Below are 144,179 nucleotides of genomic sequence, written 5' to 3'. Positions count from 1 at the left end.
TAAAATTTCAGCAAATTTTGGATGGTAACTTGATGCCATCTGTGAAAAAGCTGAAGTTAAAGAGAGGATGGCTTCTACAAATGGATAATGATCCTAAACACACCTCAAAATCCACGGGGGGATTACATCAAGAGGCGTAAACTGAAGGTTTTGCTATGTCCTTCACAATCTCCTGACCTCAACATTATTGAAAATCTATGGATAGACCTTAAAAGAGCAGTGCGTGACAGACAGAGCCCAGAAATCTCAAAGAACTGGAACACTTTTGTAAGGAAGAATGGGCAAAGATACCTCAAACAAGAATTGAAAGACTCTTGGCTGGCTACAAAAAGCGTTTACAAACTGTGATACTTGCCAAAGGGGGCAGTACAAGATATTAACTCTGCAGGGTGCCCAAACTTTTGCAGACGCTATTTTTTTGTTTTCTGTAATTTTGAAAGTATAAATGATGGAAATAAAATCTAACTTTTTTGACATATTATAAGAATGTCTAATCTGTAATTTGATGCCATTTGGAGATTTTTCCATCTTTCCTTGGCTTCGTTATGTACATTAATACACATTTTTACCTGAGGTGCCCAAACTTTCGATCCCCACTGTACGCTTCCCCTGTGGGGCTCTACTGTTGTAAGCTTAGCGGGCTAGGGGTGCAGGAGTGGACAATCCTTTATTTGGGATTATCTCTGAGGGAATTCTTTTGGTTTTTAAAGAAGTCTCTGGTTAAGCGAACCCATTTGGCGGAAAGGGTAAATATACAGTGATATATAATTCAACATATGATATTGTATACAGAAATGTGTTTGTATTAGGCAATAAATATAACATTTTGTAAAATATTGAGACTTTTGATGTAATAAAAGAAATGTAAGAACCCCCTGAAGAAGACCATAACCCTGAGGTTGAAATGCATTGGGGCATTTCCATACATCGGATGGTGCACTTATTAATACTGTAGGGCATTATTTCACTATGTGTATTTCTATCATTGTATAGGGAATTATTCCCTGCTGTATGTTCTTCCCTAGCCTAGATTGTTTCGCATTGTGTACACCAGAGTTCATATTTTAACTTTTGTATTCTACACATGTTCGATTGTCTTTTGATAATAAAATCAATAATTTTATGAAATACTGACTCTTAATTGCTGCTAAAAATCCCCATGGGGAATCCTCCAAATTTTTCTCAAATAGTTGAAAATTTTCCATCCGAAGAAGACACATTCATTCTCCTGAGGACACAACACAGCAAATGATGGTCATGATAGTTGTGGGCAAGGTTATCCTGTGCTGGCCAACTGCTTTTTTGTTGCCAGTGTCCTTTTCTCTTGTAGACAGCAATACAACTCAACAATTTCTGTGACTCTCATCTATCAAAGGATGAGAAAGAAAAAGAAGCATTGTGTCTTTGAATATTTTTTTTTTTTTTATGAAAAAAAAACAACTAAATAAATTAAAAAAAAAAAAAAATATATATATATATATATATATATATATATATATATATATATATAAAATTGTATGTAAGTATTGAACATGTCTCCATTTTTCTAGGTAAATATAGAAATATATTTCTAAAGGTGTAATAAAATAAAATTACACAGGGAAAAAGTATTGAACACATGTAAAGAGGGAGGTGCAAAAAAGCCATGGAAAGCCAAGACACAAGCTGAAATATATCAGTAATTAGAAAGCAAACTTGCCCCTTGTCAGTGCAAATTAACATCAGCTGGTTCAGTGTCAACTGATTGCCTATAAAAAGGTGTCTCATTACCAAGGCTCTCTCAGGACCTTTGCAACCTTATTGTTGCAAAACATACTGATGGCATTGGTTACAGAAGGATTTCTAAATTTCTGAATGTTCCAGTGAGCACTGTTGGGGCTATAATCCGGAAGTGGAAAGAACATAATTTCACCATAAACCGGCCACGGCCAGGTGCTCCTCACAAGATTTCTGACAGAGTAGGGAAAATAATTATCAGAAGAGTTGTCCAAGAGCCAAGGACCCTTTGTGGAGAGCTTCAGAAAGACCTGGAATTAGCAGGTATAATTGGTTCAAAGAAAACAATAAGTTAATGCACTCAACCACTATGGCCTGTATTCATGCTCACCACGCAAGACTCCATTGCTGTAAAAAAAAGGAAGCATGTTGAAACTTGTTTAAAGTTTGCTGCACAGCATTCAGACAGGCCTATTAAATACTGGGAAAATTGATTCTGGTCAGGTGAGACCAACATTGAACTCTTTGGATGTCATAATACACACCATGTTTGGAGGTCAAATGGCAGTTCACATCACCCCAAAAATACCCCCATATCAACAGTGAAGATTGGAGGTAGGAACATCGCTGTGTGGGGCAGTTTTTCAGAATACGGTACTGGCAAACTTCATGTCATTGAAGGAAAGATGAATGGAAAAATTTACCAAGACATCTACCAGGATGATGAAGATGAAATGAGGGCGGACATTTCAGCAAGACAATGATCCCAAACACAAAGCCAAGGAAACTCTCAATTTGTTTCAACTAAAGAAAATAAAGCTGCTAGAATGGTCCAGCCAATCACCTGACTTGAATCCAATAGAAAATCTATGGAAAGAACTAAAGATCAGAGTTCATATTAGAGGCTGACTGAACCTTCAAGATTTGAAGACTGTGGAAGGGCCAAAATCACACCTGAGCAACGCATGCAACTATTTTGTCCACACAGGAGGTGTCTTGAAGCTGTCATTACCAACAAAGGAGCAAGTACTTGTACCAAGTATTAAATACATTTCAATTAGCGAGTTCAATACTTTTTCTCCATATCATTCTATTTTATTACACAACTAAATTTCTGAACTTATTTGTTTTGGTGAGGGCCTGGAGGAAGCTGGATTGAAAGATTTTTGCTGGAGCACATGTGGAAGCCCCTAGAGTAGGGTTTCCACCTGTCCGGTTTTGACCCGGACAGTCTGGGTTTTGACACATGTGCCTGGGTTTCCACCCACCGGAAACCTGGGCACATATACCACTTTTTGTGGCCAGTGGCATCGGATCTCTGGCCCCGGCCACAACATCTAGAGAGGCGCCGCGCATCCTGTGCCTGCTATCACTGTCACACAGTGCCTGAACATCGGTGCACTCTAAACCCAGCAGTTGCCCTGTGATTGGTCGAACGGAACGGGTCTGTGATTGCCCCGGCGGAGCTGGTCACATGTAGGCGGGGCTGGACTATGGATAAACGCGCCTGATTGCTCCCGGAGTCCTGCCTCACACTGTGTGTCTCCTGAGGTCGCTCTCATGTGCTCTGTCAGCCCCCTTCCTGTCAATCGCCCCCTCCTCTCTTTAAGACCCTCTCCTCTCTGTCAACCCCTCTTCTCTATCAGCCACCCACCTCCTCTGTCAGCCCCCCTCCTCTCTGTCAGCCCCCTTCCTCCTCTGTCAGCCCCCCTCCTCCTCTGTCAGCCACCCCCTCCTGTCAGCCACCCCCTCCTCTGTCAGTCACCCCCCTCCTCTGTTAGCCACCCACTTCCTCTCTTTTGGCCCCCCTCTGTCAGCCGCCCCCTCCTCTGTCAGCTACCCCCACCTCTGTCAGCTACGCCCCCTCCTCTGTCAGCCACCCCCTCCTCTGTCAGCTACGCCCCCTGCTCTGTCAGCCACCCCCTCCTCTGTCAGCCACCCCCTCCTCTCTGTCAGCCACCCCTCCTCTCTGTCAGCTACCCCCTCCTCTCTGTCAGCTACCCCTTCCTCTCTGTCAGCTACCCCCTCCTCTGTCAGTTACCCCCTCCTCTGTCAGCTACCCGCCACCTCTGTCAGCTACTCCTCCTCCTCTGTCAACCACCCCCTCCTCTCTGTCAGCCCCCCTCCTCTCTGTCAACCACCCCCTCCTCTCTGTCAACCACCCCCTCCTCTCTGTCAACCACCCCCTCCTCTCTGTCAGCCCCCCTCCTCTCTGTCAGTCCCCCTCCTCTCTGTCAGCGCTCCTCCTCTCTGTCAGCCCTCCTCCTCTGTCAGCTACCTTCTCCCCTCTGTCAGCTATCCCCCCTCTGTCAGCTACCCCCAAACAGTACGCACCTCCCCCCATCTTCCCCCGCTCCAGCGGGGCTAATGTCCTGCAGCCGGGTCACACTGCACTGTCTGTCTATAGGCTCTCTCTCTCCCACCCAGCCACTGGCACCAATGCTGCCAGAGACAGTGAATGGAGGGCCACTGGACTGGTGTGCTAGCAACCAGGGATGCTTTTGCAGGAGAAAGCATGGTATTACAGACCTTGCCCCTAACAGGTTCACACACACACACATCTTTGCAGTGGCTCCTGAAAGGCAATGTTTTTTTTTGTCTCACTGTAATGGAGGTCTCTATTGGGGGGTACAGGCACAGTCTGATATTTAATCTGTTATTTTCTTCTCTATTTGTGGGGTGCCTGTGGATTGCTTTGAATTTTTTTGGCTTTGTGGCAGCGTTTGAGAGCACAGTGGCAGAGTTTGATGGGCACAGTGGCTAAAATTGATGGCACAGTGGCAGCTTTTGAGGGCACAGTGGCAGCGTTTTTTGTGCCCCCCCCAAAAAAATTTTGAGCACCAGCCTCCACTGCCACAAACAGTACATCAAGCACCACTGATACCCCTGTCCCCATACACATGTCAGTGTCCCCATAAAACATCTGTCTGTCCCCCATCACTGCCAACACCAAATAAATACTGATTTTGTTATTTTTACCAAAGAAATGTAGCAGCTTCCTTTTTGGTCAAAATTTAGAGAAATTAATCAATCAAAATTAAGAGAAATGAATTATTTGCTAAATTTTATAACAGAAACTAAGAAAAATGTTTTTGTTTTTTTAATTTTTGGTGTTTTTTTATTTGTAACGTAAAAAAATAAAAACCCCAGCGGTGATTAAATACCACCACAAGAAAGATTTATTTGTGTGAAAAAATAATAAAATAATTGCATACAGTATTACATGACCGCGCAATTCTCATTCAAAGTGTGACAGCTCTGAAATCTGAACATAGGTCTGGGAAGGAGGGGGGTGAAAGTGCCAAGTATTGAAGTGGTTAACAAGACATGTGGCCACTCATCAAAATTAGAAGAAAAGAGGTTTAACCATAAACTACGTAGAGGGTTCTTTACTGTAAAAGCGGTCAGGATGTGGAATTCCCTTCCATAGGCGGTGGTCCCAGCGGGGACCATCGATGGTTTCAAAAAACTATTAAATAAGCACCTGCACAACATACAGGGATATACAAGGTAATACTGAGGTATAATCACACACATAGGTTGGACATGTGTCTTTTTTTCAACCTCACCTTCTATGTAACTGCTACTGAATCCCTTGAGCTCTTCCAATTTTCATGGTAGTATCTTCCTCAAGCGCCACCCCCGCTTCTCTGCTGGGTCCCTAGGTTGGCACATCAGATACTTATCAAGCTTCACCCCACTGGCCTGCTCGGTCCCTGGCTTGACACACAAGGCTGTTCTGCAAGCGTCACCTCCACTGGCTGGATCCCTGGCTTGACACCTTCTGAAGTTTCCCGATTCTTCACTATCCATGGTTGGAGAGAATTCTGATCCGGTACCTGCTTCAGCTACTCACTGTGGTCCCTTGCAGAAAGGTGAATGATCCCTTAGTGGCGACAGCTTCCCCTCTACCTTCCGACGACAGGTTCTCCAGTCGGCAGAACTGTCACTTCTGGTTGCACTGCAAGTCGCAATCCCAACCCTGTGCTCCTGCCAGATATGCCCAGGATAGGCCCAATTTTCTGGCCTAGCAGCCCGGGCAGTACAACACACGTCCACCCAGACAGCCGTCCAGGTGGCAGAAAACCCTGATCACCTGACCACCCAAAGATACAGGCTCTCCCAGCCTGCCAAGGGATTTAAGAAAACCCCTGCCCATTGGCTGAGATACCCCATATACTGCTAATCTGTCCTTGCTTTGCCTTTGTCTTATCTAATGCCACCAGGTACCCGGCCACCTAAGGGCAGAAGAGAGAAGTGCAGCAATTCTAGACTTACAGTGAAATCAATTGATCCCAAAAATGAGCCAAGATAACTACACCTGGCAGGTAAATTTAGGAGCAACCCTGCCTAAACAACAGGGTGCTACACACTTATCTCAATAAGATTTCTATTAGTCAAGTTCGGCCCAATTGAAAAAAAATAACTCTGCATTCCCTAATGACATTAACACCTATAGTCAGGGCCGCTGATAGGCCAGTACAACTGGCCCTGCTGTACCGGGCCTGACCAGCAGGGGGGCCCGGGCAACCTGAACTGCAAAATTTTATGTATATAAAAAAAAAAGTTCCTCCTCCACCGATCAGTGCCCTACAACCTCCGCCCCCCAGCGCCCCCATCCGCAACTGAAAATGAGACAGCGCCGTGCCTCGGATTCGCAGCCCACACAGAGAGAGCCCGAGGCACTGGCAGTGGGCGGCATTGCAGGCGGGAGGTGCGAGCAGCACCCGAGTGGATTGACACCTGTCGGCTCAGTGATCCGGGACCCGGCGCAATAATCCCCTTGTCTCTGTGGTTGCGTTGCGCGGCCGTTCTGATCAGTCTCGGCAGCGGCTGTCACTCACAGCCGAGCAGAGTGAAGCCGCCTCCCCCTCCTCCATGCACAGCACTGTGTAGACATAAAGGAGGAGGGGGAGGCGGCTTCACTCTGCTCGGCTGTGAGTGACAGTTGCTGCCGAGACTCATCAGAACGGCGCAACGTGAGTCACGCGACCACAGAGAGAAGAGGATTATTGCGCCGGGTCCCGGATCACTGAGCCGACAGGTGTCACTCCACTCGGGTGCTGCTCGCACCTCCCCCCTGCAATGCCGCTGCCTTGGGGTCGAGGTAAATTATGGGTCCCTAGGGGGGTCTGCACTGTAGAAGGGGCCCTGCACTGTAGGGGGATCTGCACTGTAGGGGGAGGGGTCTGTACTGTAGGGGAAGATTCGGCACTGTAGGCGGGTCTGTACTGTAGGTGAGGATTCTGCACTGTAGGGGAGTCTGTACTGTAGGGGGGTCTGCGCTGTAGATGGGAGGGGCCTGTACTGTAGGAGGTTCTGCACTGTAGGGGAGGATTCTGTACTGTAGGGGGGTCTACACTGTAGATGGGGGTCTGTATGGTAGGGAGGGGGGTCTGCACTGTAGGGGGTCTGTGTAACATGCAGGAGGTCCAGAGCTGTGAGGGGCTGTGTAATGTAAAGGGGTGCAGAGGTGCAGGGTGCTGTGTAATGTAAAGGGGTCCAGAGGTACAAGGGCTGTGTAATGTAAAGGGGTCCAGAGGTTCAGGGTGCTGTGTAATGTAAAGGGGTCCAGAGGTACAAGGGCTGTGTAATGTAAAGGGGTCAGGAGGTTCTGGGTGCTGTGTTATGTAAAGGGGTCCAGAGGTACAAGAGCTGTGTAATGTAAAGGGGTCCAGAGGTGCAGGCTGCTGTGTAATGTAAAGAGGTCCTTAGGTGCAAGGTCCTGTGTAATGTAAAGGGGTCCAGAGGTGCAGGCTGCTGTGTAATGTAAAGAGGTCCTTAGGCGCAAGGTCCTGTGTAACGTAAAGGGGTCCAGAGGTGCAGGGTGCTGTGTAATGTAAAGAGGTCCTTAGGCGCAAGGTCCTGTGTAATGTAAAGGGGTCCACAGGTGCAGGGTGCTGTGTAATGTAAAGAGGTCCTTAGGCGCAAGGTCCTGTGTAATGTAAAGGGGTCCAGAGGTGCAGGGTGCTGTGTAATATAAAGAGGTCCTTAGGCGCAAGGGCTGTGTAATGTAAAGGGGTCAGGAGGTTCTGGGTGCTGTGTTATGTAAAGGGGTCCAGAGGTACAAGAGCTGTGTAATGTAAAGGGGTCCAGAGGTGCAGGCTGCTGTGTAATGTAAAGAGGTCCTTAGGTGCAAGGTCCTGTGTAATGTAAAGGGGTCCAGAGGTGCAGGGTGCTGTGTAATGTAAAGAGGTCCTTAGGCGCAAGGTCCTGTGTAATGTAAAGGGGTCCAGAGGTGCAGGGTGCTGTGTAATGTAAAGAGGTCCTTAGGTGCAAGGTCCTGTGTAATGTAAAGGGGTCCAGAGGTGCAGGGTGCTGTGTAATGTAAAGAGGTCCTTAAGCGCAAGGTCCTGTGTAATGTAAAGGGGTCCAGAGGTGCAGGGCGCTGTGTAATGTAAAGGGGTCCAGAGGTGCAGGGTGCTGTGTAATTTAAAGGAGTCCAGAGGTGCAGTTGTGGAGAGGGGGGTACACAGTAGTGACAAAAAGATATTGAAGGATGCAGAGGTATGCAGGGGACACAGTGGGTGTTTTTACATTTTATGGTGGGGGGTGCCAGATATAGGATCCGCCCCGGGTGCCAAATGCTCTAGGTACGCCCCTGCCCACCCCCCCCCCCCTTTTCGGTATTTTTTATGTGCTATGCGCTCATTGCGCTGTGTTCATTCCAGTATGCGGCTGCAGGGGAGGGACTCTTTCCTGTATTTCGGGCGCGGGAAGAATACGTCTTCTGCACCCGCTCCGCACACCGCACAAGTCCCGGCCAGTATATAATGTTATGGTGTTGCGGAGTGATATTCCCAATCCTCTCTCTCCGCGTGACAAGAACTTAGTAGCAGAGTGAGAGGCGACTCAGGCGAGCAGAGAGAGCAGGGGCCGGGCAAATCGATCGAGTCGAGATCTTGTGGACAATTACAGGTGACAAGGTGAGGTGTATGCTTGCTTGGGGGGGGGGGGGGGCTTGAAGTTCAACATCTGAAAATGCAATACATACCCTGCCAATACCCAATACTCTGCAATACATACCCTGCCAATACCCTGCCAATACTCTGCAATACATACCCTGCCAATACTCTGCAATACTTACCCTGCCAATACTCTGCAATACTTACCCTGCCAATACTCTGCAATACTTACCCTGCCAATACTCTGCAATACTTACCCTGCCAATACCCTGCCAATACTCTGCAATGCATACCCCGCCAATAATCTGCAATAAATACCCTGCCAATACTCTGCAATACTTACCCTGCCAATACCCTGCCAATACTCTGCAATGCATACCCCACCAATACTCTGCAATAAATACCCTGCCAATACTCTGCAATACTTACCCTGCCAATACTCTGCAATACTTACCTTGCCAATACCTTGCCAATACTCTGCAATACTTACCCTGCCAATACACTGCCAATACTCTGCAATACTTACCCTGCCAATACTCTGCAATACTTACCCTGCCAATACTCTGCAATACTTACCCTGCCAATACCCTGCCAATACTCTGCAATACTTACCCTGCCAATACTCTGCAATACATACCCCGCCAATACTCTGCAATACATACCCCGCCAATTGTTTCAAGGCTGGGTCTGGGAGGGGCAATGGGTGGGGCCAGGGGTGGGGCTGAAGGAGGGACCAGGGGCGGGGCCAGGGTGGAGCTGAAGGTTCCATCAGGTAGGCTGTACGGGGCCCCATGATTTCTATTCATTTGATAAAAAAAGTAAAAAGGTTAATCACATCCTTAATGAGATCATGTCATGAGGAAATGGGGTGCAAACAGCTGCAGGTAAGCAGCGCAGACACATTTAGGTACACATTTAACAGTATCCCAAACCTGCCAGCCTGAGGCTGTCACGATTAAATTACACCCTAAAAGTTGTAATATTTTTGCCTTGCCCTTAGTTCTCAAAACAAGACTCATACATAGCAAGGCTTTTCATCCTTTATATCACCTCATATTTATCCCTAATTTATAAAGTTCATACATCCTATATAATTTGAGTTTGTCTTCATATAGAACATTTATAGAACGTGAGAAAGTCAAATGATTGGCAGCCCTCACCTACCTTAAGAGGCAAAGGGCGGATGTCATGGTGGTAGTTGAGACTCATGTGGAGGGGCGGCTCCAGTTGGGCCTTCCACTCCAACCACACATCCCATGCTCACGGAGTCTTGATTTTGGTGGCTAAGTCTATGCACTTTGAACTATGTGATGTCTCCTTTGACCCGCAGGGGTGCTATGTTTTCTTGCATGTCAAAATATATGGAGAACCTTTTCTAGTACTAGCATTTTATGTTCCACCCCCTTTTAGTGTAATGATTATTGTGGAAGGTTTCACGTACCTTTCCCAATAGTTAAAGCGGTCTGGCTGGGAGATTTTAATGAAACACTCAACCCCAGTCTAGATAGACTTAGGGCTTCAGACTCGCAAATGGGAACTCTCTCCATCACGAGATTTTCCAGGCTTCTCACTAATTTTAATTTGGTGGACATTTGGAGGCATCTCAACCCTCAAGTCTGGAAGTACTCCTGCTTCTCATCCACACATAATACTATGTCTCGCATTGATCTCATTCTCCTCTCCCAATCATTGCTACCTAGGTTGCAGACGGCAACATTTGGTCCGAGACTCCTCTCTGACCACTGTCCTTATTGGGTTACCATTAGTGTTAATGTTAACAAACCACCAAAAGCCTGGTGCCTTAATCCCTTTTGCCCTCTCTGCTGTCAGAGGATGACAACCTCCTAAGTGAGTTCAAACAATACTTTCTAGACAACGATCCCTCTGCCTCCCCTCTGATGGTGTGGGAATCATTTAAACTGCATGCCCGGTCATCTCTCAAATCTGCAATCAATAAGATTAAGGGCGACTCGGGGAAAAGGCTCTCTTTATCTCCCAAGTATTATTATGAAGGTGAAGTATACAGTTGTGCTCATAAGTTTACATACCCTGGCAGAATTTATGATTTCTTGGCCATTTTTCAGAGAATATGAATGATAACACAAAAACATTTCTTTCACTTGTGGTTAGTGTTTGGCTGATGCCATTTATTATCAATCAACTGTAAAATCATAATGGCAACACAAACTACCCAAATGACCCTGATCAAACGTTTACATATCCCAGTTCTTAATACCATGTTTTGCCCCCTTTAACATCAATGACAGCTTGAATTCTTTTGTGGTATTTTTGGATAAGGCTCTTTATCTTCTCAGATGGTAAAACTGCCCATTCCTCTTGGCAAACAGCCTCCAGTTCCTGTAAATTCTTGGGCTGTCTTACATGACCTGCACATTTGCGATCTCCCCAGAGTGGCTCAATGATATTAGGGTCAGGAGACTGAGCCACTCCAGAACCTTCACTTTATTCTGTTCTAGCCAATGACAGGTTGACTTGGCCTTGTGTTTTGGATCATTGTCATGTTGGAATGTCCAAGTACGTCCCATGCCTGGCTGATGAATGCAAATGTTCCTCCAGTATTTTTTGATAACATACTGCATTCATCTTGCCATTCATTTTGACCAAATTCCCTGTGTCTTTGTAGTTCACACATCCCCAATACATCAGCAGCCCACCTCCGTATTTCACAGCAGGAATGGTGTACCTTTCATCATAGGCCTTGTTGACTCCTTTCCAAATATAGCGATTATGGTTGTGACCAAAAAGCTAAATTTTTGTCTCATCACTCCAAATGACTTTGTGCCAGAAGGTTTGAGGCTTGTCTCTGTGCTGTTTGGCATATTATAAGTAGGATACTTTGTGGCATTTGCGAAGTAATGGCTTTCTTCTGGCGACTCGACCATGCAGGCCATCTTTCTTTAAGTGCCTCCTTAGGCTGGATTCACACCTATGCAGTTTTGGTGCATTTTGCATTTTGCAGATTTGCACTACAGTCCATTTTACATGGTTTCCTATGGAAAATGTTCTGTGGTGCAAATCTGCAAAATACAAAAAGCACTAAAAATGCATAGGTGTGAATCCAGCCTTATTGCGTATCTTGAAACAGACAAACCACATGTTTTCAGAGAGTCCTGTATTCCACCTGAAGTTAATTGTGAGTTTTTCTTTGCATCCCAAACTATTTTTCTGGCAGTTGTGGCTGAAATTTTAGTTGGTCTACCTGACCGTGGTTTGGTTTCAACAGAAGCCCTCATTTTCTACTTCTTGTTTAGAGTCTGAACACTGCTGATTGGCATTCTTAATTACTTGGATATCTTTTTATATCCCTTTCCTGTTTTATAAAGTTCAACTACCTTTTCCAGCAGATCCTTTGACAATTATTTTGCTTTCCCCATGACTCAGAATCCAGAAATGTCAGTGCAGCACTGGAGAAAAGATGTCTGTCAGGATTCCAGAAACTCATTGACCTTTTATTTACACACATTAATTACAAGCAAACAGACCACAGGTGAGGATGGTTACCTTTAATAGCCTTTCAAACCCCTTTTGTGTCAACTTGTGTGCATGTTATCAGGTCAAAATCACCAGGGTATGTAAACTTTTGATCAGGGTCATTTGGGTAGTTTCTGTTGTCATTATGATTTAAAAAGAGTAAACACAATTGATCGATAATAAATGGCTTCAGACAAACACTAACCATGAGTGAAAGAACATTTTTTGTGTTATCATTCATATTCTCAGAAAAATGGCCAAAAAATCATAAATTCTGCCAGGGTATGTAAACTTATGAGCACAACTATTTTCTACTACAAAAACAAAGTAAAACACCTGTTGTGTTCTTGTTGTAAAGTTCTTTGAAAAGGCCAACTCACCATCATGAGGTTGGAATTACTGCTTTGTCTAAGATCTAAAAAGACATCAAATGTAATTGTAGGTTTCTAAAAATAATTAGCATTTGGTAATTGTAGCACAAGGTGGAAAATGAAAGTACACTTCTGCTGGCAATGTCATGTTTGAAATTAGAGGGAGCAACTTGTCATTTATGCAGACCTGTTATTAAATAAACAGTACTTTTTATAATGACAGGAATGGCTATTTATGCTCAACAGTGCAGTATGACATCCTATAAAACATCACAGTGGACTTTACTGATTTTAAATCTAGACATACAGAAAAAGAAGAGGAGAGCTGTAACAAGAGGAAATGAATAGGAAATGTGCACATCTTGAGCTAGCTTCACAATAGTGCAGCTATGAGTTGATCCGATGTTCAGTGCAATTTTGTAGTGCAACATTGAATGTTTTTGACACTTTTTTTATAGGGAAAGGAGACTGCTCAATTCACTTAGCAGAGGTATTCCTACCACTACTAATGAGACAGCTTCAACAGGGATGCTGGTTGTTAAGGAGCTGACACTCGTCCACATCCTAATAACCGCCCTGTCCTGTTCATTCAGCTGTCAGCTAGGAATCCGGTGTTCTGGCGTATAGAGTCCAGGCATCACATAGTGTCCACTCCGTACTGCGCATGCGCAGTACGGAGCAGACGAAGCTTCGGAAAATCTCTGAAGCTGAACGGCGCCTGCGCCGTGAGTGGAGGTGGTAGCCCCACCATCCAAGCGGACATAGGGTTGTGGATTTTAGAGGGCCCCTCGCGGGCGAGCTTCGCTCGCCACGCTTCGGGCTCGGCCTCGCTGCGCTCGGCTCTTTTTTATTCTACCTCTATGTCTACTTGGATAGTGGGGATAGAACCTGGACTCACGGCGCAAGCGCCGTTCATCCTCGGCAATTTTTGGAAATCTGTGTTCCTGTGTACTGCGCATGCGCAGTACGCAGGGGACACTATCTGATGGAGGACGCTATTTGACAAGACACCGGCTCACAGGTGAATGTAAACAAAGGAGCCTAGACAGTTAAAATGATTTCCCCACAATCCATAACAGGTCTTTCGGGCAACTTGAGTTTAGGCAAAACCCCTCAAAACTCCAGTCCCTAGCCTCTTTAAAAAATAAAAATAGTGGCTTTAACCCTAATACTCACCCTATCTCCAGCAGACTTACCTGTCCACCGATCTGCTGTGCAACTCCTCTCCTTCTGACATGAATGTTGCCATGCACTCACTTCCAGTGAGTCCAGGCCTTAATGGCTCTGCCCCCAATCCTGGAGTAACAGAAGAATTATGTAGGGAGCTGCAACTTCTTAATTGATGTGGCACCAGTCTCTGCACTATTTAGGATCCCCCTATCCCCGGAAGAAGAGTGTGAAAAGGACCTGTGATGCCACCAGACCAGAGATGCCTGGGTAAAAGATAAGTATAAAGATTTTATTTTTATTTTTTAGGTTGCGGGCCTGTTTCATATGGTCAACCTCAGGCAGGCCATTTATTTTAAAAGACTAAAACTAGTGCACTGAAATATTTTCATCTCATTAACTGCAGAGGCATGTTGACTGCAAAGTCCAGATAAAACAACATGATATTGTCTAATTTGTATATTGGTTATATGTATGTTAGAAGTGATACACATATTTAGGCTATCTTGGAGCTTGAGGATAGGCTTGAGGATCGGCTTGAGGATCCTAGATTTCAATGACCGTCTCCTAGATTGCCATTGTGGCCTTTCTGTGGACTTTCGTTCACCTCTGTAATGAATAAAGGTTACTAAATGACATATAGCATAACAGAGTAAGTCCACAAATTAGTAGTTGAAACATGCATTTGTATGTGGAGATGCATGGCCTGGCATGCTTTCTACCCCTCATTAGCCTCTATTCATGAGAGTTCATTGCAATGGGGGCTGCAGACTGCTGTCAAAGGCTGTAGAGTAGGTAAATTGGCCTGGCTGAGAGCCAGGCCTGGGTTGAATCTGGGTTAGGGATGAGTGACTCCGGGAGGCTGGATAACTCATCAAGCAGCACCTATGGTAACTCTCCCTGCTCTCTGGAACCTTGGAGAAGCTTCCAGAAGTAGAAGGTGCAGTCTAGGAGGAGATGCTTAGGGTATTGAGCAGGGCCCCAGCCATTCCCCAGCAAGTGGGTTGGCAGGGGACGAGCACCTCTTAAGTACTCTGGGGTCATGACAGCAGGGCCAGTCAGGTAGAAGATGGAGATGGAGTGCTAAGGAAGCTTTCGATGAGGTTGCCCCCTAGTCACCCCTTGAGGTCATCCCATAACACCCCTATCCCCATGCAATTTTTATCCCCTCAATAATAATATTAAAAAACAAAGCATTGGACTGCCTTCTGACTCTGGGAGCCAATGAGAATTCAGTGTGGCTGGCTGTGCAGGATAGGGGATCCCATTTCACCAGCGGCTCGTACGTGGGGTGCGCTACAACCTTAAGAAATATGTAGTTTAATTCAGTCAGAGACCCTTTACTCTATGATATTACTTTGTAAATCAAGTTAGATATTTTCTATTTTCTAAATCCATTTTGTGTTGGGTAGTATTACATTTAACTTAATTGAAATTAATCCACAAATCTTGCACAGTTAGGCCTGGTTCGCAATGGTGTGATTTTAGATACAACTTGGGTCGCACAGAATCACTTGAACAAGGAAATCGCAATCATTTCAGTGGTGCCTGTTTACATCAATGCAGTGCACACAACTTATACTGTAGTAATTTTTATGACTTAATTTCAGACTTAACACTGGACTTAAAGTGTTTATTACCCCAACATTTCATATTCCTGATATGTGATTGCTGTACCTTGTACTTGTATGTAAAAGTATCCTGTTCTTTTTGTATTGCTTCCTTTGTGTGAAATCCTTGGTGTTTCTGCTAGTCCCTCTGCTTTCCTATTAAAAACTGACCACACTAAGCAGGAGAACACAGTGTGGTCAGTTCTCTAGCTATGCTGGGAACTCCCCCAATGATCAGACTTGTCCTGACACACCCCCCTTCATAGAAGCTCAGTGTACTGATGCTTCTCCTCCCCCTAGCTCCTATGCAGCTGAGAACAGAGGGAATGTGATCACTTATAAAAAAGGTGAAAAAGGGTATTTATAATGTATTTTTATATCTATACAAACATGTTTGACCTTTAATTTCTGTTTTAAACTGAATGGGTTGTTTTACAAAGTTATAGTTTAAAATTACTTTAATATAAAATCTCCACCTGAAATTGAGGACTAGATTGAGGAGCGCTGAATGGGATCGAGCTCTCATTCACTTCAGCCAGGGTAACACAGAGCCTCATCCCTATACCAAACATCCATGTTCAAATTTTTTGGTTAATTCCTCATCTCTCTATCAATAAAGCAACTATTATAACATATAATATTTATCACTTATAAGTGACAGCTGCAATCCAATTCAGCCATATATCTTTTGACAGCATCTTCTGAAATTTGGAGATGTACTTACTGTGTGTCTATGGGTTTTATAAGATTAGAAACAGTAACTTGCTGTTGTAATCCACTGAGCGGAGTTCCAGCCTGGGGAAAAAAAACATTAAAAGTCAGCAGCTACAGATACTGTAACTGCTGATTTTTAATATAAGGACACTTACCTGTCCAGGGATTCCGCATTGTTGGCACCCCAAGCCGATCTGTCCATCGACTCGGGGTGCGTGCAGCGTCATCTTCACTAAGGGAAATAGGAAATGAAGCCTTGCGGCTTAACAGTCTGTTTCCGGTTGCGCTGCGCTCTCTGAATGATCTCAGTGTCTTCTGGGACCCGTATGTCTCCCAAAAGACAATGGGGGGGGGGGGACGTTTTGTAGATCACTGTGCAGCGATTACGGCAATCTTACCCGGAAGTGGAAGCGGGTACCTGGTCTTTACAAAATGTGACAGCGGAGAAGGGGGAGGAGCAAACAAGCGGAGCTTCACCTTTTGGGTGGAGCTCTAAGGTAAATTTACTAGCATAGCTAAACCGAGATAGACTGGGAGTTATGTTTACTGTATATTTTACATATGGCACATTTATCCAGCACACCAGTGGAAATGAACTTTGCCTTCCTCCTATTGTGCAAAGGAAACAAATTCTGCAAATGATTTTCATCGCATAGCAGGAAAAAAAATAACTTACTAAGCCATCCCTTACCATCCCTCATTAGCAATAAACCTTTTTATATATTAATACCCAGCAAGTTTTATTAGAAATCAATTATTCTGTCTAAAGTCTAATATTCTCAGTCCAGGTCTTCCAACCTACAATGTAATTCAGAAAGGGAGATTTTAGGCAATGTTCCCTGGAAAGGTATGCATATAAAGCTCCCAAAAATTGAATAGTCTATTTCTTTTATGATTCCCCAGGTTGTGTTAGCTAATTTTTGAAAATTTTTATTGGGAAAAGTAGTGAGCAGAGTTGAGTGATAATAATAGACACTTGGCCAGAAGGGTTATAACCCCTGTCAGCTTTTATTTTTTGCCATCTGTGTCCCATTGGGGAGATTTCCATTCACATTCTGTCCAATAACCTAAACAGGTAAGGAAATCCTTGGTTGTCACCAGAGATCCAGGGTCCCCATTTGAAGATTTCCCCTCTCTTACTATTCTGGGGAGAACCCAAATTTGGGGATTTTTCTTTACATTTACTTTCAATGATAACGGTAAACATGACAAATAGGAAGCTCCTTAACAGTGGTACGTACAACAAGAGACACTGTGCTAGGTTTTCTATTCTTTCGTTACTCTATCCAAAACCAAAAAAAAAGTTTTGCCTTTAGTTATACTTTAGTTTCCGGACAATAATAATTGTAGCAAAGGTCAGCTATTAGGCCTCATGCACACTGGACATTAAAATAACGTTATAAAAACGGCAGTAGCTTTGCAGTTAGTTTTTCAACTTCTTTCAACTTTTTTCAATGTTTTTGCAATAGCGGTTTTTAGCATTTATTATTGTTTTTAGCGTTTTTGAGCAATGTTTTTGAGCATTTATCAACATTTATCAGCGTTTTCTCAGCGTTAGACCATTTTTACAGCTGAAAAACGTCTCTCAGAACCCGCTAGTTTTGGGGGGTTTTTTCTGCTCAAAAACGCCACTGCCTAAAACTGCTGATAACAGCCTATGTGTGCATGGACACATAGGACAACATGATGGAGAGTTTAATGACTGTAGAAATATGTCTACAGCCAAAAACAGCTGCTGTAAAAATGTCAAAAAAGGGGTCCAGTGTGCATGAGGCCTTATGCTTATAAGTTAGAGACTTTTTTTGTATTGTTAATGAAGGGTTGGCTCCCTCTAGTGTATGCTGGACTCAGAGAGAGAGTTTCGGCTGGAGTCTTCTCAGCATATGCACCGTTATCTAATCCATCTGATACTTGGAGTGGTGAGCAGGCATAGCCCTTGTTATAGTTAAGGACACTGCTGTTAAACAACACCCACACAGTTTAGCTGGTGGAACTTGCAGTCCCACGGAAGTTAAACTCTCTGTTATAATGGACACAGTCAGCAGAAGCCTATGCTCAGTACACATTACTGATTCCAGTAGCCACATTAGATGATATTGTTAGGGTTATAAAAATAAGGAAACAATACCACTACCAGGATAAATCACAGCTTTGCTAACTTTTTCACACCTTACCTTTTTGGATTACTTTATTTACAACTAAAAAGAGGCTAGCTGAAGACATCTGGATTTCAAGGAATACCGGTTCTCACCCTTTTTTATAATTTTCTCTTCTCATCTGCTCAAATTGCAGTGAACTGCTAAAGGGAGCCATCCTATTAAATATAATATTGTTTATACTCTTTCAATATTGTGCAGGGTTGCTGGCCTGTGAGTTGAGGAGGCAGAAGGGGAGATCTGACACATACAATATTGTGCTAGGTGTTTACTCTTCTGTTAACCTGTTCACATAGGTTCCTGTATTGAGTTAATGTTTGTGTTCATTCACAATTCAGGGAACCTTACACCAATATATTGTGTTTACTAGAAAAGTTTGAGATAAAGGGCGGCGTATACAGCAGTGTTTCCATTATTGATCAAAGTTGATATACATAAGTATCTTGTGTTTTTGGTACAACAGTAAACATATTTGAACTGTTTCTTTAACCGGTTCCCGATCGGAGCATGCCGATGTACGTCGGCAGAATGGCACGGGCAGGCATATTGGCGTAGAGGTACGTCCAATCTTTAATGCTGCCCTGCCATCGTGAGCGCCGCCGGCGGCACGCTCGCGTGCCGGTCGGGAGCCCCGTAAGTCTGGTCGCGGGTCCAGCAGACTCGATCGCCGCGCGCATACCTGTGATCGTCTCACGGGGAGGCTGAACGGAGAAATGCCGTTGTAAACAGCATTTCCCCATTCTGTCTAGCAACTAGCGACGCTGATCTCTGCTCCATGTGATTGGAGCAGAGATCAGTGTTCACTAAATTAAAGCCCAGCCCCCCACAATTAGTAACACACCCCTAGGAACACTTAACCCCTACACTGCCACCCACTGGTTAACCCCTTCACTGCCAGTGTCATTTACACAGGAATCACTGCATTTATATAGCACTGATTGCTGTATAAATGACAATGGTCCCAAAAATGTGTAAAAAATGTCCGATGTGTCCACCATAATGTCGCAGTCACAATAAAAATCGCTGATCGCTGCTATTACTAGTAAAAAAAAATTAATAAAAATGCCATAAAACTATCCCCTATTTTGTAAACGCTATAACTTTTGCGCAAACCAATCAATAATCGCTTATTGCGATTTTTTTTTACCAAAAATATGTAGAAGAATACATATCGGCCTAAACTGGGGGAAAAAATGTTTTTTTTTATATTTTTGGGGGATATTTATTATAAGAAAAAGTAAAAAATTATGCATTTTTTTTTCAAAATTGTCGCTCTATTTTTGTTTATAGCGCAAAAAATAAAAACCGCAGGGGTGATCAAATGCCACCAAAAGAAAGCTCTATTTGTGGGAAAAAAAGGACACCAATTTTGTTTGGGAGCCATGTCGCATGACCGTGCAATTGTCAGTTAAAGCTACGCAGTGCCGAATCGCAAAAAGTGGTCTGGTCTTTGACCAGCAAAATGGTCCGGGGCTGAAGTGGTTAATATTGTGTGTGTCTCTATTTACTACCAAAGCTGGTGAAATGATTTAACCCAGGATGTCAGAGGTAAGAGAGGATTTACAAAACGGTCCGATAGGACACATTCTGACGGAATCTCCGACCGTGTGTACAAGGGCTTAGCCGACGGAATGTCAGATTTTTTTTTGTCAGATATTCTGACTGTGTGTGGTCTCCATCGGACTGTTTCCATCGGAATATCCGACGGACCAACTTTTCCAACTTGCCGGTAAAATTTTCCGCCAAAATGCTCCGATCGGACATACTCCGATCATGTGTAGCCTACTCCGACGGACAAAGTGCCACGCATGCTCAGATCAAATTCCTAGGCTAAAGATATTGGCTACTAGCCTGAACGTAGTCCCCTCGTAACGAAATAACGTCATCACGTTATGTATTTGTATTTGTATCGTATTTTTCGACAACTTAGTCCGACCGCGTGTATGCAACATCACTTCCGGACCTCTTCCGGAATTAATCCGTCGGAATTACTCCGATGGATTTGGTTGTCGGAATCTCCGACCGTGTGTACAAGGGCTTAGAGTGGAGGGAGAGCATTCCAGTTGAGTTTCAGAAGAGTGTTGTGAGCCTGGTGGAAGGCCTTTATGGTCGAGTAATTCCATTACAGTTGACAGGTGATCTGGATGAAGACCCCTCCTAGTCGCAACAAGGAAGTCCAGTTGCAAATGGCTCAGCTGCAGGAAGTCCAAGAGCTGGAGTGCCCCCTGATTCATTCTACACAGACATAAGTCGATTTCGCCAAGGGACCCTGGTTGAAAAAGGCTTGTGTAATATGCTGGGAATTCCCGATATATGGACCACTAAGCACCAAGGAATAACAGTGTTCTTTCCAATAAGCAGGGAGTGTGAAGCATATAGGTTGCACTAAACAAATTGTTTATACTTTTTACTAAAGCATAAGTACTGGAAAAAAGTATTCTCAATATATTTAATATAGTGCATCAGATATTGGTATTTTTCAGAGGATATCATGGCTTGACTGGGCACCAGATATTGAACAATTTTATCTAAGTTGAACGACAGGGGTCTGGGCTTTCTAATGCCACATACACACGATCAAACAAGCGGGTGGAAAAGTCTGGCAAACTCAAGTCCGCCGGACAATCCCCCCGTGTGTAGCCTCCGGCATACTTTTTTGACCCGAAAGTACGGCGGACTTAGAATGCCGTGTTGCACTCCAATCTTCCCGCCGGACTCGCATTTCGGCGGACAATCCGGCCGTGTGTATGCCAGTCCACCGTACTTTTGAAATGAGCGGACTTTTCCCGCCCAGAGAAAAGTCTGCTCATTTCGAGCGGGTCTCCGGGTAGGCGGGGCCCGCAAAGGAGACGTCGCTGGCCCCGCCGCCTGGTATGTACTTAAAGGGGAACCCCAACGCCGAAAAAAATCGGCGTGGGGGTCCCCCCAAGTCCACAACAGACCCTTGTCCGAGCACGCTACCCGGCCGGCCAGGAAAGGGGGGGGGAGCGAGCGCCCCCCCTCCTGAGCCGTACCAGGCCGCGTGCCCTCAACATGGGGGGTGCCTTTGGGAAGGGGGGGCCGCGCGGCCCCCCCACCCCAAAGCACCTTGTCCCCATGTTGATGAGGACAAGGGCCTCTTCCCGACAACCCTGGCCGTTGGTTGTCGGGGGGCTGCGGGCGGGGGGCTTATCGGAATACGGGAGCCCCCTTTAATAAGGCACTGTGGCCATGTGACATCAACCCATGTGACCAACCCATGTGACATAAACCCATGTGACACCGCCCCTTGTCCCTATATAAGTGGCAGTGCAGCGCGTCCCTGGCATTGCGGCCGGAGAGATCGTCGAGTCAACATCTCCTGGAGAAGAAGAAGAAGAAGAACGGAAGGCGGCGGCGGCGGCAGAAGAACCGAAGAGGGGGACAAGACCCCCGAAGTCGGAAGAAGAGGCCGCGGCGACGAAGAAGAATGCCGGGCTCCTCCGCTAGTAAAAGAGCTACAAGAAGATAGCGGAGGAGTCCGGCGAGAAGACCCCCGAAGACGGAAGACGCCCGGAGCTGTGCAATAAATAATTTTATCTTGTGTGTTGTGTTTTTTTTTGTACTTTATTTTACAGGTGAATGGGTAGGGGTACATTGTACCCCATACTCATTCACATAGGGTGGGGGGCCGGTATCCGGGGGCCCCCTTATTAAAGGGGGCTCCCGGATTCCGATAAGCCCCCCGCCCGCAGACCCCGACAATCAACGGCCAGGGTTGTCGGGAAGAGGCCCTTGTCCTCATCAACATGGGGACAAGGTGCTTTGGGGTGGGGGGGGGGGCCGCGCGGCCCCCCCTTCCCCAAGGCACCCCCCATGTTGAGGGCACGCGGCCTGGTACGGCTCAGGAGGGGGGGCGCTCGCCCCTTTCCTGGCCGGCCGGGTAGCGTGCTCGGACAAGGGTCTGTTGTGGACTTGGGGGGACCCCCACGCCGATTTTTTTCGGCGTTGGGGTTCCCCTTTAAGTCCATACCAGGCGGCGGGGCCAACGACGTATCCTTCGCGGGCCCCGCCTACCTGGAGACGCGCTCGAAATGAGCAGACTTTCCTCCGCGTGTGTGGGTGAGTCCGTTCATTTCAAAAGTACGGCGGACTTAGTACGCCGTATTAGTCCGCTGAAAAAGTGCCGTGTGTGGGCAAGTAGCCCGTTCGGAAAGTCCGACGGACAGTCTGGCGGGAAGTCCGCCAGACTAAGTACGTCGGACAGACGGCTACGTATGTACGCGGCTTAATTAACACTGTTTTATGATTACATCATATCTGGGTTTGGTAATGAAAACAAAGATGAGGCAAACAGTTCAATTTTGAGAATAGCAAATGGGCCTTTTGGGTCAGTTTAATACTTTTGATTCTCATCCTGGGTGTGAAGCCCACATACTCAGCTTATACTTGTTTTTGTTCAGAAAAGAGAATTTTCTATAAAATGCGAACATCCTAATACAGAACATTAAAAATAAATACATACAAAAAACAAAAAGTAGAAAGTTAAGCTTGACTAATTTGTGTTTTTCCTAAGGTACCCTGCCCTTCCTCTTTTTTTTTTTTGCTGTCTGCTCTATAGAAGGTGATGGTTTTTGCTCATTGCTACTACTTTTTTTGCCTGCTGCTCTGGGAGTATAAAAATGTATTATTGGCAGTGCTGGTTCTCTGTTGTTGTTTGTTGAAATCTGATATTTTGGATATCATTAGGGATAGGCCCGATGTTCGTGTCGAACGTAAGTCCGACTCGAACGTCAGGCGTTTCGGCTGTTTGCTGAATACTGAACATTATGGGACATTCGCTGCAAATTAGACTGCCACGGAACGACCCATAATGCACAGCGAGATCGCAGTGCATTGACATCTGATGATTGGTCAAAGCATGCACCTGACCTGCTGTGAGAGCCAAGATTAGCCAAAGGCCAATCATGGCTCAGGAGAATAAGTCCACGCCACACACTATGTAAGGCTGCTTACACAGCGGCTGTATATAGTGTTAGTATTAAGAGAATGTTAGCTAGAGGCAGGTTAGTTAGTGGCGTGCAGGCAGTTTAGTATATATATATATATATATATATATATATATATATACAGTTGTGCTCATAAGTTTACATGCAGAATTTATGATTTCTGGGCCATTTTTCAGCGAATATGAATGATAACACAAAAACATTTCTTTCACTCATGGTTAGTGTTTGGCTGATGTAATTTATTATCAATCAGCTGTGTTTACTCTTTTTAAATCATAATGGCAACAGAAATTACAGAACAGAAAATACCCAAATGACCCCAATCAAAAGTTTACATACAGTGGCGGACTGACCAGTCGGTCACTCGGACGCCGCCCGAGGGACCGAGGACATTAGGGGCCCGGACTCGGCCATATGAGGGCCACTTGCAGCGGCTGAATTACATACCGCGATGCAGATAATAACATTGCTAACTGTGCGCTGCTCCCCGCCGGCCCCTCCTTCCCCCCGTCCATCCCAGGTGCTTGTACTGTATGCGTCGCGACATCACCTGGGACGGACGAGAAGAGTGGAGGGGCCGGCGGGGAGCAGCGTGCCATTAGAAGTGTCTCAGGCTCAGCATCCGGTGACTCGGTGAATGAAGCCGAGACACCAGGGCCGCCACACGTGATGTGGTGGTGGGAGGGGGGGGGGTACAGACAGATGCTTGGGCCTCAGGTCCCCCCATCCCACAGTGTCCTCCTGGCTGTGTGCATGTCCCCCTGTGCTGTGTAAGTGTCCTGTGTGCATGTCCCCCTGTGTGCATGTCCCCCTGTGCTGTGTAAGTGTCCTGTGTGCATGTCCTCCTGTGTGCATGTCCCCCTGTGCTGTGTGCATGTCCTTCTGTGTGCATGTCCCCCTGTGTGCATGTCCCCCTGTGCTGTGTAAGTGTCCTGTGTGCATGTCCTCCTGTGTGCATGTCCCCCTGTGCTGTGTGCATGTCCTTCTGTGTGCATGTCCCCCTGTGTGCATGTCCCCCTGTGCTGTGTAAGTGTCCTGTGTGCATGTCCTCCTGTGTGCATGTCCTCCTATGCTGTGTACATGTCCCCCTGTGTGCATGTCCCCCTGGGTGCATGTCCTCCTGTGTGCATGTCCCCCTGTGTGCATGTCCCCCTGTGCTGTGTAAGTGTCCTGTGTGCATGTCCCCCTGTGTGCATGTCCTCCTGTGCTGTGTGCATGTTCCCCTGTACTGTGTGCGTGTCCCCCTGTGTGCACGTCCCCCTGTGTGCACATCCTCCTGTGCTGTGTGCGTGTCCTCCTGTGTGCGTGTCCTCCTGTGTGTGTGTCCTCCTGTGTGCGTGTCCCCCTGTGTGCATATCCCCCTGTGCTGTGTGAGTGTCCCCCTGTGTGCATGTCCCCCTGTGCTGTGTGAGTGTCCCCCTGTGTGCGTGTCCCCTGTGTGCATGTCCTCCTGTGTGCATGTCCTCCTGTGTGCATGTCCCCCTGTGTGCATGTCCCCCTGTGCTGTGTAAGTGTCCTGTGTGCATGTCCCCCTGTGCTGTGTAAGTGTCCTGTGTGCATGTCCTGCTGTGTGCGTGTCCTCCTGTGCTGTGTGCATATCCCCCTGTGCTGTGTGCGTGTCCCCCTGTGTGCATGTCCTCCTGTGTGCATGTTCCCCTGTGTGCGTGTCCCTCCTGTCCTGTGTGCGTGTCCCCCCTGTGTGCATGTCCTCCTGTGCTGTGTGCATATCCCTGTGTGTTGTGTGCGTATCCCCCTGTGTGCATATCCTCCTGTGTGCGTGTCCCCCTGTGTGCGTGTCCCCCTGTGTGCGTGTCCCTCCTGTGCTGTGTGTGTGTCCCTCCTGTGTGCGTGTCCCCCTGTGCTGTGTGAGTGTCCCCCTGTGTGCATCTCCCCCTGTGCTGTGTGAGTGTCCCCCTGTGTGCATGTCCCCCTGTGCTGTGTGCGTGTCCCCCTGTGTGCATGTCCCCCTGTGCTGTGTGCGTGCCCCCCTGTGTGCATGTGTCCCCCTGTGTGCATGTGTCCCCCTGTGTGCATGTCCCCCTGTTCTGTGTGCGAGTCCCCCTGTGTGCATGTCCCCCTGTGCTGTGTAAGTGTCCTGTGTGCATGTCCTCCTGTGCTGTGTGCATGTCCCCCTGTGTGCATGTCCTCCTGTGTGCGTGGCCCCCTGTGTGCATGTCCCCCCTGTGCTGTGTAAGTGTCCTGTGTGCATGTCCTCCTGTGTGCACGTCCTCCTGTGCTGTGTGCATGTCCCCCTGTGCTGTGTGCATGTCCCCCTGTGTGCATGTCCTCCTGTGCTGTGACTTTAATAGGGTTCGCATGTTCGCACAAATTTTATGCCCATGCGCATGTTCTGGTGCAAACCGAACCGGGGGTGTTCGGCCCATCCCTAGATATCATATCAGCCTGAGCTCTGTAGTCAGTGTGTCCATTTTCATGCACTAATTCAGACTTGGATTTTACTTTCTCTCCTACTGAATGCTTTCCTTAATCTGTTCTTACTGACCTTTCTTTGAGGTTTTTAGCTTCTCATTGTATCATGTTTTCTGCATGAGGGTTTTCTCCCAGGAATTACTGACAGCTGGTTTATGTGTGATGTCATATTATCCATTACAGTCACAGCCTTTGTTTTAGCTGAGTTGGTTGGTTCTTTAGTTAATTGTACTGTTTGAGACATCATGTTTACTTTCTTGCCATTTCCCTATGTTATTTCCTCTTCTACTGTGGGCAGAGGTGGTTAGTTTCAGATGATTACTTTTCTGGTTAACAACGGGAAGACGATTGTATCAGACAAAGCCAAAAATATAATAATTGTGCTAATACTCCCAGCTAGAGGCTACTTCCTGAGAACTGTTTGCACTCAACCTCTCACACTACAGTAACAGTATTCTCCCCAGCAGACACAGAGAGCAATAAAAACCTGACAAAGGATTTAATAAGTTAAAGTGGTTGTAAAGGATAAAGGTTTATTTTACCTTAAAGTGGTTGTAAACCCTTACAACACACTTTTACCTACAGGTAAGCCTAAATTAAGGCTTACCTGCATTCGCCGTAGACAGCAGCGTGCAAGCACACTGAGCGCGGCACCCGTCAACGGCGATATGCCGCGCGTGGCGGCTCCCATGCGCATGCGTGGGAGTGGCGGCTTCGCCGAATGACAACGGCGGAGCCGCGATGCCCACCGAGAAGATGGATGCGCCAGACTGCAGGGGACAGCGGTGACATCGCTGGCTCCTGTGTCAGGTAAGTGACACATAATGGACTACTATGCGATGTATAGTAGTCCATTATGCTTTACCTTTGCAGGGAATGAAAGAGGAAGTAAACCCATCAGGGTTTAATTCCTCTTTAATACATTCTCTACATTAACCACTTCAGCTCCAGAAAGTCCCCCCCCCCCCCATGACCAGTCCATTTTTTGCGATACGGCACTGCGTTTCTTTAACTGACAATTGCGTGAACATGAGATGTACCCAAATAAAATGTATGTCCTTTTTTTCCTACAAATAGAGAATTCTTTTGGTAGTATTTAATCACCTCTGCGGTTTTTATTTTTTGTGCTATAAACAAAAAAAGACCGTCAATTTTGAAAATAAAAAAATATTGTTTACGTTCTGCTATAAAACATACCCAATAAAAAAATGTAAAAGATCAAATTTCTTCATCAATTTAGGCCAATATGTATTCTGCTTCATGTTTTTGGTATTTGGTTTATTGTTCATTTTTTTACTAGTAATGGCGGAGATCAGCGACTTATAGCCAGACTGCGTTATTGCGGTGGACAAAACAAACAACTAACTGACACTTTTTGGGGATAGTCACACTAATAAAGTGATCAGGGCTAAAAATGATGCACTGTAACTGTACTAATGACACTGGCAGGGAAGGGGTTAACATCAGGGGCGATCAAAAGGTTAACTGTATTTCCTGGGAGTGCTTAATTGTGTGGCGGGTGGTTGCACTGTTTTAAAGTAGAGATCCGTGTTTATACTTAGCAGAAACACAAGATCTCTGCCTTCCTTTCTTTACATGGGCAGACCACTGCCCATGTCTATCTTCCAAATGACCGGCGGGTCCTGGCGGACATACTGATTGGCTCCCACTGTGTCCAATCACTGGAGATGCGCATGTACGCCCCATACCCGGAAGTGCCAGATCACGTACCTAGTATGTGATCTGGCGCAGAGTGACGTAGTATATCTGCATGGGGCATTCATGAACAGGTTAAAGTAAAAAAACCTTTTAGGCGCAGCTCCCCCCCAGCCCCCCTTATACTTACCTGAGTCTGAGCAACATTGCCCTCTCTTCTCACTGCACTCAATCATCACATGCAGGGGAGCGGAGGCAAGCCACACTGCGGCTTAGGAGCGAGCCTGCACAAGTATGCTCCAGCAAGCGGCTTGCTGGATGGGGGAGGGGGTACTCGAAAGTAGGAGGAGCCAGGAGCACCATGGGGGTGGCCCCAGAATAGGAGAGTTGGGGCTGCTCTGTGCAAATCCATTGAAAAAACATTAAAAATCTTTTAATAACACTTTAAAACTGAACTAAAGCTAAATCTGTAATCCTGTTCATTGAATTCTGAAATTTACACAATTTTGCCACAACAACATACAGTCCTGTTTCAAACTAAAAGAGACCGGATTTTCCCTGCTGTAGTTAGGTAAAATGTAAAAGTCCCCATTACTCTTCTGGACTTTGAGTGGACAGTGAAAGGAGAAGCAGCACACTGCTCATCATGTCTATCTATTCTGCTTGTCTATCTATTTTGTTTGCTAGAAAATTACTTAGAACCCTCAAACATTTTATATTGTTTTTTTTCTAACACCCTAGAGAATAAAATGGCGGTCATTGCAATACTTTTTTTCACACCGTATTTGCGCAGCGGTCTTACAAGTGCACTTTTTTTGGAAAAAATTCACATCTTTGAATAAAAAAATAACATAACAGTAAAATTAGCCCAATTTTTTTTTATATTGTGAAAGATAATGTTACGCCGAGTAAATTGATACCCAACATGTCACGCTTCAAAATTGTGCCCGCTCGTGGAATGGCGTCAAACTTTTAGCCTCAAAAATCTCCATAAGCGCCATTTAAAAAACTCTACAGGTTGCATTTTTTGCGTTACAGAGGAAGTCTAGGGCTATATTTATTGCTCTCGCTCTACCGATCGTGGCGATACCTCACATGTGTGCTTTGACCTCTGTTTTCATATGCGGGCGCTACTCACGTATGCGCTTGGTTCTGCATGCGAGCTCGTCGTGACGGGGTGTTTTTAAAAACCTTTTTTTTTCTTATTTATTTTAATTGTTTTTTTTTTTTTTTTACACTGTTTTAAAAAAAAATGGATCACTTTTATTCCTATTACAAGGAATGTAAACATCCCTTGTAATAGAAAAAAGCATGACAGGTCCTCTTAAATATGAGATGTGGGGTCAAAACGTCCTCAGATCTCATATTTGGACTTAAATGCAATAAAAAAAAAAAAAGTAATTTGAAAAAATGACATTAAAAAAATATACCTTTAAGAGGTATGGGCGGAAGTGACATTTTGACGTCGCTTCCGCTCTCCTATGGTAAGAGGACCCGATCGCCTCCGCCGCTACCGTCAGCTCTGGTAAGCGCCGGAGAGCGTGGGAGGGCAGCGGGAGGGGGGGTGGCACCTCTCCCGCCGCCGATAGCGGTGATCTCGCGGCGAGCCCACCGCGGAGACCACCGTTATCATACAGACCACCAGCGCCTGAAGAGATGGATATCTCGGTTGTGGCAGCAGCTGCTGCCGTTACCGAGATATCCCTCTTCAAAAATAGGACGTACATCGGCGTGCGCTGGTCGTTAAGTGATTAATAATGACTGTTAAATACTAACAGGCACCAATCAGATTCAAAAGTACCCTGGAAAATTACAGCTGGAATCTGACAGGATGGATCTAATTTTTGGCTGTGCAAAAATGACAGTGTTTACTATTATATACTACATACATATATATATATGTTAGACGAAAGTAGAAAAATACGGTAATGCTCCATACACACGGTCGGAAATTCCAACGGAAAAAGTCAGATCGGATTATGTTGTCATGTGTGTGTGACGGAAAAAGTTTGAGAGCTGGATCTAAAATTTTCCGCCAACAAAATCCGATCTGACTTTTTCCGATCGTGTGTAGAGAATTCCGACGCACAAAGTGCCATGCATGCTCAAAAAAAATTTGGAGATGAAAGCTATTGGCTACTGGCCTCTATGTTGTTCCAAACGATCAGATTTTCTGACAACTTTGTGCGACCGTGTGTATGCAAGACAAGTTGCGGGCAAAATCCGTTGGAAAACATCCGACGGATTTTGTGCTTGGAAGGTCCGACCGTGTGTATGGGGCATAACTCAGCTGGCCTGGGCGAAAAATGTGTAGCTAACTGTGTGTCACAAAGGAAGATGAACCAGTATCAAGCAAACAAGGATAATGGTGAACCTGCAGCTATATTTGTAATTCAGGCCTGCACTCATCCTGTGTATGCTCATTCATGGTTTGGAAGCTGTTATTTATGGCTAGTTATGGGAAAATACCAAAAACGCTAAATAAAATTTTGAAACTAGGTAACAGAATTGTTGGCTTTCTGCATAAAATAGTTACTAAGATTTAAAGAGGAACTGCAGTCTACTCACATACAGTAATTTGTAATAAAAACATCTTTGCCATTCTGAAGCTTCCCTCCAACCACTTTGCATATTATTTTATATATACTATGATTGTGTACTTGTCAAATCTGCTGCAGAAATCTCCCTCCACTGAGTCTGGCTGCAATCATTTTAACTGTGAGTAGCTGAAGATGCTGCCTGTTGATTTCCTGGATTTACACAGACACATAGGCACACCTCCAGCTCTGCAGCTCTCATTGGCCTTCTTATGACTCACCCCCTCCCTTCCTGGCAAACTTTCAACAGAGTTAGAGAGAGAGATGTGTATGATGTCATAAGCCTAGGTTTTTTACCAGACAAGAAATAGGAAGTGGGCTGTATAAGTATTTACTGGCAGAAAAAAAAAGTTTTACTATCCAAAGTTAAAACAACAAGGGCAAAAGATTTAATAGATGGAAAGATGAAAAAATGACTGAAGTTCAGCTTTAAAGAAAAATGCATTCCTAAAATCAGATGAAGCATTCATTTTATCTCAAATAGTGATGGACGAACTTCCGACGGGACGTTTCGCGAACGCGAAATGCGAACGGACCCAAACGTTCGCGAAACCGAACGTTCGCCGCGGGCCCCATTGACTTCAATGGGAGGCGAACTTTGCAAACCTTCATGTCGAATTTGCGGCCACGTGGTAATTATTAGGGGGTAAAACGTAGTCCCACCATCTGGACAATGACATAATACATGTATGAGGTGAATTTGGGATCGATAACTACAAGCATTTTTATTTTATTTGGGAAATTGTTCTAACAATTCAGGACTATGGAGCTAATGAAGGCAATGGAGGAGAGGGAAGGTCAGGGACCAGGGTAGGCAAAGAAGAGGGTGCAGGAGATGATCACCAGCAGCGTGACATACCGGAATGACACATGCACCGTGATAGAGGCATCTGACAGCAGCACCGTAATACAGAGCACTGACAGCAGCACCGTGACATACAGCGCTGACAGCAGCACCGTGACATACAGCGCTGACAGCAGCACCGTGACATACAGCGCTGACAGCAGCACCGTGACATACAGCGCTGACAGCAGCACCGTGACATACAGCGCTGACAGCAGCACCGTGACATACAGCGCTGACAGCAGCACCGTGACATACAGCGCTGACAGCAGCACCGTGACATACAGCGCTGACAGCAGCACCGTAAGCAGCCCCAGGAGGAAGTCAGCACAGCACAGGGATGGTGTGATCCCCTCATAATAAGAACCCCCAGGAGGAAGTCAGCACAGCACAGGGATAGTGTGATCCCTTCATAATAAGAACCCCCAGGAGGAAGTCAGCACAGCACAGGGATATCATAAGCAGCCCCAGTAGAAATATGACACCGCTCAACCTCTTCAAAGAGGAGGGTAGGGGCATATAGTACGGTGTGCTTTTTTGGGTCAAGGAAGTGAGCCAAATGAATTAAGAAGGTCTGTGTGCTTGATTAAAAAAATAGTTTATAGACATATACATGGTCTACTGGTCACATGTGTTGAATTCCTCCGAGATCCATGCCTCATTCATTTTTAGAAATGTGAGGTAGTTAACACTGTGGTGAGCTAGGCGAGTACGCTTATCGGTCACAATCCCCCCTGCTGCGCTGAACGTCCTTTCGGACAGGACACTGGATGAGGGGCAAGCCAACAGTTCGATTGCAAATTGGGCAAGCTCTGGCCAGAGGTCAAGCCTGCCCACCCAGTAGTCTAGGGGTTCATCACTCCTCAGAGCGTCCACATCGGCCGTTAACCCAATGTAGTCGGACACCTGACGGTCTAGGCGTTCCCTGATGCTGGATCCGGATGACACCTGTCGATGGGTCGGCTGAAAGAATGACCTCATATCCGAAGTCACCAACACATCTTCAAACCGGCCTCTTCTTGCAGGCGCTGTTGGATTGGTACCCGCAAATCCTTCTCTGGGAGTGGGAATTGCTCCTCTGCCAGCGCACGCAAAAGCAGAATGCAGCATTTCTCGAAGCAAGGCCTGGAAGTGCTGCATTCTGACAGCCCTCTGCGACGGCGGTAACATTTCCGCCATTTTGTGTTTGTACCGGGGGTCTAAGTACGTTGCCACCCAGTACTGGTCCTTGACCCTCATGCTTTTTATACGGGGGTCCCTATTAAAACACTGGAGCATGAAGGCCCCCATTTGCACTAAAGTGGAAGCGGTGTGGTGGCCTGGCTCCTGCTCATCATCCAGGATAATGTCGTCCTCTTCATTCTCCTCTCCCCATCCTCGCACAACAGGGATCCCAGAAAGGTTTAAAGCATGCTCTTCTTGCTCCTGCTCATCCGCCCCGGCACCATCCTCCTCTGACTCCTCATCAGACTCCTGTTGTTGACTTGTCTCAGATAGAGTAGCCCCCCCTGGGAATTCATCCAGCATTGCGACTTCCTCATCTTCCCGCTCCTGCTCCTCCACAGCCTGATCAATGACACGACGCAATGCACGCTCCAGAAAGAAGGCATAAGGTACCATGTCACTGATGGCGCCATGGCTGCGACTGACCAGTTTGGTGATCTCCTCAAATGGCCGCAGAAGTCTGCATGTGTCGCGCATGAGCAGCCACTGGCGCGGTGAAAAAAAACCCAGCTCCCCAGAACCGTTTCTTTCGCAGAGTTCATACAGGTAGACGTTAACTGCACGTTTCTGCTGGAGCAGCCTATCAAGCATATAGAAGGTTGAGTTCCATCGCGTCGGGCAATCGCAAATAAGACGTCTGACCGGCAGATGGTGTCGCCGCTGAATGTCAGCAAGGCGAGCCATGGCCGTGTAAGATCTTCTGAAATGGGCCGAGATTTTCCTTGCCTGCCGCAAGATGTCCTGGACCCCAGGGTATTTGACAAGGAATCGCTGCACGACCAAGTTTAAGACGTGTGCCATGCACGGCACGTGCGTGATTTTGCCCTGTTTCAATGCGCTAAGCAGATTGGCACCGTTGTCACACACCACTTTACCAACTGTCAAATTGAGCGGTGTTAGCCACTCATCTGCCTGTGAACGCAAAGCTGAAAGGAGTGCCGGGCCAGTGTGGCTCTTTGCTTCCAGGCACAACAGACGCAGCACGGCATGGCAACGTCTCACCTGGCATGTGGAATAGGTTCTGGGGAGCTTGGGCGGTGCAGTGGAAGAGACGCTAGCAGCGGAAAAGGAGGAGGCAGCTGAGGAGGAGAGGGAGGAGGATGGAGTAGGAGGAGGAGAAGAAGAGTCAGGCCTGCATGCAATCCGTGGCGGTAAAACCAAATCTACACGGGTGCCACGGGTTACATGCTTGACGGCCGTCAGAAGGTTCACCCAGTGGGCAGTAAAACTGATATACCTTCCCTGCCCGTGTTTGCTAGACCACGTGTCTGTGGTCAGATGTATCTTGGCACCGACACTGTGTGCCAGAGATACATTCACTTGCCGCTGAACATGGCCATATAGCTCTGGGATGCCCTTCTCTGAGAAATACTTCCTTCCTGGGACCTTCCATTGTGGTGTTCCAATGGCCACAAATTTGCGAAAGGCCTCCGAGTCCACCAGTTTATATGGCAGTAGTTGGCGGGCTATGAGTTCTGACAAGCCAGCCGCCAACCGTTGGGCAAGAGGGTTATCCGGCGTCATCATTTTTTTACGCTCAAACATTAGGCCCACGGAAGCCTGCCTTTTTGCAGAAAAATGTGAGCTTGGCGTGATGGAAGGTGGAGTGGAGGACAATTGTGAGGAGAGAGGAGAAGGAGAAGTAGAAGACGAGGCTGGACGGTGAGAGCCTGCAGTGTGGCTTTGTGTGTTCCGTTGCTCCCACTGGGCTCGGTGATGGCTGCTCATGTGCCTTCTTAAGGCGGTCGTCCCTAGGTGAGTATTGGGCTTACCGCGACTAACGCGTTGACTGCAAAGATTGCAGATGGCAACGCTATTGTCAGCAGCGGACACGTTAAAAAAAGCCCACACTGCGGAGCCATGTGCCGGTGTCCTGGGAGCGCCAGATGTGACCGTACATGGTCGATGACTCGCTCCTGATACATTTGCAGTCTGCTTTGTCCCTGCTGTGCAATGTAAGTCATTGCTGCTTCTCCTCCCTATCTGCTGGTCCATATCTCCCTCTGAACTCCCCTCCTCTTCCTCTCTTGTGGGCACCCACGTGACATCACTAGACACGTCATCATCAACGTCACCTTCCCCACCGCTATAAGTAGAGATCTCGGAGTAGGCAGCAACACCGGGGACCAACCTCCTCCTTGGGCTGATCTGGGTACTGGCGTCAGACTGCTGAGTAGCGCTTGTTGCTACCTCCTCTTCCTGATCCAATACCAAGAGTGGCTGCGCATCAGAAATGTCCTCTTGATATGGATCGGAAAATAATTCCAGTGACTCAAGCGGAAGGTATGTGGTGGTGGTGGTGGTGGTCGTGTTGTTGGTGGTAGTGTCTTTGGGGGTGCACATAGCAGAGAGTGAAGAAGAGGGTGCAGATCGAGAGGATGAGGAGGGTGCAGAAGAGTAAGGCTGAGCGAGCCACTCAACCAAGTCTGGTGCATCCTTTAAAGTAATTGAACGCACCTTCTGCAACTTCCCACTTTGGCTCAAGCCTGTTGCTCCTGCCCTACCCCTACCACCCCTGCGGAAGGGCCTGCCTCTTCCTCTGCCTGTCATTTTTTAAATGACCCTGTGACAAAACTCTTAGTCCCTATACCGATGAAGGACTGCTGCAGTATAGGGCAGCGGTCAGCAGTGGTGCACGTCAACCCTATCTATTGTGGACCGATAGCGGTCCTTACAGAACAGCAGACTGTACCGCACTCAAGCCTATGTACCGTAGCACCCTATACCAAGTTACCAGTCCTTATAAGAACTTTTGTGGAACAAGCAGGTTGTGTGTTAGTGATTAGCAGACTGTACGTCAGTCCCTATACCGCTGAAGGACTGCTGCAGTATAGGGCAGCGGTCAGCAGTGGTGCACGTCAACCCTATCTATTGTGGACCGATAGCGGTCCTTACAGAACAGCAGACTGTACCGCACTCAAGCCTATGTACCGTAGCACCCTATACCAAGTTACCAGTCCTTATAAGAACTTTTGTGGACCAAGCAGGTTGTGTATTAGTGTTTAGCAGACTGTACGTCAGTCCCTATACCGCTGAAGGACTGCTGCAGTATAGGGCAGCGGTCAGCAGTGGTGCACGTCAACCCTATCTATTGTGGACCGATAGCGGTCCTTACAGAACAGCAGACTGTACCGCACTCAAGCCTATGTACCGTAGCACCCTATACCAAGTTACCAGTCCTTATAAGAACTTTTGTGGAACAAGCAGGTTGTGTGTTAGTGATTAGCAGACTGTACGTCAGTCCCTATACCGCTGAAGGACTGCTGCAGTATAGGGCAGCGGTCAGCAGTGGTGCACGTCAACCCTATCTATTGTGGACCGATAGCGGTCCTTACAGAACAGCAGACTGTACCGCACTCAAGCCTATGTACCGTAGCACCCTATACCAAGTTACCAGTCCTTATAAGAACTTTTGTGGACCAAGCAGGTTGTGTATTAGTGTTTAGCAGACTGTACGTCAGTCCCTATACCGCTGAAGGACTGCTGCAGTATAGGGCAGCGGTCAGCAGTGGTGCACGTCAACCCTATCTATTGTGGACCGATAGCGGTCCTTACAGAACAGCAGACTGTACCGCACTCAAGCCTATGTACCGTAGCACCCTATACCAAGTTACCAGTCCTTATAAGAACTTTTGTGGAACAAGCAGGTTGTGTGTTAGTGATTAGCAGACTGTACGTCAGTCCCTATACCGCTGAAGGACTGCTGCAGTATAGGGCAGCGGTCAGCAGTGGTGCACGTCAACCCTATCTATTGTGGACCGATAGCGGTCCTTACAGAACAGCAGACTGTACCGCACTCAAGCCTATGTACCGTAGCACCCTATACCAAGTTACCAGTCCTTATAAGAACTTTTGTGGACCAAGCAGGTTGTGTATTAGTGTTTAGCAGACTGTACGTCAGTCCCTATACCGCTGAAGGACTGCTGCAGTATAGGGCAGCGGTCAGCAGTGGTGCACGTCAACCCTATCTATTGTGGACCGATAGCGGTCCTTACAGAACAGCAGACTGTACCGCACTCAAGCCTATGTACCGTAGCACCCTATACCAAGTTACCAGTCCTTATAAGAACTTTTGTGGAACAAGCAGGTTGTGTGTTAGTGATTAGCAGACTGTACGTCAGTCCCTATACCGCTGAAGGACTGCTGCAGTATAGGGCAGCGGTCAGCAGTGGTGCACGTCAACCCTATCTATTGTGGACCGATAGCGGTCCTTACAGAACAGCAGACTGTACCGCACTCAAGCCTATGTACCGTAGCACCCTATACCAAGTTACCAGTCCTTATAAGAACTTTTGTGGACCAAGCAGGTTGTGTATTAGTGTTTAGCAGACTGTACGTCAGTCCCTATACCGCTGAAGGACTGCTGCAGTATAGGGCAGCGGTCAGCAGTGGTGCACGTCAACCCTATCTATTGTGGACCGATAGCGGTCCTTACAGAACAGCAGACTGTACCGCACTCAAGCCTATGTACCGTAGCACCCTATACCAAGTTACCAGTCCTTATAAGAACTTTTGTGGAACAAGCAGGTTGTGTGTTAGTGATTAGCAGACTGTACGTCAGTCCCTATACCGCTGAAGGACTGCTGCAGTATAGGGCAGCGGTCAGCAGTGGTGCACGTCAACCCTATCTATTGTGGACCGATAGCGGTCCTTACAGAACAGCAGACTGTACCGCACTCAAGCCTATGTACCGTAGCACCCTATACCAAGTTACCAGTCCTTATAAGAACTTTTGTGGAACAAGTGAGTTGTGAATGTTTAGCAGACTGCAGCAGAAGGGCAGCAGTCAAGTATAATATCCTTTCTATATTTGGAAGAAAGAATATTATACATGTACAAGCCTATTACTGTACCACTGATACCAGTCCTGAAAAGAACCTTTGTGGAACTAATAATAACAGCAAGTCTTTAAAATTACCCTCACTGCCTGACAACACTGCTTCCTTCCTGTCCCTATACAAATTGGCAAAAAAAGAGAACGATTAGTGGTTACTGGAACAGCTCTTTTGTGGACCTTGATAGTAACAGCTAATGATGATGATGATGATGATGATGATGAAAGACTAATCTGGCTGTCCCTGTAGCATACACCGTCCTTTCCCTTTCTCTAAACTAACAAAAGACACTCAGGCTGCTGCAAGAATCAGCAGCACAGCAAACCTATCAACACCTAACACCTATACCAGTCCTGAAAAGAACTTTTGTGTACCAAATAGCTAGTGGTTTATCTCTCCCTACTCCACACAGGAACCTGTCCCTATCGTAACAGAAGAAAGAATGTAAAATGGCCACCGGATCGGGTGTATTTATAGGTTAGGGGGAATGTACAAGTGTCCATGTGCTGTCATGTCTCAATTGGCTGTCCTGTATCACATGATAAACGTGTCACCAAAGGTTAAAGTTCTTGTATACATTAAACACGTAAGTCCGCCGCGGCGAACGACGGAAAAAGGCGTTCGAACGTGCGGACCGCGAATGTCGGAAATTCGCCGCGAAACGACCGCCGGGCGAACCGTTCGGCCATCACTAATCTCAAATAATCATATTTAAATTTACCTTCTCAGTTGTGTAAATGTTGCCCCATTTTCCTGAAATTCTCATGTATGGTAGTGAAATGGTTCCATCTCTAATATAAGGACTCATTCACACCATCGAGCTGCACTGAACATACAACCATTGGTGTGCGCTGGGAGTCACAGTCGATGCGCCATTCTCATGGATCACATACTTAATTTCCTTCTTCACAGAACTTTTTCAAAATGTAATGTGACATGTTTAATGACATGTTTAATACAGTTCTATTCATCACAGCAGCAATGTGATGTGATGATTTATGTTGCAACCTGAGGGCCGGTTCACACAGGGGCGACTTGTCAGGCGACTTAGCCGCCTGACAAGTTGCTTCCCATTCTGTACAATGGAACCGTTCTAATAGGAGCGACTCAAGTCACTCCAACTTAGAAAAAGGTTCTTGTACTACTTTTGGGGCGACTTCAGACGACTTGCATTAACTTCTATACAGAAGTCATTTTGCAAGCTGCAGCTGAAGTCATGTGCAGGTCGCCTGAGGGAGTCGAGCTGCAAGTCGTGCTGCCTCGGTGTGAACCGACTCTGATGTGCTGAAAAAAAGTACTGCGTGCATTACTTGTTTCAGAGCACATTGCTGCAAAACTGTGGTGAACTGACGCCATAGGAAACAACACAAGACATTTTGCCTTCTCTATGCATTGGGGCTGCAAGATTGGACATAGCTGCCAGCATAGCCTTAGTGCCGGTTCACACTACCGCGACTTGTCAGGCGACTTAGCCACCTGACAAGTCGCGCTCCGTTCTGTACTATGGAACCGTTCTAATGCCGCGTACACACGGTCAGAGAATCTGTCAGAATGCGTCTTATCGGACCGTGTCGTCAGATAATCCGACTGTGTGTGGTATGCATCGGACTGATTCCGTCCGAATCTCCGTCGGACCCAATTTTCCAACATGTTGGAAATATTTCCCGACCAACTGGGCGGGTCAGACGTAATCCGATCATGTGTAGAGAATTTTGATCGGACCAAGTGCCACCCATGCTCAGATCAAATTCCTACATCAAAGCTATTGGCTACTAGCCTGAATCTAGTCCCATCGTAACGAAATTACGTCATCACGTTCTGAAAGATCGATTTTTCAACAACTTAGTCCGACCGTGTGTGTGCAACAGTTTCGGACACAATCCGTCAGACTAAATCTGACGGACAAAATCCGACGGATTTGGTTGTGGAAATCTCCGACCGTGTGTACAGGGGCTAATAGGAGCGACTCAAGTCGCTCCGACTTAGAAAAAGGTTCCTGTACTATTTTTGGGGTGACTTCAGGTGATTTGCATTGACTTCTATACAGAAGTCATTTTGCAAGTCGGCGCTGAAGTCGTGTGCAGGTCGCGTCTGTGAGTCGCGCTGCAAGTCGCGTCACCCCTGTGTGAACGGGCACTTAACCCATCTGCTGTGAATGAGCAATAATGGATTAAAGTGCCCAAATGTTCACTGAAACAGAATAACACAATTCTGTTGTGCTTTGTAGTTCTTTATATTCATAACACACAAGCAACAATCCAGTATAGGATGTGTTATAATATTATCTAGTTATAATAATATGCCATCTAGTGGTTGACGTGGAAATATCAGTGTATAAATAGTAACCTGTTAAAGTGGTTGTAAACCCTAAAAAACAAAAAACAAACAAAAAAAAAAAACCTGTAATAAAAGGCATAATGAGCTAGTATGCATAGCATATTAGCTCATTATGAATTACTTACCTGATATTGAAGCCCCCCACAGCGGTCCTCGTTCACCGCTCCGGTGGCCGACTTCGCTCTTGGAGTTAATTCCAGGTATCGCATGCGCGCTGGAGCCGCCAGTAATGGCACAGTCTAACTGAAGCAACAGCACATATGTGTTTGCTTCAGTGTGCATGTGCCGATGATGTCGGCACATGCGAATACAGGGGATATCTCCTAAACCGTGCAGGTTTACGAGATATCCAGTGTAGCTCCAAGTAAGCCTTATAATAGGTTTACCTGTAGCAAAAAAGTGGTTGTAAAGGGTTTAAAACCACTTTAATCTATGTTTAAACCCACAGGAGGATCGTATTCCCGCCGGCAGGCTTGTGCACAGGCGTCTATGCTCTCTATAATTTGAGATCCTACGAATCTGGTAAGCAGCATTGATATTATTTCCTGACTTCAGAATATTGGAAGATATACAGTGCCTTGCAAAAGTATTCGGCCCCCTTGAACTTTTCAACCTTTTGCCACATTTCAGGCTTCAAACATAAAGATATAAAATTTTAATTTTTTGTGAAGAATCACCAACAAGTGGGACACAATTGTGAAGTGGAACGAAATCTATTGGATAATTTAAACTTTTTTTAGCAAATAAAAAACTGAAAAGTGGTGCGTGCAAAATTATTCGGCCCCTTTACTTTCAGTGCAGCAAACTCACTCCAGAAGTTCAGCGAGGATCTCTGAATGATCCAATGTTGTCCTAAATGACTGATGGTGATAAATAGAACCCACCTGTGTGTAATCAAGTCTCTGTATAAATGCACCTGCTCTGTGATAGTCTCAGGGTTCTGTTGAAAGCGCAGAGAGCATCATGAAGATCAAGCAACACACCAGGCAGGTCCGTAATACTGTTGTGGAGAAGTTTAAAGCCGGATTTGGATACAAAAAGATTTCCCAAGCTTTAAACATCCCAAGGAGCACTGTGCAAGCGATCATTTTGAAATGGAAGGAGTATCAGACCACTGCAAATCTACCAAGACCTGGCCGTCCCTCTAAACTTTCAGCTCAGACAAGGAGAAGACTGATCAGAGATGCAGCCAAGAGGCCCATGATCACTCTGGATGAACTGCAGAGAACTACAGCTGAGGTAGGAGAGTCTGTCCATAGGAAACAATCAGTCGTACACTGCACAAATCTGGCCTTTATGGAAGAGTGGCAAGAAGAAAGCCATTTCTCAAAGATATCCATAAAAAGTCTCGTCTAAAGTTTGCCACAAGCCACCTGGGAGACACACCAAACATGTGGAAGAAGGTGCTCTGGTCAGATGAAACCAAAATCGAACTTTTTGCCCACAATGCAAAACGATATGTTTGGCATAAAAGCAACACAGCTCATCACCCTCAACACACCACCCCCACTGTCAAACATGGTGGTGGCAGCATCATGGTTTGGGCCTGCTTTTCTTCAGCAGGGACAGGGAAGATGATTAAAATTGAGGGGAAGATGGATGCAGCCAAATACAGGACCATTCTGGATGAAAACCTGTTGGAGTCTGCAAAAGACCTGAAACTGGGACGGAGATTTATCTTCCAACAAGACAATGATCCCAAACATACAGCAAAATCTACAAAGGAATGGTTCACAAATAAACATATCCAGGTGTTAGAATGGCCAAGTCAAAGTCCAGACCTGAATCCAATCGAGAATCTGTGGAAAGAGCTGAAAACTGCTGTTCACAAACGCTCTCCATCCAACCTCACTGAGCTCGAGCTGTTTTGCAAGGAAGAATGGGCAAGAATTTCAGTCTCTCGATGTGCAAAACTGATAGAGACATACCCCAAGCGACTTGCAGCTGTAATCGCAGCAAAAGGTGGCTCTACAAAGTATTAACGCAAGAGGGCTGAATAATTTTACACGCCCCACTTTTCATTTTTTTATTAGTTAAAAAAGTTTCAAAAATCCAATAGATTTCGTTCCACTTCACAATTGTGTCCCACTTGTTGGTGATTCTTCACAAAAAATAAAAATTTTATATCTTTATGTTTGAAGCCTGAAATGGGGCAAACGGTTGAAAAGTTCAAGGGGGGCGAATACTTTCGCAAGGCACTGTACGGTGTCTCATATCGCGGTTACTAAACTTATATGGACTATTTATTATTGTTTTTTTTTTTTTTTGAGCATATGCAATAATCTCTTTGATCACTTTCTATATTGATCAATTCACTAATTGTTTTATATGTATTTTTCCTGTGTATTGGCATTTTATATGAATGTCCTTTTTTGAGATATTACACTTGCAACACGTTTGTTATTACTTTTTCATTTTTTCACTTATTCACTTTTCTTAATTGAATAGTAGTGGATGCACGCTTGTTTTTTTATTTATCCATTTATAAATAGACCCCATGTTTTAATCAGTACATGGTTTTGGTGGCCATACACAATTCGATAAACGATCAGTTTATTTTCTGATCGATCTCTCCCAATATAAATAATTAATCTATAGTCAACAACCCATTTGATCAATATAACACACACAGGGAAGTGGATTTTGACTGATAGTTGGACTATACTGTATGATTGTAAACTATTGATTGAATCTCTGTTTTCACCATGCAATCTCATAATCTAATCGATCTAAATATGATCAAATTCAAGAACAAAATCTAATTATAATAATGTGCCATCTAGTGGTTGATGTGGAGAAAACGGTGTATAAATAGTAACCTGTTAATCTGTGTTTAAACCCACAAAACAGAAATGTAAAATATTGCAGCTTACAAGTTCTAAGATGTGGTGGCTGCATCAGTTTTATTTTATTCAAATTATATTTCCTTTTTTTTATCCTGCCAGTAGCATGCTTTTGCCCTAGGGTAATAACGTTCATTGACTGTATTTTATCTCTAGAGGAGCAGCCTTATTCCCCTAGGAAAAGACTTTAGAACACCTTCCCCTCTCCTCTTCCTTATAACATAAGAGGAAGGTGTTTAGTAGTGGATTTTTTATTATTGAACAAATATAACAAAACACTTTCACTGGTATATTTAGCAGACCAAAAAGGGAGAAAAAAAGAGATGTTCATTGTTCGGGTTTACACTAGGGTTGTCCCGATACCGATACTAGTATCGGTATTGGCACAGATACCAAGCATTTGGCTGAGTACAAACTCGGGCAAATGCTCCTGACGCCTCACCCGATACCTGGACAGACAGTGGTGATCGGTGCATGGGGGAGTTACAAGCTTCCCCCCTCCCCCTTTCAGCCGCTTTAGTGAAATCTATACAGCGGTAAACGGTGCTTGTAACTCCCCCACACACGATCACCGCTGACTGTCCCCGTATCCTCATCCAGTCCCCGTCCGTGTCCCCCTCCATGCACCCTCTGTTCTGCTGTCCCACTCCTTTCTTCCTCCGTGTCCCCCTCTGTTCTGCTGTCCCCCTCCTTTCTTCCTCTATGTGCCTCTCCGTTCTGCCATCCCCCTCCTTTCTTCCTCCATGTCCCCCTCCGTTCTGCTGCTGTCCCCCCCAATACTGCTGTCCCCCTCCATTCTGCTGCTGCCCCACTCTAGTTTTCCTCGGTGTCCCCCTTCGTTCTGCTGTCCCTCTTCATGTCCTCCTCCTTCCCATTCTGTATGAACAGTGATCACTGACTGTCCATTCACATAACTGAAACATTGTAACCTCCCGTGATTACGATGTCTCAGTTCATGAATGGAGAGGAGCCTCTGTCTTCTCTCCATTCATTTTCAGTGCAGCTGAGGCTGCAGAGAAAGGAACTGGGAAGTCTATATTTGGTCTCTTTCTCTGTCTCAAGGGGGACAAAGCCCCCCAACAGGGCTGATTAAAAAAATAATAAAGTATTGCAATGAATAATAAAAATGAAAATAAAAACACACAGACACCATTCACCCCCCCCCCCCTCTAGAAAAAAGAAAAAAATAGAAAACATTGTAAAAAAAAACAAAAAAAACACTGTCACGTGACATTAAAAAGAAGTATCGGTAATCGGTATTCGTGAGTACTTGAAAAAAAGTGGTATCGGGACAACCCTAGTTTACACACACCTTAAATATACTTATACATGGAAAGCTTATCACCCCCAAAGAAAGGCATAGAGCTGCACGATTAATCGTTAAAAAAATCTCAATCTCAATTCAACTCCCCTCATGATCTTAATCTAGCATTTCCACAATTCATGTAACAAGTGGAGCAGTTCCCTGCTGACAGTTGTAAAAAAAAAAAAAACAGCCGACATTGTTTATCAACAACATTGCTCAGTGCTGAAAGAGCGATAAAAAGAGACTGGGTTTTATTTACTAAAGCTGAAGAGTGCAAAATCAGGCTCACTTCTGCATAGAAACACCAATCAGCTTCCAGGTTTTATTGCCAAAGCTTACTTGAACAAGCTGAGGTTAGAAACTGATTGGCTACCATGCACAGCTGCACCAGAGATCTGAGTGCACCAGACCTTTATATATATATATATATATATATATATATATATATATATATATATAGTGACAAGAATAAGTATTTGATCCCCAGCAGATTTTATAGGTTTGCCCACTTACAAAGAAATGAAGGGTCTATAATTTTTATCATAGGTGTATTTTAAATTATAGAGACAAAATATCAACCAAAAATCCAGAAAAAAGCACAAAACAAATGTTATAAATTGAGTTGTAGTTCAGTGAGTTGATTCCCTACTAACCAACAATAATTCGGGCTCCCACAGACTGGCTACAGTATGTGCTCATGTGTCCTGTCAATTTAAAAAGGTACACCTAATGAGAACTTGTTATGTTTATAAAAGACACCTGTCCACAAAATCTCTTTCCTCCATTCAAACCTTACCATCATGGGCAAGACCAAAGAGCTGTCAAAGGACATCAGGGACAAGAGTGTAGATCTGCATGTAATGGATGTGATCATGAGTGTTATAAGTGAAATGCCTATTTCTGGTACTCTTATAGATATAAGTGCTTATCTTTCATTATCAGTTATCAACCTTAATCATACACATTTAATCATAATTAAGATGTCTGCCAGCTTCTCCCTTCATGTGAAACTGCAAGAGATAAAAGAAAGAGAGCAACGTCAAAGAGAAGAATTGCGCCTGTTCTCGGCCACCTCGTCATCAGTACACCCAAGGAGAAGGGGGGCTGGGAACAAGACTCTATTTTAGCTACCGTAGCTTGCTCTTCCCTTTTTTAGACATAACCCAGCTAAAAAGCTTATACTCCGTCACAATAATGAATATGTATAATTTGTAGTTTGTACACGCTGTCTTTTATCTAATTTTTGATTTGATAGTAAGATATCCGGCTATAGTATATCAGCCGGAGTTCAGGAAATAAAAAGCAGAAGTATCTGAATACTGAACTCTGTCTGTGTCAGTGTTTGACTTCAAGTGTGCACACTTTTATATTAAGGATTAATTTGGCCAGGGGGTCAGAAACAATACCAAGCTTTTCTAGTTTGGGCCCAAAGCATGCACAATGCTGAATTGTGCTACAAGACCATTAGCAAGAAGCTTAGTGAGCAGACAACTGTTGAAGCAATTATTCACAAATGGAAGGAATACAAAATAACCATCAATCGCCCTCGGTCTGGAACTCCATGCAAGATTTCGCCTCATGGGGTAAGGATGATCATGAGAAAAATGAGGGATCAGCCCAGAACTACACGGGAGGAGCTTGTGAATTTTTTTTTCTCAAGGCACTTGGGACCACAGTCACCAAACAAACCATTGGTAATACAATACACCTCCATGGATTGAAATCCTTATCCGCCTGCAAGGTCCCCCTCCTCAAGAAGGCACATGTAAAAGCCCATCTGAAGTTTGCCAATTTACTACTAAATGATTCAGAGCAGGATTGGGAAAAAGTCCTGTGGTCAGATGAGAGATTGGAGAAAGAAAAAAATGCTGCCTATGACCCAAAGAACACCATCCCTATAGTCAAGCACAGAGGTGGAAGCATTATGCTTTGGGGATGTTTCTCTGCTAAAGGTAAAGGCCAATTTTGCCACATTGAGGGGGTCAACGGACAGGGCCATGTATTGTAAAATCCTAGATGAGAACCTTCTTCCCTCAGTTAGAACACTGAAGATGGGTCATGGATGGGTCTTCCAGCATGACAATGACCCAAAACATACAGCCAAGGCAACAAAGGAGTGCCTCAAGAAGAAGCACATTAAGGTCATGGAGTGGCTTAGCCAGTCTCCAGACATTAATCCTATAAAAATGTATGGAGGGAGCTGAAGCTTCGAGTTTCCAAGCGAAAGCCAAGAAACCTTATGGATTTAGAGAAGATCTGAAAAAAAGAGTGGACCAAAATCCCTCCTGAGGTGTGTGCAAACCTGGTCATCATCTGAAAGGAAGGTCCTACCCCTGTGCTTACCAACATGGGTTTCTCCACCAAGTACTATGTCATGTTTTGCTTGTGGATCAAATACTTATTTTACTCACTGAACTGCAACTCAATTTATAACATTTGCATCATGTTTTTTCTGGATTTTTGGTTGATATTCTGTCTCTATAATTTAAAAGACACCTATGATAAAAATTATAGACCCTTCATTTCTTTGTAAGTGGGAAAACTTACAAAATCTTCAGGGGAATAATTATTTTATTATTTTCCCCACTGTATATATATATTACATACATATATATATATATATATATATATATATATATATATATACAGTACAGACCAAAAGTTTTGACACACCTTCTCATTCAAAGAGTTTTCTAGATTCACACTGAAGGCATCAAAACTATGAATTAACACATGGGGAATTATATACTTAACAAAAAAGTGTGAAACAACTGAAAATATGTCTTATATTCTAGGGTCTTCAAAGTAGCCACCTTTTGCTTTGATTTCTGCTTCACACACTCTTGGCATTCTGTTGATGAGCTTCAAGAGGTAGTCACCTGAAATAGTTTTCACTTCACAGGTATGCCCTGTCAGGTTTCATAAGTGGGATTTCAAGCCTTATAAATGGGGTTGGGACCATCAGTTGTGTTGTGCAGGAGGTGGATACAGTACACAGCTGATAGTCCTACTGAATAGACTGTTAGAATTTGTATTATGGCAAGAAAAAAGCAGCTAAGTAAAGAAAAATGAGCGGCCATCATTACTTTAAGAAATGAAGGTCAGTCAGTCCGAACAATTGGGAAAACTTTGAAAGTGTCCCCAAGTGCAGTCGCAAAAACCATCAAGCGCTACAAAGAAACGGGCTCACATGAGGACCGCCCCAGGAAAGGAAGACCAAGAGTCACCTCTGCTGCGGACGATAAGTTCATCCGAGTCACCAGCCTCAGAAATCGCAGGTTAACAGTAGCTCAGATTAAAGAACAGGTCAATGCCACACAGAGTTCTAGCAGCAGACACATCTCTAGAACAACTGTTAAGAGGAAACTGTGAATCAGACCTTCATGGTAAAATAGCTGCTAGGAAACCACTGCTGAGGACAGGCAACAAGCAGAAGAGACTTGTTTGGGCTAAAGAACACAAGGAATGGACATTAGACCAGTAGAAATCTGTGCTTTGGTCTGATGAGTCCAAGTTTGAGATCTTTGGTTTCAACCACCATGTCTTTGTGCGACACAGAAGAGGTAAAAGGATGGACTCTATATGACTGATTCCCACTGTGAAGCATGGAGGAGGAGGTGTGATGGTGTGGGGGTGCTTTGCTGGTGACATTGTGACTACCACAGCATCTTGCAGCGGCATGCTATTCCATCCGGTTTGCGTTTAGTTGAACCATCATTTATTTTTCAACAGGACAATGACCCCAAACACACCTCCAGGCTGTAGACATGTGTTAATTCATAGTTTGGATGCCTTTAGTGTGAATCTACAATTTTCATAGTCATGAAAATAAAGAAAACTCTTTGAATGAGAAGGTGTGTCTAAACTTTTGGTCTGTACTGTGTATATATATATATATATATATATATATATATATATATATATATATATATATATATATATATAAAGCACTGTGCTAAATGTTGGTGCTATATAAATAAATAAAATAAATAAATAAAATGCTTATTAGCTCTGGTGCCAAATTGTTATTTTTTTCCTTCTTCAGGCTCCTAGTCAAGACACTACTTTTTTATTTTCAGATGCAATGTGGCTTCTCAATTGCTTAGTAATTGCAACCTGTCCACACATGCTTAATATCTGTGGTGTTATTGTAAATGATTGACCTTGCCTGCTGCAAATATGTACTATTTTCCCATCTTCAGTTTAAAAAAAAAAATGCACAGTCATTTTTTTAAAGTGTTACTAAACCCAGAACAGTAAAATCAGTCTGCATATGCAGCAAAGCATGCTTGTTATACTCACTGTATAACTTAAGGGGTTAATCCTCCACATTGTGTGAAAATACTGTTTGAATTACATATTGTGAATTGTAATTCCTTTACATTTTCTTCTTGTAAAAACGTTTAATAATAAAAAAAACATTGAAACAGAAAAAGGCTGTTTGATCATGTCTTCTCTGGTCCTCCGGTTCTTTTACTATCCCCAATCCATCAACTGATAAGACAGAGCCTTTAGAGACACTCTGCACATGTTCAGTTTGATGTGTATTGCTAGAGAGTTTATTTTCTTGGGAGGGTGCATGTGATTAGCACAGGGCCAATCAGCACTGTCCAGAGTGAATGCAGGGTCCTGGGGTACATACTGCCCAACAAATAAGTTCTGTTTTCCATGCTTGTGGCTCTGGAAAGTTTCACTTTCATTTTGTTACGTGTAACAACAGCCAAGTCTCCTTCTGCTGTGATCTAGTGAAAACACTTAGCCCTTGTACACACGGTCGGATATTCCGATGGACAATGTCCGATAGGACCGTGTTGTCGGATAATCCGGCAGTGTGTGGACTCCATCGGACTGTTTCCATCGGAGTATCCGACGGACCTAGTTTTCCAACTTGTCTATAAAATTTTCTGATAACATGCTCCGATCGGACTTTGTCCGATCATGTGTAGAGAATTCCGATCGGACAAAGTGCCACGCATGCTCAGATCAAATTCCTAAACCAAAGCTATTGGCTACTAGCCTGAACGTAGTCCCGTCGTAATGAAATAACGTCATCACGTTAAGTACGATCGGATTTTCTGACAACTTTGTCCAACTGTGTGTATGCAACAGTTTCGGACAAAATCCGACGGATTTGATTGTCGAAATGTCCGACCGTGTGTACAATGGCTTACAGTACACGGTGTGTGCCATGTCTGTAATTTATATCTCACTCTTGACTGTGAAATAATAAACAGGATTTTTTCAGAATAACATATGCCTGATCTCTTCTTCTGACATAGTGGCCAAGTATGAATGTTTGCATAATGTGCCGCTACTTTATGGCGAATACCTTTGATATATCGTACTGTGTTACTGTATTTCTTGAATAAGATCAACATTTCTCCCTCTTACATTGCTGCTCAGGGCCCCAATCAGCTTACATATTCTCCAGCCACTGTGCCATATGTTTGGTTGTTGTCTCTGAAAAATGGCTCTATCATTTTTTACATTTGCTTTAACAGCCACCTCTAATCTTGAATGTGGGATTGTGGTTTTGAGGTATTTTGGGGAACTTTGGGTTGACATATTGTTAAACTTTGTATAAAATAAAGTGTGGTACTGAAATAAAGATCACAAGCTATTCTTTGTGACTTGCTTTTACACTTTGGCATTTTGTATGTACTTGATAGTGTTAGCTACTTCCAGCTATGGTCTGCTACAGAAAACAATCTTTGCCTTACTGATTTCTGAAACTAGACTCCCATTGACTTTGATATGGCTTGAATACAAACTTTGGGCATGTTTGAGGAACTTGTGTCAAATGGAACCTAGTAATGTTTGGATCATCTCTACTGACATCAGGGGCTCTGTACAGTATACTGACACTTGGGGTCAGGTTCCTGTACAATATACCCGCTACAAGAGATTGAGCTCTGTACATTATAAAACAAGCAGCAGCTGGGTTCTGTACATTATACTGCCCACCAGGGACTGGGCTTTGTACAATATACTTTCCTCCAGGGTTTTGCTCTAAAAATTTTCTTGATCCCTAGGGATTGGGCTGTGTACATTTTATTGATCTTTTGTTTTTACTTTAGTTTTTTTCTTGGATAACTGGAGGATTTATCTACAACGTGTATAGCATTGTTTGGCTAGTGCCTTTTTCCCTCATTTTGGGTTGTGGACTTTACGCCCTCTCTTTTTAATTCCTGTATGCATTGATTAACGTCAGCTGCTATTAATAAGCAGTGCTCGCTTTACCTGTGCATTCTTCCCAGCTTTCTGAGATGAGAAAAAGGTCACACCCCCCGCTGCACCACTAATTACACAGACCATGAAAAATTAATCAGTAAAAACACCTCGAAAACCCACAAATGTTTTTTGTTTTTTTTCATCACTACTTTTCATTTATGCTGGCTTCTAAAAAATAAGACAATTAAAATATTTTATTAATTTAGATATTGCATTAAAGGTCTAGTGTACAGTAACAATTCTGTTAAATTGTACATTATTTCATAGAGTCCCAGACATCAGAACAAGATATTAGGCAACTGAGGAGCAAGGAGGGATTTGACTCCTCAAAAAAAGAACAGTCCCTCCAAATGAGAGGTAGTTTGGAGGTAAGTCTACATACATGCATGCATTTTTTATTTAGACATATTTTGATACAGTATGTTAGGCTGATGAAGTCAATTGGATCTAATGTGTAAGGTGAAACTATCTTTGGGTGATGTCATCACACTTTTCAGGAGCTGGGGTAGTGGAATGCAGAGATGGGACATGCTTGTATGTAGGAGAATGACAGAAGGATTACACTAAACTCTGCAGTGCTTGTGCTTTAAGTTTTATTGTGAGTGTTTTTCACTGGTTTTAATACACTTTTGTGAAACAGTGGGCGCTATATCTGTCTCTCCTTTTTGAGGTTTTATTGTGGAGCACTGCATTGAGAGATTAGGGAGGACAATTGCCTGGGAGATCTTAAAGAGCCAGTGGATCTAGGATCTAATGTGAATGTTTTGAATCGGCTTTCATTATGATATTTATAATAGGAAGCAGTGAGCACTATGTTTTTTTTCTTCTTTCTTGAAGACATGAGCTGGGAGTTTGGATCATAAAGTTTGATTGAAGGGTACCAGTCTGAAAATGTTAAAAGGCCACCTGACCTCTTACCATTTAGATGTCCATAGAGTGTGGGTGTTGGCTACAAGATTCACAGAAAGAGCTGGTGTATTAAAACATGTTTTAAGCTTCATGCACATTGGATGATTTTACAGCTGCTGTTTTTGGCTTCAGATGTTTATTTTTTTTCAGCCAGTAAACTGCCCAGCATGTTATCCTATGTGTCAATGTACACATAGGCTGTTGTCAATGTTCTTTGGCAGGGGCATTTCATGGCTGGAAAAAAACCCAGTACTAGTGGGTTTTAAGATGAGTTTTTCAGATGTAAAAACTATGATAAAAGCTGAAAAACACAGCAATTCTGTGTTTATCAGCGTTATTTGAGCAATAATCTTTTGTGGGACTATAGTTTTTCTAAAAAAAAAGTTTAAAAAAGAAAGCCCGTAGCTGGGGGAGAAACGGAATCAGCGGAGGGGGAACATGATAGGGTGGTAAGGCTAACCAGCAGGAAAGGGTTAAAGGTGTGTCAGGAGGTATTGGCAAGGGGTTTTGAGGTCATTGGTCAAGTTTTGGTGCAGACGTGGGTACGCAGGTATGGCGCGTGGCCACAGGGAAGACCTTCGGGTTTGGGATGATTTTTTGGCCTCATACAATGGGAGGTCACTGTGGATGACGGGCCCGGGCAGCAATGCTGATTTGGATCTGTTTATGGATGCGGCCGGGTCAGGAGGGTATGGCACGTTTTTTCAAGGCAAGTGGAGTACCAGCGTCTGGCCGTCATCTTGGCGCGAGGCTGGTTGGTTGAAGAATTTGGCACTCTTGGAAATGTTCCCCATCATGTTGGCAGTGGAAATTTGGGGGGATGCGTTTAGAAACCGAAAAGTCTGTTTTCACTGCGATAACTTGAGGGAGATGATGGCCATTAACAATCTTTCGGCCTCTTCTCTGCCGGTGGTGCGTCTGCTGCGCCATTTGGTGTTGTTGTGCCTTCATTTGAATGCTTTTGTTTATGTGGTTCACATTCCTGGAGTGTGTAATAGAATTGCGGATGCCTTGTCTCGTTCGCAGTGGCAGGAGTTTTGCGTGTTGGCACTGGAAGCAGAGCAGCATGGAACACCTTGTCCCCCGAGGCTGTGGACACTCACATCGGAGTCGCCGCAGGACTGATTCAGGGATCACTGAGTGTGGCGACTTGGGGAGCGTATGCCAGTGCATGGTCGGAATGGCAGTCTTTGCTGGCTGAGATAGGGGGGCTTGGGACTGGGGTGGATGGGTCTTCGCTGGTACTGTACTTTATTGTCAGGAATTTCCTTGGAGGTGCTTCAGAGGTGGACCGCAAGTTGGCGGGCCTAGCATTTTGGTTTAAGTTCTGCAACTTTCACCAAAACATTTGTGGTTCAACAGGCGATGAAAGGTTATTGCCGGGTCAACGGTCAAGGGATTGTAGGCGTCGCCACTTTGCGGCTTTTATTAGGGGTGTTCGGATTGGTGTGTGATGGGGCCTATGAAAGGATTTTGTTTCGGGCGGCCTTCCTTGTGGTCTTCTTTGAAGCATTACGAATCAGGGAACTGGTCAGTCCATCCAGACGCGTGGCGGGGGGTATTACACGCAAGGACGTGGAGTTCTTGAGTGATGCAGTTCGGATCCGCTTAGGTAAGTCCAAGACGGATCAGACAGGTAGAGGGGTGAGATTTGCGCTGTGTAGGGTCTCGGCCGGCATGTGTCCGGTTGAGGCGGTGGCTCGTTTGGTGTCCGTCCGGCCTAGTGGCGACGGGCTGCTCCTGATGCATGCGGATGGCTCGTATTTATGGCAATTTCAATTTATTGCGATCTTCCGTCGATGCTTACGAGCCGCTGGTTTAGATCCAGGTCAGTATGGGTCTCACTTGGATTTCACGAGGCGTCCAGGTGGGGGCTGGGGGACTCGGTGGTGAAACAAATCGGTGGATGGGAGTCCGAGCAGTATCGGCTATATGTCCAGCCACACCTACTTTAGGTCACGGGAGGGTGTCTTTCCCTGTGTGGTCGTGCATGGGTGTTCGTCCTTTGTCTGAGGCTGGTGGTCTGTTTATGTTTGTGTCGTCCAGTTTTGTGTTTAGTAGTGGGTAGTGGATGGTACTGTTTTTCTTTATTTGTTACAGGTCGGAGGTGCCTAGTCTGGATCCTGGGGCATTCCTTCGTGTATTGGGGGGCTAGGAGGGCGGAGGTTAGGCCCGGGGCCAGGCAATTAGGGTTATCTTGGGATGTGGCCTGCGTACACTGGATCGGTGTGAGAGGCATGCTCTGGCATGGGGTGGTTCCGAAAGTGCATCGTTTTGCCCGTTGGGACAGGGTCCCGAACGTGTTGGTTATTCATGCTGAGGGGCAATGATCTGGCCGTCCGGTGTTCTCGGGACCTGATCAGGGACATTCGTTTTGATTTTCTGAGGCTGCGTGACTTTCCTGGAACCATTATTGTGTGGTCAGAGATTGTCACACGGGTGACATGGAAGGGAGCCCGGTCAGTGGACAGGATCAATAAAGCTCGGATCAAGGTCAATAAGGAGGTGGGGCTTTTTCTTGTTCAGAATGGTGGGTTGGTGGTGAGGCACTTGGACCTGGAGTCTGAGACATGGCGATTTTTACGGGGTGACGGTGTTCATCTCAACGCCGTGGGCATGGATCTGTGGTTTCTAGGCTTGGAGGAGGGTGTACAGCAGGCGGTTAGGTTGTGGTGGGGCGTGCAGGTGTAAGGTTTTACACCTGCGGTGCTGTGGCATTTTGGGGTCCTTGGCGGTTGTAGCAGTTGGTGTGTTCGGTTATGCGGTGGGGAACCATCTACGGTATGGTATCCTCGAGTGGGAACGGGTCACTGGATAGTGACCGGGTATTGTAAGGACACTGGGATCGCTGAGGTCAGCTGGGTTTAGGCTCTGAGCCAGCATAAGTAGCAGTTGGGGTGGCAGCTCAGCTAGATGATGCCTCGGACACATTAAAAGGGGCAGAGGACAGATTGGTACCATCAAGGATCTCAAAATACTTACAGTATATAGGACAGGTAAAGTTAGGTGGGTGTACATTGTGACTGGAAATGTTTAATAAAGTTGTTTGTGTTAATAAAGTTGTTTTGTTAATAAAAGGCCATGCTTGGCCTTTTACCTCACCTATGGTGTAGTGTGGTTATTTATGGCTGGCAATAAGATAGTGTTAAGTAGTGGGTTAAAATTAAGTAAGAGGGCAAGGTCAGATCTTGCCTACCCGTGTCAAGAAAGCCCGTAGCTGGGGGAGGAACGGAATCAGCGGAGGGGGAACATGACAGGGTGGTAAGGCTAACCAGCAGGAAAGGGTTTTGAGGTCATTGGTCAAGTTTTGGTGCAGAGGGGGGGCTTGTAGTAGTTATATAAAAGTTGGCAGAAGCGAGGGGTCACCACAGAGGGAGGAAAGCTGTTAGCAAGCGTCCCGCCCTCCCACCCTTGACATTTGCCTTGGGGTTGTTCTGGTAGTTGAGGTTAGGTAGTACACCTTGGGGTCCTTGGCGGTGGTAGCAGTTGGTGTGTTCAGTTAAGCGGTGGGAAACCATCTATGGTATGGTATCCTCGAGTGGGAACGGGTCACTGGATAGTGACCGGGTATTGTAAGGACCCTGGGGTGGCTGAGGTCAGTTGGGTTTAGGCTCCGAGCCGGCATAAGTAGCGGCTGGGGTGGCAGCTCAGCTAGATGGTGCCTCTGACACATTAAAAGGGGTAGAGGATAGATTGGTACCATCAAGGATCTCAAAATAGTTACAGTATATAGGACAGGTAAAGTTAGGTGGGTGTACATTGTGACTGGAAATGTTTAATAAAGTTGTTTGTGTTAATAAAGTTGTTTTGTTAATAAAAGGCCATGCTTGGCCATTTACCCCACCTATAGTGTAGTGTGGTTATTTATGGCTGGTTATAAGATAGTGTTAAGTAGTGGGTTAAAATTAAGTAAGAGGGCAAGGTCAGATCTTACCTACCCGTGTCATGCTACAGCTAAAAAATGCTACTACAACTTTATTGTGAAAGTGTTCTTGTTATGTGGATTACTTACACTATATATGTTAAATTTTTCTGTATGCAGAATGGTGTTAGGAATGTCATTCTCACTTTTTGCCACTAGATGTCCCCACCTGCTTATAATTCCTAAAGGAGAATCACGTTCAAGAGAAGTACTTCAAATTAGTTCTAATTAGTTCTGTCTTCTAAGGCAGGGGTAGGCAACCTTTTGAGCACAGTGTGCCAAAAAATATTTTCAAAGAAATTGAGCGTGCCGATTTTATAACCAAAAAATTTTGTACTCTCAATCACAAAAAGGATTTATTTTTTTTATACAGTAAATGCTGTAAACTACTTTAGTAGTGGGAAATTAACATCCTGCACTCTCACGCCTCAGATCAGCCCCAATTTATGCAACTCCACACCTCAGATCACTGTCTGTTTCACCACTGTGCCCCCTGCTCATCTGCCCCACCACTGTACCCCCTGCTCATCTGCCCCACCACTGTACCCCCTGCTCATCTGCCCCACCACTGTACCCCCGCTCATCTGCCCCATCACTATCATCACTATACCCCCCTGCTCATCTGCCCCACCAATGTACTATCCAGCACATCTGGCCCACCACTATACTACCATGCACATCTGCCCCACCACTGTAACCCCCCTGCTCATCTGCCCCACCAATGTACTATCCAGCACATCTGGCCCACCACTATACTACCATGCACATCTGCCCCACCACTGTAACCCCCTGCTCATCTGCCCCACCACCGAAACACCCCTGTTCATCTGCCCCACCACTGTAACCCCTTGCACATCTGTCTCATCACTGTACCCCCCTGCTCATCTGCCCCACCACTGTAACCCCCTGCTCATCTGCCCCACCACTGTAATACCCCTGTTCATCTGCCTCACCACTGTACCACCCTGCTCATCTGCCCCACCAGTGTACCCCCTTTCTCATCTGCTCCACCACTGTAAATCTCTGCTCTTCTGTCCCACCACTGTATCACCCTGCTCTTCTGTCCCACCACGGTGACCCCCTGCTCATCTGCCCCACCAATGTTCCCACTTTCTAATCTGCCCCACCACTGTACCTGCCTGCACATCTGCTCCAACGCCATACCCCCATGCTCTTCAGTCTCACCGCTGAACCATCTTCTCATCTGTCCTAACACTGAACTTATCTGCTCATCTGCCCCACCACTGTAAACCCCTGCTCATGTGTTCCACCAATGTACCTCCTTTCTCCTCTTCCCCAACACTGACCCCCCCCCCCCGCTCATCTTTCCCACCTTTGTAACCCCCTTCTCATCTGGCCCAAAACTGAACCCCCTCCCTGCTCATCTGCCCCATCACTGTACCCCCCTGCTCCTCTGTCTCACTGCTGAACCCCTTTCTCTTCTCTTCCACCATTGTACCCTCCTGCTCATCTTTCCTACCTCTGAACCCCTCTTGCTCATCTGCTCCACCGCTGTACCCTCATCTCATCTATGAAATGCGTGATATGCAGAGTGGTGAAAGGAAGCAGAGATGAGACACATCTACCTGTCCTGGCATACTCATCCTACTGATCTGCCTCTTGCATCCAGCTCATGTGCTTGTATGCAATGTATGTGATGTATGTAATGTCTGTGATGTAAGTGATGTCACATGCAAGCATTTGAAATGGATGCACAATGATGAGCTCTGGTCAGGGGCATTTTTTGAAAGCAGTGGGCCTGTGTCCAGGATCATAAGTTGGGCCTCCGCAGCTGAGGAAAAATGCGACACTCTGCTCCACAGGAAAAGTTGGGTGTGATTTTCATTGTGCTGAATACTGTCTCTGGCTTAAAGGGACACAGAGTGCCCGGGTTCAGTAGTAAATGACGCAAAGGTTCAGGAATAATTTCAACAAAGTTATCAGAAACTCAACAGTAATACCACAAACTGTCACTTCCCTGCGTTGCTCTGCTGATGGGCAGGGAGTCAAGTGCTGGCAAAAGAGGCTTTGTGTGCTGCTTGCGGCACCAGTGCCGGGGGTTACCTACCCCTGTTCTAAGATAAGTCACCTATGGCACCATATTGTCTTGCATGGACTCTAGGTGCTATTTGGGGTGAACCTATGTCTGATTGAAAACAAAGTCCTGTCCAAATATGGACAGGCTAGGGTCACCTCTCCTGTTTGTATCCAGTGATGGATGAAGGAACCTCTCTGCATGTATTCAACACATCAGTCTGGAGCAAGCTTACATCATGTTGACCACCAGAGCCTGTACATTATACTTACCATCAGGGAGTTCTATGATAATCTGACTGCTAAAGACACTGTCTGCATTTTACTGACCACCAGGAACTAGGCTCTGTACATCATCCTGACCATGAGGAACTCTTTATATTATATTGGCCACCAGGGCTGGGCTTTGTAAATTATGCTATCCACCATGGCCTGGGTTTTCTACATTTTACTGGCCACAAGGGATTGGGCTCTTTACATTATACCTACCACTATGGACATGGCTCTATGCATTATAATTACCACCAGGGCATTCACAAATCTATTATTAACCCCCGAGCTGCAACCCGAACTGACTCGTAGGGTGGGTAAGTGACAACAGGTCCCGCCTTCTGAAGCATACAGTGCCTATGATAGATGTCCCACTGGTCCAATGCCAGGACCACGGGATGTGTGACTTCCATCATAGGTGCTGCAGGCTCCAGAAGGCCGGAATTGCAATGCAGCCATGCTGAGAACTATGAGTTCCCCTCTCAGCGCTCGGACGGGCAGCTCTACTCTCCTCTCCTGTCTCTGCCTGCCTGCTGTCTACTTGGATGGGCGTGCCGCACACTACAGCTGAGCTGCAAGAGGAGGTCACCTGAAGTCTGACGTGTAATGGTCAGGTAGGTCAGTGCATGTCAGTGTGTGTCAGCAGGTAGGTCAGTGTAATGGTCAGTGTGTGTCAGGTAGGTCAGTGTGGGTCAGTGTAATGATCAGTGTGAGCCAGGTAGGTCAGTGTGTGTCAGTGTAATGGTCAGTTTGTGTAAGGTAGGTCAATGTAATGGTCAGTGTGGGTCAGGTAGGTCAGTGTGGCTCAGCATTGGTGGGCACTGGTAAGCCAGGCAACAACCAGCAGGTGAGCTTACCCCCCCTCCCGCCAAACAAAACACACCCCCCCCCTCGGTGTCAGCCTCGGACTTCGGGCTGAAGCCCCTGGTCTTTTCCTCACCTAGTAACGCCCCTGCACCAGGGGCAGAACTCTGTGCATTATACTAACCACCAGGGACAAGGCTTTATGCATTATACTGACCATTGGGGACAGGGCTCTATGCATCATCATTACCAACAGGGACAGGGTTCTATGCATTATACTGACCACCAGGGACAAGGGTTTATTCATTATACTGATCATCGGGGACAGGGCTCTATCTATGCATTTATACTGACCACCAGGGCTTGGGTTCTGTACATTATTATTACCACCTGGGACTGGGCTCTGTGCATTGCACTGACCACCAGGTACTTGGCTCTGAACTGAGTTAGTTCTGAACAATATTCTTAATGAAATGGACTGGCTCTCTACATTAAACGGACTCCCAGGGATTTGGTTCTGTGCATTATATTGTGCCACAAGGACTCTGTATATTATACTGGCCTCTAGGGATTTGTATATTAAACTAACCACCAGGGCCTGGATTCTGCAAATTTTATGGACCTCCAGAGACTGAGCTCTTTACATTATTCTGACCAACAGGCAGAGGGTTCTGTGCGTTATAGTGACCAGCAGGGCTTAGGTTCTGTACATTATAATGACCACCATGGGCTGTACATTATACTGACAACTAAAGTGGGTTATATAAATTAGACTGAAGACCAGGAACTGGGCTCTGTACATTATATTGACCACAAGGTTCTCAGTTCTGCATATTATACTGACTACCATGGACTTTATTCTATCTCGCATACTGACTGCCAAGGACAGCGCTCTGTTCATTGCACTGACCTGTACTGACCACAAGGGACTAGCCTCTATACTTTAATCCTACCACCAGGGACACTGTTCTGTACATAATGACCACTAGAACAAGATTCTGTACAATATATTGGCCACCAGGGCCTGAGCTCCTTATATTACACTGACCAACAAGGCCTAGGCTCAGTACACAAGCTCCAAGATGGGAAGCACAGCAGCTAGATGCATCTGTGTGCAAGGGGCCCAAACAACATTTATACTTCCGTATTTCTTTTTCATGGGCTTAGACTTTTCCTTTTCTCGGCTTTAAAACAAATGTACACACGTTTCGTTACATCTATCAGACCCTTAATGTAAAAACCTATATTTTCTATAAATACAGCTAAATTGACCACACCTAAATGCAGGTAAATTCACAGCATAAATGTCACCATAGAAATTATATATATATATATATATATATATATATATATATATATATATATATATATATACACACACACACACACACACACACACATTTTTTTCCCTTTTTCTATAAGTGATCACATAATCTCTGTTCTCGGCTGCATAAGGGGTTTGGAGTGCAGGGAATAGAGAAACCGCAGCATACGGAGATTCCCAATGAATGGCTGTGCGGGGGACATGTCAGCACAAGTTTTGGCCATCGGAGGACAGGCAGACTATGCTCCCAGCACAACCAGAAAACTGACCTGAGATGGATGTGCCATGCCTAGCATAGTCAGTTTGAAATAGAAAAGCAGGGGGACGACTGGCAGGATCATCAGGAATTTCACACAATGGAGGCAATACAAAGAGAACAGTATATTTATTAATACAAGTACATTGTACAAAAAGCACATATCAGAAATACATTGGGGTAACATACAGTACATTTTAAAACTAAGATTTGACCCACAAACTGTTGTCACTTGGATTTTGGAGAGGAGATCCAGCGCAGGATATATTTAATGTTGAGTGTAACTCCAAAGCACAAAGTGCTATAATGCAGTTTCTTGAAACTGAAAGTAATAACCTTGTTTAAACAGATTTATGAACATATCTTAAATATTGATTTTTCATTTTTTAATGTGGATGAGTTTGCAGGAACACCTAGCAAGAGGTATATAGTGATATTATTTTTTTATTTTAGATGTGTACTTGAAAGAGCTCACTGATCCTTTACCAACATTATTATTATTATTATTATTAAACTATTTATATAGCGCCACCAATTTATGCAGCGCTTTACAATGTAGAAGGGGGACAAGACAATTACAGTACAGATCAATACAGAAGGTACAGGAGGACCCTGCTCGTAGAGCTTACATTCTAAGGGGGTAGTGGTGCAAAAGGTAATAGATGCGGGGAATGATTTCATGGGGTTGTTAGGTGGGTGTGGGATAGGCTTCCCTGAATAAGTGAGATTTCAGGGATCTCCTAAAGGTGGACAGGTTAGGGGCTGATCAGATATGCAGGGGGAAGGAAATTCCGGAGAATGGGAGAGGCTTCGGAGAAGTCCTGAAGACAAACATGAGAGGAGCTAACAAGGGAGCAGGAGGTCCTGGGAGGAGCGGAGGGGGCGATTTGGGCGATATCTGCAGATGAGGTTGGTGACGTAGCTGGGGGCAATGTTGTGGATGGCCTTGTATGTTGTGGTTAGAATTTAGAATTTTATACGGTGGGGTAGGGGAAGCCAGTGAAGGGATTGGCAGAGAGGAGCAGCAGTCACGGATCGGTTTGTGAGGTGTATTAGTCTAGCAGCAACATTCATATTCAGCATTCAACATAATTTGCGTTTCTTTTTTTTTTTTTTTTGGATAAGGGAATTTCCAAATAGCATCTTTTGTAGTTTAGAAAATAAGAAAAGTTTACCCTGACCCAGATAATCTTTTAACTGGTTTTTATGGGCCAAGTGATTTCAATGCCATTCACATGGCAATTGGACTAAACATTTCATATTACACAAATATTTGTTTGCTTAAACATCTTTGCAGTTTATACCTTACAAACTTTGTAAAGGAGCTTTAAAATTTTAGATGCTATGGACATACATTAACGTTCCTTGCTGAATGCTTGTTCACCTTCAGTGAGGCAGCAGACATTTAGTCTAGAGGCCGAGCATGACAGCCAGGCAACTGGCATCTTCACAAGGCGGCCAACAATGGCATAGGACCATATAAGAACCAGAACTCCCAAAACTTAGCAAAAGTTGGACTGGAACATCAAACCCATTTGAAGTCTATGGGACCCGATCGTGAAAAATCAAAAGTGCCCATTTTGAATGCTTATATGAAAATGCAAGTTATTGGGCATAAAAAGGGTATGGGGGTCTGGGCACTGCCCTGGGAGACATGTATCAATGCAAAAAATAAGGAGGAAACACATACACAATAATGGTATAATGTTCAGCGCTAAACCATCTGATGAAAAAAAAATAAAGTTTAACATTTTAATGAAAAGGCATGCATCTGCATGCTGATACATGAAGGTGCAACCATATGAATGGTGAGTATATTGAAAGTTCTGGGGGATAAACCCCTAAAAATTAGTCTCTAAAAATTAGTCTCTAAAAAAGTCTCTAAATGGAGGCTGTAAAGGGAGTGAGGGTGCTTCAAGCACAGGCTGGGAAACCCGATCACTGTGAACAAAATCCTTTAAACAGCTTAGGAATTTATTCAGTATATGAGTATAAAACAACACTAAAAACATGCATGAAGAATGTTGGTGCACTTGAAGAGTGCTAAAGTGGGTCTGAGCTTCCACGTGCAGTGTCACAGGAGCACAGGAGGACCACCGGGAAGTCTATTGAGGGATCCACGAGCGTTGTGTGTTAACTGCAGCTCAGCTGATGAAGAAGGCGAGGCTGTGCCTTTGAATCGCGTTCTGATTGGCCAGACAGCGTGTGGGCAGCTCCCCAGTTTGACAGCCCTGGACCACTCACACCTAGAGACACATAGCCGACGTCTCCATGAGGCTTACCGAGGCTCCAGCTGCGGCTAACACGCGGCACTCGTGGATCTCTCAACTGAGACTTCCCGGTGGTCCTCCTGTGCTCCTGTGACACTGCACGTGGAAACTCCCACCCACTTTAGCACTCTGCAAGTGCTCCAACATTCTTCACGCAAGTTTTTAGTTTTGTTTTATACTTTTATACTGAATACATTCCTAAGCTGTTTTGCCCCATACACACTATCAGATTTTCTGCTGATTTTTTCCTTCAGGTTTACCAAAATCATGTAGTGCAAGGGCCTGCCTGATTGTATACAAATTGAAACTCCTAAGGTTTGACCTCATATTATATGGTTTTGGTAAATCTGAAGGAAAAACTGATAGTGTGTATGGGGCTTTTAAAGGATTGGCCTGGCGCTTATTTGTCCTCCTTTTGCTTTCCATCAATGCAAAAAAAACTTTTAAAAAAAGATACATTTTTAAAGGAGCAGTGATTTTAAAGATGCTTAAAGTGAAACAATAAAAATTAAGTTTTTCAGGCAGGCCTGATCGGACCTTGCAGTCTCCTCTATGGAGTGGCAGATGTCAGCGGACACATGCCGCCATCTGATCCGATCAAGATGCTACTTTGTATATAGCCTGGCTGACCATACACAAAAATCATCACATTCATTTTCCCTCATATTCAGGATTCACCACTGTTGTCACTGCACTCTTGTAGATGGGGTTTTCACCCTGGAAAGAAAATGAACGAGGCAAGCTTTAATATAAGGCCTTAGTATAATATGCAAACTATATCAATAAAACAGTAAATATGTAGGTAAGCAGATATAATTAAACCATTCCCAACTAACAAAATCACAAAAACAGACATTTATGAGTTAAAAGGAAGCCAAACACAAAACTACACAGAGTGCATCACCACACTGTGACTGCAAAAGGGACCTAAACAAAAAGCAGAGCTGTAAATTCATTACTATAAGGTGCAATGTATTTCTTGTTATGTAAAACAGTTCTTGAATGTTCTATGCCACGTACACACGACCGGACTTTATGGCAGACTAAGTACCACGGTCTTCCCCACGGACATTCGGCGGAGTTCCGACGGACCTTCCAAACGAACGGACTTGGCCACACACGAGCAGACTAAGTCCATTCAAAAGTCTGTTAGTTTTGAACATGATGACATACGACGGGACTGAAAAGGGAAGTTCAATAGCCAGTAGCCAATAGCTGCCCTTACGTCATATTTGGTCAGTCGGACCAGCATACAGACGAACGGTTTTCCCGATAGGGATTGAGTCCATCGGACAGATTTGAAACATGTTCTATTTCAGGTCCATCAGTTTTTGTATGTGAAAATACATATGAATTAGCCCACACATGATCGGATTGTCTAACGGACTGATTCCGTCGGACCTAGTCTGCCAGAAAGTCCGGTCGTGTGTATGTGGCATTACAAGTGTGTTGTTTTTTTTTTTCAAATAATTTTTATTGGGGAATAGAAAATACAAAGGCTCATACAAAGGCACATATAAAAAGGAAAAGATACAAATCCAAAGCAGTTCCTGAAGATACCGTGAGATACAAAAGACGTCCAATAACAGCAAGAACCTTGATAATCAAGTGTAATACAGACCAGGTTGGATAGATCAGTGACTGTTTTGAACCCTAACCTGAGCAGGAGCTATATACCGGCTCCAAGAGATCTAAGGCCTAACTATAACTTATCAAGCAAGGTCTAGAAGCTAATTAAAGAAAGTAAAGGGAGGGAGCGGAGGAAGGAAAAAGGAAGGGGAAGGGAGGGAGAGGAGGAGGGAGAGAGGTAGTGGATTAAGGAAGTATATAAAAAAATTACATTGTAAAAGGTTCATTTGTAGTGTCCATAGAGAAGAATCCTGGAGAAGGGCTTTGAAACAAGCGAGCCTATGAAGGAGGTCATATAGTAATATCAGAGGGTGAACGACCTGTTGTAAGTAAAAAAAAATTGTTCCAATGCATGTTGATCGGATGGTGGCATAGTTGATGAGATAAACAATTGCCACCTGGGGAGCAAAGCCGATTTTTGTTTGACGTGGGAGAAGTCTGTCAGAAGCCTTTCTTTGTACAGAAGGGAGAGAAGATCCTTGTGGAGTTGTTTGACTGGAGGGCCAAGTGGAGATAGCCAATGCCGGAGTATAAGACGTCGGGCCAGAAGAAGGCATAGCAGAACCCAGTCCATTGAAGCACGAGATGAGTGGGTCCCTTTGGGAGGGGTAGTTCCTGAAGGAGCAGACCATGGCAGCAGTAGGGGGTCCCAATAACCGAAGATTAGGAGCAGAGGTTCCTTAGGTAGTTTCAGTAGTGTGACATCAAAAATAAAAGCCAAGACCTGGTCCCAGAAGGTGGAAATAGTCGGTCAAGACCATAGGCAGTGTGAGAGGGGTGGTTTCGGTTGATGGCAGTGGGGGCAAGATGCACCGTCTTGATTAGATTTGGGAGAGAGGAAAGGGATATAGGCCCTGTGGGCAATCTTAAGCTGGGTTTCCCTCCAGGTTTCATTAGGGGTTAGGTGCAGTACCTTACGAAGTCCAAGCAGAATTTTGTGGACAAGGTCCGGGTCCGGGAAGGCTGAGGTCCAGTTTGCTACAAGTGTTTTAAGCTGAACTCGAGGAATTGCAGTACTTTTTTTTTTTTTTTAAGTCTGCTGGTTTATAAAGGATTAAAGTGTTACTAAACAAAGGGACCCTGCATTCACTATATCTGGTCTCCCATAGTACACAGAACATGGAAATGCAATTACTTTAGTAGATAAAAACTGCAAAATACCTTTTCTCAGCAGCAGTTAGAGCAGTCTTGTGTCTTCTATCATTGTCTGGTTAAAGCTTGTAGGAGGAGTTTTCATTCTGCTTTGAGGCTGCAGGACCCCTAGCCATCTGTTTAGACAGCGCTAATTGACCCTGTGCTGATCACATGCACCCTCCCAAGGAAAAAAAAAACTTACTAGCAATACACACCAAACTGAGCATGTGCTGCTTGTCCCAATGGCTCTGTTCTAACAGGGGATGGATTGAGGACTGTGGAAGAAGGGGAGGAACAGAGAAGGCTCAAATGACCTTTATACACCATGGGCATGGAGAGGATTAACTGCTTAGGTTCCACAGTGAGAATAACAAGCAAGCTTTACTGCATATACAGACTGATTTTACTGTTGTGGGTTTAGCAACACTTTAAGTCCAACAAGGTGTATACTATCGCTGTACTTCTGATGCACTGACACTGGACCTTCAGGTCTCCAATGTACCAACTACAGAGATGTTTCCAGCTGGTCTGCCTGCCTCTCCTCTTGTCCAGTAACAGAAGGATGTGTATTATGTAAACCTATTCACAAAATACAATTATCCTGTGAATGGACAGCTGAGGGGTGGGGTGGGCAGAGTGTATCTTTCCTGTCTGAATGTATAGCGTTAGCTGCACTCACAGTGCTAAGTAAAAATTTAAATAGTAAATAATGATAAAGCCACAAGGTGGCATACGCCTTGTTGGATTTAACCCCCTTCCTAAACCAGCATATTCCTGGAGTTCAACTATCTCAGCTATAATGCTACCAAGGGTCCTTAAGCAGTTGCAGTAACAGTTAAAAAGAAAATGAACAAAATACATGTTAATGGAAAAGATACATTTCCAAAGAACCCCTGGCAGCACTGAGAATCAGAGAGCGGCTTTGCTTCCATAGTTTGGGTTCTTGTAATTATTAATAGGACTCTTGTAAATAGGATTTTCACCGGAGAAAGGAATCCACAGAAAAAACATTCACACATATAGTCTGACAGAAGTCTAACAGGACAGCTTTGTGGAAAGAAATACTTATAATATTTATACTGCCAATCCCATGTACAGGAACAAACTGACAAGTACAGAAGCTCAACACAAATGTCCTGGGAGGAAATACAGATTGGGATCTCCTCTAGTTTTCAGCACTTACAGGTTAGCGATAACCTACAGGACTTCTTTTTTACTATGTCATGTTTATCAATGGACAATTCCACCAAAAGTGCAGTTTTGGGAGGGTCCTGGTTGGTATAACCACCAACTGGCATACACATAAGCCACTTTGTAGCATGTAGGCAGCTGCCTACTTTATGTTTTGAATACATGTTTATTTAGTTATTTTTACTTTACAAGTCTGTTTGAGTAGAAAACCTTTTGTTACAAAGAGAAATGTTTAAGTCGCTTACTGGGGAAAAGGTCACCTGATTGTGAAACCAAGGTGCAACAATGGTGAAAAAAATGTAAAAACTGGAGTGAAGCCATGTAACCCTAGAAAGAGACAATTACAAGTTGACCAAGTTGACCCTTGTGGTTAAATAAGCAAACATCACAGACAACCCTTATGAATGTGTAGTGAAGGTGTATGAAAGGAGTAGTGCCCAGCTGGCAGTGGAAGCGGGTAACGGGAGCCCTAGTGGTGATGGAACAGGTGTACTTCATGTAATACACCTAGTGGCTTGGTCTCCATCTTGGAGCCTGCTGTTGTACAGAGTTCGCCTAGAGAAACAGCCTGGAGTCACAATATGCAAGGCCTTACAGATCAGAAATATGGTGGCCCTCCTGTGTTTCCAAGAGGTAGAATCAACTAAAGATACAGAGCTTATAACGTGAATCAAGGATTACAGTGAAGATGTGAGAGGGCTGGTGGAGTTTAGGACATGTTCAACATTACTTGCTCAAAACGCTAGAGTCCATTGTCAGGGCAGGTAGGAACAAACCTTGCCACTGGCTGGGCAGGGGATATGATCCTTCAATAGGTGTATGAGTAAAGGTATAAATTGGGCCTTCAGCCTGAAGTGTATTAATGCCCGTATGAAGCAGTGAGTTATAGTGTTTCTTTCATGGCTTGTAGGCTGTATGGCTGGCTCTTATGCGCCATACACACAGTCGGACATTCCAAACACAAAATCCATCAGATTTTTTCTGACGGTTTTTGGCCAAAACTTGTCTTGCATACACATGGTCGCACAAAGTTGTTGGAAAATCTGATCGTTCGGAACGAGGTGACGTACAAAATGTACGACGGGACTACGTAGAGGCCAGTAGCCAATAGCTTTTGTCTCCAAATTTTTTCTGAGCATGTGTGGCACTTTGTGCGTTGGAATTCTCAACACACGAGCGAAAAAAGCCAATGGAGCCCACACACGATCGGATTTTCCGACAACAAGATCCGATCGCACATTTTCCGTCGGAAAGTCCGACCGTGTGTACAGGGCATTAGCCTTTTTATTACTAAGAAATATCGAATGGCAGTCAATGAATCCTGCCATAGAGATATAGTTACCCACAGAATAGCCAGCTTCAGTAGATGCACATTATCTAATGCAGTCTCTAGTGATCATAGCGTACCAGCAATTTTCATAGCAGCATACAACAGTATTGTAGCTACACAAAGAAGCAACTCTTGAGCCAGCTAAAAAATCGACAGAGAACAATAAAGAGGGTTGTAGCTGTTACAAATCTGCTGGTGTTATATGGCCCTTCAGGATTAGGAATGGGCAAACGATTCGGCCCGAGTATAAGTTCGGGCCGAACTTTAGAAGTTTTGACGTTCGACGACCAACCGAACAAACGAGTACTTTAACCGTTTGTTTGGGCCCCTGAACCGACCACAATGCATTGTGGTGCTGAACAGTTTATTGCAAGCCCTGATTGGCTGAAGCAGTGAAACCTTCAACTAATCAGGGCACAGAGCACTGTCAGAGAAATGATTGGACACTGTCATCATGACTTTATCCAATCATGGCTCATTCCCACCAAACAGTATAAAAGTATTCTTTCAATGAAAGCCATTTTCAGTGTGATTTTCGTGTGGAGAGAGAGAACAGCGCTCTGTTCAGTGCTATCAGTTAGTTAGTGTGCTATTTTGCTTCAATTGTCAGTGTAGAATATTAGTTTAGTGTTAGTCTAGGGATAGTGTGAGTGTAGTGAGGAGGAACATCATTCAGCTTTGCATAGTGTGCAGCTAGAGTAGGGACAGCTCAGATAGTTTCACTGTAGTGTAATGAGACTGTGTCATTCATACATACATTAGTGTGGAGTAGGGACAGCTCATATAGTTTCAGTGTAGTGTAGTGAGACTGTGTCAGTAATCTTGACATTAGTGTATAGCTAGGGTAGGGACAGTTCAGATAGCGTCAGTGTAGTTGAACATGTCTATTTGATTACGTTACTGCTAGTTTAACGCCATTTACTTCTGTGTGCATTACTGCCAGTTTAATGCCATATAGTTCTGTGTGCGTTACTGCCAGTTTAACGCCATATAGTTTTGTGTGCATTACTGCCAGTTTAGCGCCATATAGTTTTGCGCATTACTGCCAGTTTAACGCCATTTACTTCTGTGTGTGTTACTGCTAGTATAATGCCATATAGTTTTGCGTGCGTTACTGCCAGTTTAATGCCATATCATTTTGTGTGCATTATTGCCAGTTTAACGCCATGTAGTTTTGTGCATTGCTGCCAGTTTAACGCCATTTACTTCTGTGTGCGTTACTGCCAGTTTAACACCATTTACTTCTGTGTGCGTTACTGCCAGTTTAACATCATATAGTTTTGCGTGCGTTGCTGACCGTTTAATGCCATATCATTTTGTGTGCGTTACTGCCAGTTTAACGCCATATAGTTTTGTGCATTACTGCCAGTTTAACGCCATTTACTTCTGTGTGCGTTACTGCCAGTTTAACACAAAATAGTTTTGTGTGCATTACTGCCAGTTTAACGCCATATTGTTTTGTGTGCATTCCTGCCAGTTTAATGCCATATTGTTTTGCGTGCGCTACAGCCAGTTTAATGCCATATAGTTTTGTGCGTTACTGCCAGTTTAATGCCATATAGTTCTGTGTGCGTACTGCCAGTTTAATGCCATATAGTTCTGTATGTGTTACTGCCAGTTTAATGCCATACGGTTCTGTGTGTATTACTGCCAGCTTAATGCCATATCGTTTTGTGAGTTACTGCCAGTTTAATGCCATATCGTTTTGTGAGTTACTGCCAGTTTAACACCATTTACTTCTGTGTACGTTACTACCATTTTAACGCCATATAGTTTTGCGTGCGTTACTGCCAGTTTATCCCCATATCGTTTTGTGTGCATTATTGCCAGTTTAACGCCATATAATTTTGGATGCGTTACTGCCAGTTTAATGTCATATCATTTTGCCTGCGTTACTGCCAGTTTAACGCCATATAGTTCTGTGTGTCACTGTACGTTTGGCGCATTACATTGCAGTATATTATAGTGTATCTGTGGAGTATGTCTGTGTAGCTTGAGTACTCAAATTAAAGTGCACCAAACACCTCTTTAGATTGATTAAAGTGCAGATTTCAACTTCTTCTTTACATTTGCTTGTAAGCACTGCCCCCTCCATCCCAATAATGTCTGAGAGAACAACAAGGAGAGGCAGACGTTCCCTTGGCACTGTAAGTGGGCCAGCAACAAATGTGTTCACAGGCAAAGGTGGACGTGGTGGTCTACATACACATCCCCAGTGTACTCACTAGAAAAGTACACACCAGATCTCCATACACATCCACAATGTGCTCACCAGAAAATCACACACAGGATAATTTCATACACATCCTCAGTGTACACAGCAGAAAATCGTACACATCAGAGCCCTATACATATCCCCAGCGTACTTACCAGAAAACGGCTCACACCACAGCTACATGTACCTCTCCAGTGTACTCACAAGTAAACTGTAAAAACAATATAATTCCATAATAATCACAGATTTACCATAAAGCAGTAATAGGTATAGTAGGTAAATAGTGGCGCTATAGAATGAAGCATATCATATATACAATGAAGGAGCACCCAATGAACAGGTGAGTGATAGCATTAAATAAAGTCCAAAATTAACATTTCCACACAACTAGATATGTCAAATGAATAAAGTCTGTGATGGGTCACTGATATTGGGAATAAAGCCTCCACATTACACCATCGAGTCAGATGGGGGTAGTTCTGGCGGAAACTGTAGTTCAAATGATGCCAGAAAACCAGAGTCAGTGATATTGTTATGGGTGTGGGTCAGGGGACAGCACAAACCGCGCAAGGTGGATGATGATATCCAGGGGTGAAGATGATACTTTTGTCTGCAATTCGTGTCACCAGCTCCCCATAGGATATGCACTCACCAACTTTAATTGCCTCACATTCTCATGTTCAGCTAACAGGCAATGTGCCCCTCAAGGTTAAGAATACTCCAATGTTGATCTTCAGAGATTAGAGATGACACAACTCTGCAATCCTGTTTGGTAAGATTTATTGATAAACCATAAAAAAACCTACAAACATCAAACTCACATTTATTTAGGACATTACTCGCATTTAGAGATGTAAACCGCATATCATGGTCATGGCAGACACGGCATCTCAGCACCGCATCTCTGTGTCTCACCAGATCATGCGTGTTAGCCGAACATGAGAATGAAAGGCAACTAACATTGGTGTGTGTATATCCTATGGGGATCTGGTGACATGAATTGCACATGGTTTAATGTGAAGGCTTTATTCCCAATATCAGTGACCCATCACAGACTTTATTCATTTGACATATCTAGCTGTGGACATGTTGATTTTGGATTTTATTTAATGCTATCGCTCACCTATTCACTGGGTGCTCCTTCATTGTATAAATGATATGCTTCATTCTAGATCGCCACTGTTTACCTACTATACCTATTACTGCTTTCTGGTTAAATTGTGATTATTTTAATTTTTTTAAAGTGCCAGCTGGACTCTTATTAAGTCTTTTAATGTTATGAATTTTATACTGTATGTTATGGTGCAGAGGTAGGATCAAGAGTAGAGATATTGAGTTTAGATCCTGTTGATTTTTTAATATAATTCCATAGACCTCCCCAATGTGCTCACAAGAAAAATACACACAGTATAGTTCCATACATATTCCCGCAGTGCTCCCAACTTAGAAAAACACACACTATAATAATGATAGAAAATGGGAACAGATTGCCCCATCACACTGGAGTCATTACACTAAGAAGGCTCAACATTGCCTTTGCTAAACCATTACAGTGTTACCAGAAAGAATATTTAACAGGAAAACTGCCGACATGTAATATCAGACACTGCAGTACATTAGCAACCCCCACTTCCCTCCCTCATGGCATGGAATACTTACAGCATCCCATTTGGCTTTCATTTTCTCCTTTTCAAATTTGGCACACTCTCTTTTGTCATGAATCATTATAAGAAGCTTCCATATAAGCAACAATGCCAATCCAATAAGTACAATTCCAGCCACCACGCCAGCAACGATGGGAAGTATTTCAGGGCCACTGGGACACTCTAGAACAGGAAATCAGTAGATGTATTCTCATTAGCTGATCACTTTATATGGGAATGCTGGGAAACAAAAATATCTCTGCTAAGCCTACATTACCTGGGTCTTTCACAACATGCACATGAACCTGAGAATTAGAATTTACAGTGTAGGTATAGTAGAACCAACAATCATCTACATCCTTCTCTTTGCAGCGTGTGAGAGTATCTAGCTGTCCTGGCTGAGGTAACTCATCACGGCTGTCCACCATAGTAAGGTTGAAATGTGCACACTGGGTATCACACCCTTCTTGTTTCTCTCCTTTATGAAACACTCTGCACTGAACACATTCCCTGGGTAAAAAAGAAACAAAAAACAAGCAATAGCAAAAAGCACTGTTCAATAGACAAGCTATGCTAAAATAATTAATGAAAAGAAAAAAAAGGAAGATATGCTAATGAATAAAACACTAGTATTTGTTTGTGATCCTATGGTGTGCACTAAAGACCCGTACACGCAATGCGAAGGGAATTGTCATTCAACGGGCTGTCGTCCAAAATTCCTATGCCCTATACACACGATAGGATTTTTCGACAACAAATGTTGGATGTAAGCTTGTTGTCGGAAAGTCCAATTGTGTGTATGCTCCATAGAACATTTGTTGTCGGAATTTCCACTAAAAATGTTTGAGAGCAGGTTTTCAAATTTTCCAACAACAAAAATTGTTGTCGGAAATTCCGAGTGTGTGTACACAATTCCGACACACAAAAGTCCACGCATACTCGGAATCAAGCAGAAGAGCCGCACTGGCTATTAAAATTGATTTTTCTCGACTCGTCGTATGTGTTGTACGTCGCTGAGTTCTTGACGTTCGGAATTTCCGACAATATTTGTGTGACCGTGTGTATGCAAGACAAGTTTGAGCCAACATCCTTCGGAAAAAAATCCACGGTTTTGTTGTCGGAAAATCCTATCGTGTTTACAGGGCTTTACCGTTAGTATGCTCCTTTCGACATCCAATTTTTCGGCAGAAAAAAGCTAAGTTAGCAGACTAGTACATTATTGACAAACGACAGCTCAACGTCCAATTTTCGGATGGTCAGTACAGAAATTGTCACACAAAAGTCAAAAGTACAAACACGTATGATCGGAATCAAGGAACGACCCGGAAGAGTTTGGTCTTGTAAACTACCGGTCATAATCTAGAATTAACATTTGTGACGTGGCAATTGATGAAATGTCACAATGCAGCGCACATTCTCATCTTCTTTAATGGGATAATAATGAAGCTGTTTGCTGGTGATACTGATGTATATATGCCAAACGTGTTTTAAAAGGTATTTGTTTTGTAGTGATATAAATAATATTAATATTATGGTTGTTGTTTGATTTTTTGGGGGAAAGTTACCACAACACCATCATCCCTGAGTTTTTAAGATCAAAGATACAACTATATTGGTGCCCCTTGTTAATTTTATATTGTATTTTTTTAAATGTAACTACCTACTCCCAAACTGTCATTTGAAGATCAAGAATGATCTGAAAATCGCGAATCAACACTCACCAAACTTCTACTACCACAAAATTAGCAGAAGGGGCCCTAAGGGTGGCGCTCGAGAAACTAACTTCCTCTTTATACTCTCGTATTACGTCACTACATTCGTGTTTGTTAAATGAAAATTTGCGGATAGTTAGTATGCTAGACAAAATTCTGTACACGTGCTTTTGACATAAATCAGGCACTCAGTCGTACGACGATCGAACCGCGTGTACAAGGCTTTAGAATCAGAGTTGAAGCGTGGATGGTTTTAAGCCTCATACACGCGCTTAGATTTTCAGATGAACAAATGTCCATTTTTGTGGCATGCTAGTCTCATGTCGAAAGTGAAGAGGTTACTCACAATATGAACATTTTCATATGCTAGAATACAACACCAGAAGTGACATAATGTGTTGAATCGTTTTGAATGTATCCTTTCGTTTCTGAGCATACATAATTTTGCTCTTACAATTTGTTTTGGTACAAAAACTGTACTAATGAAACGAAAATCGAACGTTGAGTTTACACAGGGGACAAGTCCTGGGGAAGAAAGTGTGGGAACTCCCACGCAAGATCCACTCCCCCACCAAAAAAAAATGATATGTTCATATGCACGAACACTTCAAAAGTAGTATTTTTCATCCAATTTTCATATTGTGTGTATGAAGCTTAACTGTTAGTACATAATAATAATTAAAAAAAAAACAATCCTCATAAAACATAAATACGGTAATTCTCTGAATAATCATCATTCCTTCAATTGTGCTTCCATGCAAATGTGAACATCATGTTCTGATCTTTATTGGTGAATGTTATTTTGTATATAGAGTGTTTATGTGATGAGTTTACACTTTTCATTGAACAGAGTTTGGATAACACAGGGTTAAACGCAAAGGTCATAAATGAACTGCAAATTATCTGCTTAGGGAGATAGTGATGTGTTCCTGATTAGGAGATGTATGTTAGCTTGGGGGGCTGCAAACTCTGCAGGGCTCCAACACACACTCACTGCTATTCCAACTCTTCACATATTTGCAGATAAACTTCCCTCCTGGCATTAAACTTTGCCAGGTATTGTGCTCAGCTTACCACCCAAAACTGATGTTCCTCCCTCAGCTCACCTCTCTCCCTGCATGTCCTGTGAGCATGGTCCCCCCTGGTGTGTGGCACTTTTTATTGGGAGCTGTGTCGGCGGCTGCTGGTGTAGCACCTGCCACACAGCTCGCATACTTCAAAGTCTTGCAGGACGTGGCTGCTAACGGGAACTGAGTTCCTGTTGTGGAAAAAGTACAGGAACTCCGTTCCCATGTGTTACCACAAGACTTGAGCCCTGAGTTTACATCCGACAACCCGTAACCCTTGCCCTCCTCTGTCTATCTGTTATGTCTGACTTACAGTAGAGGAGAGAATGTATATTTCTAAAGCCTAGGCTCCCCACTTTAAATGGAACATCATGTATCTATATGTATCTATATGTATCAAAATGTATCTATAGGGGACATAACAACTTGGTGGTGACATCAGAAACCGCATAGTCACAACCAAGTTCTGACATCAGAAGCTGCATAGCTACACAGTTACAGCTACAGTACTGTGGTGTCCTTATAGTCAATAGTGAAGGGGAAAGCTACAGAGAACTAGGTGATTGCAGGCAAGTTGAGAAGTTGCCACTAAAAAGATTTAGTTCTGCACATGGTGTTATTTACAAGATCTATGTAGTACAACAATGGTTTAGCTGAACTAAAATTTATTTTTACGCTTCCTGTGAACGAGAAATGTGTTCTTCCATAATACATACTTTTGTTCTGCACAAACACCAAGACAGGTCTGGCACATCTCACACGTCTGTCCATGGAATTTGGGGTCTGCACATTTACATCTTCCACATTCACATGTTCCTCTTCCATTACATAGCTGACCATTAGATGCAATGCACGTTGAGATATCTTCTGAGCAATCACAAGCACTACCAGAAAAATTGAGGAAACACTCACAAACTCTGCATTTGCAGACTCCATTTCCTGTAATAAAAGATATATTAAATAAATAATCCAATTTGTAAACTGATGCACATAACTATCATAATCGCCACTTTGTAATTCGAAAACAACTTTCCATGTCAGCAGTTACACATGGCTGTTACTGCTTGTTCAGGAGAATTCCATTTTCCAAAGTGCCTAAACCTAAACCTGTAAAACCAGAAAGTGTTCCTTGCAGCATAAGGCTGCCAACTTATACACTTGCAATACAGAGGCGATGGCTATAAGAAACAACACCTTGTGGGTGAGAGTGCAAAGAGCAATGTCTAATGGATTAACATCTGCGATTTCTGAAGCTCAGGTGATCTGAACCAGATTCAGATCCCACAGAGTCACAGGAGAAACAGACAGGTGAGCTACACGACAGACACCCTGTAAGCCCCTGTCTTAATCAAAGAGTGAGAGGCCAACAGTTTTTTAAACAGACTAGAAAGGGCAGAAACCTGAACGTTGATCATGCTGAGAGCCAAAAACTGGTACAGACCAAGCTGTGGGATGGAGAGGAATCATACCACTGATAAACACCTAGGGTGGAAGTTCAGAGACTCAACTCACACCACCTGAAGTACTCCCTCTATGTGTAACAATAGAGCTTGAAGGAATTAGACTTCCTAGGTTTTAGCATCACAGAAATCACAGACCTAGGGATGTCCCCATCCTTAAGAACCTGGGCTATACCACAGCCATGTCGGTAAAGCCAGCAGCCATGAAGCAGGATGGCAAATCAGTGTTTGTAACAGAAGATCCTGTTGATCTGGCAGTAATCGTGGAGCACGTGCCAGATGTCTTACAAGTAAGCCTACCACATCAGACTGGGCTAGTATGGAGCAATGAAGACCACTGGAATCTCCCCATCTCAATTTTGGAAAAGGGTTTCAGGATAGCAAAGTCATAAATTAAGGTGTACTGATTTGAAAGAGCCACCAGAGCATCTACTGCTTCTGCTAGAGGATTCCTGTAATTGGAAACAAATCTTTACCAGTATGTTGTTGAATATGGAGGCTAGGAGGTCCACACCAGGCATTCACCAGCTGTGACACAGGTTCTGTGTGGTGACCACTGCCTCAGGTCCAATTGTACATGGCTGATAAGGCTGGAATGTGAAATTCTATTCAGGACAGGATCCAGTCTATCTCTCTTGCAAATCATCTGGTACCTCACTGATAATTTATGTCGTCTGGATCGGATAACCAAATACCCCCCCCCCCCCCCCAAATGGATGGTCCTACACTGCAGAGACAGCCAAATTGCTCAAAGTTAAGCAGGATGAGACTGCTCAGACCCCTGCCACCCCACATGTCTAGAATCAGATATGTTGCAAACATATGGCAATAAGACAATGTATAGGCTCAATGTAACAGGCAAGACCTCAGGTGCTCACGAAGCCACAAACCCGGACAGCTAGTAGCAGGTGAAGGTTGGTTGGCCAGAAGGGACCAATGTCATTGTAGGGGGAGAAGCAAGAACAGATCAAACACAGGAACACAGATCGTACAAACTTTCACCCAGCAAATTACATTAGTGTTCATTTCCAGTGTTAACCCCCCCCATCAGCAAAAACAAATGGGGAATAAAGGTGTTCATAAAAATTGAGGTGGGTCCCAGTGCTAAGCCTAGCCAGACCACTCATCGAGTCATAAGGCACAGGAAAGCGTTGAGGCAATGTCAGTGACTCTGAACCTGGAATATGTTTCACAGCTGACTTTTAGCAGAACAAAGTCTCAAAAGCTCCCCAAGCGGAATGCAGTGCTGGAAAGTCACTTCCAGGCTATTCAATTAACCAAAAAAAAGCCAGTGCAACCAATGCCAGGACTGTCGTTAGGGCAGGGCAAAAGGGACAGCTGCTCTGGGCCCTGTCATTGTTGTGGGGCCCAAAGCAGCTACCTCATACTTGCCAACTATCCAGGAGTAAATTCCCTCCCCTTGAAGTTTTAGTCCTGTGCTGTGTCCCGATATCTCAGTGTGAAGTGCTGCTACTAATGCTGCCCAGCTCTGCCCTATTGTTGTGTACAGATGACTTACCTGCAGACCCTGTGTTTACATGTAAATAACCAGCATCGATATGTAAATAGTGGCTTCATTCATATGTAAATAGACATGGATTGGGCCATTCATATGTAAATAGAGGCAGCATTCATATGTATATGTACATATGAATATGTATATCATGCCTCACTGAGGTCATAGCCACCATCACCTATACAGAATGCTGCCCACTGGGTTGATAAAGGGGCATGCTTGAAAGTCCTGCCTGCAACTGTGGTCATTCAGCCTAACATCAGCCTGTTCTGTAAAGGTAAGCAAATGTATAGGGGGAAGGGTATTGTGGGTTGTGCAGAGGTAGGCAGAGAAAGAATTGCAGTTTGGGTGCACAGGTGAGCAAGGAGGGAATTTATAGAGATAAGGAAGGTGGGTGCAAAAATGAGTAGAGGAGGCAGGTAGAGTTAGAGGGGTGGAGGGTTGGAGTGGTGAGGATGGGGGAGGTGTTGTGTACAGAGGTTTGCAGGGGTTTTAGGATGCAAAGGTGTACTGACAGGGTGGATAAAGATGTAGGTTGCGTGTAGGGCAGCCCAATTATTTTAATGGGCTACTCTATGCTCTAGAAATGCGGAAGAAAGTCCCTAACGCTTTTTCAAAATTACACGGTTGCACAGAACATGTCAGCAGATGAGTGAGGGTGTCATCAATAATTAATTGCACTGCTGTGTATCTGCTAAAGGGCAGCACGTTTCTGTGGTGTCAGGAAAGCGATTTTGCATGCGTTCCCGAAACACACAAATGTGAATGCAGGCTAAATTTCTCAGTTACATTGGTGGTCAATGTAAATCTTCTCATTACGTTGGGATTTGGTGTAAAATCCTTTCATTCACACTAGTGGCCAATGTGAAGATCTCCCTTACATTCGTGGTCAGTGTAAATCCCTCCTTATATTGGTGGTTACTGTGAATGCCCCTATTACATTAGTGGTCAGTGGAAATCCCTTTTACATTGGTGGTCACTGTAAATCCTCTCATTACATTGGGGCTTGGTGTACAATCCTTTTATTCAAACTAGTGGCCAGTGTGAAGGTCCCCCTCCTTACTTTGGCAGTTACTGTGAATACTTCTATTACATTAGTGGTCAGTATAAACCTCTATTACATTGGTAGCCAGTGTTGAAACTTCTCTTTATATTGGTAGTCGGTAAAAAAAATCAGCATTGCCACTGATCACCCCCCCCCCCCTCCCCCCCAGCACTACTACTGATCCCAGGAGTTGTAGGACCCCTAGGAGTTTCTGTCTATTGATGGGCCCCCTCACCACCCCAGTCTTCTTGGGGTCCCCAAGAAGATGTTTTCCCAGGGTCTATCTATGGGAGTATCACTGTACAGTTGAGTGTGTTATTATTGTGGTTATTTGTCAAAATATGTAAATAATTACTGTGTGACACTATTTAAATATACTGTACACTTGGAGGCTATCCCTGCAATACCACCAGTCCAGAGAAGAATTTTGATTTAACATAAAAAAAGTGCTGGCAAAAGCAGCATAGTCTAGCACAGTGGACCTAAAGAAAAGTTACACATCCTCCTGGGACACCAGCTAAAAGCAGGGACATCCTGGTAGTAGGATGGGTTATCCTGGAGCCTCCAATTTTTTGGTTGCAAGTGTCCAATCCTCCTGTATGTGGCAGTACAACCTGAAGTTTAAAGGCTATCCCCAGTAGAAAAAAAACGTTTGCTGCAACTGCTTAATAAAATGCTTAATAAAGTGTTAACTGGACTTTGACTTTTATTTTTTTATTCAGGTTCTTCCATATCTACTAGTGCATTAAGGGCTGCAGATAGAAATCACAGGGCCCCATACAGGCTACCTAACAGAGCCCACCTCCTCCAAAAATAAAATAAAATTACAGTTTTGATAAAATGCAATGCCCACAATGCTATGCTTTGCAGTCATGGCAGAAATAATACCCCCATCGAACAAGACCCATTCAAGTGAATTGCAGCACAGAGACAATATCTGCACCACCACTCTTCATTCAGGGTGGTGTGTTCATTCAGGATGGTGAGCCATCCTGAAATCACCCACCTGTGTGCCCTCAGCAGCAGCAGAGGAAGAGAAGAGGAGTGAAAACTGCAGCACTGCAGGGGGAAAGGGACACACAGGGGTCCCAGACAGCAAGGAGAAGGGGCGCAGATCCCCCTGCAGTGCAGCTGGAGAAAGAAAAGAAAAGTAGAAGCCGGAAACACTGCACATTATTCACAAATGTCATCAATAAGGCAGTACTTCTGGCCCTCCTGTTTGGCAGGTGCCTGGGCCTCTCTTTTGAACTGATGAGGCCTGGGCCCAGTAAAGGAGAACTGGCTGTACTGCCTTATCAGCGGCCCTGAGTGCATCTAACACATCTAACACTCTCCAGATTGACAATGCTGCTGTGCCATCTCTATTGCTCCTCCAACCAGAGGGGAGACACCCCGAAACAGGAGTAAATTACGTGTCACATTACCAAGTGAAAATAAAGAAAAAAAAAGGGAAAAAAATAAAAGAAAAACATTTCAGTACCACTTTTAAGGTTAGGTAAGCTGCAGTAAAATACACTTTTAGACTTTTAATTTTCGGTTTAATCGCACTTTGAGCATCTAGGGTTGTTTTTCCTAGGGTTAGTGTAGAAATCACCTCCACAAATCAATCCATTGAATCGGTCACACTTGAAATTGTCACAGTCACAGTATTTTCCAGAATAGACCTCATTGGGATTTTCCCTCTTCTTACACACACACTGGCCACAGATACAGTCTCCATTGTTGCTGCAAATCTCTGAGCTGTTTTCCTTTCTACACTGAGCATCCATGTCTTCACTGCTGACTTGCTGTGTGCTGCATTCGCACTCTTTTCCAATACGACCCTCGTTGCATCTGAGAACATAAGAACCCAGCGTTAAAAGCCAACATATACTGAAAATAAGATAATCTATTTATACCTCCATAACCTAAAGCCTGCAGAGCCTGTAGAGTTTAGCTCTGCACCCCAAAAAAAAGTTACATATGTACTTACACACAGATATATGTGTGGCGCACTACTAACATAGGAGCTGCAGGAATACTGTCCAGGTCTTTCCCACAAGCTTTGCCCTGCAGGCGTGCACACAGGCTCATTCATGAATTTCTTCAATACTCAGTCTAGGGGTGTTTTTTTTCTTCTTATTTTTGGAGATTTGTGTGCTTGTAGCAAACAGTGAACTTCAGCTTTCTTGGAGTGACAGGAGCAGAGTCCATTTTAGTAGAAGATTAGATGGATAAAGCTCTTTCAGTTGGTGTCCCCTTTAACTAGACCCACAGCTGACTCTCTAGCACCAGAAGGGTCTATCCATGCCCATCCGTGCCGCCTATCCATGCCGCCCATCCGTGCCAATCTGTGCCATCTATCAGTGCCTATTTGTGCCACCTATCAGTGTCTATATGTGTCGCATATCAGTGCCACCTATCAGTGCCACTTCATTGGTGCCACCTTATCAGTGCCCGTCACTGCAGCCCCATCAGTGCCCATCAGTGAAGGAGAAAACTTACTTATTTACAAAGTTTTGTAACTGAAACAAAAATATACATGTTTTTTTTTCAAGATTTTTGTTATTTGTTTAGCAGAAAATAAAAATCCCAGAGGCGATCAAATACCACCAAAAGAAAGCTCTATTTGTGGGAACAAAATGATAAAAATTTAGTTTGGGTACAGTGTAGCATGACCGCGCAATTGTCATTCAAAATGTGACAGCACTGAAAGCTCAAAATTGGTCTGGGCAGGAAGGTGTATAAGTGCCCAGTATTGAAGTGGTTAATGACACTTTAAAAAAGATGAGAGATCTTAAAGTGAATTAAAGTGTGCTGCATAATACAACTATTGCCAAAAGGCTTTAAAACTTCCCAGTGACAGTAAAGCTGTCTGTGGACAGCATACTGCTTCAGTGCATCAAAAAACCCCTCAAAATGACTCCCTCAGTTGTCAGCGTGGCTTAGGGAAACCACAAAAGGCTATTTCAAGTGGAGAAGTAAAGTTGCTATGGAGATCAGGAAATTATGATAAAGAAATGCTTCCTGTTACTAAGAAGTAAAGACAAGCTGATAGATAAAAATTGTTTGTATTTTTGGCCTCTCGGACCGACTACCATTTTTAAAGCAACGTATAGGACAGCAATATGCAAAGTATAATAATACAATTCAAAGCCAAGGTGTTCAGCTTTGGCAGCATATCTTCCCTGTCAATCTTGAGTCATCCAATTCTAAAATGTACAAAACTAAATAAATGTAATTCAGCAGCATCCACAAACTTATGGGGGAGGTGTTCTGTAATCCAGGTGAGAGATGGGCAGGACTGACAACACTGCTTGGGATTGCAGTGCAGCAAAGGCACTGCATTGTCATCCCAATAGAGGAAGTTGGAATCACACTGGACTTTTGGGAGTCCAACAAGTATTTTGTATATACTTTAAGATATTAACCACTTGCTGACTGCACACCTGCAATATACTGCAGGCGAGCGGCAGCTGTAGGCAAAGCAATATACCCGTAGATCACTGCCTACCTCCGGGTTTAGGGTGCGCATGTGCGTGCCCCCCGCCCAGCTCCCACTGTGATTGTACACAGCGGGAGCCTGTCCCGGCCAGTGATTCACGGCTGGGACCTGCTAATCAAATATCATCAAAAGAAAGCTCTACCGTATTTGTGTAAAAAAATAATATATACATTTTATTTGGGTACATCATTGCATGATGACCACCTAATTACCAGTTAAATTAGCACAGTGCAGAATAGCAAAAAATGGCCTGGTCATGAAGGGGGTAACATTTTGCAGAGCTCTAGTCATTAAAGCGGTAAAATATAGGAGGAATGTGCATGTGTTGCAGAGATGTGCTGCATATGTTTTTTTATTGTCCCCAGACAAGTATGAAGGCAAATACTTGGTAATCAGAAATCCACAGTCTGATGTTGCCTCCCCCAAAGCGCACATAACACATATGAATATAAATGATATATTATTGTGTGTGGATCAACAAAGTTACATAATGTAGATAAAGAACAGCCAAAAACAAGTACCTGCAGGCTCCACATTCAAATGTACCATTCCCAAAATGACATTTTGGGCTATCAGGGGTTCCAAACTGTTGACAATCACATTCACAGATAAATTTTAGAAGAATCTCAACTTCTTCAGTAAATCCCATTGGTTTAATTTTAATGGACTCTGTTTGGTCCTTTTTGGGGCACTTGTGAGTAGTTATAGTGATCTCAAATTCAACCTAAAAGAAAAACATATATTTGAGCTTATACCATGTTTCCAAACAATGCAAAATTGTCCAAATACCACACTGTTCTAGGCAGGTTCAGTTTGTCCTCTCTCCGCTGTAGGTGCCACTGTTCAGCTGGCCACTGTGCAGAGGGGCATGGAGGTTGAGAGGAGCTTTGTTGCTCTGAAGCCCCTGTACGTGTCATTAGGGGAGTAGCAGTCCAATTTGACGCAGCTGCCCTGGCCGAAATCTGCGGCCATCTTTAGTGAGGGCAATGCTAATAAATAGTACTGTCCCACTGCCTTTGCAAAGTGAATAGTGTATTGACAGGATCAAATGAGCCTTACTCACTTTGCTGTAGCTCTGCAAAAAAATATGGAAACAGCTGGAAAAAAATGATCTGTTAATCTGGAGTGTGGTGATATAGGCACTGGGGTGTGGTGATATAGGCACTCCAAATAAGCTATTACGGGACCAATTCATAGGACTGATGGAGAGATGTCTGGGAGAATACAACTTTGAAACAGTACTGAGCTACCTGGTTGATATCATCATCCTTTCTAAAACCTTCGAAGACCACATACAGCATCTAGACCAGGTGTTTACCCGCTCTCGCAGTACGGGTTAAAGCTGAAGCCTAGCTAGTGCGACAGAAAATTCAATACTTGGGACATTGGGTCACCCTGCTATGATTCAAGCTGTGCAAGATTGGAACCCCCAAAGACAGTGACTGAACTGCATTCCTTTTTTGGGACTAGTATGATACTACGGACGTTTTATCCCTAAATTCTCCCTTATTGTAGCGCATCTCACCAATCTGCAGAGCAGGCAGTCTTCTGAGCAAAAAGGGCAGCTTTAACCTTCCATCCAGGCCCAGTGGTGTGAACCACAACAAGCTTTTGACATCGTAAAGCAGAGTTTAATTTCAGCCCCTCTCTTGGCCTACACTGACTATACTAAGCCCTTCTGGGTTTACACAGATGGAAGCCTACAAGGGTTAGGTGTTGTATTAGCCAAGAATAGGATATGAATGAGTAATTGTCTATGAAAGTCACAGTCTCCGCTCCTCTGGGTAAAACCCCCATAACTACAGATCATTCAAACTGGAGCTTCTAGCCCTGTTTTGAGCTATCAGCAAGAAAATTGCCAAATACCTCATGGGAGCTAAAACTGAAGTTTACATTGATAACAGTCCCCTTGCCCCCTGCAGTCCGCCAAATGTGGGCCTCGGAAAAGTGATGGGTCACTCTATTGGTTCATTTCAATTATAAAATATACTAGAAGCCAGAGCAACTCAATGGCCATGCTGACTCCCTCTCTCAGTTCCCTGTGGAGCAGCTAAAAGGAGATGTGGATCAGGGCCAGGAAGTTGCCCCTGCTCTGCCCCAGCGGGCCTCCCCTTTGTGTGTGCCCATGGTGCAATTCACAGATCATTCTTCAGGGGTGGCTGAGGTATACATCTTGTCTTAATGGGCCACCCTACAACAAAAGCACCCTGAAATTTTATAGGGTCTGTTAGACAGCAAAGGCCTAACTCACAGGAATATCAGCGATTGCCCAACTCAACCAGAGTCCTGCTATGGCAGTGGGAGAATTTGAATCTCCTAGACAGTGTGCTACATTGTCAAGCTTGCATACCTACTGAGCAGCGGGACATCCTGCAAACTGTGGTACCCCATCTTACAAATCTGCCAGTTGGTGCATAGACATTTTGGGATGGACCACACAGAAGCCCATGTCAGGCGATACTTCTACTGCCCCAGGCTGTCAGAAAGGGTACAGTGATCCTGTGGTGAATGTATCTTGCATAAGGCCACCCCAGAACAGACTAGCCCTATGAGCACTGTCACATCAGAGATTTTTGAATTTCGCTACGCATTAGTGTTCGGGGATCACTTCTCGAAATTCGCTGTTGTGGTACCTGCTAAAGACTGGACTGCCATGACCATCGCTAAGTTGTTCTGGAACCACGTGGTACAGCATTATGTGTGCCCAAAACAAATTCTGTCAGATCAAGGCCTTAACATTGAGTCACTGGTATTCTGTGAACTGTGTGGCCTGAGTGGAATCTGTAAGTCTCACTCAACTCCATACCACCCTCAGGGCAATAGGGTCTGTGAGTGTTTCAATCGTATGCTGTTGAGGGTGCTGTGAACAGTGGCGCAGGGGCACTGAGACCACTGGTACCAATATGTAGATAGTTCTGGAAAAGCTAGTTCTCAAATAACATAAAGATATAGCAGAAGACACAGCCCGGGAGATACTATTGCTGCAACTGGGGGACTTGGTGTTAGTGAAAAATTCGAGAGAGGTAGAAAATTGGAGCCTAGGTGGAAGGCTATCCCTATCAAGTGGAGAAACAACCGTGTACAATGTGGTGTCTGAAGGTCCTGAGGTCATCAGGAAATGTCTTCACCAAAACCTTTTGAGGCCCTGTGTGCTGGGAGGAGATTGCTCCACCAGACCAGCAACAGACGTGGCATTATCACGGCTCCAGCCACTGAAACAGCCGGATTCCACGAACCCGGAAGGAAGACCGGGTGAAAATGGAAGCCCTCTCAGTGGTGACAGCTCAACTCTGGGGGGCTTGATTTTAAGGTAAGTATTTCATAATGTGTTATGCTATTATATTGCAGGATAATGGTTGTTTTTTTTTTTGTTTTTTTTTGCAGCATCATAAGTTACTAACCTGCAAATTCTTACCTGATCTCCCAGAGAGATATTGGAGCATTTCCTTCCATTCTCTCCTGTTCCAATGTCTCCATTTTTACAGAATGACTTATAACTGATTGTTACACCTTCTGGCAATTTGCTGTTTTCTAGAATAAGCTCTGAAAATAGTGACTAGATATAAAAAATAAAAATTAAAAAATATTCTTTTTACGTAAGAAGTACCACAAAGTTTGAAAAACAGGAAGCAGGCAGGAGCCAGAGGAGTCAGAAGCGTGTACTTACGTTGTAGGAATCAATGATCAGCTGAATTACATTATTAGAGTCTGAAGACAAAGTTCCAACAGCTGACTTTGGGATTAGGTTTGCCAGCTCCTAGAAATGAAAAGGAACACTTTAATTATTATTTATAAAATAGAACAATACTAGTGGGGCAATTGTCAGGGATGGTCAAACACAAACCCCCCCCCCAAAAAAACACACAAACACACCACACATACCTTGTAAATATCCTGATAATCCTTAGTAACAGCAAAGATTGTCTGTATGTTGTTTTCACTGAGCTTCTGGACCAAATGAGCGATTGATGGGTAGTCCTGTGAATGCAAGTAAATATATAGACCAATCAGCCAAAACTTATGACCATTGACAGCTAAAGTGCATCACGTCAGGACATGTAGGGAACGAAGGCTGGTCCATGTGGTCTGATCCAATATAAGAGCCGTTGTAACTCAAATTGCTAGAAAAAAGTTAATTTGGTTCCAATAGAAAGGTGTCAGAACACACAGTGCATCACAGTTCATTGTGTATGAGGCTGTGTAGCTGCAGACTTGTCAGAGTGCTCATGCTGAACCGTGTCCACAAACAAATATGCCTACAATGGACACGTGGGCATCAGAACTGGACAACAAAGCAATGGAAAAAGGTGGCCAGGTCTGATAAATTCAAGAATGGTTTGAGGAGAACAACAATGAGTTCAGGGTGTTGACTAAGCTTCCAAATTCTCCAGCTCTCAGTCCAATTGGACATCTGTGGGATGTACAGGAAAGATAACTCTGATCCGATCCATGGAAAAAAGTGTGGGATCAGTTCAGGACTACACAGGAGAAGCTTCTGAATGATCTCAAGGCAGTTGGGACCACAGTCGCCAAACAAACCATTGGTAACACATTATGCCGCCATGGATTGAAATCCTGCAGGGCCTGCAAGGTCCCCCTCCGCATGTACAGGCCCATCTAAAATTAGCCAATGAACATCTAAATGATTCAGAGAAGAATTGGGAGAAAGTCCTGTAGTCAGATGAGACCAACATTGAGCCCTTTAGCATTAACTCGACTCAACGTGTTTGTAGGAAGAAAAATGTTGACTATGACCCTAAGAACACCACCCCTACAGTCAAACATGGAGGTGGAAACATTATGCTTTGGGGCTGTTTCTCTGCTAATAGTACAGGCTGACTTTGCCACTTAAGGGGCCAATGGATGGGGCCATGTATTCTGAAATCTTGGATGAGAACTTTCTTCCCCAGCCAGTCTTCAGACCTTAATCTTACATAAAATGTATGGACGGACCTGAAACTTTAAGTTGTCAAGCGAGAGCCAAGAAACCTTAAGGATTTAGAGAAGATCTGTAAAGTAGAGTGGACCAAAATCCCTCCTGACTCTGAGATGTGTGCAAACCTGTCAACCAATTACAAGAAACGTCTTACCTCTGTACTTGCCAAAAAGGGTTTCTCCACCAAGTACTAAGTCATGTTTTGCTTGGGGATTAAATACTGTATATGCTCGAGTATTAGCCACATTTTTCAGCACATTTTTTATGCTGAAAACCCCCCCTCGGCTTATACTCGAGTGAGGGCAGGGATACCGGGCATTAGGCTGCTTGTCCTGGGGCCAGGGGCGGATCCAGAGTCTAGTCTCGGGAGGGGCACTTCTATAAAATATGTTTTTTTGGGGGCAATTTATATGGGAAATGGCTGGTATTTGCGCTTCAATCATTACGGCACCATGGTTGTTATGGTGTCAGGATGATTGAAGCGCATTATTTCTATTAATACATTGTAATATAAAATTAAATGGTTCAACTCACCATAATGCAAAATCAGTGGGAGCCCTGAGAGTGTCATTTGCCATGTCGCCTGCCACCAAACGCGGATTGTCACTTGCCGCGTCACTTGTCACCAAATGCGGATTGTTACTTGCCACGTCACCTGCCACACATTGCGGATTGCCACTTGCCACGTCACTTGTCACCAAATGCGGATTGTTACTTGCCACGTAGCCTGCCACACATTGCGGATTGTCACTTGCCACGTCACCTGCCACACATTGCGAATTGTCACTTGCCACGTCACCTGCCACACATTGCGGATTGTCACTTGCCACGTCACCTGCCACACATTGCGGATTGTCACTTGCCACGTCACCTGCCACACATTGCTGATTGTCACTTGCCACGTAACCTGCCACACATTGCGGATTGTCACTTGCCACATCGCCTGCCACACATTGCTGATTGTCACTTGCCACGTCGCCTGCCACACATTGCGGATTGTCACTTGCCACGTCACCTGCCACACATTGCGGATTGCCACTTGCCACGTCACCTGCCACACGTTGCGGATCGTCACTTGCCACATCACCTGCCACACATTGCGGATTGCCACTTGCCATGTCACCCGCCACCAGATGCGGATTGCCACATAGCCTGCCACACATTGCGGATTGTCACTTGCCACGTAGACTGCCACACATTGCAGATTGTCACTTGCCACGTCACCTGCCACACATTGCTGATTGTCACTTGCCACGTCACCTGCCACACATTGCTGATTGTCACTTGCCACGTAGCCTGCCACACATTGCGGATTGTCACTTGCCACGTCGCCTGCCACACATTGTTGATTGTCACTTGCCATGTCACCTGCCACACATTGCGGATTGCCACTTGCCACGTAGTCTGCCACACATTGCGGATTGTCACTTGCCACGTCACCTGCCACACATTGCGGATTGCCACGTAGCCTGTCACACATTGCGGATTGTCACCTACTGTGTCACTTTTCTGCTAAGGTGTTCTTTTGTTGAGTCCAGAGTGAAGATAGGCAGCAGAGAGATGATGTAATCTCTCTGCTGCACACAGCTTCCTGCACAGTGAGGTTACAACGATGGGCACAGTAAGGCTGCAACGATGGGCATGGTGATGCTGCAGTGATGGGCACAGTGAGGCTACAACGATGGGCATGGTAAGGCTGCAATAAAAGGGCAGTGAGGCTGCATTGATGGACACAGTAAAGCCGACAGCCTCTGTGTTTTCCGCGCTGCACCGCATGCTGAAAATTTACCAGTAGCTGCTGCATTTCCCACCCTAGGCTTATACTTGAGTCAATACGTTTTCCCAGTTTCTTGCGATAAAAAATTAGGTGCCGCGGCTTATACTCGAGTATATACAGTACTTATTTTACTGGATTTTAGGTTGATATTCTGTCTCTAACATTTCAAATACACCTATGATAAAAAATTATAGACCCTTCATTTCTTTGTAAGTGGGCAAATTTACAAAATCTTCAGCGGAACAAATAATTATTTTCCCCACTGTATAGATACATGAAATTAATAAATTGCCAGCTTCACACACGGCCCACCTCCTGGATAGTAATCTGGAAGAAAGGTTGATAAGTAAAAATAGGGAAGGGCTGCACTAGGCAGCTGTTCATAGAACAGTAATGCCGTGTACACACAAACTGACTTTTTCGACGGACTAGGTCCGACGGTCTTCCTGACGGACTTTCGCCAGAGTTCCGACGGACTTTCCAAACAGACTTGGCCACACACGAGCACACCAAAGTCTGATGGATTTGAACGTGATGACGTATGAGCAGACCAGAATAAGGAAGTTCGTAGCCAATAGCTGCCCTAGTGTCAGTTTTCATCTGTCGGACTAGCTTACAGACGAACGGATTTTTCGACTTGAGTCCGCGAGAAAGATTTCAAACATGTTTTATTTCTAGGTCCGTCAGACTTTTGGGGAAAAAAAGTCCGCTGGAGGCCATACACGATCGTAATATCCGACCGATTCATTCCGCCTGACCTAGTCCGTCGAAAAATCCGGTCAGGTGTACGCGGCATAACATTTATATTGGCATTGAAGCTTTTTTTTTTCTTAGTCAACATTTTTGTTGAAAGATAAGGCATGTACTGTATAGATCGGAAACTTATATAAGCAACTTAGGGCCTAGCCAAACTCTGCACAGGAATTAAGAGGCAACAGATGGAATCATGGAGGGGTTAGTGAATAACATGTAAACAGCAGTATCACAATATCTCAAAATGTAGTAGATCAAAAATGTGCAATGTTTCACAACAAAAAAATCCAGCTGATAAGAAAAACAATAAAGATAATACAGACAGAATGGTTGCTAAATGTCCAATCCCAGACATAGCTTTGGATTGGCTTGGGGCAACTAGCCACCAAATGGAGCCAGAGAGGAGAGCAAGAAAAGGAGAGGAGGGGAAATACCAAAGGGTGGGAGGAAAGGGTATCCACAAGTTAGTCTGGCAGGTGATCCAGCTTTCTGATATAGGGGGCAGTCGATACAATGTGTCAGGGCTACAGCAGGGTGATATCAAAATAAGGAGGAAGAAAGTTGTCTAAACAGGGTTACCAAGTCCTCAGGTATGTGTGGATTCTATCTTGCAGGGTGGCTTAAATTTGTGTATAAAGTGTGTGTCATTGCTTAGGTGACTCTATGAAGCTTTTTTTAACCACTTCCAGACTAGGGATGAGCTTCGCGTTCGAGTAGAACCGATGTTCAACAGGAACATCAGCTGTTCGACCGTTCGCCGAATTGCGAAACGTTATGGGCCATTCGCGCCATATTCGTGTGGCTCGTCACGGCCCATAATTCACTGTGGCATCGCAGTGCATTGCTGGCTGATGATTGGCCAAGCATGCACTATGACCCGCATGCTTGGCCAATCACAGTGTTCATAAGGCCGCCTGGAAGTCGGCCTTGTGTAGTGTGTTATGGCGTGGTGATATGGAGAGAGAGAGAGATAGACAGTGTGATTTCATTTCATTTGAGTTAGATAGTGCAGGCAGGAGGCTAGTCAGTTAGCTGCATTCAGTGTATTGTGTATATATGTGCATCCTAGGTGTTGTGTGTATGTATATATATATATATATATATATATATATATATATATATATATATATATTTATGGTCAAAACCCTTCGTCCTCAAAGATATGGAAGGAAATCATAAACACGCCACATGACGAACAACATAAAATAGACCTGAAGTGTGCCCTGGTCTGCGGTAAGGTAAACCCAGGTGAGCTGGGCAGTGAGCCCTGTGCTACTGGGCGGTATGCTAAGAGAAGGGTGCATACCTGAAGAAAGTAATGGATGTTCCTGTAGAGAAACTTGTTTTTTGAGTGCTGTGAGAAAGGGAAATGGGTGGAAGGGTACCGCGCACTGGAATCGACACTGAATGGTGTGCGAGGTCTGGTTATATACCCTCCGGGCTCCTCCCATAATTACGGGCCACCATACTGGCCCTCTTATTTATGGTCAAAACCCTTCGTCCTCAAAGATATGGAAGGAAAACATAAACACGCCACATGACGAACAACATAAAATAGACCTGAAGTGTGCCCTGGTCTGCGGTAAGGTAAACCCAGGTGAGCTGGGCAGTGAGCCCTGTGCTACTGGGCGGTATGCTAAGAGAAGGGCGCAAAAGACTTGATTTAGGGTCAAAGTAGTTTATTATAGTAAGACAATATGCTTAGAGAGCAAGGCCGCAGAAGGCTTGAGCCATTTCTGACTGTGGGTCGGGAATGTACTGAGCGAAGCAAGTGGATTTCCATCTTCCCAACTTCCTGATTACGTGTGCTGGAACTCCGTTGCGTGAGGCTGCTGATGCTGCTCCGATGCGAAAAGAATGTCCTGAATAACGAGCTGGGTCGAGGCCTATATTGCGTAGGAGGATCTTGACATGGCTGATAAACTGATTACAGCTAAGAGGTTTAACCGGGAATGGTAATAACGGGCTGTCGGGTGATGGATCGGATAAGTGCGCTAGTAATTGGTCCAAGACGGCCACGGGGCACCAGGTATTGAAGGTTTCGAAAAACTTGATGTCCGTCCCTGGGCCCACCTGTTGTGTTTTAGATACCTCTAGATGTAGAGTGAAGAAGGTTTGGTGGCGAGTGAGGTGCCGTCTGCATAGTGTCTTACAGCTGGAGCTGGTGACTGTAAATTCGCTGGGGCGCAGAAAACCATAGAAGGCTAGGTAAATGGCTGCTTTAATGACCAGGCTAGGAAAGGGGCCAAAAGGGGAACGAGAGAGGAAGAGCGATATCTCACAAAAGATGGCGCCGGTCACGGGAAGACGTTTGCTGCTGACTGGCGGCTGCTGTTTGAGAATACCACGCAGAATTGTCTTGACTGCATGAGCGGCGAATAAGGACGGCTTGGCGGGGTCTTGCAAAGAAATAAAGTGTTGGATGCCTGCCAGATAGAGTCTGATAGTATTGTGAGCCAAAGTCATCTGCGTGTGGCAGTATGAAATGAAAGCGAGGATATGATGGAGATCGCCTGGGCTCGCCCCGGGAAAGGCTGCTAGGAATCTGTTGTACATTTTCCAGGCAGCACGATAGGCCTTGATCGTGTTGTGAGATAACGAAAGGTTAATGAACTTGGTAGCATTGCGTAGGTATGGATTCAATGTAGAGTTAGCTGAGACCAGTGTGGGATAGTAGTCATGGTTGGGTCGGCTCCAGGTTCCTGTGAAAAGAATGATTCGAAATTAAGGCGGGACAGGGCATCAGCTAAGGTATTACACTTGCCTGGGATGTGGATGCAGAGAAGATTAAATTGGTGCTGAAGGGACAATTGTACCAGCCTGCGAAGAAATGCCATTATGGCCAGTGACTTAGAACGGCCTTTGTTTATGATGTTGGCTGTGGCTTGATTGTCTGTGACAACCGTAACTGTCTGTCCTGCCCAGCTACTGCCCCAGGCTTGTGCTGCAGCCACTATAGGATATAGCTCGAATAGCGAGGATGATAGACTGAAGCCGGGGATTGCGAGAATTTCTGGCGGCCATGGGCCTGCGAACCAGTGACGGTCAAAGATCGCTGCAAAGCCTGTGGAGGCTGCAGCATCAGTGACTATCTGGGGTGAAGAGGGGGATACTGATGGGATAAACATTGAGATGCCGTTCCAATTTGCTAAGAAATCGTCCCACATGTTGAGATCGGCTGTCGCTGCTTGATCTAGCCTGAAGACACGGTCGGGGTCTTGGACTTGGGAAAGAAATACCAAGAGGCGGGAGACAAAAGATCGACCCTGGGGGATGATCCTTACCGCGAAGTTGAGCATCCCGAGCAAAGACTGAAGTTGTCTCTTGGTGCACCCTTGGGTAACCGTAAAGGTATGGATGACCTCCCTGATGCGGGTTAGTTTATCGAGAGGTCAGCTAGCCTGCATGGTTTGAGTGTCGAGGATGATACCCAAGAAGGTGATGCGTTGTGCGGGGCCTTCCACCTTCTTCTCCGCTATGGGTATATTGAGTTTGGCAAAAACTTCTCTAAGACTATTTAGATCTACTGGAGGTTCCCCAGGTTCCTCAATAAGCAGAAAGTCGTCCAAGTAGTGGATCACTTTCTGACAGGACGCGTGGTGTGAAAGAATCCAGGACAGGCACTGGGCGAACGTGTCGAAGAGCCACGGACTGCTTTTGGAGCCGAAGGTCAATTTTGTGGCGAAATAGTACTGGTCCTTCCATTTGACACCGTGCCATTGCCATAGGCATGGATGGATCGGTAATAACTTAAAAGCGTCCGCGATGTCGGCTTTGGACAGCCAGACGCCAGCTCCTAAGCTGAGGATGGTTTGGATGGCAAGGTCTACGGAGGAATATTTGAGGCCGAATTCCTCTGAGGGTATAAGGGAATTTAAACTAGGTACGTGAGAAAAATGAGGCGCGGACAAATCATAGACTAAACAAAGTTTATTTGAGAATTTCCCTTTCACAAGCCCGATAGGGCTGACTCTCCAAACAGAAAAAGGTGGGTGTGAGAAGGGGCTGATCATGTATCCCCGATCAAGTTCATTTTGCAGCAAGGTGCTGATCGCTTCTTCGTCTGTGGCTGCTGACCGAAGATTTCTGCATTCGTGGGTGGTGTCTGGAAGAGTGATAAACCCCGTGTGGAAACCTACAGTGAAAACCTGTAGTAGGAAGGCTGCTAGTGAGGGTGATGGGTGTGAAAGAAGGTAGAAGTGCAGCCATCCGATGTGTATGCGGCTCAGTCATGTGTGGTTAGGTTTTTTGATCCCACAGGCGATTCTGGGGTGAGCTTGGTGGCAAGCGAGGCAGACGTGGAGGAGTCTGCATTGAGGGAAATGGCAACCCCCGATATTGAAGTTGTTACAAATTTGAGCTCCTCCTAGCGTTTTAATGGGTCGACCTAACTTGTCTTCTTGTGGGCGCTGTGTGGATGTACCTGAGCTCTGAGCTGTGTTTGAGAAGGGGGGAAAGTACGGGGGGCGTCTGCCCTCGTTTTCCGAACACCAGCTAGCTGTGTGGGTGGCCGACTGGCAGTTGGTGCACAGTGGGGAGCGTAGTCCCGCGAAATGGCGACAGAATAGTTCTGTATCGACTGCACTCCAGTCGGTAGCCAACTGAAACTGGCTGAGCCTGGCAGCTGCTTTGGCTGAAAAGGAGCGGTGGTAGTCATAGAAAGCGCTCCCTCCAAACCTATAACCTAGATCCGTCACTGCGTGTAAATACAGATCTAGTTCTTCCCTTTGGTTGGGGTTGAGGGAGCAAATTATGTCTCTGACCATGCCAAAGGCGAGCACGAACTCAGTGACTGTGAGCTTACGTGTGAGCCTACGGTCTTTTGCTTTTAGGACGACGGAGACATCTCCCCATGTATAGGCTTTGTTCTCCGCTGCGTCGTGTACCGAAATAAGGAGGGACGCGAGATTGACGTCTCGGCCATCTAAAATATCCTTCCTAATGTTAGCTGGGACGAGATGTGCCAGGAAGATGGTGGAGCTGTACTGGGGCGTACCTAACGGCATTGGCATGGGGGTGGTAGTGGCGGGTGACGTGGGGAGCACTTGTTGTTCTTCCAGAGACACTACTCTGGTCTGGACATCAGAGACTGTCGATGAGAGTGAAGCCACTAAGGAGTGCAGCTGAGCAACTGCTGATGCGATGGAGTGTAGGGACGCCTGGGAGTCTGATGGGGCTGGCGTAGATGGTGGAAATAGCAATTTGAAGAGTTCGGCTTTTCTTGCTGTAGCCGGGAAGGGAATATCCCTACGTCGCAGTTCTGCCGTGAGTTTCGGGATGGTCCAGGCTCTGTAGAGCTGTCCGTCATCGTTGGTTGAACCCGCCCCAGGTGATGACGGGTCGGGGGAAGAGATGTCGCTGCCGGCCAAAAAAGGTTGGGGATACAGGAGGGGACAGAAAGGTATTTCGAGGAAAGCATGAAGTAGGAAAAATCAGGGGGAGTGACAGCCATAGCGACAGTTGGTTTGCGCTTGAGCGCTGTTTGAGTGAAAAAATGTTTAAAACTCATAAGAATGCGTGACAACCGAGGTGAGCCAGGAGGTGACTGGCTAGGTAACCGATAGCTCGGGTGTCCGACTGTGCTCGGCACAGACTAGTGCACCAGAATCCCCGGGGCGGACCGGGGAGGGTAACGGAAGTCTGGTGTGCTAAGTAGGAATGTTGCGGTCTGTAGAAACTTGACGTGTGTTCGGTCGGCTAAATGCTTGCACTGCCAGCAAGAATGGGGGTTTAGGCGACCTTGTCTGCGTAGTGGAGGCTTGTGCTCCGAAAACAGAGTGAGATGCGTAGAAGTATGTGACAGTTGCTAACGCCTCGGAACCAAAATAAAATTATGCGTGTGGAAGTTAAATATGTCGTGAAAGTGTGTAAGAGAAAGGAAAAAATGTTTTTTTTTTTTTTTTTTTTTTTTTAATCTTAACGTTTCCATACCTTCTAACGATGCACCTGCCTTGAAGCCCTGGTGCTGGCGACTCTGTTGAGGTCAAGGACTGAATTTGTGTGAAAACCTACAGCGGGGTGATATGGGAGTAGTAATAAGGTGGGTTTACAAGCTGTTTCGGGGCCATAGCCGACCCCCTGGTGAAGAAATGCAAAACTTTAACCAGGTTACCCTGTGTTCTACCCTCCCCCACCCCCTTTTTTTTTTTTTTTTTTACCTGGAATGGGTGGTCCGAGCCTGTTGCAGGAGGGACCAAGTGGCAAACTTACTGACCTAAAAGAGGAACAGGGATAGAGAAAACGTATGAGTAGCCGTGTTGCTACTGGAGACGTTCGGCTGTTTTTGTGAGCCAAATGCAGAAAGACTTGCCGTGGTTGCAAGACGGTTTAGTTTAGAAAGATAAAAGGTAAGAAAAATGATTATGTGGGGTTGACCGTGCGTAACTACGAGCGATTTGGTGCAGAAGTTGTGAATGAACATGCAATTAGGTTCGAGAAAGGTGAAAAAGTATCGTAGAGCTTGTGCTGTGACTATTAGAACCGGGCTGGATGCGAGCCCTGAAAGAACGGTTGGTGAAAGATTTGGCCCGTTGGTCGATGATGTGATAAGACTCGGTGCAGTATTTTTTATAATTGGTTCTGTGCGGATTCGAAACATAGCTGCGACTAGGTGCGAATCCCACGTAACCAGTTGTGAGTCAGTCGATGACAAGGGTTCGGGCTGCCTAAGTGTATATATATATATTTTTTTATTTAAGGGTATTTGACAAAATGCAAAAATATTCGAATCGTACAGTTTGACGACCGGATTTTGAATCGGCAGTCTGGAGTGCGTATGTGATCTGAACGAGCGAGTAGAAGGCCAACTCAAGGCGGGGTGCATGTTTGAAACCGTGTAAGGGTAGCAACTGGTTTCGGTTTACTTACAGGCTGAACGATTTTGAAAAAGTAAACATGGTAACGAATCGATACGAATTCAGAGTAAAGGAAGCAAGATGACCCTGGCTGTGACGGAAATGCGTGCCGATTTTAACGAAAGCTGTGAACGAGTACAGAATGAGAACGTACGGGTGAATACGGCAGGTAGAAGAAAATATATGTGAAAGATAGCGTAAAAGAGATACTAGCCGAAGGTGCGACAACTTTAGCAAAGAAAACAAGCTAACGAACTGATACCAACTTGAGTAAAGAATAACGAGAATAGTCCTACCTGCGACGACGAGGCGTAACGGTCGACGAAGTTTGCGAATGGAGACGGGATAGCGATGGTGTATGTACGCACTTACGAAGACGAAGTAAGAAGCAACGGTTGGCCTGGTGACGTTTACCGCGCACTGGAATCGACACTGAACGGTGTGCGAGGTCTGGTTATATACCCTCCGGGCTCCTCCCATAATTACGGGCCACCATACTGGCCCTCTTATATATATATATATATATATATATATATATATACACTGTATTCAGTTTTTGTTTTTGATTCGTCCCTGTGTACTGTGCCCTTTGCACAGTGTGCACCTAAAGCTGCCCCATCTGCTGATCCGATCCGCAGGCAGCTGTAGTAATTACAGTTGGTGTATTGTGTCATCTGCACAGTGTGCACCTAAAGCTACCCCAATTGCTGGTGTTCTTCTGATCCTATACCACAGGCAGCTGTAGTAATTACAGTTGGTGCATTGTGTCATTACAGTGTGCACCTAAAGCTACCCCAATTGCTGGTGTTCTTCTGATCCTATACCACAGGCAGCTGTAGTAATTACAGTTGGTGTATTGTGTCATCACAGTATGCACCTAAAGCTACCCCAATTGCTGGTGTTCTTCTGATCCTATACAGCAGGCAGCTTCAATAATTACAGTTGGTGTACTGTGTACTCTGCGCAGTGTGCACCTAAAGCTACCCTGATTGCTAGTGTTCTTTTGATCCTATACCACAGGCAGCTGCAGTAATTACAGTTGGTGTATTGTGTCATCACAGTATGCACCTAAAGCTACCCCAATTGCTGGTGTTCTTCTGATCCTATACAGCAGGCAGCTTCAATAATTACAGTTGGTGTACTGTGTACTCTGCAGAGTGTGCACCTAAAGCTACCCCAATTGCTGGTGTTCTTCTGATCCTATCCGCAGGTAGGGATGGCCTTGCGGTTCGCCCGGCGGTTGGTTCATGGCGAACTTTGCTCGTTCGCGATACACCAAACCGGCGGGCTTCTGGCGCTGTTCGCGGCGGACATATTAGTTTACATTGTGAAGAACTTTGACCCATGACACATCCATCATGGGGTACAGGACAGCCAATTGAGACATTTCAGCACATGGACATACCCCCTACCTTTTAAATAGACCTGATCTGGCGGCCATTTTACATTCTGTCTTTTGTCAGTGTAGGGAAAGGACGCTGTGTGGAGCAGGAACAGTCAGTCTAATCACTAGCTATTCCTATTAGGTCCACACAAGTCATTTTAAGGACTGGTATAGGTGTACAGTATATAGGGTTGTAATACACGTATAATATACTTTCTTTAAAATATAGAAAGCATATTATAGTGCGCTGCATGCAGTGCTGCTGACCGATTCTGCAGCTGTTGTTTCTCAGTGTAGGGACAGTTTGGTGTTTGGAGCAGGGACAGTCTGCAATTCACTAGCTACTAGCTAGCTACTATTAGGTCCACAAAGGTCCTTTTAAGGACTGGTAAAGGTGTACTATTTGGTGTGCAGTATATATCGGTGTAATACACGTATAAAATACTTTCAAATATTGAAAGCATAGTATAGTGCATTTCCACTGTGCAGCATTGTGACTGCTGAGCGGTTCTGCAGGGATACTACAAAGAGTGACAAAAGCAATTAGAAAAAAGTATTATAACTGGTGCGATAGACCAGTGGCCCCCCAAAACGACAGATTGAAGCGGGGTGTTATATACCTTCTTCCACATATACTGCACTTCTCTAGAGACTTGTGTCACAGGGTCATTTAAAAGATGACAGGCAGAGAAAGAGGCAGGCCCTTCCGCAGGAGTGGTAGGGGTAGGGCAGGAGCAACAGGCTTGAGCCAAAGTGGAAAATTGCAGAAGTGCTCTTTATCTCGGTGCTGGTGACCGTGCTCACTATCACGGTGCTGGTGTCAGTGCTCTCTGTCTCAGTGCTGGTGTCAGTGCTCTCTATCACGGTGCTGGTGTGGTATCAGCGCTCTCTATCTCAGTGCTGGTGTCAGTGCTCTCTATCACGGTGCTGGTGTCAGTGCTCCCAATCACGGTGCTGGTGTGGTGTCAGTGTTCTCTATCTCGGTGTTGGTGTCAGTGCTCTCTATCACGGTGCTGGTGTGGTGTCAGTGCTCTCTATCACGGTGCTGGTGTCAGTGCTCTCTATCTCGGTGCTGGTGTGGTGTCAGTGCTCTCTATCACGGGGCTGGTGTGGTGTCAGTGCTCTCTATCTCGGTGCTGGTGTCAGTGCTCTCTATCACGATGCTGGTGTCAGTGCTCTCTATCATGGTGCTGGTGGCAGTGCTCATTCTCTATCGCGGTGCTGGCTTCAGAGAGTGAGGGAGATAGCAGCGGAGAAGCCAATCAGCAGGCAGTGCCAGCACCATGGCTGAGGATCAGCACTGGACTGGCACCTCCGGACCACCGCAGTGGAGCCCTGCATAGGTGGGGGTAAGGGTCAGGCAGAGGGAGGGGCTCAAGCACAGGTTGGCACACTGGGACACTGGCACAGGACTGCGCTGCCCTGACTGTGGCACTGATCATCTCCTGCAGCCCCTTCATAGCCTGGCCTGACCTTGCCTTTCCTCCATGGCCTTCATGCGCTCCTGAATTGTCAAAATTTCACAGATAAAAAAAGAATGCTTGTCGTTGTCGATTCCAGATTAACTTAATACTTCTGTTATGTCAGTGTCCATGTTGTGGGACTATGTGTGCACAGCTAGTAAATATTTTGTGGCTGAATATATGACCTGGAGGTTTTTAAGGTTCGCCTGCCATTAAAGTGAATGGGGTCCGCTGTGAACCTTGTGGTCCGCGAACATTTGGGCACGTTCGCAGATCGCGTTCATGAAACGTCCCATCGGAAGTTCGTCCATCACTATCCGCAGGCAGCTGTAGTAATTACAGTTGGTGTATTGTGTCATTTGCACAGTGTGCACCTAAAGCTACCCCAATTGCTGGTGTTCTGCTGATCCTATCCACAGCCAGATGTAGTAATTACAGTTGGTGTATTGTGTCATATGCACAGTGTGCACCTAAAGCTACTCCAATTGCTGGTGTTATTCTGATCTTATAATACAGGCAGCTGCAGTAATTACAGTTGGTTTACTGTGTACTCTGCACAGTGCGCACTTAAAGCGACCCCAATTGCCGTTGTTCTTCTGATCCTATACCACAGTGTCATTTTACAGTAATTACAGTTGGTGTATTGTGTCATCTGCACAGTGTGCACCTAAAGCTACCCCAATTGCTGGTGTTCTTCTGATCCTATACTATAGGCAGCTGCAGTAATTACAGTTGGTGTACTGTGTACTCTGCACAGTGTGCACATAAAGCTACCCCAATTGCTGGTGTTCTCATACTAATAATACTACAGGCAGGCAGTTGATTCTGCTAGCTGCAGTATAATCAGTATATGCGTCCCAGCTTTGTGCAGTTACATCTCCCTGCAGGCCATTAGTATGTCTGGAGTGCCAACAAAGAGTGGCAGTTAGTCACGAGCCAATAAAAGAGGGCAAGCTGGCTCTGTGTCTAGAGGCAACAGTGCGGGTCATGGACACGGTGCATCCTCAGCAGCACGTGGCCATGGGACACGCTTGTCCTTTTTTACTGGCAAAGCAGCTGCCAACGCAGCCTCTTCCCTCGGGTCAATGACATCAGTCACACCTTCCCTATCCCCACAATGTCCTCCTGGGGAGTCCCCCGAACTGTTTGAGCACAGTGTTGGGTACATGCTCCAGGAGGATGCCCAGCATTTTGAAGGCTCTGATGATGATACCCAGCTAGAGGAAGGAAGTAACGTGAGCCTAAGGAGAGGGGGTACCCAAGAAGGACAGCAATCTGACAGTCATGTTCCCCTAGCTGCAGCATACTGCCAGGTTTGCTCCAGTGATGAGGAGGGAGGGGATGATGAGGTCACTGACTCCATGTGGGTGCCTGATAGGAGAGAGGAGGAGGAGAAGGCATGTCTCCAATGAGGCAGGATGCCCTCCAGAGGCCAGCTTAAGTGCAGCACACCGACTGCATAACACCGCAGAGCTTCGCATGTGCAGGGCGCTGCCTCTGCACGCTATTCCAAAAGTTCTGTGGTGTGGGCCTTTTTTGAGACGAGTACATCAGATCACGCCGCTGCTATTTGCAACATTTGTCTCAATCGTATCTCGCGTGGCCAAAACATCAGCTGCTTTGGCACCACATACTTGACCAGACATATGTCGACCTGCCATGCAGTTCATTGGCAAGCGTACCTAAAAGACCCACACCAAAGAACAAAGCGGACCTCTCCTTGCTCCTCATCAGCTGGCATCTCCAACCCCACTAGACCTTCAGTCCTCTCTGAAACCTGCACTGAGAGGAATGAAGGTGTAGAATTAGGTGTGTCACAGTCAAGTACTTGCGAGCAATCTGCTATCGGTACACCGATGTCTGATTGTACCAGGCAAATTTCCCTGCCCCAGCTACTGCACCACCGAAAGACGTTCACTCCCACCCATCCACATGCCCAGCGGTTGAATGCTAGCTTGGCTAAATTGGTAGCACTTCAACTGCTGCCTTTTCAGCTGGTAGACTCGGCCCCCTTCCGTTAGTTTGTGGAATGTGCGATTCCTCAATGTCAGGTTCCCAAGCGTCACTTTTTTGCTCGGAAGGCGATTCCAGCTCTCTACCGGCATATGGAAGGCAATGTCTTGGCCGCACTGGACAGGGGGTCAGTGGTAAGGTGCATATTACTGCTGACTAATTGTCCAGCAGGCACGGACAGGGATGTTACCTATCTTTCACGGCACATTGGGTGACTCTGCTGGCAGCTGGGAAGGATGCAGGACAAGGTGCAGTAGTTTTGGAGGTTGTTCCACCACCATGCCTCCTAAATGCTATTACTCTTGATTCTGACACACCTCCTCCACCCCCTCCTCTTCTTCTTCCTCCATGGCCTCTTCCTGTGCTTTGTCCTCAGAACCAGTGGTGCTCTGTAGACATTCAAGGGGCTATGCAAGTACGCAGGCAAAAAGATGCCATGCAGTGCTTGTGCTGGTGTGTTTGGTGGACAGGAGCCACACTGGGGCAGAGATTTTGTCAGCTCTGCAGGGGCAGGCTGAGAGGTGGTTGACGCCATGCCAGCTTAAGCCAGGAATGGTGGTTTGCGACAATGGCACCAACCTCCTCTCCCCCCTCTTAAGGGACAACTGACCCATGTGCCCTGTTTGCCTCACGTCCTTAACTTGGTGGTGCGGCGGTTCTTGGGCAGGTACCCGGGCTTACAGGATGTCCTGAGGCAGGCAAGGAAAGTCTGTGTGCATTTCCACCAGTTATATAATGTCAGTGCTCAGCTGGCTGACCTCCAAAAGTAATTTAACCTGCCCAAGAACCGCCGGCACTTGAGGCAGAACAGAGGCAGGAAGAGGAGGACTTCCTTACCTCTCAAGGTCCCCTTTATCCAAACACTGTTCCTGCTGGCCCGCCAATCACACAGGAAGAGGACAAGAAGGAAGAGGAGGAGGAGGAGGATTGTGTCAGCATGGAGGTGGAGCCTGGCACTCAGCATCAGCAGCAGTCTTTTAGGGATCATTCAGAGTCCCAAGAAACCCGTGGACTTGTACGTGGCTGAGAGGAGGTGGCTGCGGATCTTGTCGTCCTTAGTGACCCAGAGGACTCTAGACCGAATACCTCAGCTAACCTACGCTGCATGGCCTCCCTGATCCTGCAAAGCCTGTTGAAGGATCCTTGTATTCGTCGGATCAAGGAGAGGGATCATTACTGGCTGGCAACCTTCCTTGATCTACGTTACAAGGATAAGGTTGTGGACCAGGAGATGTGTCAATCTTGCCGCCGAAGGCGGCGACATTGACTTCCTTCGCTAGTCCCGGCTACCTGGAGTCACGTTCAAAATGTACAGACTTTCCTCTGTGTGTGGGCAAGTCCGTTCATTTCAAAAGTACGGCGGACTCCCGCCATAGTCCGGCAGACTTAGTCCTCCGGAAAAGTCCGGTTGTGTGTGGGCAGGACCGCTCGTTCGGAAAGTCCGGCGGACTTTCCGGCGGTTTGTCCACCAGACTAAGTCCATCGGATGGTCTGATCGTGTGTACGCAGCATAAGGGCCATTTTTTCAGCCCCTGTTCATCGAACGCGATCCGCAAACGTGCCCAAATGTTCGCGAACCGCAAGGTTCGCTGCGGACCCCATTCACTTTAATGGTATGCGAACCTTAAAAACCTCCAGGTCATATTTTCAGCCACAAAATACTTACTAGCTGTGCACACATAGTCCCACAACATGGACATTGACATACCAGAAGTATTAAGTGAATCTGTGATAGACAACAACAAGCATTCTTTTTTATCTGTGAAATTTTGACAATTCAGGAACGCATGAAGGCCATGGAGGAGAGGCAAGGTCAAGCCAGGCTATGAAGCGGGTGCAGGAGATGATGAGTGCCACAGTCAGGGCAGCGCAGTCCTGTGCAAGTGTCCCAGTGTGCCAACCTATGCTTGAGCCCCTCCCTCTGCCAGGCCCTTACCCCCACCTGTGCAGGGCTCCACTGCGGTGGTCCGGAGGTGCCAGTCCAGTGCTGATCCTCAGCCATGGAGCTGGCACTGCCCGCTGATTGGCTTCTCCACTGCTATCTCCCTCACTGTCTGAAACCAGCACCGCGATAGAGACTGAGCACTGACACCAGCACCGTGATAGAGAGCACTGACACCAGCACCGAGATAGAGAGCACTGACACCACACCAGCACCTTGATAGAGAGCACTGACACCACACCAGCACCGAGATAGAGAGTACTGACACCAGCACCGTGATAGAGAGCACTGACACCATACCAGCACTGTGATAGAGAGCACTGACACCACACCAGCACCATGATAGAGAGCACTGACACCAGCACCGAGATAGAGAGCACTGACACCACACCAGCACCTTGATAGAGAGCACTGACACCACACCAGCACCGAGATAGAGAGCACTGACACCAGCACCGAGATAGAGAGCACTGACACCATACCAGCACTGTGATAGAGAGCACTGACACCACACCAGCACCATGATAGAGAGCACTGACACCAGCACCGTGATAGAGAGCACTGACACCAGCACTGAGATAGAGAGCACTGACACCACACCAGCACCGTGATAGAGAGCACTGACACCAGCACCGAGATAAAGAGCATTGACACCACACCAGCACCATGATAGAGAGCACTGACACCACACCAGCACCGTGATAGAGAGCACTGACACCAGCACCGTGATAGAGAGCACTGACACCAGCACCGTGATAGAGAGCACTGACACAAGCACCAAGATAGAGAGCACTGACACCAGCACCTTGATAGAGAGCACTGATACCACACCAGCACCGTGATAGAGAGCACTGACACCAGCACTGATACCAGCAACTCACTTCGGGACCCAAAAATATGACACTGCTCAACCTCTTCAAACAGGAGAGTACGGGCATATAGTACGGTGTGCTTTTTTTGTACAAGTGAGCCAAAGGTAGAAAAAAGGTCCGTGTGCTAGATTATATAAATTGTTTATAGAGTTATGCATATACATGGTCTACTGGTCACATGTGTTGAATTCCTCCGAGATCCATGCCTCATTCATTTTTATAAATGTGAGGTAGTCAACACTGTCGTGATCTAGGCGAGTACGCTTATCGGTCACGATCCCCCCTGCTGTGCTGAACGTCCTTTCGGACAGGACACTGGATGAGGGGCAAGCCAACAGTTCCATTTCAAATTGTGCAAGCTCTGGCCAGAGGTCAAGCCTGCCCACCCAGTAGTCCAGGGGTTCATCACTTCTCAGAGCGTCCACATCGGCCATTAACCCGATGTAGTCGGTCACCTGTTGGTCTAAGGCATTCCCTGACGCTGGATCCGGATGACACCTGTCGATGGGTCAGCTGAAAGAATGATCTCATATCAGAAGTGACCAACACATCTTCAAACCGCCCTCTTCTTGCAGGCGCTGTTGGATTGGTACCTGCAACTCTTTTTCTGGGAGTGGGAATTCCTCTGCCAGCGCACGCAAAAGCAGAATGCTGCATTTGTCGAAGCAAGGCCTGGAAGTGCTCCATTCTGACAGCCCTCTGTGACACTTTGCGTTTGTCACTCTTGGTAGTATCGTTGCAGAACCACTCAGCAGTCACAATGCTGCACAGTGGAAATGCACTATACTTTCTATATTTGAAAGTATTTTATACGTGTATTACACCCCTATATACTGCACACCAAATAGTACACCTATACCAGTCCTTAAAAGGACCTTTGTGGACCTAATAGTAGCTAGCTAGTAGCTAGTGAATTGCAGACTGTCCCTGCTCCAAACACCAAACTGTCCCTACACTGAGAAACGACAGCTGCAGAATCGGTCAGCAGCACCGCATGCAGTGCACTATAATATGCTTTCTATATTTGAAAGAAAGTATATTATACGTGTATTACAACCCTATATACTGTACACCTATACCAGTCCATAAAAAGGCCTTTGTGGACCTAATAGTAGCTAGCTAGTAACTAGTGAATTGCAGACTGTGCCTGCTCCAAACACCAAACTGTCCCTACACTGAGAAACGACAGCTGCAGAATCGGTCAGCAGCACTGCATGCAGTGCACCATAATATGCTTTCTATATTTGAAATAAAGTATATTATATGTGTATTACAACCCTATATACTGTTAATCTATTCCAGTCCTTTAAAGGACCTTTGTGGACCTAATAGTAGCTAGCTAGTAGCTAGTAAATTGCAGACTGTCCCTGCTCCAAACACCAAACTGTCCCTCCCTACACTGAGAAAGGACAGCTGCAGAATCGGTCAGCAGCACTGCATGCAGTGCACTATAATATGCTTTCTATATTTGAAAGAAAGTATATTATACGTGTATTACAAATCTATATACTGTACACCTATACCAGTCCTTAAAGTGGTTGTAAACCCTTACAAACCACTTTGACCTACAGGTAAGCCTAGATTAAGGCTTACCTGTAGGTCCAAGCAATATCTCCTAAACCAATATGGTTTAGCAGATATTTGCCCGAAAACGGGCACCGCTGTCTACGGCGCATGCGCCGTAGACAGCGGCGCGCAGGCGCACTGAGCGCGGCATTTCCAAGAATGGAGCTGCCGCTCGTGTCGACTCCCGTGCGCATGCGCAGGAGTGACGTCATCGCGGCTTCGCCGAATGACAGCGGCGGAGCTGCGCGACCCCACCAACAAGATGGATGCGGCGGACTACAGGGGACAGCGGCGACTTCGCTGGCTCCCGTGTCAGGTAAGTGACACATAATGGGCTACTATGCGATGCATAGTAGTCCATTATGCTTTGCCTTTGCATGGAATGAAAGAGGAAGTAAACTCATCAGGGTTTACTTCCTCTTTAAAAAGACATTTGTGGACCTAATAGTAGCTAGCTAGTAGCTAGTGAATTGCAGACTGTCCCTGCTCCAAACACCAAACTGTCCCTCCCTACACAGAGAAAAGACAGCTGCAGAATCGGTCAGCACTGCAGTGCACTATAATATGCTTTCTATATTTGAAAGAAAGTATATTGTACGTGTATTACAACCCTATATACTGTACACCTATACCAGTCCTTAAAAGGACTTTTGTGGACCTAATAGGAATAGCTAGTGATTAGACCGACTGTCCCTGCTCCACACAGCATCCTTTCCCTACACTGACAAAAGACAGAATGTAAAATGGCCACCAGATCAGGTCTATTTAAAAGGTAGGGGGTATGTCCATGTGCTGAAATGTCTCAATTGGCTGTCCTGTACCCCATGATGGATGTGTCATGGGTCAAAGTTCTTCACAATGTAAACTAATATGTCCGCCGCGAACAGCGCCAGAAGTCTGCCGGTTTGGCGAATCGCGAACAAGCAAAGTTCGCCGCTAACCGACCGCCGGGCGAAACTCAAGGCCATCTCTATCAGTAAAACACACAGAACAGAAATCCATTCTGACAGTGTCCCTGCAAAGCGGGGAATGAAATCCATATATTCCCCTAGTAAAAGCAGCATATACACTATGAAAAAACACTGGCTACGCACACAGTTAACCCTTTGATCGCTCTAGATATTTAACCCTTTGCCAGCCAGTGGCATTAGTACAGTAACAGTGCATATTTTTAGCACTGATCACTGTATTAGTGTAACTGGTTCCTGCAAAGTGTCAATTATTGTCCAATTGATCACCGAAATATCACAGTCCCGCTAAAAGTCGCTAAATGCCACCATTACTAGTATAAAAAAATAAGTAAATAAAAATTCCATAAATATATATAGTACTATAGTTTGTAGGCCTTATAACATTTGTGTAAACCAAACAATATAAGCTTATTGCCATTTTTTTACCAAAAACATGTGACAGGATACATATTAGCCCAAATTTATGAAGAAATTAGATTTTTTTTATTATTATTATTGGATATGTTTTATAGCAGATCGTAAAGAAAATATATTTTATTTTTTTTAAATTGTCAGTAATTTTTTTTGTTTATAGCCCAAAAAATAAAAAAACACATTGGTGATCAAATATCACCAAAAGAAATCTCTATTTGTAGGAAAACAATTACATACATTTTATTTGGCTACAGCGTTGCATGACTGTGCAATTTTCAGTTAATTACTTCAGATCCAGAAAATTTTACCCCCTTCCCGACCAGGCCATTTTTTGCTGTACGACACTGCGTTGCTCTAACTGAAAATTGCACGGGTGTGCGACGCTGTACCCAAATAAAATTGATGTTCTTTTTTCCCACAAATAGAGCTTTCTTTTGGTGGTATTTGATTACCTTTGCGGTTTTTATTTTTTGCGCTATAAACAAAAAAAGACCGACAATTTTGAAAAAAAATAACATTATTTTTAATTTCTGCTATAAAACACATACAATAAAAAAAAATTCAAAATTCTTCATCAATTTAGGGCAATATGTATTGTGCTACATATTTTTGGTAATAAAAATCCCAATATGCGTATATTGATTGATTTGCGCAAAAGTTATAGCATCTACAAACTATGGGATATATTTATGGACTTTTAATTTTTTTATTGTTTTTACTAGTAATGGCGTGATCAGCTATTTTTAGCAGGACTGCGACATTGCAGCAGACAAATATGACACTAATGCCATGTACACACAACCAGAACAAATCGGCCAGACAATTCGATCGTGTGGGCTTCCTCGGAGCTTTGCTGTCTAAAAATCAGACGGGCTTTAGGTTTAAAACATGTTTCAAATCTTTCCGACGGCCTCGATTTCGGTCGAAAAATCCATTAGTCTGTATGCTAGTCCGACAGACGAAAACCGACGCTAGGGCAGCTATTGGCTACTGGCTATGAACTTCCTTATTCTAGTCTGGTCATATGTCATTACATTCAAATCCGTCTGACTTTGGTGTGATTGTCTGTGGTCAAGTCCGTTCATTCGGAAAGTCTGTCGGGAAGACCGTCCGACCTAGTCTTCCCAGAAAGTACGGTCATCTGTACACGGCATTAGTGACAATTTTTGGGGACCAATGACACCAATGCAGTGGTCAGTGCTAAAAAAAAATGTACTGTCACTGTATAAATGACACTGACAGGGACGGGGTTAACATCAGGGGCAATCAAAGGGTTAAGTGGGTTCCCTGGAAGTGTTTTCTAACTGTGGGTGGAATGCTGTGACTGGAGGAAAACAGAGATTGATGTTTCTGCTTAGCAGAAACACAAGATCTCAATTTTCCTCCCTCACGGAACGGCGGTCTGTCTTTCCTCTGAACAATCGTGTCTCCCACTGTGTCCAATCACAGTGGGAGTATGGCTCTTGCAGTGCATTTGCACCCCAGAGCCGACAACAGCGATCATGTACAAGGATGTGATTTTGTGCTTAAGGACCACCCTGCCACAGTAAATGTATGTGGGGCAGTCCTTAAGTGGTTAAAGTAAAGCATTGCCGTATCCCAAAAAAATGGCCTGGTCATGAAGGGGGGTAAATCTTCAAGTCAAGCAGTTAATGTGAAGGATTAGTGTTTATATGCCTTTAAAAATAAATCAGTGACATCAGCTAAATTAATAATTAATTACCGTATTTATCGGTGTATAACACGCACCCCAAGTTTAGGAGGGAATTTTGTGGAAAAAACTTTTAGGAGGGAAATTTAACCACTTGCTTACTGGGCACTTAAACCCCCCTCAGTCCCAGACCAATTTTCAGCTTTCAGCGCTGATGCACTTTGAATGACAATTGCGCGGGCATACAACACTGTACCCAAATGAAATTTTTATCATTTTTTTTCCCACAAATAGAGCTTTCTTTTGGTGGTATTTAGTTACAGCTCGGAGTTTTATTTTTTGCTAAACAAACAAAAAAAGATGCAAAAAAAATAAAAATCATGTTTTAATAGTTTGTTATAAAATTTTGCAAACGGGTCATTTTTCTCCTTCATTGAAGTGCGCTGATTAGGCGGCACTGATGGCTGCATTGGTGGGCACTGATGGGCTGCATTGGTGGGCACTGATGGGCTGCATTGGTGGGCACTGATGGGCTGCACTGGTGGGCACTGATAGGCATAGTTAAGGCGGCACTAATAGGCACAGATAAGGCGGCACCGATGGGCACAGATAAGGCGGCACTGATGGGCAAAGATGGGCACATAAGATGGCACGGATGGGTGGCACAGATGGGTGGCACAGATGGGTGGCACGGATGGGCACTGATAGGTACCACAGATAGATGGGACTGATGGGCACTGATAGGTGGCACTGATAGGTGGCTCTGATAGGTGGCACTGCTGGGCACTGATGGGCGGCACTGCTGGGCACTGATGGGCGGCACTGCTGGGCACTGATGGGCGGCACTGGGGTGCAGCACCTTTGAGGCAGATTGGGTGGCACTGTGGGTGGCACTGTGGGTGGCACTGTGGGGTGGCACTGTGGGTGGCACTGTGGGTGGCACTGTGGGTGGCACTGTGGGCACTATGGGCACTGACGGGGGGCACTGACGGGGGGCACTTACTTTTGCGTTTTATTTTACTTCAGGATGGCACTGCGGGAGGCAGGTGGGCACTGGCAGGTGGCAGGTGGTCCCTTGTATTGATGGCCGTGATCGGGACTGATGTCCCGATCACGGCCGCCGGTGATCGGCTTTTTTTTTTCTCCTCGCGCTGTCAGCGCGAGGAGGAATAATAGCCGATTACCGGCTCCGTTCTATCACATGATCAGCTGTCATTGGCTGACAGCTGATCACGTGATAAGGGGTCGGGATCGACCCCTTGCACGGATCGGTGATCAGGCGAGTCTCACGGACTCGCCGATCACAGAGCGCGCCGCGCGCGCCCCTCAGGGGGCGCGCAGGCCGCTCGTATCCGGGACGACGTCAATAGACGTCGTCCCGGAAATGTAGGTCCGCGCTGATGCCGTCATTTGGCAATAGCGCGGATCTGTAGTGGTTAAGGAGAAAAAACTTACATTTAAATGCCCATCAATGCAGCCTTATCAGTGTCCATCTGAAGCCTTGTCAGCGTCATTTGCAGCCTTGTCATTGCAGCCTGTCTTCATTGCAGCCTTGTCATGCAGCCTTGTCATTGCAGCCTGTCCTCATTGCAGCCTTGTCATGCAGCCTTGTCATTGCAGCCTGTCCTCATTGCAGCCTTGTCATGCAGCCTGTCCTCATTGTAGCCTTGTCATGCAGCCTGTCCTCATTGCAGCCTTGTCATGCAGCCTGTCCTCATTGCAGCCTTGTCATGCAGCCTTGTCATGCAGCTTGTCCGTCGTTGTAGCCTTAGTGAATTAGTGATGTCCGCTTATTTTTTTGAAGTTCTTGGCGGCTTTCGGCCGCTCTCATCGGCTTTCGGCCGCCTTGGACCTTCTCGGTGGCTTTCAGCCAGCCTCGGCCCTTCTCGGCGGCTTTCAGGTGCCTCGGCCGTACTCTGCGGCTTTCGGCCGCTCTCGGACCTTCGCGGCGGCTTTCGCTGAGAAGGTCCGAGAGCGGCCGAAAGCCGCCGAGAAGGGCCGAGGTGGCCGAAAGCCACCGAGAAGGGCCGAAAGCCGCGAGAAGGGCCGAAGGTGGCTGAAAGCCGCCCAGAGCCCAAAAAATCATGCGGAAATCACGGAGTATCGGCATATAACACGCACCCGCGATTTCCCCCTGATTTTAAGGGGAAAAAAGTGCGTGTTATACGCCGATAAATGCGGTATATCTTTGGATACAGAGCAATAACAAATACATCACATTTTTCTAAGATTTACAATGAAACACATTTTAAAAACTGATCAAAAAGCACAAAGACATCTGCAGACTTACATAATAATGGCTCATTGTGTACATACTGTCTTGCATGTGACATTTCCCATCATTTGGCAGGACGATTCCTCCTAACTTGCCATCACCAGCAAAATGGAAGCCAGCATCGGTAGAAAACACCAACAAGCGTGTGACATTCCTCCAGCCAATGTGATCCTAAAACAAAACACTACAACATAAAGGACAAGTTTTCATGGCAGAAAAATGCAATGCCAATGATTATAGAAACATGAAAAAGTCTCATAATTGTCTGTGTGTAGCAATGCTACCATGACAGTGCTATAAGGCTAGGCCGAATGACAGCACATAAGATTACAGTACCATTCTTTTATATAGTATCGCCTTGATGTAGAAGTACAACCAGGGCTTTTTTTCTCATAAAATAGGTGCAGGAACTCAATCATGATCCCTCAAACCCCCCCCCTTTCCCCACCTCACACACACCCTCTAAACTGCATCAAATAGTGGGTGTTTTTAAATGTCACTAACAGTAGGAGGGCCTTAAAGGGGCATTAAATACCATGCATAGTACACTGCATAGCCAGTACAGAGTGCAGAGTTTCGGGGGGTTTACACGTAAAGTGCAGAGTTCAGATTTGCGCTACATACAGAGTGCAGAGTTCACAAAAAACTTGCCACTGCCCTCATCTATAGCTGGCTATCGCAGTAAGCAGCACTGGAAGGCTGAAACAGGTAACAACAAAGCCTAGGAAATACCCAGGAAAAAACCCAAGCCTACTTACCACCAGCTCACAGACAGCCAAATGAACCTGTCTAACAGTGCGTTAAAAAAAGGGGTTTAGTCCGCATACATTTGCAAACGCAAACACAGATGGACACTGATAAGGCTGCATTGATGGGCATTTAAATGTAAGTTTTTTCCTTAAACTTCCCTCCTAAAACTTTTTTTCCTCAAAATTCCCTCCTAAATTTGGGGTCCGTGTTATACGCCGGCACGTGTTATGCCAACAAATACGGTAATGTATAGAAGGTAGGGCTCAAAAGTGACTCAAGCCCAGGGGACCCCACCACCCTAAGTCCTGCCTTGCCAGCAAGCACCAAGAGGATTCCATGTGACAATCTCACACAATTCAAGGAAGATATTGGTGATAGACCCTCCACCTTAAGAGCAATTGCTTCGCTCACCTTAAGGATTGGACCACTGAATTAACAGATGGACAAATATAGACAGGTCCCTTCATAGGGTAAATGATCAAGGCAAAGACAGGAACTCCAGTAGATTCCCTGGAATATACAAAGCAAAAACAACTCCAAGTGCTCAGTGTGGATCAGTTACAAAGCAGCATTATTTTAAAAATGGTTACTCACAAACGACTGTTAAAAAACGGCATTTCCATCAGATTGCTGAGTGGTGTGTAAGATGCAGGCCGGCAGTGGGTGACATCAGTGCGTAGCTCCTCCCCCATACGCGTTACATTCATAGAACTTTGTTTGGCTAAGGTGGCGGATATAGTTACCCCCCCCGCCGCCAATGTCTGTCAACCTTTTCAATGCCCCAAAACTTTAAGTCCCTGGGGTCCCTATTGTGGCATACTCTGAAATGCTTGGAGACACTATGGGATCTGAGTCCCTTTTTGATGTTATTCACGTGTTTCCCCACGCTCATACTCAGGGGTCTAAAGGTCCTACCAATGTACTGGAGTCCACATTTGCACTCCAGCACATATACCACCCCTTATGTGCTACATGTTTTTTATCTTATGCAACCATTACAAGGTTTTTTTTATCTTATACCTCTGACCAGTAGAGGAAGAAACAAATTCTTTACTTTATTGTTGTTGCATTTACATTGTTTACACGCTGGCATCTGCCACAACCATAAAAACTGGACAGAAAAGAAAAAATCCTATTCTCTCTAATGGAGTCTATGACTCCAGGTGAAATAGCCTCTTGCAGGGTTGGTGCCCGTCTGTAAATAAAACGAGGTCAGCTAGGGAGAACTGTGCCAAGCACCCTCTCTTTCCTGAGGACATCCCAGTGTTTCAAGATGATCCATTCAAACTGTCTGTATTGTACATTATAATCAAGAACAATTCTGTACTCCTGCGTGTTAACACTCTTTTTATACCCCATATTAGAAACAGCAATCAATGATCATCTGTTACGATTCCCTATCTCAACACAATCTATAAGGACTTGTTCCTTTTGGTAACCTCTTTCGAAAAAACCTCTCTGCCAAGACTTGAGATTGAGCCCGATAATCGGAATCCAAGGCACAGTTGTGCCTGTCACGGATGAATTAGCCCCTAGGAATATTATATAGCCAAGTGCTATGATGGTAGCTATCTAATGAAATATACCCATTCCTATCAATTGGTTTGAAATAATTGTTTGTTATAAAATGATCCCCCTCCTTGAAAATTTCAAGATCCAAAAACACAAGATGTTCTCTAACAATGAAGCAAGTTAGAGAGATATTTTTAGTGTTGTTGTTCAGTCTAAGCAGGAAAGCTTCAAGGCTGTCTGTATTGCCTTCCCAGACCATAATCAAGTCATCAATATAGCATTTGTAGCAAACAAGTTGCCCAGGGCGGTCATGGAAAACGGACTAGGGGCAAACATAACCCCCATAGCTATGCCCATGATCTTAAGGAAAAACTGCCTGTCATACCAGAAATACTTCTTAGTAAGGCAGAATTCCAGGCACTGTAGGAAAAACTTTTTACGTGAGTTACTGAGATTAGATTTATTAAGAGCCCATTTAACAGAGGCAATGGCCTCCCTATGGCCAATAATAGTACATAGGGAGCCAACATCGGCCATGACTAATACACTACTATTGGTACACAGAAAGGTTTCCATGATCTGTATGATGTGCTTGGTATCCCTAAGAAAGGCTGGGGTATCACATACTAAAGGTTTCAAAAAGAAGTCTATATACTGTCCAAGAAGGGAGGACACTGAGTCAATGCCATTCACAATGGGTCTGGAGACTGGACATCCTTATGAATTCTTGGTAGGCAATAGATAATCAGTGTCCTACACACACTTGAATCCAGAAAATAAGCCTCCTTCTTAGTGAGAAGCTTACGTTTCAGACCCTTTTGTACCAATACTGATAATTACCCTTTAAACTGAAGAATAGGGTCACTCTTCAATATTTGGTAAGTGTTGTGATCCCCTAATAGATGTTACATTTCTTCATTTATTCGTTACTACCAGGCCGCCCCCCTTATCAGCAAAATCTTTTTTGGTTGCCAACAAGGAGATGCCATTTTTAATATATAAAGGGTCCCTAACTTTCTTTTTTGGTTGCCTTTATATATTAAAATATAGAAGAAGTGGTTTGGTCATGTGATATCCTTTTCTCTGTCCCCTTCAGCAGGAACGCTGATTGATGGGATTTGTGTACCGTGGGAGGGGGGAGGCTTAGCCACGCCCCCATTCTGATCATGGTTTCTATGACGATGGATACAGTTTTAAGGAGGATGGGTGGCGTTCGTTAGGTACTGCTCTGCTGATGAAGTTCTATGAACGTAACGTGTATGGGGAAGGAGCTACACGCTGATGTCACCCGCTACTGACCTGCATCTTACACACCACTCAGCCCTATGTGATGGAAATGCCTTTTCTAACAGCCGTTTGTAAGTAACCATTTTTAAAATAATGCTGCTTTGTAACTGATCCACACTGAGCACTTAAAGTTGTTTTTGCTTTACCTTTTGTATATTCCGGGGAATCTACTGGATGTGGAGGGTCTATCACCATTATCTTCCTTGAATTGTGCGTTTGTCATGTGGAATCCTCTTGGTGCTTGCTGGGACTTTTAGTCCCCTTCCCCTCTCTTGTTGGACTTTTTTGCGATTGCTCTTTTAATACTGCATTTATCATTGCATTTTTAATTTACCTGTTCTTGCACTGCACCTTACCTTATGTACATTTATAGTATAAATGTGTGATTTTTGAGGCACAGCATTTTTTATAAAAATATATTTAATTTGTTCAATTAATTTAAAAGTAGACAATATTAGTCCATACAACAACAGACTATAATAAAATACAATTGTAAAACAATCAATCCCAAATACTGCAGTAATTGCACATAATAGTCTTTACAGCTCAATACGTTTCCTGGACATGGTCCTCTTCAGCTATCTATACAGATTTGTAATTAGTGCCATCTAAATAGAATAACAAACTTTTAGTAACTATGTCAAAATATAGCAAAATTGAACATACTATGCAATGACATTCCCCCAGAAATTGCGATACATGGACCCGGACGTTTCCATACATGTATTCAACATGCATGCCTGAAGGGAATCCCACAGGTTCTTCTCCCCTTCCCCTCTTCCTCCAACCTCCAACCTCCAATGTGGTTTTATTTTTACTTAAATATACTTCTGGATAATTCATATATCACAGGGATTGGTCCATGATTCAATATGATAAATCCATTTAAATGTAAAAACATAAAAAATCTTAGAAATTTTTTAAGGACTATTATCATTCTGTGTTTGTATCCCAATAGACTTAAATAATATTAATAGTAATAGATTTAAAATGCTTCCAATGGTATAGTAATCAAAAGGGATCAAATAAGAGCAGTCCAATGTTATGGTTTACACACACTTCCGCAGTAGGAAGTGTTGAAAGCATTTAAGTGGGCTTATCATAAAAAAAAAAAAAACTAAAGCATTATGCATGACAGTGGTGAGTTATCTTTATGAAACATATGTAAGTGCAGAAATAGATGGTTCCGATGTGCACTATACAGTCCCTTCACTACTTACACCACACACAGCGACTTGCATAATGGCATCAAATCCACCTTCTGGGGAATCCAAATTACCAGAGATCTGCTGCTTGCCTACTAGTTCATTGAAAATGCTTCCATTATTTGTGAGGCTGAGTACATTCTTGTAACTGAACGCACTGGTACATTGCTGATCAACGGTGCATGGGTTTATGAGCTTAGCAGGATTTGTACTAATATATGGCATGACTGTCTTCTCTACAAAAGACCCAAAACCTGAAGTAAAACAGACAGTATAAAGAAAAATTCTGTAAATTTACAACATAAAAACGTATATCAAACAAACCAAGCTATTTATGGGAATGTGGAACTCTTCTCATCTCACATAGAAACCATTACTATTGACGATTGTGAAGTCAAACACTACAGTTTCTTTGCTCTGTACAGCAACACAAGTGTATTGTATATTGATTGTGTCAAAATAGCCACACGTAAAAGGAAAATACATTTCAAAAAGAATTAACATTTATTGCTATGGATCTAGACCAAATACTAATACACTATTTCCTAAAATAAAGGTAAGTTTAAAATATAGGTAGGTAAAAGATGGAAGGTTCAGACACAGGATAATCACTATGCCAAGGTAACCTAGAATAGAGTTCTGTACCAATAGACTGGAATCAACACATAAATCAGCAAAGTCAGCAATAAACAGTGCATATAAGCATTAACTGCAATATGTGTAAAAATACTATAACTAATCTAGAGTGTACGCTAGGAGAACAGCTAGAATATGGTGCAATGTCCCCTGAGCGGTATCTCTTAGGATAAGCAATAGGTGAAGATCTCTGTGTAGCAGCTGCAAAAGGACAATCTTTAGTCCTAACTCTTCAGCCAGCTAGCGTTGGGACCCAGTTGTACCATTGGTGCACATGAAAATAGTCCCAGTCAAGCCAGGTGGCAGAAATCAGGCTACTAGATGGCTGTAGATCAGTTCCTAAAGAGCTCAGTCTCTCTAGCATCCGATAGTAAATCTCCAGTGTCAGGGCTGGGATCTCTTCTCTGTGCTCAGGCTGCTCGGCTGTTGAATAATTGTCAGCGCTCATTATTTCCTCAGTGGCTCACCTGGTTATCATTATCTGCTTGTCAGTCCCACCTACAGCCAGCCCTTCTGGCTATTTAAACTGCCTTGTTCATTCCTTTCCTGCCTTCGCCTGGTCAACATATCTGGAGTTTCTCTGCTGTGTTCCTGTGAAAGACTTTGCCCGGCTGAAGTCCCTTCTGGTTCCTGTTCTTCTGCCCCTGACTACATTGATCTCTAGTTTCCTGATTACTGGCTTGTCTGACCACCCGCTTTGGCTTCCAATCCCTGACTTATATTTTGACTACTTTTTCTGATCTGTACCATTTTTTTTACCATTACATTAAAAGGTGTGATTTTTACTGCATTTCTGTCTCAGTCTGATTCAAGGTTCCTGACACACATCGGCAGCACACCAGTCCCAGTGATATTTTAAACTCACCATATTAGTCCACTCTTTGCTCTGCACCCAGATGACTCTGGCTGTCAGTACCCATGAACTCAGCACTCCGGACCTTGCTCATTGTCATTCTGCAACAGTAGTGGTGCACACTGGACAGGGATGTGCACTCTCTGGGGTTCCCTCATGGCAAGAGAAGGCTGTGTACTGTAGAGCCTGAGAAAATGCAGCTCTTTCCCCTCCTCCTGGTGATCTCTCTCTGGAGAATGCAGTTCAAAAGCTTTTGATGACAGTAGGGTCTTCCTCCTTTGGACTACAGTTCCCACAGTGCAGTGCTGCTTGACTCAGTACAACAGGAGAGCAGCTGTAGCCAGTTTTCCTCACTCTCCATTCTCAACCAAGCATCTGGCTACCCTGCCTATCTGTGCATTTACACGCATTAACCTCCCTGGCGGTATGATTCAGTCTGGAATAAGGTGCTGAAAGCGGTACAATTATTTTGCATGGAAATCTGGCTTTTATTTTGTAGTCCTGTAATTCTTAGGAATAACGCTCTGAAATCTCTTCAAACCAGAGTCTAGCAGACATCCCGGGTATGATAAAGTTTATAATATAATAAAGAATAATAAAAATTATTCAATAATGTAATCAAATCCCCAAAAAACTGAAAAAGGGACATGTTTTGGTTGCTATGGACAATCTCCAAATTCCAGGCAGAAAAAACTGTATTTATAATATAAAAGTGCATGCAGGGCATTGCACAGACCACTAGGGACAAAGGGGGTGTGTATTTTTTAATACAGCACTGTATTACAGTGCTGTATTAAAAAATACACACCCCCTTTGTGTGTATTGTGTGTTTTTACTTTTTTGAATTTGCCGCCGTTCTCGTAACGTTGCAGGGAACGGAGCTCGGCGCATTCGGCACTGTGAATCGAGCGGAGGACAGCTCGATCACACAGCGCGGCGGACATCGCTGGATCCAGGGGACAAGGTGAGTAACTCTCCCTGTGTCCTCCCCTGCATCGAGCGATGCGATCCCGAGTCTGGCTCGGGGTTACCGCTTATGTAATTAAAATCCCAACCCGAGCCAGACTCGGGATTACCGCTAGGAAGGTTAAGCAAGCCCCTTAAAACAAATGGTACCATGTGCAGATTTGTGTTTTTAAACAAAACAATAAAAGAAGAGAAGGGAGCACCATCCTCATGCATTATCCCAAGCACCATTTATTTAAACAAAATGTATAAAATTACAAAAGTTGCCAGTGCATGAAAATGTAATAATTCCTACAACAGGGACACTTGAGATTCAAGGACCTAAATGACCAATGTGAAAGTTCCCACAACACAGTGCAAGAAGGTCAATGCGCTTCAAGGGTTATACCCTTTTCATCAGAGCAAGCTTATAATGTAACTCTTACCTATCTTGAAATCTGAAGTAATTTGTTTCATTTTCTCCATGAGAGCTGTGCCAAGATTTTTTACATTCTCTAAATCATCTCTCATGGAATATGACAGGTCCATAAGATAATACAAGTCAATAGGATAATCTTCTGCTCTTCTGAAAGTTACATTAAATGTCTGGGGCTCACCTGTACAAAAATAAAAGGAATAAATACAAATAAAAACACAATAAATCTATTGGGTTGATTTACTAAAATTGGAGCGTGCAAAGTCTGCTGCAGCTATGCATGGTAGCCAATCAGCTTCTAGCTTCAGCTTGTTCAATTAGGCTTGACAAAAAAATCTGGAAGCTGACCGATATCTATGCAGAGCTGCACCAGATTTTGCATTGTCCAGTTTTAGTAAAGCAACCCCTGTGTGTCAAGGCTTATATACAGAAGCCCGTTAGGGTCCTTTTACACAGGCGGTCTGCCCGGTGGACTCAGCTTTGCTCAGCTGGGGATTGATCCGCTGATCCCTGCTGAGCAGGCGGATGACAGGTCAGTCTCCGCTCACTGTGCAGAGCCCTGTTCTCCTTTATGAGGAGATAAGATGAAAACAGGCCACCTGTCCATTTTCATCTGATCCGATCCACCAGACGGATGGAAAATAGGGTCACCATCCATCTGGATTTCACGGACAGGATTGGATCAGATAGCAGCGGGTGTCGGAGGACATGTCACTGCTGACATCCACCACTCCATAGGAGTGAATGGAGGCTGCGATCAGGTCCAACTGAAAAACGGACAGGCAGACCTGATCGGATAGCCATGTAAAAGGGGCCTTACACTGAGAACATATGTTTGTCTGTACCTGATCTTAGTTTAAATTTTAATTGCTGGGGTCTGATCTGTGTAATTGCAGAGGAGTTCACAGAATTCCCTTTGGTCTTATTTGTTATAGGGTTGTCCTTAAGCATTTTCTTGCTTGCTCTGGGATTTTGAATGTCTTCCGCTGGACAGCCCTTACGTCTCAATGCAGCAAGATTATCACAGCGTGCAGATGTGGGCTCACCTTCTTGTAAAAAATCCTAAAATTAAGCATTTGCATAAGGTATAAAAATTAAAATGCATGAAAAGTAAATCAAGTGCATAAATAAATACAACTACATAAAATAAAAATGGTTGCTAACTTGTTATGGCATTTAAAGCAGTATGAATTCTACCATATTTTCTTGGTTTAACTGGTTCCACTCAGCCAATGTTCTACATCAAAAGCTATCAGTATGATCAAGAAGGCTTAAAATTGCAAATTAGTCTTTAAACCAGAAACTGATGCATTTCAGCCAAATTCTTGGGTTAAATATCCAGAACAAAAGGTTTAAAGAGTAACTCCACTTTTGTTGAGTAAAAAATATTCCCCTCTGGGTGATCTATGTACGTTACAAAGATTTCAAAAAACGTTGTTGCCAATTCCTACCTTTTGTTATTCTGAAGCAATCCCTGTTTGTTTCCATATGGTAAGTGAATCTAATGGGAGTGGTTTCATAATTATCAACCAGCTGCTGCACCTGTAGGGCTCTAATGAGGAAAATTGCAGGGTCTGCATTCCTTTAGATGTGATTTCCTATTGGGAGTATCTCAGCAAAAAAGTACTTTTTTGGTGCAGGAGAGGCCTGAAATCTGACCTGTATCTTAGTGCAGACTTCTGGGAAAATCAATAAGCCAATCACACAAGTGGGAAATTATGTTTTTGGGGGGTGCTCTGTACATATTCTGGGTACAGGACACCTCCAGTAGTCATATTGCATTGCACTTTACAGACCTATCGATTGAAAAGGAAGGGTCATGTTTAATAACAGTCAATTATGACTTGTGTCACAATTGTATGTGCTATATTATTATTTTTTATTTGCTATCTATTTCCTAGGAAAGTGGAGTTACCATTTAAAAAACAAAATAAAAGCTTAAATTATCACTTGAAAATGTGTCTATATAGATTGAATTTCAATGATTAATTAATACAGTAAGGAGAAACTCATATCAGCATACACCAGTAACATTTGTGTTTTTTGCATAACAGGAATGACAGTCATCCCCTTATGTATGTCTTAACCACTTCAGCCCCTGAAGGATTTGTCCCCTTAAATTGTTTGTAAACCCACAAAAAAAAACCTACAAGACAAAGGTATTATGAAATACTCCCCTTAGATCAGCCTTTCTCAACCTTTTCAACACGGAGGAACCCTTGAAATAGTTCTCTGGTCTTGAGGAACCCCTGCTAAAATTTAGAAATCTACAACTTATGGTGCATTAGTGTGATGGCCAGTGGGAAGAATGGTCCTTACACTTGTGGTCATTGGGAAGTATTACCTCCTTACAGATAGCTAAAAAGATCAATGGTGTCAGTGGGAACTTATCTGAGAGGCATAAATTGCTCAATGTTGAAGGAACCCCTAGCAACCTCTGGAGGAACCCTAGTTGAGAATCACTGCCTTATATCGAAGCCCCCCTGCCAGTGTTGGCCCATCCATAGGGGCACCTGGGTGCCACCCCCCTCCAGGCAGCCACAAAAAGAAAATGTCAATTTTTTTTTTTTAATACTGGTCCCTTAAAAAAGAAAAAAAATACAAAAAAGTTCCTTAAGTGCACTGTGTTCGAACACCGGACACAGTCCGATGGCGGACACAGTGCCCTTATGGGAAGCGCCACGTCTATGCAATCACGAGATTGCAGACGTGGCGCTGCATTTGCGGGCATTTAGCCCACCTTGCAGCGTTTTCTGAAGCGCAGATTAGCTTCCGCCCAGCCATAGTAATCTATACTACAGGCGCCGGGCGGAAGCTACTCGGCACTTCAGATTTGATTGACATCTGACCTCAGTTAGAAGTCACTTCCTGTCTCTCTCTCCCATTGCACCTGGGAAAGGAACCAGGAAGTATGCCTCCATCAGCGCTGCCAGTGGAAGGAGACACCGCAGGAGAGGACAACAGCAAGGTAAGTACCGCTGGGGGAGGGATTTGAAGTGACAGACGCTGCAGGCTGCATTTAATGGGACACAGGAAGGCTGCATTTGGGGGGGAGGCACAGGCTGAATTTAATGGAACACAGGCAGGCTGCATTTGGGAGGGCCAAGGCTGCATTTGGGGGGACACAGGCTGCATTTATTGGGACACAGGCAGGCTGCATTTGGGGGGGCACAGGCTGCATTTGTGGGGGGACACATGCTGTATTGAGGGGGACACAGGCTGCATTGGGGGGGCAGAGGCTGCATTTGGGGGACACAGGCTGCATTTGGAGGGGGACAGAGGCTGCATTTGGGGGGGACAGAGGCTGCATTTGGGGGGGCAGAGGCTGCATTGGGTGGGCAGAGGCTGCACTGGGGGGGCAGAGGCTGCATTTGGGGGGTGGAAACTACATGTGGGGGACAGAGGCTGCATTGGGGGGCAGAGGCTGCATTTGGGGGGGACAGAGGTTGCATTTGGTGGGACAGAAGTTGCATTTGCTGGGACAGAGGCTGCATTTGGGGGGGCAGAGGCTGGGACAGAGGCTGCATTTGGTCAGACAGAGGCTGCATTTGAGGGGACAGAGGCTGCATTTGAGGGGACAGAGGCTGCATTTGGTGGGACAGAGGCTGCATTTGAGGGGACAGCGGCTGCATTTGGTGGGACAGAGGCTGCATTTTGTGGGACAGAGGCTGGGACAGAGGCTGCATTTGGGGGGACAGAGGCTGCATTTGATGTGACAAAGGCTGCATGTAAGGAGGGACTCAGCTGGGGGCACCTGATTTAAGGACGGGCTCTGCTGGGGAGGCCTGATGGCATCTGATTGTAGGCGACATGGCTAGTGGCACGCTCAGGGTTCCCACTGATTCTGCATTATGGTGAGTTGAATGATTTCATTTTATATTACAATGTAATAATAGAAATAATGTGCTTCAATTATCCTGACACCATAACAACCATGGTGCTGGGATGATTGAAGTGCTAACACCAGGTGTTTGGAGTATCTTTATCTGCTGATTGTTAAACTTTCTAGAATACACATTTCTATTGTTGTGTAGGATCTGGGCCTGCTGTCCCTTCATTCCTCTCTCCCTTCATTCCTCGCTCCCTCTCCCTCCATCCCTCATTCATCTCAGACGCTAACCACACCACCTTAGAGCCATGCCCACTATTTTGCTCAAACCACACCATTTTCCCCAAGTGGGAGGGGTCAAAAAGGAAGGGCGAGGTCTGGAGCGCTCCATCCTAAAAATTCACCAGCCGCCACTGCCCTCTGCAGCAGTCCCGGCACACTGCCCGGCGACATGACTTCTAGAGTTACTTCTGGGTATCGGGGACTCTGGCACTGTGATTTGCTGGAAGCCGCGATGACGTCACTCGTCATGCGCATGGGAGCCGCCAGTAACAGCACGAACGAGCCGCTGCTTCAGTGCGCATGTGTCCCCCCGTGTAGGTTTAGGAGATATCCACAGTAGCTACAGGTAAGCCTTATGATAGGCTTACCTGTAGTCAAAAGTGGTTGTAAAGGGTTTACAAGTAATTTAATGACCAGGCCATTTTTCGTGATACGGCACTGGGTCTCTTTAACTGAAAATTGTGCGACATTGTACCTAAACAAAATTGATGTCCTTTTTTTCTCTACAAATAGAGCTTTCTTTTGGTGGTATTTGATCACCTCTGCGTTTTTTATTGTTTGGGCTCTAAACAAAAAATATCAACAATTTTGAAAAAAAATAAAACTTTTTTTTTACTTTCTGCTATAATACATATCCCCAAAAATATATATAAAAAAATAATTTATTCATCAGTTTAGGCCAATATATTCTTCTACATATTTTTGGTAAAAAAAAAATTGCAATAGGCATATATTGATTGGTTTGCGCAAAAGTTATCGCGTCTACAAACTATGGGATAGATTTAGGGACTTTTACTTATTTTTTATTGTTTTTACTACTAATGGCGGCAATCTGCGATTTTTAGCGGGACTGCGACATTGCGGCAAACAAATCTAACCACAAATTACACTTTTTGGGGACCAGTGACTTTATTTCATTGATCAATGCTATACAAATATACTGATCAATGTAAAAATTACACTGGCAGGGAAGGGATTAAGACTAGGGGGCGATCAAGGGGTTAAGTGTGTTCCCTGGGTGTGTTCTAACTGTAGGGGGGGTGGGCTCACTGGAACATGACAGAGATCACTGTTCCTGGTCACTGGGAACATAAGATCTCTGACATGTCATCTGGCAGAACGGGGAATCGCCTTGTTTACATAGGCAGTTCTGCCTCTGTACACCGCAATCACGGGTCGCCGGCAAACATCGAGTCTGCCAGACCCGCGGGCACGCTCCTGTGGTTTGCGCCTGCTATCTCCTATGCAAGGGACAACATATACCTACGGTGGTTTGCGCAGGAGAGCAGACCTGCTGCAGTATAATGAAGGCAGCTGATCGGCAATCGGTTAAAGAGTGCTTTTATCGAATTTTAACTCAAAAATTAATGTAATTCCAGTATTCAATATACAGGTACTCCTCACTTAATGACCAGGTTCTGTCCCAAAAACCAGGTCATTAAACAAATTGGTTGTTAAACGAGGAGCCACAAGTAAATAATTCTTAACTACTGGGCTGTACTGTATTGTGAAAAAAAGGTCTAAACACAAAACTCCAGCTCAATAAAGTTGTTTTAATTTGCATAAGTACAGAAGGCAAATGACAATTCTGTACTGTATTATACAATACAATGATGTATAGTGCGTCGTTAGGGTAGAGAGAGCTGATCGTAAGTCCGAGTGGTTGGCATGATCCCGCAAACTGTCCTAGCTGTATATTGGTTCCTTTAAGCGGGATAGCAGGCGCACGTGCCCGCTGAATTGCGGAGGTGCCGATGCTTGTGGCCCGCCATGCGCAATCGCGGGCACGAGAGGCAGAACAGGGACGTGTGTGTAAACACACAAATGCCTGTTCTGTGAGGAGAGGAGAGGCAGATCGTGAGTTCCTAATATCTAGGAACCACAATCTGTCATCTCCTATAGTCAGTCCCCTCCACCCACAGTTAGATCACACACACGAGGGAACATAGTTAACCCCTTTATCGCCCCCTAGTGTTAACCCCTTCCCTGCCAGTGACATTTACACAGTAATCAGTGCATTTTTATAGCACTGATCACCGTATAATTGTCAATGGTTTCAAAAATGTGTCAAAAGTGTCCGATGTATCCGCCATAATGTCACAGTCCCAAAAAAAATTGCAGATCACCGCGATTACTAGTAAAAAAATAAAAAAATAAAAATGCCATAAATCTATCCCCTATTTTGTAGACACTATAACTTTTACGCAAACCAATCAATATACGCTTATTGCGTTTTTCTTACCAAAAATATGTAGAAGAATACATATCGACCTAAACTGAGGAAAAATTTGCAAAAAACGGCAATATTTATTATAGCAAAAAGTACAAAATATTGTGTTTTTTTCAAAATTGACGCCCTTTTTATGTTTATAGCGTAACAAAGAAAAACCGCCAAGATGATCAAATACCACTAAACGAAAGCTCTATTTGTGGAAAAAAAAAGGATGTCTATTTTGTATGGGTACAGCTTTGCACGACTGCGCAATTGTCAGTTAAAGCGAGAGAGTGCCGAATCGCAAAAAATGGCCTGGTCATTGAGCAGCCAAATCTTCCGGGGCTGAAGTGGTTAAACAGGTAAGACATTAAACAAGGAGTATCTGTATACTCTTCATCAAATTCATGCCTTATACTCGGACTAGAAGGGTTAAATTAGATAGTTTGTAGCTACCTATACTGTATGAATGTTACCTAGACCTATGGATACTGTCTCTTTAAATAATTTTTTACTCTTAATCTTCTCTAGAAAATACTTTTTTTTATCTTTGTCTGTCTGAGAATTAGGATCTCTTATCATTTCAAGTGATCTTTTCTTGCCTGGCTTCTATAAGTCAATGTATCTCACTATTATCTTCACTCTAAATCTCAATAGTCTAAGGCCGTCCCCCATCAACACAGACAGCGCTGACGGGAATCCCTCCCTCCCCCTCAAGACATTTTCTTCTCCCAGTGGGGAAACGGGAGCAAGAAGGCAAGCCGTCCCTGCCAAACAGTGATTTAGACATGTGTGGTTAGATTCGTTCCAAATTAATATTCGGACAGATTTTTCATTATTTGGAGATTCAGATATATCGGAATACCCAAATTACAATCTAAACAAATTTTACTGAACGCTTTACTGAATAACATAATGAAATTCGTCCGAGATTTTTGAGATTCTAACTGAAATTCTAATCAAATTTTACATTTAACTCCAGTCGAATTCTAACTGTACACATATTGCTGAAATCAAAGACTGTGTGTGTTATTAGACTACCATTTCGAAATAATGCTGTTTTTGTTAAGCCAAAGGTGATTTAAAGAGTCATTGTAATCATTTGATGAAGATTTTTCTTTTGTTTGTTCACTTTGCTACATTCAAATAAAAAAAAAAATATTATAGAACATTTTCGTTTTAGACCAATTCAGAAATTTACCATTTTGAACGTTTCGAATCGAAAAAATCAGTAAATTCGACGAAAATTTCGAACACGAATTCCGATGCACATTAGACATGTGCATCGGAATTCGTGTTCGAAATTTTCGTCGAATTTACTGATTTTTTCGATTCGAAACGTTCAAAACAGTGATTATCGCTAGCGGCTATAGCAGCTGCTTGCAATAATCTGCTGCTTGCAATAATCGGAAGTGAATCTGGCAGGCAAGTTGATCGTTTTTTTTGTGTTTTTGTCCTTTCTTCTTGTATAATATGTTGATATGGAAAACTTCAAAAAATAAAATATGAATTAAAAAAAATAATAACTTGGTACATTCACCCTGCTCATTAATGGTTCCAATCTCGGCCAGGGTTTGATTCTAAAGCTGGCCATACATGAGTCTGTTTTTTTTGTTGATCAACGCAATAAAAACTGACCCGATTCCCCCCATCCACACATATATATGGAGTTACACAATTATACATTTCCTTTTGGATATCACAAACAGTTCATCATCCCAACTTACCACTTTTGAGCACCACCCACAATTTGGTCCAACTTGTATACATTCTCCACAAGATTTGGCATTCGCTTTTAAACATTCTGTTCCACCTAAAATATTATTAAATTTGTTACCCTGACATTGTCAGCCCAAGCTAAAGCAGTCTCATGCCAGTTTAAAGGAGTTATAAAGGCAGAAGTTTTTTTTTATCTTAATGCATTCTATCCATTAAAGTGAACCTTCAGTCATTTTTTTTATCTTTCCTGCTATTGAATCGTCTGCCCTTGCTGTGTTAACTTTGGAAAGTAAAACATTCCTTTGGTGCAAGTAAATACCTTATATTTGTTAATTCCGCTTTTTTTTTTTTTTTTTTTTAATTACGCATGCGCCGTAGACAGCGGTGGCTGTCTTCAGGTAAATATCTCCTAGACCGTATAGGTTTAGGAGATATTTCTTGGACCTACAGGTAAGCCTTAATCTAGGCTTACCTATAGGTCAAAGTGGTTTGTAAGGGTTTACAACCACTTTAAGGACGACAAGGCAAAGTGCCAAAATATTTTTAAAAGAATTCTACACCATAAAAAGTCACACTCACTTGGCTGAGCATTGCTGTATAAAATTGAACCAACACACAGTCCCATGAAGATAAGTTTATAAATCATCTGTAAGGAAACAGAATGCTTTCATTAGTGGCTTGTTTTATTAGGCTTCAACATGGCATACAAAAAAAAGCAAGTGCCTGTGCTCACCATTACATGGCATATATGAACAGGAGGCAAACGTCATAAGTAAGCAGCTTTAAAAGGCAAACATACCCAATGTATTGAAGTAGAAGGTGTATACTAATGGCCTATAATACACCACTCAGCGCCAAAACCAGTCCCCCCATTAATCAGCAGTATAGCAAGATATCCCTTCTAATTTACTGTAAAGTACACACCATAGGAGGGAAAGACTAAGCAGCTATTTAAATAGGTTAAAATTATGAAAACAATAGTATAAAAATAAAACAGTCAAATTCTTGTAAATTTCAATACTAAAACAGCGCTAAATTAAAACGATGATCTTGTAAACAAAACCAAAATTAGTAAAGAGTCCTTTGTGCAGTAATGATAAAGATAGCAGTTCAACCAACATTATAGGTGATTATTGACGATTATTGTTAGTGTTGTTATAGCACCATCCACCAGAATTCCACAGATTTCACTGTGTGAGGCACACTCCCCTCAGAGGGTTAAACTCACCAGACAATGCTGATAAACAAGCCTTTAGGGTAGTTGTCCCTCAATAGGTTAACACTGCATCCTCATCATCCAAAGAGATCCAGCTGACATAAGTGCTCCAACAACATTATAAAATACAAAGAGAGTTGCACATAGCGTAATCCTATTTTATTGAATGTTTTCCACATATGCCACACAGACCCCCCTATAATAATCTACATACCTTTAGGGTAGTTGTCCTCATCCATAGAGATCCAACTGACATAAGTGCTCCAAAAACGTCATAAAGTAACGTTTTCCACATATGCCAAACAGACCCCCCTATAATAATCTACGTACACAAAAGATAAAATTAATCCAGCATTAAAAGTATTAAAAAGTGGCTCTGTCACCGTTTCCGCCATCCAGCACGTCAGCATGTGTCTCCCTGCAGACACTGAGAGACACTTCTTGGACCTGGTCATCGGTGGAGCGCAAGCGTCACTTCCGGGAGCGTCGTGTGGGTCACTCACTTACGCGTTTTGTCATTTCCGACTTCAACAGAGGGTGTGACCGCACGGCTTTCAGGCAAGCTTATATCACCCTGTCCTCTAACGCACAAGCCAATCAGGCGCCAGCAGCCACAAATGACGGTGCTTGTCACCATGGCAAATGGACGCCATAGGCTCTATGCTCAACGGAGGGCAGAGGAAACAGAATAATACAGTGTTCTGCCTATATATATATATATATATATATATATATCTCAATATAACATGGAACTACCTACGATGGTAGCAATATTATAGTAAAGCATTCGTACTTAGAGCAATTAAAAGCCTTAATTCACAACTATATGAACTGGTGACAGATATAAAATACATTATCAATTATCAAAAATAGATATCAAAAATACTGAATTTTAAAACAATGGGTAAAGACCGCGCCCAATACCGCGCCCAATACTTTTGCAATAAAACAAACCATGACAGATATTTTGCATATGAATATCAATATGTTCTCCATACATTGTGCCATAACCACCACATACACAATGTATAATCATTCTAAAGGAGGTATATATAAATAAAATATGGGGGATACACACCCGATATATATAAAAAAGGAATTAAATATATATATATATATATATATGTACTGTATATATAAATATAAAAAATACATACATATATAAAAAATCTATTAATATATAGAAAAAAGTAAATCCATAGTTAGTATATGTGTATATGCATGTAATCCATATACAGGACCAGCTTACTAAAGAGAACATATTCACATCCACTATAAATACAGTAAAATTATATATTGATATAGTGAATATACAAAGTGAGTATAGAAAGTATATAAAATATGATCGTACATAAATATATAAATTAAGTAAAAGGAATGAATTAATAGTCACTGATAAAACAATTTATGTCTAAATCAACATTTAACCCCTTCGGCACCAATGTATCTACCAAATATATCCATTCGGTCTCACGTTTAGATAGCTCTTGCACTAAATTTGAGCCCCTCCAGAAGGGTTTCAAGTGGTCAATACCCCAAAACTTTTGCTCAGATGGGTCCTGGTTATTGTGGATTTTAAAGTGCAAGGACATGTTATGATCCTTAAAGTCCAGCTTAATATTGGCTATATGCTCTGATTAGAATCCTCAGTAATCTTTTTGTGCGGCCTATATAGATTAACCCGCATGGGCACTGTATAGCATAAACTACATATGCAGTGTTGCATGTAATGAATTCTTTAATTCTGAATTCTTTATTATTTGATGTAGACCGAAATATATCCAGGGCTCTTAGAGGTCTAATAACTTCCCTGCAGGCCCGACATTTCCTACAAGCGTAGAACCCATCCCTATCCCAGAACACTTTTTTCACTTTTTTATCTGCATAATTTGGTGCTCTTCTATAAGTAAAGCCAGGTTTAAGTGGAAGTGATGGTTTAACCACTTTCAGACCGGACCAATTTGCTGGTCAAAGACCAGACCACTTTTTGCGATTCGGCACTGCGTCGTTTAACTGACAATTGCGCGGTCGTGCGACGTGGCTTCCAAACAAAATTGACGTCCTTTTTTTCCCACAAATAGAGCTTTCTTTTGGTGGTATTTGATCACCCCTGCGGTTTTTATTTTTTGCGCTATAAACAAAAATAGAGCGACAATTTTGAAAAAAACGCATTATTTTTTACTTTTGTTATAATAAATATCCCCCAAAAATATATAAAAAAACATTTTTTTCCCTCAATTTAGGCCGATACGTATTCTTCTACATATTTTTGGTAAAAAAAATCGCAATAAGCGATTATTGATTGGTTTGCGCAAAAGTTATAGCGTTTACAAAATAGGGATAGTTTTATAGCATTTTTATTAATAATTTTTTATTATTTATTTTTTTACTAGTAATGGCGGCGATCTGCGATTTTTATTGTGACTGCGACATTGTCGGGGACCCATCGGACATTTTTGACACATTTTTGGGACCATTGTCATTTATACAGTAATCACTGCTATATAAATGCAGTGATTCCTGTGTAAATGACACTGGCAGTGAAAGGGTTAACCTGTGGGTGGCAGTGTAGGGGTTAAGTGTTCCTAGGGGTGTGTTACTAACTGTGGGGGGGTTGGGCTTTCATTTAGTGTACACTGATCTCTGCTCCAATCACATGGAGCAGAGATCAGCGTCACTAGTTGCTAGGCAGAATGGGAAAATGTTGTTCATACAGCATTTCCTCCATTCGGCCGCTCCGTGAGACGATCGCGGGGATGCCCGCGGCAATCGAGTCCGCGGGTCCCGCAACCGGACTCACAGGGGTCCCGACCAGCGCGGGAGCACGCCGCCGGCGGCGCGCTCCCGATGGCACGGCGGCAACGAATATTGGACGTACATGTACGCCAATATGCCTGCCCGTGCCATTCTGTCGACGTACATCGTCGTGCGCTGGTCGGGAAGTGGTTAAGGACTTTTCCATCAGGAGAACATGCCAATGCGGCGAATAAATAGCTTCAAGCTCCTTATATTGAGCATGGAAGCCTGAAACGAAGCTCCATTCATGATTATTGGTTTTCTGAATGGGGATAACATCCCTCAAATATTCTTCTCTTGATGCTGAAGCTATACCCTCAATGATCCTTTCAAGATGTTTTTCCGAATACCCTTTTTCCAAGAATTTTTTCTTTATAACTCCTGATTCAGAGTCAAAATCCTCATCATTTGAACAGTTCCTTTTCACTCTGGTTAGTTGTCCTTTGGGGATATTTTTCAGCCACATTGGATGGTGTCCACAGTGGAGTATCCAGGGTATGGCACATATGGCAAGTGCCATGGGCGCCATATGAAGGGGGCGCTCATGAGTGGCTGAGGATGTTCCAAGTATGCCCGAGAGCTATCTGATCCAATATGATCCTGTCTGTGCCCCTGCAGAAATTGTCCCCCCACCCACTGACTCTCAGCCAATAAGCATTCAGATGCCTGCTATAACCTGCCCACCTCCTTCCACAGGTCGCCAGATTTGTGAAGATATGGATAGCCGGAAGTGGGACTGTAATGTATGGGGGGAGCGCCGGGCGGATGTTTGAATTGCTGTCTGCACTTTACCACCAGTAAGTAAGCAGTGGCGTTGCTAGTTGATACCTTGGCAGTTTTTTTTTTCTTTAGCCGAAAACACACCGTGATCGTGCCTGCATGTGTCCTCCTTTCTGTCTCTCACTCCCAAGCCTGTCATGATCTGCTCTACACCAGGGCAGCACAGCTGCACACTATCCTCTACTCTCCAGCTGCTGCCCGGGTGTTGTGTATACATGAGCCGCCCAAGCTGATGCAGTAACAATGTCCTCCACTGCCTGGGGGGCGCTTGCTGATGTTGGTTTTTGCTGCTGGACAGAGCTATATTCTATGTAGGAGGGTGTTTTGTTCTGGGAGGTCTGTACTATTGGAGGAGGGGGTGGTCTGTGGGGGCACAGCAGTCTGTCTCTCTGTGGTTGTGCAGGGCAATGTGGAGCAGCCTGTGTGCAGATTAATGTGGAGCAGCTTGTGTGCAGATTAATGTGGAGCAGCCTGTGTGCAGATTAATGTGGAGCAGCCTGTGTGCAGATTAATACGGAGCAGCCTGTGTGCAGATTAATGTGGAGCAGCCTGTGTGCACATTAATGTGGAGCAGCCTGTGTGCACATTAATGTGGAGCAGTCTGTGTGCAGATTAATGTGGAGCAGTCTGTGTGCAAATTAATGTGGAGCAGCCTGTGTGCACATTAATGTGGAGCAGTCTGTGTGCACATTAATTTGGAGCAGCCTGTGAGCACATTAATGTTGAGCAGCCTGTGTGCACATTAATGTGGAGCAGTCTGCCTGTGATTAGCGTAGCGCTGCACCGACTTCCTGGCGGGCTCTGCACGTGTTCCATGCAAACACACCTGAGCTCATCCCTAGTGCAGAGCAATGTGGAGCCACCTCTCTGTGCAGGGCAATGTGCACCAATATATTGTGTTATATAGTGTGTTGGCATCATCTGATTATCTGAAAGATGGATTTTAAATGTTTTGACAGGGGAGTAGTTCCAGTGCTTGCCATAGGCGCCATTTTCACTAGATAGCCTCTGGGTGTCCACTCTGTGTGGGTAAGTAACTGTTTGAATCCGTGGACTTTAGTGCCCAATTTATTGCCTTGCCTATAAATGTTGACATCCAAAAAATTTATATTATTTGTACGTGTTTCACTTATCAATCTGATGTGGCTGGTATTACAGTTTAATTCTTCCAAAAATTAATTTAAAGACGAGAGTGACCCTGACCATATAAAAAACAAATCATCAATATATCTTCTGTACAATAGCAGTTGATCCCTCTCAATTGAGAAGATTTTTGGTCTTCCCATACACCCATGAAAAGGTTCGCTATGCTGGGAGCGAATTTTGCACCCATAGCAACACCGTGTCTCTGGGGGTAGAAGTCTCCACCATACCAAAAATAATTATGGCCCAAACAGAAATCTAAGGCATTTCTTATAAAGACCTTCGGATTGTGTGTTGAGTGTCCAACTGAGGGCTAATAGAGCATCATGATGTTATATGATGGTATAGAGGGATGCTACATCAGCCGTTATGAAGTACTCTTCTTCTTTTCCTGTTAGATCAATCTCCTGAAAAAGCTGTAGAAGGTTCTTTGTATCACGTAGATACGCCTTTGTTTGTACCACACTCTTTTGTAGAAATAGGTCTAGGAATTGTCCCATTCGCAACGCAATGGATCCAATTCCATTAACAATGGGTCTCCCAGGAGGGCATTGTATATCTTTATGGATCTTTGGTAAAGATGGTGGGAATCCTGCTACTGCTTGGTGTTAAATATTTTATTTCTTTATTAGATAGGACTCCCATTGAGCTCCCCAATTCTACCAATACTTTTAGCTCCCTTTCATATTGTGTGGTTGGGTCTCTTTCAAATTTTTTGTAGGTGTCTTCATCCCTTAATATTTCTGTAAGTTGGTTATGGTAGAATTCTTTTGTGAGTATCACCACACCTCCACCCTTATCAGCATGTCTTATAATTTGTTCTTTCCTCTCTTCCAGCATCTTAATCCCTTCTTGTATATGCCGTGGATTCACATCTTTTTTAGGTATTATACCTTCTAAATCTCGTAAAACAAATCCTTTGAAGACATTCACCTGTTGATTAGTAGACATGTGCATTCGTTTTCGTCCGAACGCATTTTCGTCCGAATTTCAGCTATTTTCGTTTTCGTTTTGACAAACGATAACGAAAGCACAAAATCCGAAAAACGAAAATCCGACATAAATAAATGCTTTATTTTCGTTCGTTTTCGTTGTTACAACAGTTCGATATAGAATAGGAGATTGGGTCCTGCCCCAGGGGACATGTATCAATGCAAACAAAAGTTTTAAAAATGGCCGTTTTTTCGGGAGCAGTGATTTTAATAATGATTAAAGTGAAACAATAAAAGTGTAATATTCCTTTAAATTTCGTAGGGGGGGGTTGTCTATAGTATGCCTGTGAAGGGGCGCATGTTTCCCGTGCTTAGAATTGTCCCTGCACAAAGTGTCATTTATGCAGGAAAAAAAGTCCTTTAAAATCACTCGCAGCTATAATGAATTGTCGGCTCCGTAATACAGAGAACACTCATTGAAAGTCATTGATAAAAAAATAAATAAATAAATAAATAAAAAAGCGTGGGGGTCCCCCAAATTCAATTACCAGGCCCTTCAGGTCTGGTATGGATATTAAGGGGAACCCTGCCTCAAATTTAAGAAAAAATTTGACGTGGGGTTCCCCCTAAATATCCATAACCAGACCCTTCAGGTCTGGTATGGATATTAAGGGGAACCCTGCGTCAAATTTAAAAAAAAATTGACGTGGGGTTCCCCCTAAAAATCCATACCAGACCCTTTATCCGAGCACGCAACCTGGCAGGCCGCAGGAAAAGAGGGGGGGACGAGAGAGCGGCCCCCCCTCCCTCCTGAACCGTACCAGGCCACATGCCCTCAACATTGGGAGGATGCTTTGGGGGTCTGTGACCCCTCAAAGCACCTTGTCCCCATGTTGATGAGGACAAGGGCCTCATCCCCACAACCCTGGCCGGTGGTTGTGGAGGTCTGCGGGCGGGGGGCTTATCAGAATCTGGAAGCCCCCTTTAACAAGGGGACCCCCAGATCCCGGCCCCCCCCCTGTTTGAAATGGTAAGGGGGTACAAAAGTACCCCTACCATTTCACAAAGAAAGTGTAAAAAATGGTTAAATAAAACAAACACACTTTTGAAAAATTCCTTTATTAAAAATAAAAAAAAAATAAAAAAGATTCCAGCGGCGGTAATCCACTCTTGCTGTCCAGCGACGGATGGTCATCTCTCCAGCGATGTCTCATCTCATCCAGCGCAGCGATCCATCCTTCTTCTGTCTCCTCCACGGAGACACTACAGGCATTCCGGCGGCTGACGTTTCTTATATACGGAGGGCGGGGCCACCCGTCACCTGACCCCGCCCCCCTCTGACGCAAGGGGAAACCCGGGGTTCCCCGTGACGTATGGGTGACCCCGCCCCCCCTCTGATGTAACGGAAACCTGCCTGTGTTACATCAGAGGGGTGCGGGTCACCCCTACGTCACAGGGAACCCCGGGTTTCCCCTTGCGTCAGAGGGGGGCGGGGTCAGGTGACGGGTGGCCCCGCCCTCCGTATATAAGAAACGTCAGCCGCCGGAATGCCTGTAGTGTCTCCGTGGAGGAGACAGAAGAAGGATGGATCGCTGCACTGGATGAGATGAGACATCGCTGGAGAGATGACCGTCCGTCGCTGGATAGCAAGAGTGGATTACCGCCGCTGGAATCTTTTTTTTATTTTTTTATTTTTAATAAAGGAATTTTTCAAAAGTGTGTTTGTTTTATTTAACCATTTTTTACACTTTCTTTGTGAAATGGTAGGGGTACCCCCTTACCATTTCAAACAGGGGGGGGCCGGGATCTGGGGGTCCCCTTGTTAAAGGGGGCTTCCAGATTCTGATAAGCCCCCCGCCCGCAGACCTCCACAACCACCGGCCAGGGTTGTGGGGATGAGGCCCTTGTCCTCATCAACATGGGGACAAGGTGCTTTGAGGGGTCACAGACCCCCAAAGCATCCTCCCAATGTTGAGGGCATGTGGCCTGGTACGGTTCAGGAGGGAGGGGGGGCCGCTCTCTCGTCCCCCCCTCTTTTCCTGCGGCCTGCCAGGTTGCGTGCTCGGATAAAGGGTCTGGTATGGATTTTTAGGGGGAACCCCACGTCAATTTTTTTTTAAATTTGACGCGGGGTTCCCCTTAATATCCATACCAGACCTGAAGGGTCTGGTTATGGATATTTAGGGGGAACCCCACGTCAAATTTTTTCTTAAATTTGAGGCAGGGTTCCCCTTAATATCCATACCAGACCTGAAGGGCCTGGTAATTGAATTTGGGGGACCCCCACGCTTTTTTTTTAATTTATTTATTTATTTTTTTATCAATGACTTTCAATGAGTGTTCTCTGTATTCCGGAGCCGACAATTCATTATAGCTGCGAGTGATTTTAAAGGACTTTTTTTCCTGCATAAATGACACTTTGTGCAGGGACAATTCTAAGCACGGGAAACATGCGCCCCTTCACAGGCATACTATAGACAACCCCCCCCCCCTACGAAATTTAAAGGAATATTACACTTTTATTGTTTCACTTTAATCATTATTAAAATCACTGCTCCCGAAAAAACGGCCGTTTTTAAAACTTTTTTTTGCATTGATACATGTCCCCTGGGGCAGGACCCGGGTCCCCAAACACTTTTTAGGACAGTAACTTGCAAATTAGCCTTTAAAATTAGCACTTTAGATTTTGAACGTTGGAGTCCCATAGACTTTAATAGGGTTCTAAAGTATGCTATATAGTTAGCTCCGTCAAATCTTCTTTATACATTGACAGACACCATACAGTGGTGTGAAAAAGTGTTTGCCCCTTCCTCATTTCCTGTTCCTTTGCATGTTTGTCAAACTTAAGTGTTTCGGAACATCAAACCAATTTAAACAATAGTCAAGGACAACACAAGTAAACACAAAATGCAATTTGTAAATGAAGGTGTTTATTATTAAAGGTGAAAAAAAATCAAAACCATCATGGCCCAGTGTGAAAAAGTGATTGCCCCCCTTGTTAAAACATACTATAACTGTGGTTGTCCACACCTGAGTTCAATTTCTCTAGCCACACCCAGGCCTGATTATTGCCACACCTGTTCACAATCAAGGCATCACTTAAATAGGATCTGCTTGACACAGTAAGGTCCACCAGAAGATCCTTAAAAGCTACACATCATGCCGAGACCCAAAGAAATTCAGGAACAATTGAGAAAGAAAGTAATTGAGATCTATCAGTCTGGAAAGGGTTATAAAGCCATTTCCAAAGCTTTGGGAATCCAGCGAACCACAGTGAGAGCCATTATCCACAAATGGCGAAGACATGGAACAGTGGTGAACCTTCCCAGGAGTGGCCGGCCGCCCAAAATTACCCCAAGAGCACAGCGACGACTCATCCAAGAGGTCACAAAAGACCCCACAACAACGTCCAAGGAACTGCAGGCCTCACTTGCCTCAGTTAAGGTCAGCGTTCATGCCTCCACCATCAGGAAAAGACTGGGCAAAAATGGCCTGCATGGCAGAGTTCCAAGGAGAAAACCACTGCTGAGCAAAAAGAACATCAAAGCTCGTCTCAATTTCTCCACAACACATCTTGATGATCCCCAAGACTTTTGGGACAACATTCTGTGGACCGATGAGACAAAAGTGGAACTCTTTGGAAGGTGTGTGTCCAAGTATATCTGGCGTAGAAGGAACACTGCATTTCATAAAAAGAACATTATACCAACAGTAAAATATGGTGGTGGTAGTGTGATGGTCTGGGGCTGTTTTGCTGCTTCAGGACCTGGAAGACTTGCCGTGATAAAAGGAACTATGAATTCTGCTGTCTACCAAGAGATCCTGAAGGAGAATGTCCGACCATCTGTTCGTGTACTCAAGCTAAAACGAACTTGGGTTCTGCAGCAGGACAATGATCCTAAACACACCAGCAAGTCCACCACCGAATGGCTGAAGAAAAACAAAATGAAGACTTTGGAGTGGCCTAGCCAAAGTCCTGACCTGAATCCTATTGAGATGTTGTGGTATGACCTTAAAAAGGCCGTTCATGCTCGAAAACCCTCTAATGTAACTGAATTAGGACAATTCTGCAAAGATGAGTGGGCCAAAATTCCTCCAGGACGCTGTAAAAGCCTCATTGCACGTTATCGCAAACGCTTGGTTGCAGTTGTTGCTGCTAAGGGTGGCCCAACCAGTTATTAGGTTTAGGGGGCAATCACTTTTTCACACAGGGCCATGATGGTTTGGATTTTTTTTCACCTTTAATAATAAACACCTTCATTTACAAATTGCATTTTGTGTTTACTTGTGTTGTCCTTGACTATTGTTTAAATTGGTTTGATGTTCCGAAACACTTAAGTGTGACAAACATGCAAAGGAACAGGAAATGAGGAAGGGGGCAAACACTTTTTCACACCACTGTAAGCCTTCCAAGACAGATTCGAACGTAATTCATGTGGATTTTCGGACGAATGCAATTTTTGAACGAAAATGAAATAAATAAAAACGAATTTCAGGAGTAACTAAATAAATTAAGTTTTCGGACGAAAACGAAATTCCGAAACGAAATATTTTACTCTGCACATGTCTATTGATTAGCACCGTTTAAGGGGTTAAACAAAGATTTGTTGCGTAATCCGCTATCCATTTGTACTGATGAAATGCTAGTGACTGGCTGGGAATTCTTATTTAAAAAATATTTCTTCATATTCATTTTTCTCATATATTTATGTACATCTATAAAAACATTGAAGTTATTACTCAGTCTTTTTAGGCCACACTTCAATCCAAGATTGAGTATATTTGTTTCATTATGAGGGAAATATCCGCCAGGTTGAAAATTCCTCCTAATCCCTCTCTCGCCTTCTTTTTCAGGATCCTTCGTCCGGCTCTACATCCCCTTGTTCTTCTCTCCTCTGTCCTGGATTTTGAGTGTGATTTCTCTCCCAATAGGGTTGTTCTCTCCATTGTGGTTCCTGCATTGGTTGGGGGTGCATTGGTGGTCCTCCTCTCTGAGGGGGGAAGCCCCGACCTCTTTCTGCCAGCCTCTTCCTATCCCTAAAAAAGGACGTGGGGATTGATACCGCTCCCTATTATCATAGTGCCACAGTGGATCATACTTGTTATATACTGGGACCTGGTAATAATTATTCTGTGCAGAATGTCGTTGGGGATTAGTTGGTCTACCTCTTGTTGTATGTCCTCTCCCATAGTTAGTTTCATTCCTGATTATGGCACAATGTATGGAGAACATATTGATATTCATATGCAAAATATCTGTAATGGTTTGTTTTATTGCAAAAGTATAGGGCGAAGCATGGTCTTTACCAATTATTTTAAAATTCAGTATTTTTTATATCTATTTTTGATAATTGATAATGTATTTTATATCTGTCACTGGTTCATATAGTTGGGAATTAAAGCTTTTAATTGTTCTAAGTACGGATGCTTTACCATAACATTGCTACCATCGTAGATAGTTCCATGTTATATTGATATAGGCAGAACACTGTATTATTCTGTTTCCTCTGCCCTTCGTTGTGCATAGAGCCTACGGCGTCCGTTTGCCAATGGTGACAAGCACCGTCATTTGTGGCTGCTGGCGCCTGATTGGCTTGTGCGTTAGAGGGCGGGGTGATATAAGCTTGCCTGAAAGCCGTGCGGTCACGCCTTCTGTTGAAGTCGGAAATGACAAAACGTGTAAGGGCGTGACCCGCACGACATTCCCGGAAGTGATGCTTGCACTCCACCGATGACCAGGTCCAGGAAGTGTCTCTCAGTGTCTGCAGGGAGACACATGCTGACACGCTGGATGGCAGAAACGGTGACAAAGCCACTCTTTAATACTTTTAATGCTGGATTAATTTTATCTTTTGTGTACGTAGATTATTATAGGGGGGTCTGTTTGGCATATGTGGAAAACTTTATTTTATGACGTTTTTGGAGCACTTATGTCAGTTGGATCTCTATGGATGAGGACAACTACCCTAAAGGCTTGTTTATCAGCATTGTCTGGTGAGTTTAACCCCCTGAGGGGAGTGTGCCTCACGCGGTGAAATCTGTGGAATTCTGGTGGATGGTGCTATAACAACACTTAAGCCGCGTACACACGGGCGGACTGTATGGCCTACTTAGTCCGTCATACAATCCGACGGACAGTCCGTCATACTTTCGAATGAACGGACTTGACCACACACGGATGCACAAACAGTCCGTCGAAAGCTTGCGCGATGACGTGTACAGCACGTACGACGGGACTAGAAATAGGAAGTCCAATACACAGCAATGCACCCTTCCGCCGTGTAAATCCTTTCTGAGCATGCGCTATTCTTAGTCCGTCGAACTAGCCTACTGACGAGCGGATTGTCCGCTGAAACCAAAGTATGACGGACAGAATTTCGAAAAAATCCGAAATACTTAGTACGCCAGACTGCACACTGAAAAAGTCCGCTGAAGCCCACACACGAGCGGACTGTCCGCTGAAATGTGTTTCGCCGGACTAAGTAGGCCATACAGTCCGCCCGTGTGTACGCGGCATTAGAATAATCGTCAATAACCACCTATAATGTTGGTTGGACTGCTATCTTTATCATTACGGCACAACGGACTCTTTACTAATTTTCGTTTTGTTTACAAGATCGTCGTTTTAATTTAGTGCTGTTTTAGTATTGAAATTTACAGGAATTGGACTGTTTTATTTTTATACTATTGTTTTCATACCCAATATATTGTGCCTAAAAAAATAAACAGGAAAAATGTATGCCATAGCTTCTCACATGCCAATCTTTCAGTGTCAACACTAAGGATTAGCCGAACATCCCCCCCCAGTTCGGTTCGCACCAGAACCTGCGAACAGACCTAAACTTCGTGTGAACTTTAGAACTCTATTAAAGTCTAAGGGACTTGAACGTTCAAAATCAAAAGTGCTAATTTTAAAGGCTGATATGCAAGGTATTGTCCTAAAAAGTATTTGGGGACCTGGGTTCTGCCCCAGGGGACATGTATCAATGCAAAAAAAGTTTTAAAAATGGCAGTTTTTTCGGGAGTAGTGATTTTAATAATGCATAAAGTGAAACAATAAAAGTGTAATATTCCTTTAAATTTCGTACCTGGGGGGTGTGTATAGTATGCCTGTGATGGGACGCATGTTTCCCGTGCTTAGAACTGTCCCTGCACAAAGTGTTATTTCTGCAGGAAAAAAAGTAATTTAAAATCACTCGCGGCTATAATGAATTGTCGGCTCCCCGTAATACAGAGAACAGTTATTGAAAGTCATTGATAAAAAAATAAAAGTGTGGGGTTCCCCCAAATTCAATTACCAGGCCCTTCAGGTCTGGTATGGATATTAAGGGGAACCCCGCGTCAAATAAAAAAAAAACGACGTGGGGTTCCCCCCAAATATCCATACCAGATCCTTCGGGTCTGGTATGGATTTTAAGGGGAACTCCACGCCAAATTTAAAAAAAATGGTGTGGAGTTCCCCCTAAAAATCCATACCAGACCCTTTATCTGAGCACGCAACCTGGCAGGCCGCAGGAAAAGAGGGGGGATAAGAGAGCTCCCCCCTCCTGAACAATACCAGGCCACATGCCCTCAACATTGGGATGATGCTTTGGGGTCCACCCCAAAGCACCTTGTCCCCATGTTGATGAGGACAACCCTGGCCGGTGGTTGTGGGGGTCTGCGGGCGGGGGGGCTTATCAGAATCTGGAAGCCCCCTTTTACAAGGGGACCCCCGGATCCTGGCCCCCCCTGTTTGAAATGGTAAGGGGGTACAAAAGTACCCCTACCATTTCACAAAGAAAGTGTTAAAAATAGTTTAAAAAGACATACACACCGTTGCAAAAGTCCTTGATTGAAAAAAATAAAAAAAAAGATTCCAGCGGTGGTAATCCACTCTTGCTATCCAGCGATGGATGATCATCTCTCTGGGGTCTAGCGATGGCTGATCTGATCCAGCGATGGGTGATCTCTCCCTCCAGCGCAGCATATCCATCCTCTGTCTCCACCGGAGACACTGCAGGGACTGTAACGGAAACCTGCGTTACATCAGAGGGGGGCGAGGTCACCCGCACATCATTGGGGAAGCCGGGCTTTCCCCTTGCGTCAGAGGGGGGTGGGGTCAGGTGATGGGTGGCCCTGCCCTCCTCATATAAGAAGTGTCAGGCTGTAGGGATCCCTGCAGTGTCTCCGGTGGAAACAGAGGATGGATGTGCTGCGCTGGAGGGAGAGATCACCCATCGATGGATCAGATCAGCCATCGCTGGACTCCGGAGAGATGATTATCTGTCACTGGATAGCAAGAGTGGATTACCACTGCTGGAATCTTTTTTTTATTTTTTTTATTTTTAATAAAGGACTTTTGCAATGGTGTTTGTTTCTTTTTTAACTATTTTTTACACTTTCTTTGTGAAATGGTAAGGGTACTTTTGTACCCCCTTACCATTTCAAACGGGGGGGCAGGATCTGGGGGTCCCCTTGTTAAAGGGGTCTTCCAAATTCTGATAAGCCCCCCCGCCCGCAGACCCCCAAAACCACCAGCCAGGGTTGTGGGTATGAGGCCCTTGTCCTCATCAACATGGGGACAAGGTGCTTTGGGGGGGACCCCAAAGCATCCTCCCAATGTTGAGGGCATGTGGTCTGGTACAGTTTGGGGGGGGCACTCTCTCATCCCCCCTCTTTTCCTGTGGCCTGCCAGGTTGCGTGCTCGGATAAAGGGTCTGGTATTGATTTTTAGGGGGAACTCCACGCCATTTTTTTTTTTTAATTGGCGTGGAGTTCCCCTTAAAATCCATACCAGACCTGAAGGGTCTGGTATGGATATTTCGGGGGAACCACACGGCATTTTTTTTTTTTTTTTATCAATGACTTTCAATGACTGTTCTCTGTATTACGGGGAGCCGACAATTCATTATAGCCGCGAGTGATTTTAAATGATTTTTTTTCCTGCAGAAATGACACTTTGTGCAGGGACAGTTCTAACCACGGGAAACATGCACCCCTTCACTGGCATACTATACACACCCCCCAGGTACGAAATTTAAAGGAATATTACACTTTTATTGTTTCACTTTAAGCATTATTAAAATCACTGCTCCCGAAAATATGTCTGTTTTTAAAACTTTTTTTGCATTGATACATGTCCCCTGGGGCAGGATCCAGGTCCCCAAACACTTTTTATGACAATAACTTGCATATAAACCTTTAAAATTAGCACTTTAGATTTCTCCCATAGACTTATACAGGGTGTTCGTGGCTTTTCGAATTTGCCGCAAACACCCCAAATTGTTCACTGCTTGGTGAACAGGTAAACAGGCAATGTTCGAGTTTGACTCAAACTCGAAGCTCATCCCTAGTCAACACACATGCGGTATATCCCTAAAAATAATAGCCAAGGAATGGGTTGGCAGTCTAATGTTGGGGCTGTTCACATGGAGTTACTAGCGGCACACTAGTTAATCAAAAGGCAATATGGCATGAGGGGTGTATGGTTTGCACCAAAGGCCATATATCGTGTAAAAGATACAATATATTTCAAAAAATCTAAAAGTTGAACTCTCTACAGAAGGGTGAACTCCTGTGACTTACACATATCTATGAATGTTCACCCATGAAAGAAATGAAGCATTAGATAATAAGAGCAGAGAGTAAAAGAGGAAGAAAGAGAGAGGGAAAGAAAAGGAGGATACTAATAACTGTTTAAGGCTACACGTACACTAGCCTACCCTGACCGTGGGAATACGCAAAACGCAGCAAAAGTGCAAAACACGTTTTTGCCTTGTTTTGCATTTTCCCGTGGGTGACGGTCAAACTTTTCCTAACCTGAATGCAGTTGCTCAGAAGAGGGAGGTTTAACCTCACCTAGCCGCAGCAGCTCCTAAACTCTACTAAAAGTCTATGTGTGAATGGACACATAGGCTTTTATGGAGTTGAGTTTAGGAGCTTTGGCAAAAAAAACTCCAAAAGCTTCTAAACTCAAGTTTAGGAGTTGCCAATGCACATGAATCCTTGTGGCCAAAGCTCTTTTGGTCATACTTCTCTTGTGGGTCACAGGTATGCAATTACTTGTTTCAAAATCAGAATTTTGAGATTAAAACTTGAGGCCATTTATTCAACAAAATTCTGAATTTCAAAGTCAGAATTCTGAGATTAAAAGTTAGAATTGGGAGTTTCAAAGTCAGGGCTCTTCCTTAAAGAGGAAGTAAACCCTGATGGGTTTACTTCCTCTTTTTTTCCCTGCAAAGGCAAAGCATAATGGACTACTATGCATCGCATAGTAGCTCATTATGTGTCACTTACCTGACACAGGAGCCAGCGAAGTCGCCGCTGTCCCCTGTAGTCCGCCGCAATCCATCTTGCTGGTGGCGTCTTGCAGCTCCGCCGAATGACAGCGGCGAAGCCGCGATGACGTCACTCCCGCGCATGCGCACGGGAGTCGTGTCTCGCAGCTCCGCCGCTGTCATTCGGCGAGGCCGCGATGACGTCACTCCCGCGCATGCGCACGGGAGTCGACAAATTAGGCATCTCTATTCTCGGACTTGCCGCGTTTAGTGCGCCTGCGCGCCGCTGTCTACGGCGCATGCGCCGTAGACAGTGGTGCCCATTTTCGGGCAAATATCTCCTAAACCATATAGGTTTAGGAGATATTGCTTGGACCTACAGGTAAGCCTTAATCTAGGCTTACCTGTAGGTCAAAGTGGTTTGTAAGGGTTTACAACCACTTTAACATATGGCAAAGCTTACAAACCTCAGAAAGATTTTTACATGTCTAGAAATAAAACTGTAAACATTTCTGTTCTATTTTTTTTTTTAAATATGGGAAATGAGGGACATTACAGAAAAACAGTTTTTCAACACAATTTACTGTTTAATAAGGAATAGATAGCAACACAATAATAAAACGTTATAAACCCAATATCATTTTGTTATCAGTTCAGCTTCCTCACCCTTGATCTCATTTATAATTAATTAGGACTAGGCTATTCTGCCAAAAAGGCTGGGACATGACCCACCAGCAACTTTGCAGCAGGGGCAATGTTAAAATTAGGTGAATTTTCTGATGCTTAAATGTTCATTGAGGGTCCATAGGAACCAAAACAGTGTATGCAAACAAAGCATGTACAAGGTACATACAAATGCACACTGTAACGTGCATTGTGGAACATGCATAGGTGTGGACAGGGAGTGGAATTCCTGGGGTATTTAAATGATCAAAGCTTTGTTTTGTATCATTATTTTCACAAATATTTATTTTATCATTGTGATTTCTTTTCCTCCTCTCTTCAATAGACCTCTTACTAAAATGTTGTTATTGCTACCCTGCTGATACCTTCCAGTCACCGACTTTTTTTTTAAATTAGAGATGTTTATAGAGCACTGACAATTTAAACACCTCTTTATATATTTTACATTTGCATTAGTTTCTGCTCTAAAGGAGCTTACAATCTAATTTCTCTATCGTACATACAGGCATACAAATACTAGGGCCAAATAACCTACCGTCATGTCTTTGAAGTGTGTGGGGGAAACCAGCGTACCATGAAGAAACCCACACAAGCAGAGGAAAAACGTGCCAACAGATAATGTCCTGGTTGGATTCAAACTGGGGACCCTGGTGCAACAGGACAGATGAGCTAACCACTAAGTGACTTTGCTGCTCACTGCCTTGTCATTCTGTTTGCCCACTGGTGCAGGAAGTCATAGCTCTGTATTAATGTCAAGTCACTCTAGTGGAGCATACACAGAATCAAGCCTCCTACCCTTCCCCCCTATGTGACAGCATTTGGATCTTTTTGTCATAATTTTTTGTCCTGTCCTGTTAGGGAAAAAACTTGTGAATGCAATTGCATGAAAAATATATCACACTAAACATTAAAATCAGAGAAGAGAATATTTCTGGTTTATTCCATGTTTAGTCTGTTTTTATACATTCTTCAGAAATAGATGGCTCATTAGAAGAGATAACAAGGCCAGCAAAGTATCTAGCATGTCTGACAAACAACATTCAGTTTCTTATGAGTGTATCTCTCATACAAATAACTTTTTTTACATCAAGCAGCGTTTGCCCTCTACTGTCAGCTGCTAGTATCACAATATAAAGTAAAATTATGTATGTCACTTCCTGATTCAAGAGTTGTTGGGAAAAGATCCTGGAAGGAGGCAGTGAAGAGAGAGAAGGTC

At 44.5% G+C, this 144,179-nt stretch overlaps 1 protein-coding gene across 1 annotated transcript; it reads right to left on the bottom strand.

The window, feature by feature from the left end:
* Positions 1–61,366: 61,366 nt before the first annotated feature.
* Positions 61,367–143,664, bottom strand: LOC143996173 (integrin beta-1-A-like). The gene is made up of 16 exons (XM_077491084.1): positions 143,499–143,664; positions 125,733–125,799; positions 125,162–125,247; positions 117,957–118,173; positions 117,122–117,292; positions 114,257–114,495; positions 109,503–109,658; positions 84,499–84,594; positions 84,284–84,373; positions 84,032–84,172; positions 81,138–81,340; positions 78,727–78,965; positions 73,828–74,050; positions 70,610–70,842; positions 70,349–70,515; positions 61,367–61,907 (listed from the first exon to the last, which is right to left on the bottom strand). Exons 1-16 carry the CDS (start codon positions 143,502–143,504, stop codon positions 61,842–61,844), a joined length of 2,400 nt encoding a protein of 799 aa, XP_077347210.1. The 5' UTR covers positions 143,505–143,664; the 3' UTR covers positions 61,367–61,841.
* Positions 143,665–144,179: the final 515 nt, after the last annotated feature.

Source organism: Lithobates pipiens, unplaced genomic scaffold, assembly GCF_037356315.1.
Source record: "Lithobates pipiens isolate NorthernLeopardFrog02 unplaced genomic scaffold, aLitPip1_a1.2 Scaffold_19, whole genome shotgun sequence".
NCBI classification, from domain to species: Eukaryota; Metazoa; Chordata; class Amphibia; order Anura; family Ranidae; genus Lithobates; species Lithobates pipiens.
The sequence above is the reverse complement of the archived record's forward strand: the minus strand, read 5'-3'. Positions and strand labels throughout refer to the sequence as shown.

Coding starts and splice junctions, on each gene's coding strand:
- LOC143996173 (XM_077491084.1), bottom strand. Junction 84,173..84,283: donor TGATCATTGATTCCTACAAC/GTAAGTACACGC, acceptor TTTTATATCTAG/TCACTATTTTCAGAGCTTAT. Junction 78,966..81,137: donor TTTGAATGTGGAGCCTGCAG/GTACTTGTTTTT, acceptor TTATGTTCTCAG/ATGCAACGAGGGTCGTATTG.